Source organism: Bufo bufo, chromosome 5 (genome assembly GCF_905171765.1).
Source record: "Bufo bufo chromosome 5, aBufBuf1.1, whole genome shotgun sequence".
NCBI lineage: Eukaryota > Metazoa > Chordata > Amphibia > Anura > Bufonidae > Bufo > Bufo bufo.
In genome coordinates this window covers 260,047,198-260,191,376 of record NC_053393.1, presented here as the reverse complement: position 1 = coordinate 260,191,376, position 144,179 = coordinate 260,047,198, and the positions used below count along the sequence as shown (strand labels likewise).

At 42.6% G+C, this 144,179-nt stretch overlaps 1 protein-coding gene across 1 annotated transcript; it reads left to right on the top strand.

The window, feature by feature from the left end:
- Positions 1-80,095: 80,095 nt before the first annotated feature.
- On the top strand, positions 80,096-143,124 carry SPATA48 (spermatogenesis associated 48). Its single transcript, XM_040432530.1, has 9 exons — positions 80,096-80,682; positions 91,276-91,355; positions 98,045-98,115; positions 116,862-117,000; positions 118,425-118,492; positions 119,093-119,134; positions 124,555-124,662; positions 127,749-127,856; positions 142,630-143,124. Exons 1-9 carry the CDS (start codon positions 80,136-80,138, stop codon positions 142,748-142,750), a joined length of 1,284 nt encoding a protein of 427 aa, XP_040288464.1. The 5' UTR covers positions 80,096-80,135; the 3' UTR covers positions 142,751-143,124.
- Positions 143,125-144,179: the final 1,055 nt, after the last annotated feature.

Genomic DNA, 144,179 nt, shown 5'->3' with positions numbered 1-144,179 from the left:
TATCAAACATGTGCTAAGAGCACTAATTAGGGGGATCTGCCCAAAGAATATAGTGCGCAAATAACCTCCATGTAAACTTGTCTACTTCATTAAACCAACTTAAACAGAAACGTCAAGCCATCAAATAAATATCTTCATATTGAGTGAGACTACCCCACAAACAATGGGTAAGCCCAGGAATCTAATAGATAGTGGAAAACCCTCCGGGACCCCTAAAAGGACCCCGAGCGTCTCCAGGTCACACAAGCTCAGTCCAGACGCCACGGAATTTGTAGAAGGAAAGACAGCTAAGACTCTGGACAAATATCAAAAAGAAGCAAGATATGTTTCAGATTCAGAAGAAGAATCTCTACAAGAACAAGATGACCTTAGACAACATATCAAAAGTTTACCCACTATAGAAAATATCCAAGGTCTATTCAAGGACTGGCTCACACCAGTAAAAAGTGACCTTTCTGAGATAAAGACAGATCTCAAACATCTAAATGAAAGAATAGATTCCATTGAAGATAACAATATACAGATTGTTACACATGCCACCTATTTGGAAGAAAAAATCGCCTCACAGCAAGATGAAATACACAATCTCCAAATGCATATGGACGACCTGGAGAATCGCTCTAGGCGTAATAATTTACGCATAAAGGGACTACCAGAATCAGTGGAAGATAAAGATGTGCCAAAAGCCCTTATTTCTATTTTCCTAGAACTTTTAGGCAAAGATGATGACTTTGACATAGGCCTGGAGAGGGCACATAGAGTATATCGACCGAGATCGGTCTCTGCAGATGCTCCAAGAGACATTCTATGTTATATTTTAAGCTTTTCCATAAAAGAAGAGATCCTTAAAAAAGCAAGGTTTGCTAAAAAAAAATAGAATTTGAAGGGGGTACAATCCTGATTTTTCAAGATCTCTCTAGACTCACTCTGGAGAAACGAAGACAACTTATCCCACTGACAAGGTCCTTAAGAGAGAAAAACATCAAATACAGGTGGCTGTACCCGTTCGGTCTTTCAATTAATCACAATGGGAAACAGTTGACGGTGCGCTCACCAGAGGATCTTGCTTTTTCATTAAATAAATTGGACTTAAAACACATCTCCATTCCGGAATAGTTGCCCGAGGAATCAACTCCCCCACCACCGGGTCTCCCGAACATCTCCAAATGGGACCAGATCTCGACTCCGCAGACGAGAAGAAGAGACGAAGAAGGCTTTCACCGTCCCAGAGCCCCAAGGAAGCAGGCGAGAGATGCTACCCCATCTTCCAGGCACCACACACCCGGTTGACAATATGGGTGACATATCCTTTTTTCTAGTTTATATATATTTTTGCTATATGTATAATTAAGACTGCTGTTACATATATCTTTAGTCATACTCATATTGACACAAAACAATTATAGATATGTATCATTGTGAGAGCAAACTCAACTATTTCAGGATACAGACAACAGAAATTTAGGTCATTATTTGATGTAATATGATAGAAGATCTTACTTATAAAAGTTCATTAATATCACAAGTCTTGTCATTTGCCTTAAACAGGTTAAGATAAGACTTGCAGTTTCATTATTCAGATGTTACTTGGTTATATGATTATTATATGTTTAAGGGCATTTTTCATCCGCCTTGAGATACAGGTGTTGAGAAATTACTGATACCGCATCTGCCCCATGAAATTAATGAGGTAGAATCTGCGGTCTTTTATTTAAAATTTTAAATTGTTCTCTTTCTCCCCCCCCCCAACCCTTGACGGTACCACACTGTTAGTGTGGTAGGAACTCAGTCACTCTAGTTCTAAGGGGACTGACACTGTCAATACCTTCCGGGTACTATTCCTCTATTGTCCTGGAGGAGTACCTTCCTATATTTGCTTGATATATAGGTTACATAACCTCCCCAAAATTTATACTCCTTTTAATTTACCCCAATACTGCATAGTTTTCAAATTAGCTCGTTCATTTACAATCTATTGTAATTGTTCTCCTTTTCCCCCCATTGCCCTCTCACAAACCTTCCTCACCCCCCCCCCCCCCCCCTTGGTGGTCTAACGCTCTTTCATAACAAAGCTAGTTTTTCCAACTGACATGCCTGAGCTACATTGTGTCTCTTTCAATTCCAATGGGCTGAACATCCCATCTAAAAGAGGGCAAGTTTTGCATTCCTTTAAGAAGAAACATGTTGATGTACTGTTTCTCCAAGAAACTCACTTCCGCAAAACTTCTACACCGATAATGAAAAATAGCTACTATAAGGTTTGGTTTAATGCTTGCACACCGTTAAAGAAACATTTTTTGGCAAAAATATAGATTTAAAAAAAAAACTGATATGGTGGTAGACCCAGATGGGCATTATATATTTATAAAGGGGTATATTGACGAAACACTGTATACTTTTGCAAATATATACGCTCCAAACAAAAAGCAGGTGATCTTTCTGAGGTCTGTTTTCAAGGTACTTAGTACATTTAGTGAGGGTCACCTACTGGTTGGTGGAGATTTCAATATTGCACCAGACCCTAGCATTGACACTTCATCTGGCAAGTCCAATTATACCAAACAAAAGCTAAAAAGGTTTGGAGACATGCTGGAGGAACACCTGCTAGTTGACATCTGGAGAGTTTTACATCCAAACACGAGAGACTACTCTTTCTATTCGAACACATTTCAAACGCACTCAAGAATAGATTTTTTTCTCATTAACCAAAAAGATATTGGTCTGGTCCAAAAGTCAGATTATGACATTTGGTTGTTGTCAGATCATGCACCAATTTTTATGCTGTTCAAAGCCGAACACCCTAGTTTTAGAGTGAACAATTGGGTCTGAAATGAAAGCTTATTAAACAACAAAAAAAATACAAAATACGTTTCCTCAGAGCTAGAACACTTTTTCAAAGAAAATAAGACGGAAGATGTCAATAATTCTGTAATCTGGGAAACGCATAAGGCGGTGGTGAGAGGTCTTATGATGAAAATTGGTGCTAAGGAGAAGAAGGGTAGAGAAAAACAATTGGTTACACTGCTTGAACAAATTAGGTCCCTTGAGAAAGTCCATAAAACCTCTCCCGACAAAAAAATTGAAGTTAAATTAGCGGAACTCAGAACGAGTGTGAAAAATATCCTGGATACCTTTTCAGAGGTATGTTCACATGGCTAAATATAGACACTACTTGTACGCTAACAAGTGCGGTAAAGAGCTTGCTAGATTGGTAAAGAAAGAGAGAGCTAGGAATAATAAAAACAAGATCAAAAATAGCTTTAACCAAACTATACAAGACTCTAGTGAGATAGCTTCTGCATTTAGAGAGTACTACAAGAAACTGTACAATTTAAATTCCACAGAGACAGCAGAATACAAAGATAACAGATATAATAAGATCAAAAAATACTTAGGAAATATTTCAACCCCCACCTTGACCCTGGAACAACAAAAAGCTTTAGATGCTCCATTCACTTTAGCCGAGGTCCTTAAGGCCATAAAGAACCTTAAATTGGGAAAAAGTCCGGGCCCAGACGGACTTACAGCATGCTACTATAAAAAATTCAAAGACATACTGGCCCCCCGTCTAGTGGAATACTTTAATTTGGTAGGAAAGGAAGAGTCATGGAGGGAGGAATCTCTTCTCGCTCATATTACAATAATACATAAAGAAGGGAAAGACCCAACTGATTGCTCAAATTACAGGCCTATCTCGCTGCTAAATGTTGATCTAAAGCTGTATGCAACATTACTGGCTGGTAGGATTGGTCCTTTAGTTGGCGCCCTTGTCGGAGGTGATCAGGTAGGGTTTATACCTGGCCGTGAGGCCAAAGATAACACGACAAAAGTGTTACACTTAATGCAATTTGCTAAAGTTAAACACATCCCAACAATCCTGGTCGCCTCTGACGCCGAGAAGGCGTTTGATAGGCTAAATTGGACTTATCTTCGCAATGTACTTCTTAAATTTGGATTCCCAGAAATCTTTATAGATAAAGTTATGGCCCTTTATACGACTCCTAATGCGAGAATTAAGGTAAACGGAGTCCTGTCCAACCATTTACCTATCAGTAATGGAACGAGGCAGGGGTGCCCTCTATCACCACTTCTATTCATTCGGTCCCTAGAACCTTTTTTGACCAAAATCAGATCAAATAAGTGTATTAATGGCTTAAACACAGGCTCTGAAGAGCATAAAATAGCGGCATATGCAGACGACACTCTATTCGTAGTAACAAATCCGAGATCCTCATTACCGACCCTGTTAGATGAGTTTACACTTTTCCATGAGGTATCAGACTTCAAAATTAATCTGGCCAAATCCAAAATTTATAATATCAACGTTAAACCCAATGCCTGGGAGGAAATTATCTCACTGAGTGCCTTAAAACCTGCTGTTGGTGCTTTTAAGTACCTGGGAGTTTATCTTTGCCATAACATAAAAGAACTATACAAATTAAATTTCCCCAAAATTCTCAAACAGACTGAAGAGCAACTTAAGGAATGGGAGGATCTTTGGTTGTCATGGTTTGGCAGAATAAACATTATAAAAATGTCTATAGCCCCCAAGATTTTGTATCTAATACAAACGCTGCCCATCAATATTCCCAAAGATTTCTTTAATAAACTCAGGAGATTAATCGCAAAGTTCATTTGGAAGGGCAAAACTTGTAGGTTATCCTATGAGCTTCTCTCCAGAGCCAGAAAAGATGGAGGGGTCAATCTCCCAGATTTAGAGAAGTACTACAAAGCTGCATGGCTTTCTAGGTCCTTTGAATGGTTCGCCCATCCGATAAGAAAAAAATGGGTATCGGTAGAGCATGATCTTGCTGGAACAAACTTGTCGTCTTTGCTCTGGAAGACTTCTACCTTCCCAATAAGACGAAAAAGAATAAAAAACACAATAACCAAAGAAACAATTAGGAAGTGGCACTCCTTAAACGCTATCTTACATTTTGCTGCGGATTTATCTAGAGAATCACCAATTACCTGCATTATACCTACCTCGTGGATATTCTGGCACGATAATTTGAAAAGTAACGCCAAAGGAGAGGTGATTCCTTTAAAGGCGCTATGGTTCAAGGGTAGACCGTTAGAAAAATCACAATTGAGTTCACTTATTGCTTGCCAGAATATTCCCGAGGAACAGTATGAGAAGTTGCTACGTTTTCTTAAAACTTTTGAGGTCCCCATTCCACCCCTCAGCAAGTACTCTTGGTGGCTCAAAATTATATCTACCAAAACCCCCATCCCTCATATCTTCTCAAAATGTTATGATCTGATTAACACTTCCTCCAGTGAACCGGGTTTTCTAAATAGCTGGACCAAAGAACTCCAGCATCCACTGTCGGAAACTCAGAAATTGGCAATACTCGTCAATGCGCTCTCCAATTCTCCAGCATACAATTATCAGGAACTCCAGTATAAAATCACCACTAGATGGTATAGAACTCCATTGTTGCTAAGTAGATATAACTCAGAAGTTTCTAGTGTATGCTGGAGATGCGGACAGGGCATTGGAAACTATGAACATATATGGTTCTCCTGCCCTTCCCTAACCACCTTTTGGAAGGATATTTGTAATGTGATTAACAAGATTTTTGACACGGATATTACTCTGTCTGTTAACTTGGTTTTGTTTAACCTATACAACACGCATCAACAAGTTGTAAAATCAGACCTATGTAATTACTTCCTAAATGCTGCTAAGATACTTATTCCAAGGAGATGGCTTCAGAAGGATCCTCCGACTTTGAACGACTAGTTCACTGAATTTTTCAAAGTGTATAATTTTGAACGAAAAAGATGGCTTACGGCACACAGGTCTGATAAGTTCAAGAAGATTTGGGAAAGATGGCTTGTTGCAGAGAAATCAGATGTCTTTTCTTCATGGGTTACAACTGATGGACACTAAAATGTACTTAGATAGTTTTAGGTTCATGAGTGATTAGTCTTCCAACAGAACTTCACTTGTTTGAGTAAGATAGGTCAGGTTATTTCATGCTAATTTTAGATAGTGATTGGGCGTTAATGATTAATAATCATGCTCCCCTCCTTCCCACCCTTCCTCTCATCTCCTTTCCCCTCCGCATTAACTTGATGCTGTTTTATTTGATCTATATTGATAATTTAGTGAATATATTGGAAATAGCTCACTAGTCCCACAACCATAAGAGGTGCACAATCTGATGAATTCACCCTTCAAATTGTCTAACTGTCAATGTAGGATTGGCACACTCAAAACATGCGGAGCCCCACGGAGTTGAAACAATTTATTATAACTACGTTTGATAAAATATGATAAAATACAATAAAATGCATAAAATAAATTAAACAATGGTAGTAGTTTTGTAATATTCGAATCAACTTATTGCAGACAAAGTATCTTGGATGTTCTCAATAGTGGATGGGTCTGCAATAACACACAATAGATGCTTAACTGCAGATCCTGACAACAGGGTGTTGTCTTGCAAATAAAACGCACTCTAGGTCACTACAGTCCATATGTATACAAGTCACAAATATCCAGGAGGTTGCATCAAACTCTGGTTATATTCATATGAGAGACTCTACATGCAGAAAAGCGCATACAGTAATTTCCTATGCAGGCACTATATTCCTATCTCTGTATATCTACAGTTTCTGCAATCCATGCGTTCCAAGGTTGTTATAGGAGTTTTTCATAAGAATTTTCTGCATGCATTTATATTTGTATTTTTCTCAAGAATTCTATTCAGGAGGATCCTCAAAGAAGTTATTCCACACAAAATCCCGATTGCAATATTCACATATGAACGCTATATTGTTGTTTCGTTATAAATGTAAGTTTGTAATGATAACCCACACTTGTGGGCTTACCTGGCCTTTTTATTCAGCTGTTTTTTTCTGGGTGATTGTCGCTTCTGACTTTAGGCCGGCGTCCCGGTCTTTGCTGTGTCAGCGGCTTAGTATTCCCCAGTGATGACTTTCAGCTGGTTGCAGGCAGGTTAATATAGAGCGTCTTGTTTGAATCCTCGATATCCTCTGGTTTTTAACAGTGCACTGTTATTTCGGGGTTCAAATCCTTCAGGGGTGAAACTCTCGCCAGACGCGTTTCGGGGACACTCTCCCCTTCCTCAGTGGCATCACCCCTATGAGTGAATGGTGGGTTTTTATATCCCTCACGGTCTTGTGTGGAAAAGGATCATGGGGAAATGGTATTCTGGAAAAGAAGGAGTATGGATTCTCCCAATATAGGTCTTCCCCTACCATACTTCTTTTTCAATCTTATTCATCCATGATCATTCAAGGATTGATAAATTATATGATTTTCTTAATTTTCAAATATTTTTATGCATGCGTTTTTTTGCATGCGTTTTTTTCATGCGTTTTTTTCATTGATGCGTTTTTTTCATTGATCCGTTTTTTTGATATTTGTTTACATTCTTTACTCCTGAATCTGCTGTAAACCATATTTTCTCAGAATAACATTCATAGATAGTTCAAAGTTCATAAATCATACGATTTTGTTGGTTTTCATACATGCGGTTTTTGGTTGCAGTTATTGTGCGTTTTTTTAAGATTGCGTTTTTTGAACCATTTGTTGCGTTTTTTGAAAATATATTGATAATTTGTTTTATCTAGCGTGCAACAATGTATGTTGTTTATGCTCAGATTGTCTATGTAATCTGTTTTGTACTTATGAAAAAAAATAAGTATAAAATCCAAATAAAATAATAATTTACACAGAAATGTAAAGGGGCAAGTGTATAAATACAGTTGCTAGGGGGAAAAGTGGATAAATAGAAACATGAAAGGGGAAAATATATGACAAAAAAAGCCTTTAAATGACTAAAACAGCACAGAAGCGCTAAAAAACTACAAGGTGAAAAATAGAATATATAAAAGACAGATAAAGGCAACCAAGCTGAGGACACAGAGGCGCACTGCCAGAGAGTAAAACTAACCCTAAAATGTCCTTCAATTATATACTGTAAATGGTAAAAAAAAAAAAAATCTGACAGTGTTGGTGCTTTAAGGAGTGATGAGGGAGGAGTTGTAGAGAGTGATAAGTAAAAAGCGAATTCATTAAATACTTTTTTCTCCACTGTATTCACTGAGGAAAATGAAATGTGCGGAGTGACAAAATAAACTCCCCCATTAAATATGGCCTGTCTGACTAAAGAAGTGCAGCGGTATCTTAAAAAGATTAAAGATGGCATAAATCCTGTATCCTAAGAGAATTACCGTAAGTAATGGACACTATAATGACAGAGTCTGTTCCACAGGATTGGCGCTTATCAAATGTGGCAGTATTCAAAAAGGGGTCAAAAACAGAGCCTGGAAACTATAGGCTGGCAAATTTAACATCTGTTGTGGGTAAACTGCATGAAGGTTTTCTAAGAGATGCTATTCTGGAGTATCTCAATGAATATATTCTTGTAACACTGTTTCAGTATGGGTTTATGAGAGATTGGTCCGCTCAAACGAATCAGTTTTTATGAGGAGGTAAGCTCTACACTTTGTTTACATCCGGCTAGCTATGGGCATGATCACCTGCACCACTCCAGCCAATTACTGGCTTCAGCGGTGATGTGCTGCTTGTGGCCACATCACCACTAAAGCCAGTCATTGGCTGCGTGTATGATAAAGCAACCAGTGACTTACAGAGTTTTTCTGAATAAACTGTCATGAGTGTACATTTGGAACACTATTGAAAAGTATATGGAATTTTTCAGCACTTGTCCCTCTCTGAGCTCTCTCTCTCTCTCTCTCTCTCTCTCTCTCTCTGTCAATTTATGCTGAATTCAGCTCCACAATGGGTAGAGACTAGTAGCTATGATGTCTCCCATACACAGCAGACAAAGAGAAAAGGACATCCTGCTTCCCTATATCTATGTGGCTCAGCCTCATAAGCAGCAGCATGGAGGACATTATACAGTATTATTTGGAAGTGTAGCTTTTAAATCAAACTCTGAGGTGACATAGAAAACTCAATAGCACCTTCAGAAGTGCCTGTGTTTCTTTGCCTCACTCATTTTGTAGCTGCTTCCTCCTTTCCATAGACAAATAATGGGTAACATGTAAACTTGTTAGGAGATATGTTATGAAACTATAGTGTAGCAGAGTAGTAAAGATAAAACGGTATGGCTTTATCGAAGAAATAAAAAAAAGGGGGCAGAATATAGTCAGGTGATAAAGGTGGGAAGAGACAAGGGAGTTGCCCAAAGGTCTAGTGAAACAAGCAAAGGACAGTGACGGGTGTAGGCCATAAGAAAACTGACAATCTGAGGGAGTAAGGTACTGATTTCACAGGTCAGTGTACAGAACTATGAATAGAAAGACTGTGAGATCAGCATAGAGAAAGGGAGCCGAGTGGAGATGAGCGAAAAGATCAGAATCAATTTGTCCAATCAGCAGGACTGTTAGAATCATTTTGTACAAACAGCAAGACTTATGCAAATGAAGATGCTCTACTGATCGGACAAATTGATTCTAAGAGCTCTGCTGATCAATTCTGTAGAATCTTTTCACTCATCTCTAAAGCCGACCTGAGAGAGAAAGAAAACCACACGTGAGAGACCAAGAAACGCTAAGATAGTAAAGATCCAACCCAAGTCATTATCTTGTCTCAATATGAATTCAAGATCATCTGTATGTAAATATAGGGGTTAACCACCCTTTGAGGGGTTTTAGCAAACAGCCCCTCCTGGGCACATCTGAAAAGGGATGCATAATTACCTTTCACCACCACTTTGTACTTGCTCCTTCACTCCTTGGCCTCAGCTTGTCTCATTTGGGCACCCTTCTGTCAACATCTGATATTAATTCAAGATCATCTGTATGTACTGTAAATATAGAGGGTGGACATATTTTTATTTTTTGGGGGGGTTTTGGTAAATGCCCCCCTCTGGGCACATCTGAAAAGGGATACATAATTACCTTCCCCCCGACTTGGTCCTTGCTCCTTTACTCCTTGGCCTCAGCTTGTCTCGTTTGGGCACCCTACTGTCAACATCTTCTTTGACAGCGCTGCAGCCAATTTCTGGCTGCAGTGGTGACCTGCTCCCCTTGCATCACATTAATTAGTCAAATGGTGCAAGGGGGGCACAAGCGGATGTTGACAGTGGGGGACCCGATCGAGACAGCCCTTTGCCACTTGATGGGTGAATAAAACACATTGAAAAGTCCTTTAGGTGCAGTCCAATTTCTGTTTTATACAAGTGGGTAAGCACCTATTGCCATACTTGGGCCTTGCACCCTCCTTTCTTCCTTTTTTCTTTTTGGATGGTGCTGCCGGTGGTTTTTTCAACTATATATATATAGAGAGAGAGAGATAGATAGAAAGGAGAACAGATAATTCCAGTAAAGTCACATATGATCGATACATAATTCTTTCCCAATAAGGTACCACCTAGTGAGCTGAACTGTCTCGGTTTTCATAACGGATTTTAAACTGAGAGTGAATGATGATGTAGGAGAGAGGGACAAGGAGACAAAGTGGCTCTTCTCTCTAATAGGATGAATTACAAGTTTCTTACATTCACTTGTACTATTGATTTATGTAAAGTTTGGACACTTGTACTATTGATTTATGCAATGTTTGGAACAACAGTGCCCATTTAAGTGTAGCTCTAGTCTCTATCAAACAAGCTATCCCTGCTACATTGTAAAACTGACAGGAGATGCAACCGAGATGGCTGGTTGTAACAAGAGCCAAATACACATTTGTATGTACTACAGTGTTGCACTCCTGTATATTTTATACAGGAGTTCATTTCTTGCAACAAAATGCTAGGGATCTCTGTGGTGATAGAACACTACAAATGGGCTTTTTTTTTGCCGACTGTTGGCAGCTGGCATGTGTTAATAAATGTAATTGAGAATCACGATGACTTACAGTGCAAGATTCACTTAATTAAGGCAGTTAATGTGAAGTAAAACTAATTTAATGTCACATTAATACAAATTTAGAATTTATAGTGCTTACTAAAGTGACATTAATGCCGGTTGATATAAATGATCTAATAAACTGTTACTTACCAAGGTCAGCTAATTAGGAGCATTAAAAATAAACATGCATATATTTATTACAAATTTGTTGTGAATGTGCAGGCTTTTTCTCTTACTAAACCCCTGTGCAAGCTCAAGCCAAAAGGACTATACATATTTTCCTAAAGAAGAAATGCCCTTGTACAACTTTGCCAAGTGATAAAAAAAACTTCCACAAAACCGACCATTACACTTATTTTTTAACCCCTTAAAGGGGTTGTTTCATCTCATACAATGGGGGCATATTGCTAAGATATGCCCCCATTGTCTGTTAAGTGTGTGTCCTGCCGCTGGAAGAAAATATCGAGAACTGAGCCCTGAAAGTGGTGGAGGGCGCACTGCGCAGCCGGCCTCCATTCATTTCTATGGGCCTACCGAAAACAGCCGAGCCAGCCGTCTCTGCTATTTCTGTTGGGCCCATAGAAGTGAATGGGAGCGGTGGCCGGTCATGCGCGGTGCACTCCCGTTCACTTCAGTAGGGATAGCGCATGGTGGTGGCCGGACCAGAGTCCTCCAGGCACAACTTTGCAGGACTCCATTCTCGATATAGGTGTGGTTGGACCCGCATCTTTAAGCCAATGGGGGCATATCCTCGTGCTATGCCCCCATTATCTGAGATGAAACAACCCCTTTAAAGACTGGGCCTATATTCTTTATTGCATTTTTTTATTTTCCTCTCAACATTCCAATAGCCACAACTTTTTACGTTTTCTGTTCACATGGCCAAAAGAAGGCTTATTTTTTGCGGGACAAGATGCATTTTTAATAGCACCATTAAATTTACCATGTATAATATTGATATTCATTTGGGTACAGCTCTTATCCCCTCCCTTGGGAGTGCTGTGTATATGTTTGTGTGTGCAGATCTGTGTCTGGTCATCTAGGGCCTCTAAAGTTGTCTTATAGCTAGTCACACCTCAGCAACCTGAGGTAACACAGAGCTGGCGTCATAAAACTCAATAATCTAGCTATACTCAGATCCTTCACAGTGACATCAGAGGATGGGGGGATGGATATAGAAAAAGAAAGTTCATAAGGTATGAAAAACGAGGGGTGGGTATCATTTCTTGGGGGCTCACCAAAGTAGTGAACATTTGTCCTGGTTTTCTGCCTGCCCGGACACCGGAGACTATGCCATCTACTGTACATGAGTGTTAGGTTTCTGGTTTATTTATTTTCATTTTAAGAAACTGTTGTACATTGTATTTCTGTATGTCTTTATACCTTTTTTGTATATACAGTACAGACCAAAAGTTTGGACACACCTTCTCATTCAAAGAGTTTTCTTTATTTTCATGACTATGAAGGCATCAAAACTATGAATTAACACATGTGGAATTATATACATAACAAACAAGTGTGAAACAACTGAAAATATGTCATATTCTAGGTTCTTCAAAGTAGCCACCTTTTGCTTTGTTTACTGCTTTGTACACTCTTGGCATTCTCTTGATGAGCTTCAAGAGGTAGTCCCCTGAAATGGTCTTCCAACAGTCTTGAAGGAGTTCCCAGAGATGCTTAGCACTTGTTGGCCCTTTTGCCTTCACTCTGCGGTCCAGCTCACCCCAAACCATCTCGATTGGGTTCAGGTCCGGTGACTGTGGAGGCCAGGTCATCTGGCGCAGCACCCCATCACTCTCCTTCATGGTCAAATAGCCCTTACTTTCAAAGTTTTCCCAATTTTTCGGCTGACTGACTGACATTCATTTCTTAAAGTAATGATGACCACTCGTTTTTCTTTACTTAGCTGTTTTTTTCTTGCCATAATACAAAATCTACAGTCTATTCAGTAGGACTATCAGCTGTGTATCCACCTGACTTCTCCTCAACGCAACTAATGGTCCCAACCCCATTTATAAGGCAAGAAATCCCACTTATTAAACCTGACAGGGCACACCTGTGAAAACCATTTCAGGGGACTACCTCTTGAAGCTCATCAAGAGAATGCCAAGAGTGTGCAAAGCAGTAATCAAAGCAAAAGGTGGCTACTTTGAAGAACCTACAGTCGTGGCCAAAAGTTTTGAGAATGACACAAATATTAGTTTTCACAAAGTTTGCTGCTAAACTGCTTTTAGATCTTTGTTTCAGTTGTTTCTGTGATGTAGTGAAATATAATTACACGCACTTAATACGTTTCAAAGGCTTTTATCGACAATTACATGACATTTATGCAAAGAGTCAGTATTTGCAGTGTTGGCCCTTCTTTTTCAAGACCTCTGCAATTCGACTGGGCATGCTCTCAATCAACTTCTGGGCCAATTCCTGACTGATAGCAACCCATTCTTTCATAATCACTTCTTGGAGTTTGTCAGAATTAGTGGGTTTTTGTTTGTCCACCCGCCTCTTGAGGATTGACCACAAGTAGGGATGAGCGAACCCGAACATTTTCGTAAAAGTCCGGGTTCGGGTTCGGTGTTTAGCGCTTTCTTGGCGCTTTTTGAAAGGCTGCAAAGCAGCCAATCAACAAGCGTCATACTACTTGCCCCAAGAGGCCATCACAGCCATGCCTACTATTGGCATGGCTGTGATTGGCCAGTGCAGCATGTGACCCAGCCTCTATATAAGCTTGGGTTACGTAGCGCTGCACGTCACTCTGCTGTTACAAGTGTAGGGAGAGGTTGCAGCTGCGACGTTAGGGCGAGATTAGGCAGTGATTAACTCCTCCAGAACACTTAAGACAGTGATCGATCTACAGCTGTGGATCATTGAACTGCTGCTATTCAATTGCTCACTGTTTTTAGGCTGCCCAGAGCGTTTTTCAGTCACTTTTTTTCTGGGGTGATCGGCGGCCATTTTGTGGCTTGTGGTGCGCCAGCACAAGCTGCCACCAAGTCCATTTAACCATCAATAGTGTGGTTATTTCTTGCTATATCCTACATCAGGGGCAAGCTGTCACCAAGTCCATTTAACCATCAATAGTGTGGTTATTTTTTGGCTATATCCTACATCAAGGGCAAGCTGCCACCAAGTCCATTTAACCATCAATAGTGTGGTTATTTTTTGGCTATATCCTACATCAGGGGCAAGCTGCCACCAAGTCCATTTAACCATCAATAATGTGGTTATTTTTTGGCTATATCCTACATCAGGGGCAAGCTGCCACCAAGTCCATTTAACCATCAATAGTGTGGTTATTTAAATCTATCCCTAAAAGGTGTTTGTTCTGGGTTGAAATACAATTCCCAACCTAACAATTTTCTAAATTAGTGGTTTCTGCTGTATCAGGCCTACTTTAAATCTATCCCTAAAAGGGTATATTAGATTCAAGGTGCTGATAGGGTCATTCTCAATAACTTCACACACACGCTACTGTGCATATCCAAGTCTAATTCTGTCCGTAAACGTATACCTGTCACCCAGCTCCTGATAATAGGCCTCAAATTTATATTCAGCTAAATCTGTGGCTATTGCTGTAGCTGCTCAAGTTATTTTGTGTCCGTCAAAGCACAGTTTTTGTTCTGGGTTGAAATACAATTCCCAACCTAGCAATTTTCTAAATTAGTGGTTTCTGCTGTATCAGGCCTACTTTAAATCTATCCCTAAAAGGGTATATTAGATTCAAGGTGCTGATAGGATCATTCTCAATAACCTCACACACACGCTACTGTGCATATCCAAGTCTAATTCTGTCCGTAAACGTATACCTGTCACCCAGCGCCTAAATAATAGGCCTCAAATTTATATTCAGCTAAATCTGTGGCTATTGCTGTAGCTGCTCAAGTTATTTTGTGTCCGTCAAAGCACAGTTTTTGTTCTGGGTTGAAATACAATTCCCAACCTAGCAATTTTCTAAATTAGTGGTTTCTGCTGTATCAGGCCTACTTTAAATCTATCCCTAAAAGGGTATATTAGATTCAAGGTGCTGATGGGGTCATTCTCAATAACTTCACACACACGCTACTGTGCATATCCAAGTCTAATTCTGTCCGTAAACGTATACCTGTCACCCAGCGCCTAAATAATAGGCCTCAAATTTGTATTCAGCTAAATCTGTGACTATTGCTGTAGCTGCTCAAGTTATTTTGTGTCCGTCAAAGCACAGTTTTTGTTCTGGGTTGAAATACAATTCCCAACCTAGCAATTTTCTAAATTAGTGGTTTCTGCTGTATCAGGCCTACTTTAAATCTATCCCTAAAAGGGTATATTAGATTCAAGGTGCTGATGGAGTCATTCTCAATAACTTCACACACACGCTACTGTGCATATCCAAGTCTAATTCTGTCCGTGAACGTATACCTGTCACCCAGCGCCTAAATAATAGGCCTCAAATTTATATTCAGCTAAATCTGTGGCTATTGCTGTAGCTGCTCAAGTTATTTTGTGTCCGTCAAAGCACAGTTTTTGTTCTGGGTTGAAATACAATTCCCAACCTAGCAATTTTCTAAATTAGTGGTTTCTGCTGTATCAGGCCTACTTTAAATCTATCCCTAAAAGGGTATATTAGATTCAAGGTGCTGATAGGATCATTCTCAATAACTTCACACACACGCTACTGTGCATATCCAAGTCTAATTCTGTCCGTAAACGTATACCTGTCACCCAGCGCCTAAATAATAGGCCTCAAATTTATATTCAGCTAAATCTGTGGCTATTGCTGTAGCTGCTCAAGTTATTTTGTGTCCGTCAAAGCACAGTTTTTGTTCTGGGTTGAAATACAATTCCCAACCTAGCAATTTTCTAAATTAGTGGTTTCTGCTGTATCAGGCCTACTTTAAATCTATCCCTAAAAGGGTATATTAGATTCAAGGTGCTGATAGGGTCATTCTCAATAACTTCACACACACGCTACTGTGCATATCCAAGTCTAATTCTGTCCGTAAACGTATACCTGTCACCCAGCTCCTGAATAATAGGCCTCAAATTTATATTCAGCTAAATCTGTGGCTATTGCTGTAGCTGCTCAAGTTATTTTGTGTCCGTTAAAGCACAGTTTTTGTTCTGGGTTGAAATACAATTCCCAACCTAGCAATTTTCTAAATTAGTGGTTTCTGCTGTATCAGGCCTACTTTAAATCTATCCCTAAAAGGGTATATTAGATTCAAGGTGCTGATAGGATCATTCTCAATAACTTCACACACACGCTACTGTGCATATCCAAGTCTAATTCTGTCCGTAAACGTATACCTGTCACCCAGCGCCTAAATAATAGGCCTCAAATTTATATTCAGCTAAATCTGTGGCTATTGCTGTAGCTGCTCAAGTTATTTTGTGTCCGTCAAAGCACAGTTTTTGTTCTGGGTTGAAATACAATTCCCAACCTAGCAATTTTCTAAATTAGTGGTTTCTGCTGTATCAGGCCTACTTTAAATCTATCCCTAAAAGGGTATATTAGATTCAAGGTGCTGATGGGGTCATTCTCAATAACTTCACACACACGCTACTGTGCATATCCAAGTCTAATTCTGTCCGTAAACGTATACCTGTCACCCAGCGCCTAAGTAATAGGCCTCAAATTTATATTCAGCTAAATCTGTGACTATTGCTGTAGCTGCTCAAGTTATTTTGTGTCCGTCAAAGCACAGTTTTTGTTCTGGGTTGAAATACAATTCCCAACCTAGCAATTTTCTAAATTAGTGGTTTCTGCTGTATCAGGCCTACTTTAAATCTATCCCTAAAAGGGTATATTAGATTCAAGGTGCTGATGGAGTCATTCTCAATAACTTCACACACACGCTACTGTGCATATCCAAGTCTAATTCTGTCCGTGAACGTATACCTGTCACCCAGCGCCTAAATAATAGGCCTCAAATTTATATTCAGCTAAATCTGTGGCTATTGCTGTAGCTGCTCAAGTTATTTTGTGTCCGTCAAAGCACAGTTTTTGTTCTGGGTTGAAATACAATTCCCAACTTAGCAATTCCCTAAATTAGTGGTTTCTGCTCTATCAGGCCAAGTTTAAATCTATCCATAAAAGGGTATATTAGATTGAAGGTGCGGATAGGGTCATCCTCAATAACTTTACACGCTACCGTGCATTTCCAAGTCTAATTCTGTCCGTAAAAGGGATACCTGTCATCCAGTGCCTAAATACTAGGCCTACAATTTATATTCAGCTAAATCTGTGGTTACTGCTGTGCCTGTATTAGTGTAATACGGTACCTAAGTAGATAGCCAGATAGTGTTAGGTGCCTGTAAAAAAAGGCCTGAATTTGAATTCAATACTTTGGGCCAAATAATTTTTTTCTTATTGTGGTGAACGGTAACAATGAGGAAAACATCTAGTAAGGGACGCGGACATGGTCGTGGTGGTGTTAATGGAGCCTCTGGTGCTGGGACAGGACGTGGCCGTTCTGCCACAGCCACACGTCCTAGTGACCCAACTACCTCAGGTCCCAGTAGCCAGCAGAATTTACAGCGATATTTCGTGGGGCCCAATGCCGTTCTAAGGATGGTAAGGCCTGAGCAGGTACAGGCATTAGTCAATTGGGTGGCCGACAGTGGATCCAGCACGTTCACATTATCTCCCACCCAGTCTTCTGCAGAAAGCGCACAGATGGCGCATGAAAACCAAGCCCATCAGTCTGTCACATCACCCCCATGCATATCAGGGAAACTGTCTGAACCTCAAGTTATGCAGCAGTCTTTTATGCTGTTTGAAGACTCTGCTGGCAGCGTTTCCCAAGGGCATCCACCTAGCCCTTCCCCAGGGGTGGAAGAGATAGAATGCACTAACGCACAACCACTTATGTTTCCTAATGATGATGACATGGGAATACCACCTCAGCACGTCTCTGATGATGACGAAACACAGGTGCCAACTGCTGCGTCTTTCTGCAGTGTGCAGACTGAGCAGGAGGTCAGGGAGGAAGACTGGGTGGAAGACGATGCAGGGAACGATGAGGTCCTAGACCCCACATGGAATGAAGGTCGTGCCACTGACTTTCAGAATTCGGAGGAAGAGGCAGTGGTGAGACCGAGCCAACAGCGTAGCAAAAGATGGAGCAGTGGGCAAAAGCAGAACACCCGCCGCCAAGAGAGTCCGTCTGCTACTGGCCACCGCCATCTGGGACCGAGCACCCCAAAGGCAGCTTCAAGGAGTTCCCTGGTGTGGCAGTTCTTCAAACAATGTGCTGACGACAAGACCCGAGTGGTTTGCACGCTGTGCCATCAGAGCCTGAAGCGAGGCATTAACGTTCTTAACCTTAGCACAACCTGCATGACCAGGCACCTGCATGCAAAGCATGAACTGCAGTGGAGTAAACACCTTAAAAACAAGGAACTCACTCAGGCTCCCCCTGCTACCACCTCGGCCTCTTCCTCCGCCTCTGGAGGAACGTTGGCACCTGCCGCCCAGCAAACAGAGGATGTACCACCAACACCACCACCACCTCCGTCACCAAGCATCTCAACCATGTCACACGGCAGCGTTCAGCTCTCCATCTCACAAACATTTGAGAGAAAGCGTAAATTCCCTCCTAGCCACCCTCGATCCCTGGCCCTGAATGCCAGCATTTCTAAACTACTGGCCTATGAAATGCTGTCATTCAGGCTGGTGGACACAGACAGTTTCAAACAGCTCATGTCGCTTGCTGTCCCACAGTATGTTGTTCCCAGCCGGCACTACTTCTCTAAGAGAGCCGCGCCTTCCCTGCACAACCAAGTATCCGATAAAATCAAGTGTGCACTGCGCAACGCCATCTGTGGCAAGGTCCACCTAACCACAGATACGTGGACCAGTAAGCACGGCCAGGGACGCTATATCTCCCTAACTGCACACTGGGTAAATGTAGTGGCGGCTGGGCCCCAGGCGAAGAGCTGTTTGGCGCACGTCCTTCCGCCGCCAAGGATCGCAGGGCAACATTCTTTGCCTCCTGTCGCCTCCTCCTCCTACTCGGCTTCCTCCTCCTCTTCTTCCACCTGCTCATCCAGTCAGCCACACACCTTCACCACCAACTTCAGCACAGCCCGGGGTAAACATCAGCAGGCCATTCTGAAACTCATATGTTTGGGGGACAGGCCCCACACCGCACAGGAGTTGTGGCGGGGTATAGAACAACAGACCGATGAGTGGTTGCTGCCTGTGAGCCTCAAGCCCGGCCTGGTGGTGTGCGATAATGGGCGAAATCTCGTTGCAGCTCTGGGACTAGCCGGTTTGACGCACATCCCTTGCCTGGCGCATGTGCTGAATTTGGTGGTGCAGAAGATCATTCACAACTACCCCGACATGTCAGAGCTGCTGCATAAAGTGCGGGCCGTCTGTTCGCGCTTCCGGCGTTCACATCCTGACGCTGCTCGCCTGTCTGCGCTACAGCGTAACTTCGGCCTTCCCGCTCACCGCCTCATATGCAACGTGCCCACCAGGTGGAACTCCACCTTGCACATGCTGGACAGACTGTGCGAGCAGCAGCAGGCCATAGTGGAGTTTCAGCTGCAGCACGCACGGGTCAGTCGCACTGTGGAACAGCCCCACTTCACCACCAATGACTGGGCCTCCATGCGAGACCTGTGTGCCCTGTTGCGCTGTTTCGAGTACTCCACCAACATGGCCAGTGGCGATGACGCCGTTATCAGCGTTACAATACCACTTCTATGTCTCCTTGAGAAAACACTTAGGGCGATGATGGAAGAGGAGGTGGCCCAGGAGGAGGAGGAAGAGGGGTCATTTTTAGCACTTTCAGGCCAGTCTCTTCGAAGTGACTCAGAGGGAGGTTTTTTGCAACAGCAGAGGCCAGGTACAAATGTGGCCAGACAGGGCTCACTACTGGAGGACGAGGAGGAAGAGGAGGTGGATGAGGATGAAGCATGTTCACAGCGGGGTGGCACCCAAAGCAGCTCGGGCCCATCACTGGTGCGTGGCTGGGGGGAAACGCAGGACGATGACGATACGCCTCCCACAGAGGACAGCTTGTCCTTACCTCTGGGCAGCCTGGCACACATGAGCGACTACATGCTGCAGTGCCTGCGCAACGACAGCAGAGTTGCCCACATTTTAACATGTGCGGACTACTGGGTTGCCACCCTGCTTGATCCACGGTACAAAGACAATGTGCCCACCTTACTTCCTGCACTGGAGCGTGATAGGAAGATGCGCGAGTACAAGCGCACGTTGGTAGACGCGCTACTGAGAGCATTCCCAAATGTCACAGGGGAACAAGTGGAAGCCCAAGGCGAAGGCAGAGGAGGAGCAAGAGGTCGCCAACGCAGCTGTGTCACGGCCAGCTCCTCTGAGGGCAGGGTTAGCATGGCAGAGATGTGGAAAAACTTTGTAACCACGCCACAGCTAACTGCACCACCACCTGATACGGAACGTGTTAGCAGGAGGCAACATTTCACTAACATGGTGGAACAGTACGTGTGCACACCCTTCCACGTACTGACTGATGGTTCGGCCCCATTCAACTTCTGGGTCTCCAAATTGTCCACGTGGCCAGAGCTAGCCTTTTATGCCTTGGAGGTGCTGGCCTGCCCGGCGGCCAGCGTTTTGTCTGAACGTGTATTCAGCACGGCAGGGGGCGTCATTACAGACAAACGCAGCCGTCTGTCTACAGCCAATGTGGACAAGCTGACGTTCATAAAAATGAACCAGGCATGGATCCCACAGGACCTGTCCATCCCTTGTGCAGATTAGACATTAACTACCTCCCCTTAACCATATATTATTGTACTCCAGGGCACTTCCTCATTCAATCCTATTTTTATTTTCATTTTACCATTATATTGCGGGGCAACCCAAAGTTGAATGAACCTCTCCTCTGTCTGGGTGCCGGGGCCTAAAAATATCTGACAGTGGCCTGTTCCAGTGGTGGGTGACATGAAGCCTGATTCTCTGCTATGACATGAAGACTGATTCTCTGCTGAGTCGCTGACATGAAGCCTGAATCTCGGTTATGGGACCTCTCTCCTCTGTCTGGGTGCTGGGGTCTAAATTATATGAGAATGGACTGTTCCAATGTTGGGTGACGTGAAGCATGATTCTCTGCTATGACATGAAGACTGATTCTCTGCTGACATGAAGCCAAATTCTCTGCTATGGGACCTCTCTCCTCTGCCTGGGTGCCTGGGCCTAAATATCTGACAATGGACTGTTCCAGTAGTGGGTGACGTGAAGCCTGATTCTCTGCTATGACATGAAGCCTGATTCTCTGCTATGACATGAAGACTGATTCTCTGCTGAGTCGCTGACATGAAGCCTGAATCTCTGTTATGGGACCTCTCTCCTCTGTCTGGGTGCCGGGGCCTAAATTATATGACAATGGAATGTTCCAATGTTGGGTGACGTGAAGCATGATTCTCTGCTATGACATGAAGACTGATTCTCTGCTGACATGAGGCCAGATTCTATGTTATGGGACCTCTCTCCTCTGTCTGGGTGCCGGGGCCTAAAAATATCTGACAGTGGCCTGTTCCAGTGGTGGGTGACATGAATCCTGATTCTCTGCTATGACATGAAGACTGATTCTCTGCTGAGTCGCTGATATGAAGCCAGATTCTATGTTATGGGACCTCTCTCCTCTGTCTGGGTTCCGGGGCCTAAATTATATGACAATGGACTGTTCCAATGTTGGGTGACGTGAAGCATGATTCTCTGCTATGACATGAAGACTGATTCTCTGCTGACATGAAGCCAGATTCTCTGCTATGGGACCTCTCTCCTCTGCCTGGGCCTAAATATCTGACAATGGACTGTTCCAGTGGTGGGTGACGTGAAGCCTGATTCTCTGCTATGACATGAAGACTGATTCTCTGCTGACATGAAGCCAGATTCTCTGCTATGGGACCTCTCTCCTCTGCCTGGGTGCCTGGGCCTAAATATCTGACAATGGACTGTTCCAGTGGTGGGTGACGTGAAGCCTGATTCTCTGCTATGACATGAAGCCAGATTCTATGTTATGGGACCTCTCTTCTCTGCCTGGGTGCCGGGGCCTAAATATCTGACAATGGACTGTTCCAGTTTTGGGTGACGTGAAGCCTGATTCTCTGCTATGACATAAAGACTGATTCTCTGCTGACATGAAGCCTGATTCTCTGCTATGGGACCTCTCTCCAATTGATATTGGTTAATTTTTATTTATTTTATTTTTATTTTTATTCATTTCCCTATCCACATTTGTTTGCAGGGGATTTAACTACATTTTGCTGCCTTTTGCAGCCCTCTAGCCCTTTCCTGGGCTGTTTTACAGCCTTTTTAGTGCCGAAAAGTTCGGATCCCTATTGACTTCAATGGGGTTCGGGTTCGGGGCGAAGTTCGGATCCCGAACCCGAACATTTCCGGGAAGTTCGGCCGAACTTCTCGAACCCGAACATCCAGGTGTTCGCTCAACTCTAACCACAAGATCTGGGGAGTTTCCAGGCCATGGACCCAAAATGTCAACGTTTTGGTCCCCGAGCCACTTAGTTATCACTTTTGCCTTATGGCACGGTGCTCCATCGTGCTGGAAAATGCATTGTTCTTCACAAAACTGTTGTTGGAAGAAGTTGCTGTTGGAGGGTGTTTTGGTACCATTCTTTATTCATGGCTGTGTTTTTGGGCAACATTGTGAGTGAGCCCACTCTCTTGGATGAGCAGCAACCCCACACATGAATGGTCTCAGGATGCTTAACTGTTGGCATGACACAGGACTGATGGTAGCGCTCACCTTTTCTTCTCCGGACAAGCCTTTTTCCAGATGCCCCAAACAATCGGAAAGAGGCTTCATTGGAGAATATGACTTTGCCCCAGTCCTCAGCAGTCCATTCAAGATACTTTCTGCAGAAGATCAATCTGTCCCTGATGTTTTTTTTGGAGAGAAGTGGCTTCTTTGCTGCCCTTCTTGACACCAGGCCATCTTCCAAAAGTCTTCGCCTCACTGTGCGTGCAGATGCGCTCACACCTGCCTGCTGCCATTCTTGAGCAAGCTCTGCACTGGTGGCACTCCGATCCCGCAGCTGAATCCTCTTTAGGAGACGATCCTGGCGCTTGCTGGACTTTCTTGGACGCCCTGAAGCCTTCTTAACAAGAATTGAACCTCTTTCCTTGAAGTTCTTGATGATCCTATGAATTGTTGATTGAGGTTCAATCTTAGTAGCCACAATATCCTTGCCTGTGAAGCCATTTTTATGCAACGCAATGATGGCTGCACGCGTTTCTTTGCAGGTCACCATGGTTAACAATGGAAGAACAATGATTTCAACCATCACCCTCCTTTTAACATGTCAAGTCTGCCAGTTTAACCCAATCAGCCTGACATAATGATCTCCAGCCTTGTGCTCGTCAACATTCTCACCTGAGTTAACAAGACGATTACTGAAATGATCTCAGCAGGTCCTTTAATGACAGCAATGAAAAGCAGTGGAAAGGTTTTTTGGGGATTAAGTTAATTTTCATGGCAAAGAAGGACTATGCAATTCATCTGATCACTCTTCATAACATTCTGGAGTATATGCAAATTGCTATTATAAAAACTTAAGCAGCAACTTTTCCAATTTCCAATATTTATGTAATTCTGAAAACTTTTGGCCACAACTGTAGAATATGACATATTTTCAGTTGTTTCACACTTGTTTGTTATGTATATAATTCCACATGTGTTAATTCATAGTTTTGATGCCTTCAGTGTAAATCTACAATTTTCATAGTCATGAAAATAAAGAAAACTCTTTGAATGAGAAGGTGTGTCCAAACTTTTGGTCTGTACTGTATATATATATTGTGGGGTTTCGCTCTGGTAGATAGGGTAAGCGGATGCAGTACAGAGGCAAAATACAAGTTCTTAACTCAACCTTCAGTGTTTATTCACACTTATGGCAGTTGCATAAAACAACACGTTACTTTGTAGTCTTTGGTGTTAATTCACACACAATGGGAAGTTCATATTGCACAAGTCACCTTGTTGGCAGTTCTGCCTCCTGTAGTCCACAGCAGGCTTTAGGGGGCCTGTTACCCCTGCACATGGGTCTCAGCCCTCCAGTCCGGCACAAAACCTCAGATCCCAACACAGAGACTCAGCTGCTGAGTCCAGCCGCCTATTTAAGGACAACCAGGTGCTGCCAAAACCCGGACCGGCATTTAAACTCTGGTCCGGTATTTGACCTTACCCCTCGCTGTGTCACTATATATATATATATATATATATATATATATATATATATAATCCCAGGAAATCCACGGCACTTCCTTCATTAAAACGTAAATATTTATTCACCAGATATGCAACGTTTCAGTTCGCACACTGGAACCTTTTTCAAGCAGTGATGTGAAAAGGGAGTGCACATAGCATATATATAGCATGTTTCATATCAATCAATCAATAACATAATTAAGTACAAAAGGTAATACAATTCATAAAAATACATATCAAAATCCAAGTATACATAAATAAAAAGCAGGTGAAATCCATGATAGACATATAAGTGACTTGGATTTGTATATCCAAAAGCATGTGTTTGTCTCAATGACTATAAGTCATATTTCATATAATTAAAACAATAATCAACACCCAGGTGATCTTCATAACTAACAATTAAAAATAATAGGTGAACGTTCGTGACCTGATCAGGATCCAAGCAACACACGAGGGTCTGGCGTGGTGCAGGAGCAACTGCGCCTAGACGGCTTCTATTTCCGCACTTCTATAACCATACTTTACTGTATTGGGGGATGGGCGGGCAGGGCCAGATCCTGTACTTTGGGACAAGTGCAGTGTGGCCTGTGCTACCCACGGACACAACTGGTGGCATTTAGCGATCTCAGCAGTTGTTGATGACCCCATAGGTATATCAATTAAGTCTGCACCTTATGTTTGTCTATTAATGATAGATTGAATTGAGATTTTTTCTCTACTATCCGGAACTGCAGATGTGATATTTATTTTGGGAAGATCGAAGCCATCACAGAGGAAATAGAGAGATACAGAAACAAAAGTTCGGTCTATAGAATGCAGGACCTGAGTCACGTGATGGTTGCAGTAGCAACGTGTACTAACAGGTCGCATGTGACTTCAAGACTCCGATCACCTGACCTCTGATTCTCCTATCAGCTGACCCGCTGGTTATAGAAGACTGACGTTACTAGGAGAAGTGCGGAAATAGAAGCCGCGCAGACGCAGTTGCTCCTGCACCACGCCAGACCCTCGTGTGTCGCTTGGATCCTGATCAGGTCACGAACGTTCAGCTATTGTTTTTAATTGTTAGTTATGAAGATCACCTGGGTGTTGATTATTGTTTTAATTATATGAAATATGACTTATAGTCATTGAGACAAACATATGCTTTTGGATATACAAATCCAAGTCACTTATATGTCTATCATGGATTTCACCTGCTTTTTATTCATGTATACTTGGATTTTGATATGTATTTTTATGAATTGTATTACCTTTTGTGCTTAATTATGTTATTGATTGATTGATATGAAACATGCTATATATATGCTATGTGCACTCCCTTTTCACATCACTGCTTGAAAAAGGTTCCAGTGTGCGAACTGAAACGTTGCATATCTGGTGAATAAATATTTACGTTTTAATGAAGGAAGTGCCGTGGATTTCCTGGGATTATATATATATATATATATATATATATATATATCTCAAACGAAATGATGAGGCAGCACTTCCAGTATAGAGTGAACGGGTGAGGACCCCAAACTTTAATCAAGCGACGTTTCGGCCTGCTCAATGAGGCCTTTCTCAAGCTTGAGAAAGGCCTCATTGAGCAGGCCGAAACGTCGCTTGAATAAAGTTTGGGGTCCTCATCCATTCACTCTATACTGGAAGTGCTGCCTCATCATTTCGTTTGATATATTTCGTGGAGGAAGAGCCGACCTCTGAGGGGACTTTGCACCCAGTACACCACATCTGACTGTGCTGCTGCACTATTTGTGTTTTTATATATATATATATATATATATATATATATATATATATAGTGACACAGCGAGGGGTAAGGTCAAATACCGGACCAGAGTTTAAATGCCGGTCCGGGTTTTGGCAGCACCTGGCTGTCCTTAAATAGGCGGCTGGACTCAGCAGCTGAGTCTCTGTGTTGGGATCTGAGGTTTTGTGCCGGACTGGAGGGCTGAGACCCATGTGCAGGGGTAACAGGCCCCCTAAAGCCTGCTGTGGACTACTGGAGGCAGAACTGCCAACAAGGTGACTTGTGCAATATGAACTTCCCATTGTGTGTGAATTAACACCAAAGACTGCAAAGTGACGTGTTGTTTTATGCAACTGCCATAAGTGTGAATAAACACTGAAGGTTGAGTTAAGAACTTGTATTTTGCCTCTGTACTGCATCCGCTTACCCTATCTACCAGAGCGAAACCCCACAATATATATACAGACCAAAAGTTTGGACACACCTTCTCATTCAAAGAGTTTTCTTTATTTTCATGACTATGAAAATTGTAGATTCACACTGTAAGCATCAAAACAATGAATTAACACATGTGAAATTATATACATAACAAACAAGTGTGAAACAACTGAAAATATATCATATTCTAGGTTCTTCAAAGTAGCCACCTTTTGCTTTGATTACTGCTTTGCACACTCTTGGCATTCTCTTGATGAGCTTCAAGAGGTAGACCCCTGAAATGTTTTTCACTTCACAGGTGTGCCCTGTCAGGTTTAATAAGTGGGATTTCTAGCCTTATAAATGGAGTTGGGACCATCAGTTGCGTTGAGGAGAGGTCAGGTGGATACACAGCTGATAGTCCTACTGAATAGACTGTTAGAATTTGTATTATGGCAAGAAAAAAGCAGCTAAGTAAAGAAAAACGAGTGGCCATCATTACTTTAAGAAATGAAGGTCAGTCAGTCAGCCGAAAAATTGGGAAAACTTTGAAAGTAAGGGCTATTTGATCATGAAGGAGAGTGATGGGGTGCTGCGCCAGATGACCTGGCCTCCACAGTCACCGGACCTGAACCCAATCAAGATGGTTTGGGGTGAGCTGGACCGCAGAGTGAAGGCAAAAGGGCCAACAAGTGCTAAGCATCTCTGGGAACTCCTTCAAGACCATTTCAGGGGACTACCTCTTGAAGCTCATCAAGAGAATGCCAAGAGTGTGCAAAGCAGTAATCAAAGCAAAAGGTGGCTACTTTGAAGAACCTAGAATATGACATATTTTCAGTTGTTTCACACTTGTTTGTTATGTATATAATTCAAAATGGCGCCGCGGCAGCAGGCACACCTCGCACACAGCATACCTGTGGCCAGGCGGCGCAGCAAGCTGCTGCTGAGGAACCTGAGGCGGCTGAACTCTCTCCCCGAAAAAGGCACATGAGCAGCTGATGTCGGCGATATTAGTTTGCCAAACTTCCCTCACCACAAAGATAGAGGAGGTACGTGTGGATGTGGGCCTCCTCAGGCACGATGTCCAGCAACTCAGAGAAAGAGTGCGAGGGACAGAGGAGAGGATCTCTGAGCTGGAGGACCTCACTCGCCCCATACCTGCTAAAATACAGGCCCTGGAAGGTTCCGTCTCCTTATGGCAGCAGAAATGCGATGACTTGGAGAACAGGGCCAGGAGAAATAATGTGCGCATTCTGGGCCTACCTGAGAGAGCAGAGGGGCGCGATCCTGCAGCATTTCTTGAGGCCTGGTTTAGGTCAACTTTTCCTGAGGCTTCTTTCTCTATGGCATATGCAGTGGAGCGGGCTCACAGGGTCCCGGCTCGACCACCACCTCCAGGGGCACCACCCAGGCCGCTCCTAGCTCGCATGTTAAATTGGAAGGACCGCAACATAATCCTCACTCAAGCAAGAAAGATGCAAACCGTCATGCATGAAAACGCCAAGGTATCTTTGTTCCCTGATTTCTCCGCCGAGCTCCAGAAGAAACGGGCGACTTTTGTGGCCGTCAAAAAGAGACTCAGGGACATGAACTTACCGTATTCCATGGCCTACCCCGCCAGGTTGAGAGTGGTGGATGGCGAGAGATCACATTTTTTCACGGATCCCAAAGAAGCGGATGAATGGGCCGCAAGAAAATCGCGGAGATTACCGCCACCTCCTTGAAGTATATTAATGAGTCAGCAATCCAGCTTTATTTCTGTTCAGGCCCATATTGATCAGGCCGCATTGTTGATGATACCAACGCAGCCTTAAAATCTGCACCGGACACCGGTTTGACACTGTGCTTTCAGCGTGAGTTTTGCTGTTTATAATGCACACAGAAGGTTAGCTGCAGGCACGACTTATATCGTGCAGAGGGAGCTGGTCGGATACCGGCATATTCTTTTTACACCTAGTAATATGCTGGTCCCTGACTACTCAGCCACAGAGAAATTATTGCCTGATTTTTGGCATTATACTATGTATGTTAATGTTAATTCACAGCATAGTCGGTTCAGATTTAAATGTTTGTATTATGTTTTGGCACTGTATGGTATAACAATGTATATGGGCAGCAGCGTATGTGTATTAGGAATGATGAGGAGACGCAGACACTGGAGAATTCAAATAGAGAATGCATAGATCACTGATATTGATAAAATGGCTGCCATAGTGTTAATGTCCTGGGATGTGAGGGGATTGGGGGACCCGGGCAAAAGAATATCTGTCTTTGCACATGTCCGTAGATATAACCCACACATAATTAGCTTGCAAGAGACCCATCTCACAGCCGAAACGGCAGCTAGATTACAGAAGCCCTGGGTACAATGGTCTGGTCATTCGTTTGGTACTTCTCACTCTAAGGGAGTGTCGCTAGTAATTAACCGCTCCATTAGATGGGAACCACACGCAGTTGAGACTTACACGGACGGCAGGTATATTTTTGTGCATGCACATGTGAATAATATTCCGTTTGTGATTATGAGCATTTACTGTCCCCCTCCTGCAAATATGTCAATCCTTCAAACCGCAGCCACCTTTGCAGCTCAATACCCGCATGCTAGGCTGTTATGCGTAGGGGATCTAAACATGGTCATGAACCCGCGGATAGACCGCCCCCACGCTAATCCTGCACCCCCGACTCATAGCCCGCCCAGCTTAATGGCGGCCTGGATCGAGGAGATGGGATGGTTGGACTTATGGAGGGAAAAACACCCGGACTCCATAGAGTACTCCTGTTTTACTCCCTCTTCAGGTGCAATGTCTAGAATTGACTATATGTTTGGTACCCCTGATGTGTGTTTGGAACTGTCGGAAATCTCATATGGCCCCCAGAGTGTTTCTGATCATGCGCCACTGATAGCGAGGTTCAATGACACGCAGGACGAGAATACACCCATTCTGGCTTACCCTCCTGAAAGAACAGGATAGGATCCCTGACCAATTACAAATGTTTTTAGAAGTACAGGACGCAGATACGAACCCCCTGCTATTATGGGATACATTGAAGGCTTATCTTAGAGGCTGTCTTAAATCATCCATCTCCTTTATTAAGAGAGACACCAGGAAGAAAGAGGACTCTCTCAATACATGTGTTAGGGAGGCTGAGGCAAGGTTTGTGCTAGATCCCTCTGAAACAAATCAACAGGACTGAATGCAGAAAGGCAGGATGTATTTACTTCATCTACATGAAAAAAGCAATCGTAAATTATTATTTTACAAACAACAGGCTTTTGAGGTGGGAGATAAGGCAGGGCGAGTACTGGCGCATATTGTCCATAAGAATTCATAAGCTCCACCAGTTCTGAGAATACGGGCCCCAAACGGTGAGATCAGGGATTCTGTATCAGATATTTTATCAAACTTTGCTGACTTCTATCAGAACTTATATTATACAAAGGTAGAATACTCGGAACTAGAACTTGAACACTATCTAAATGAAATAGAACATCCAACTTTATCAATGGAGGACAGCAATAGGTTAGAGGAAGATATAACCGTAGAAGAGATACAGGAGGCTATAAGCGATCTGGCAAATGGGAAAGTCCCTGGCCCAGATGGCCTACACTTAGAGATATAGTCCAAATATGTAGATATACTAGTACCTCAACTTAAAGTGATGTTTCAGGAGGCCTGGCGGACGGGCAAACTACCAGACTCCCTTTATGAAGCAACCATAGTTGTACTTCTGAAGCCGGATAAGGACCCTTTAGACCAGGGATGCACAACCTGCGGCCCGGGGGCCACATGCGGCCCTCGATATCATTCTGTGCGGCCCCCAATCATCTGGTGACAGACATGTATGTCTATGTCTTGTGGCTGCTCACATGCATTTTTCATGTATTCTCCCATTAGATGTGAATCCTGGAGGCGTAACCAGACATTTATAGTATATACTGTATGTATAATATGCAATAAATACAGTATATCAGTTGGTAATACCCCTTTAACTTTTATTTTTCGGCCCTTGGAATTCCTTCAGTCTGACAATGTGGCCCCCAACCAGAAAAGGTTGTGTACCCCTGCTTTAGACTGTGCATCCTATCGGCCGATATCTTTGTTAAACCTAGATTACAAGATTCTGGCAAAGATCTTCGCCAATAGGTTGAACAAGATAATTACTAGCATTATACACAGTGATCAAACTGGGTTTATGCCTGGACGCTCGACCTCTAATAATATTCGTAGGACTCAAGTCATAGCCCAGATTGGAACCCACCATGACAGACATTGGGCCCTGGCCTCACTAGACACAGCTAAAGCCTGTGACTCACTGGAGTGGCCGTATTTGATGAAAGTCATGGGAAAGTTCAGCTTTGGGCCTAGATTTATGCAATGGATCCGGATACTATATAAAAGCCCTAGAGCTAACATCCTGGTAAATGGTACGACTTCAGCTTACTTTAATTTGCAGAGAGGTACGAGGCAGGGATGTCCCCTCTCCCCCCTCTTGTTTGCAATTGCCATTGAACACCTGGCCATTCGTATTCGCCAAGATCAAATATACTCAGGAGTCGAGATGGGCGGTAGGGAAGACAGAGTAGGCCTGTATGCAGATGATCTCATACTGTTCATCAATAGAATGGATATCTCCCTACCGCGGGCGATCACTGTTATAGAATTGTTTGGGAAATTTTCCGGGCTACATATCAATTGGTCCAAGTCAGCACTAATGCCACTATGGAGCTCTGACTGGCCCAATGTCTATCATAATCTTAAGATAGTAGACCATTTTAAATACTTGGGGATTTATATTACTAGAGAGCCAAGAGAGGCCTATACCAAAAATATTGCCCCATTAGAATCTATTTTTTCAGACAAATTCAAAATTTGGAGAACACTGCCTATATCTGTCATGGGAAGAATCAATTTGATAAAGATGATCCTCTTACCCAAGGGGTTATACTTATTGGAACATGCCTGTACTCCAATACCTCAGAGCTTTTTTGACCGCCTTCACTCATTAATGGTTCAGTTCATTTGGGGCAGAGCTAGACATAAACTCGCCTTAAACACTCTGCAACGCTCTAAATTACAGGGTGGTGCAGCGCTACCAGACTTCCATTTATACTTTCTTGCAGGACAGCTGAGGTTTTTGACTAATTGGGTGAATGGGAAACCCCTTTTGAATATGGAATATTATCTGCAACAATATTTGGAATTGTCCAATCTATGGCCAGTGCTGGAAGGAGCTGAGTCTATATCTGGGAAACTCCTACAGATCCATAGGTTGGCACAACAGGTATGGAGAGACACCAAATTGCGTCAATACCAGGACTGGCCAGATGATATACCCCTGTGGGATAATCCATTATTCCCGCACTTGCAGTCCATAGAGGGCACTCATATTTGGTTATCTTTAGGGATTACTGCGTTGCGAGACTTATATAAGGACGGCATTATCTGTTCCTTCTCCCAAATTCAAGAGAAATTTGGATTGGAACGTACTAAATTTTTTAGGTATCTGCAGATCAGGCACGCCTTGCAGGAACAATTTAAGGATCGGAACAAAGTCATTTCCTCCTATCCTTTAATTGGAGTCATAAAATCGCAGTGACCTAGGGGCATAATATCAGCTCTCTATACTTACCTGTTGGGTCTAAGGATGTCCTCACAGCCCATACTGGCTGAGACTAGATGGAAAGGGAACATTCCCCATCTTACTGCAGAGGAATGGACGGATGCGCTGGAGGCGGTGATTCACGTGTCCCCCTCGGTTAATAACAGACTCATTCAATTGTTTATGCTGCACCGTAGCTATTTGACTCCTACCAGACTGCATAAGATGGGGAGGATGTCCCAGCCTAATTGTCTTAGATGCACTCACAATAATGCTGATTTTATCAGATCATACTGGCGTGATGTACTTGAAATCCTATCATCTTTAGGTATGGGCCCTATACCTTTATGTCCCAAGATATGTCTGTTGGGTATTTTAGATAATGATGGATGGACTCACCATAATAAAATACTCCTGAGTGAATCCCTGTTTGTGGCCCGCAAGGTGATTGCCCTTAAGTGGATGGCAGAGGAATACCCTACAGTGGGTATCTGGAAAAAGCTAGTAAACCAGATCATACCTTTTGAAAAAGTACTATATGTGAATAGAAAATGTCCTGAGAAATTTCAGAAAGTGTGGGGTTTATGGTGTGAATCTAACCTAACTACCTCATCCAGCTCTGCGGTCCCTATAGATTCTTGAAACGTTACAGTAATAAATCTTACATGCCTATCATGATTCTAATAGCTTAAACTTATTATTACGGGTGTATGCATCTCATGTAAAGTGAATTTAAAGCAACTAAATCCGTTGTATTGTATTTTAATGTACTTATATCAGAAAAAGTCAATCTGCTTGATGCTGTATAAGAATACTTTGTGTGCATATGTTTGTACCATGAAAGTGCCTTGTTACTCTTTTTCAATAAAACAAGTTTAAAAAAAAAAAAGAACACCATGGCAGCATCATGTTTTGGGGCTGTCTTTCTTCAGCTGGAACTGGGGCCTTAGTTAAGCTAGAGGGAATTATGAACAGTTCCAAATACCAGTCAATATTGGCATAAAACCTTCAGGCTTCTGCAAGAAAGCTGAACATGAAGAGGGACTTTATCTTTCAGCATGACAACGACCCAAAGCATACATCCAAATAAACAAAGGAAGGGCTTCACCAAAAGAAGATTAATGTTTAGAATGGCCCAGCCAGAGCCCAGACCTGAATCCGTAGGGTGATCTGAAGAGGGCTGTGCACAGGAGATGCCCTCGCAATCTGACAGATTGAGTGTTTTTGCAAAGAAGAGTGGGCAAATCTTGCCAAGTAAAAATGTGCCATGCTGATAGACTCATACCCAAAAAGACTAATAAAATCAAAAGGTGCTTCAACAAAGTATTAGTTTAACCCCTTAAAGACTTAGGATGTACCGGTACGCCCTGTTTCCCGAGTCCTTAAGGACCCAGGACGTACCGGTACGTCTTGTGTAGTTTTGATCACTGCCGCACGGCCGGCAGTGATCGGAACAGGGTGCCTGTTGAAATCATTCAGCAGGCACCCTGTGACAATGCCTAGGGGGGTCCTGTGACCCCCTCGCATTACCGATCAATTGACCTGCGATTTTTAGCAGGGATCAGAAACCTCAAAGTGCCTATATTTTTGAAATTTAACCCCCCCCCCCCCCTGCAGCCCTCTGTGTTTTTGTGCCGGCGGGCGCAGCGGGGGGGAGTATTGCGGGCGGTGCGGGAGGTGGGCGGGAGGCGTGCGGCAGTGTGGGGGGCGGGAGCGCGATTCAAATGGCAGACATGTGTGCAGATGTCCGCCGTTTTAACCCCTTTCATGCCAAGGTCCGTAGGGACCGCTGTATGGAAGAGGTGAAGAGGGAGGGAGCTCCCTCCCTCTCCCATCGGGGGGCTGCTGTGCCTTTGCAGCACCCGGACAGGGTGGGGTGACAGAGGGAGGGAGCCCTCTTCCCTCCCCATCCCCGTCTGCTCAGTTGTGGCAGACGGGGAAGGTTCCCATGGCAACAGGACGCCTTCTCAGGCATCCTGCTGTCCATGGTGCTGAACAGATCTGCGCTAAAGGCAGAGATCTGTTCAGACAAAGTGTGAGTGAAATACAGTGCAGTACACTATATAGTGTACTGTACTGTATTATATAGACATCAGACCCACTGGATCTTCAAGAACCAAGTGGGTCTGGGTAAAAAATAAAAAAATTAAAAGTGAAAAAAAGTTTTAAAAAAATCATTTATACATATGGGGAATGTAAACTAATAGCTATTTTTTGAGGTATTACTATGTAATATAGAAGTAGAGAAATTGAAACTTGGAAATTTGCAAATTTCTCCCAAATTTTGGTAAATTTGGTATTTTTTTATTTTAAAAAATGAATTTTTTTGACTCCATTTTACCAGTGTTATGAAGTACAATATGTGACAAAAAAACAATCTCAGAATGGCCTGGATAAGTAAAAGCGTTTTAAAGTTATCACCACATAAAGTGACACTAGTCAGATTTGCAAAAAATTCCCTCTACCTAAAAGATTTTTCAGTTTGTTTTTCAATTGAGTTGTATAGTCACATTAAAAGGTGGAAAAAGTTCTGAAATGATTTACCTTGGTCTCATTTTTTTACATCACAGAAACCTGACATTTTAACAGGGGTGTGTAGACTTTTTATATCCACTGTGTGTATATATATATATATATATATATATATATATATATATAGAGAGAGAGAGAGAGAGAGAGAGAGAGAGAGAGAAATCAAAAAAATGGCCAGCACTCCATGAAGTAAAAAAATACAAAAAAACTTTATTTACCCAAGCAGGACATGCAACGTTTCGGCTCTATGCTGGAGCCTTTCTCAAGCAGTGTATACAAAGTGCCAAGTATATATATCAGTGTGCTGATTCATAACAATTTACATAACATGTGTGAACAATTCATAGCAATTTAACAAAAAATCATAAAATAATGCGGTGCAACCGCATAATAATAAAATGTGACTAAGACTATCAGGATCTCATAATCATATTGTATATAACAGTGATTAATGTGCAATCAAAAATACAACCCATGAATAAAAAAGGGTGGAGGGTATTGCACATGGAGGGTGAAAGAGGAGTAAAGAGGCGAATGGCTGCCATCCGTAGTATCGCATGCAGTCCGGCGTGCCTAGAACGTAACTGCGCATGTCAGAATGACGTATGTTTCTCATTTCCGAATTCAACCGCCCTCGTTACCATGTAGTTGCGCACTGTGACCCTGACGTCGAGTCAGCCATTTTGGGTGCGGGAATAACACATCAAGTATCGGGCACATGCGCGTTAATGTCGGTCCCATCTGATACACACAGGATCAAGGTAGTATTACACATATTCGTGCAATAAATTGAAACAAGTGGCTAAGTGGGGTCAGATGAAGGCTACCACAACATAATAGAGATGGAGCCTCCGTCCGTGACCACCGATCAGTTGCGAGCCCACACGTTAGCGCACGGTCACACTGTATCCATGATCGTAGCCCACTTATCACCACCATTCAGGAGGGTTCTCCTCAAAACCACCTTCCATGTGGGTAACAGAATATGACCAAGAAAAATAATAAACGTTAAAAGACAAACATCCTCTACAAATTGTAATTAATGACTGCACGCCATTCTTTGATGTAGCCTCGAACTTCCTCTCTCCATACTCTGTGGCATACCATCTGTAATAAGAATGAATATAAAGTATTAAAAAGGTGAAAATTCATAAAGAACATATACCTTGTCCAATACAAAAAAATCACAAAAATACACAGGGACAGTACAACAAATCAAGATATCAAACAAGGGCAAGCCACGGACCTATATCGCTCTAATTTTGTAGTCAACGTTTAGACCATGCGGTTTTAGAGAATTCAGTGTATAGATCCACTGTAATTCCCTTTTTTTTAAAAGACTGGTTCTATTGCCACCTCTCCTAGGCATTGGTACAAAATCAATGATACAACACTTAATATCTCTCTCTGTGTGCTTCAATCAACAAAGTGCTTTGAAACTGGTAAATCGAGTAGTTTTTTCCTTATGGTGTATCGGTGATTGTTGAGACGTAACTTAAAATCAGTAGTCGTCTCACCAACATACACCAGGTTGCACGGACATACAAGCACATAGATAACGTAGCTGGAATCGCAAGTCAGGTAATGTCGTATCTGATGTGCGATGCCAGTCTGAGGGTTTACAAAAGTTTTGCCTTTAATGATATATCTGCAATTGACACATATCAGGCAAGGGAAACATCCAACACTGATTGTGGTCAATGTTGTCTGTCTCGTTGTTTTTAGTGTCCCAACATCAGCCTTAACCAATTGGTCCTTTATACTTCTGGACCTGCAGTAGGACATCAATGGAGGAGAGTGATATTCCTCAATTGTATTATGACAACCTCCCAATATATTCCAGTGATGTCGGATGATGTTCCCTATGTCCACGCTCTGCTCAGAGTGCGTCAAGATAAAAGGAATCCTGACCGCTTTAGAATGTTGTGTTTTCCTTATGAGAGTGTCTTCCCTATTTAGTTTCATGGCCATTTCCTTTTTTTCGTGTAATAATTTGGTTGGATAATTCCCCCTATGGAATTTATTCATCAGTGTATCTAAAGTTTTATCAAACCTACCGGGATCTGAGACTATACATCTGGCCCTTAGAAACTGCAAATACGGTAGAGATCTAACCATTGGTCTGGGGTGATTACTACTGTATATCAATAACGTGTTTCTGTCAGTGGGCTTGGTAAACAGCTCTGTCTGCAACCTGCCCTCTCTCAGGATCACGTTGGTATCCAAAAATTGCATTTCAGTGTGGGAATGCACCAATGTGAATTGAAGAGCACTATCCATCCCATTGAGGAACACATGGAAGCTGCAAAGTTGTTCAACTGTGCCCGTCCAGATGAGGAAGATGTCGTCTATGTACCGCAACCATTCCCTAACATGCTGGAAATGGTGGCTTCCATAGACTACATCCTCCTCAAATCGGTGCATAAAAATATTGGCGTAGGTTGGGGCCACATTGGACCCCATGGCCACGCCCTGTTTTTGCATATAATAGGAGTCCTGAAACAGAAAGTAGTTGAACCTCAAAACAATCTCTAAAATGGATAATATGAACTGTTGAGCCTCACCGGTGAGTGATGATCTCTCTAGCATGTATGCAACAGCAAATAGCCCCTTTTGATGATCAATCAAGGTGTAAAGAGAGGTGACATCAAAAGATGCCAGTATATACAGTCGTAGCCAAAAGTTTTGAGAATGACACAAATATTAGTTTTCACAAGGTTTGCTGCTAAACTGCTTTTAGATCTTTCAGTTGTTTCTGTGATGTAGTGAAATATAATTACACGCACTTCATACGTTTCAAGGGTTTTTATCGACAATTACATGACATTTATGCAAAGAGTCAGTATTTGCAGTGTTGGCCCTTCTTTTTCAGAACCTCTGCAATTCGACTGGGCATGCTCTCAATCAACTTCTGGGCCAATTCCTGACTGATAGCAACCCATTCTTTCATAATCACTTCTTGGAGTTTGTCAGAATTAGTGGGTTTTTGTTTGTCCACCCGCCTCTTGAGGATTGACCACAAGTTCTCAATGGGATTAATATCTGGGGAGTTTCCAGGCCATGGACCCAAAATGTCAAAGTTTTGGTCCCCGAGCCACTTAGTTATCACTTTTGCCTTATGGCACGGTGCTCCATCGTGCTGGAAGATTCATTGTTCTTCACCAAACTGTTGTTGGATTGTTGGAAGAAGTTGCTGTTGGAGGGTGTTTTGGTACCATTCTTTATTCATGGCTGTGTTTTTGGGCAAAATTGTGAGTGAGCCCACTCCCTTGGATGAGAAGCAACCCCACACATGAATGGTCTCAGGATGCTTTACTGTTGGCATGACACAGGACTGATGGTAGCGTTCATCTTTTCTTCTCCGGACAAGCCTTTTTCCAGATGCCCCAAACAATCGGAAAGAGGCTTCATCGGAGAATATGACTTTGCCCCAGTCCTCAGCAGTCCATTCACCATACTTTCTGCAGAAGATCAATCTGTCCCTGATGGGTTTTTTTGGAGAGAAGTGGCTTCTTTGCTGCCCTTCTTGACACCAGGCCATCTTCCAAAAGTCTTCGCCTCACTGTGCGTGCAGATGCGCTTACACCTGCCTGCTGCCATTCCTGAGCAAGCTCTGCACTGGTGGCACTCTGATCCCGCAGCTGAATCCTCTTTAGGAGACGATCCTGGCGCTTGCTGGACTTTCTTGGACACCCTGAAGCCTTCTTAACAAGAATTGAACCTCTTTCCTTGAAGTTCTTGATGATCCTATAAATTGTTGATTGAGGTGCAATCTTAGTAGCCACAATATCCTTGCCTGTGAAGCCATTTTTATGCAACGCAATGATGGCTGCATGCGTTTCTTTGCAGGTCACCATGGTTAACAATGGAAGAACAATGATTTCAACCATCACCCTCCTTTTAACATGTCAAGTCTGCCATTTTAACCCAATCAGCCTGACATAATGATCTCCAGCCTTGTGCTCGTCAACATTCTCACCTGAGTTAACAAGACAATTAGTGAAATGATCTCAGCAGGTCCTTTAATGACAGCAATGAAATGCAGTGGAAAGGTTTTTTTGGGATTAAGTTAATTTTCATGGCAAAGAAGCACTATGCAATTCATCTGATCACTCTGCAATAACATTCTGGAGTATATGCAAATTGCTATTATAAAAACTTAAGCAGCAACTTTTCCAATTTCCAATATTTATGTAATTCTCAAAACTTTTGGCCACGACTGTATACACAGTATCTCACAAAAGTGAGTACACCCCTCACGTTTTTGTAAATATTTTATTATATCTTATCATGGGACAACACTGACGATATGACACTTTGACACAATGTAAAGTAGTCAGTGTACAGTTTGTAGAACAGTGTCCCCTTAAAATAACTCAACACACAGTGATTAATGTCTAAACTGCTGGTAAAAGTGAGTACACCCCTAAGTGTAAATGGCCAAATTGTGCCCAATTGGCCATTTTCCCTCCCTGATGTCATATGACTCATTAGTGTTACAAAGTCTCAGGTGTGAATGGGGAGCAGGTGTGTTAAATTTGGTGTTCTCGCTCTCACACTGGTCACTGGAAGTTCAACATGGCACCTCATGGCAAATAACTGAGGATCTGAAAAAAGAATTGTTGCTCTACATAAAGATGGCCTAGACTATAAGAAGATTGCCAACCCTCTGAACGGAGCTTCAGCACGGTTGCCAAGACCTTTAGCGGTTTAACAAGACAGGTTCCACTCAGAACAGGCCTCGCCATGGCCGACAAAAGAAGTTGAGTGCACATGCTCAGCGTCATATCCAGAGGTTGTATGAGTGCTGCCAGCATGGCTGCAGAGGTTAAAGGGGTGGGGGGGGGGGGGTCTGCCTGTCAGTGCTCAGACCATACATGGCACACTGCATTAAATTGGTCTGCATGGCTGTTGTCCTAGAAGGAAGCCTCTTCTAAAGATGTTGCACAAGGACATGGATTACTGGAACCATGTCCTGTGGTCTGATGAGACCAAGAGAAACTTATTTTGTTGAGATGGTGTCAACCATGTGTGGCGGCAGCCAGGTGAGGAGTACAAAGACAAGTGTGTCCTGCCTACAGTCAAGCACGGTGGTGGGAGTGTCATGGTTTGAGGCTGCATGAGTGCTGCCGGCTGTGGGAGCTACAGTTCAGTGAGGGAACCATGAATACCAACATGGTACTGTGACATACTGAAGCAGAGCATGATCCTCTCCCTTCGGAAACTGGGACGCAGGGTAGTATTCCAGCATGATAATGACCCCAAACACACCTCCAAGACGACTACTGCCTTGCTAAAGAAACTGAGGGTAAAGGTGCTGGATGGGCCAAGTATGTCTCCAGACCTAAACCCTATTGAGCATTTGTGAAGCATCCTCAAATGAAAGGTGGAGGAACGCAAGGTCTCTAACATCCACCAGCTCCGTGATGTCGTCATGGAGGAGTGGAAGAGGATTCCAGTGACAACCTGTGAAGCTCTAGTGAACTCCATGCCCAAGAGAGTTAAAGCAGTGCTGGAAAATAATGGTGGCCACACAAAATATTGACACTTTGGGTACAATTTGGACATTTTCACTTAGGGGTGTACTCACTTTTGTTGCCAGTGGTTTAGACATTAATGGCTGTGTGTTGAGTTATTTTGAGGGCACACCAAATTTACACTGTTATACAAGCTCTACACTGACTACTTTACATTGTATAAAAGTGTCATATATTCAGTGTTGTCCCATGAAAAGATATAATAAAATATTTACAAAAACGTGTGTGTGTATATATATATATATATATATATATATATATATACACTGCTCAAAAAAATAAAGGGAACACAAAAATAACACATCCTAGATCTGAATTAATTAAATATTCTTCTGAAATACTTTGTTCTTTATATAGTTGAATGTGCTGACAACAAAATCACACAAAAATTAAAAATGGAAATCAAATTTTTCAACCCATGGAGGTCTGGATTTGGAGTCACACTCAAAATTAAAGTGGAAAAAGACACTACAGGCTGATTCAACTTTGATGTAATGTCCTTAAAACAAGTCAAAATGAGGCCCAGTAGTGTGTGTGGCCTCCACGTGCCTGTATGAGCTCCCTACAACGCCTGTGCATGCTCCTGATGACGTGGAGGACGGTCTCCTGAGGGATCTCCTCCCAGACCTGGACTAAAGCATCTGCCAACTCCTGGACAGTCTGTGGTGCAACGTGACGTTGGTGGATAGAGCGAGACATGATGTCCCTGATGTGCTCAATTGGATTCAGGTCTGGGGAACGGGCGGGCCAGTCCATAGCATCAATGCCTTTGTCTTGCAGGAACTGCTGACACACTCCAGCCACATGAGGTCTAGCATTGTCTTGCATTAGGAGGAACCCAGGGTCAACCGCACCAGCATATGGTCTCACAAGGGGTCTGAGGATCTCATCTCCGTACCTAATGGCAGTCAGGCTACCTCTGGCGAGCACATGGAGGGCTGTGCGGCCCTCCAAAGAAATGCCACCCCACACCATTACTGACCCAATGCCAAACCGGTCATGCTGGAGGATGTTGCAGGCAGCAGAACATTCTCCACGGCATCTCCAGACTCTGTCACGTCTGTCACATGTGCTCAGTGTGAACCTGCTTTCATCTGTGAAGAGCACAGGGCGCCAGTGGCGAATTTGTCAATCTTGGTGTTCTCTGGCAAATGCCAAACGTCCTGCACGGTGTTGGGCTGTAAGCACAACCCCCACCTGTGGACGTCGGGCCCTCATATCACCCTCATGGAGTCTGTTTCTGACCGTTTGAGCAGACACATGCACATTTGTGGATTGCTGGAGGTCATTTTGCAGGGCTCTGGCAGTGCTCCTCCTGTTCCTCCTTGCACAAAGGTGGAGGTAGCGGTCCTGCTGCTGGGTTGTTGCCCTCCTACGGCCTCCTCCACGTCTCCTGATGTACTGGCCAGTCTCCTGGTAGCGCCTCCATGCTCTGGACACTACGCTGACAGACACAGCAAACCTTCTTGCCACAGCTCGCATTGATGTGCCATCCTGGATAAGCTGCACTACCTGAGCCACTTGTGTGGGTTGTAGACTCCGTCTCATGCTACCACTAGAGTGAAAGCACCGCCAGCATTCAAAAGTGACCAAAACATCAGCCAGGAAGCATAGGAACTGAGAAGTGGTCTGTGGTTACCACCTGCAGAACCACTCCTTTATTGGGGGTGTCTTGCTAATTGCCTATAATTTCCACCTGTTGTCTATCCCATTTGCACAACAGCATGTGAAATTGATTGTCACTCAGTGTTGCTTCCTAAGTGGATAGTTTGATTTCACAGAAGTGGGATTGACTTGGAGTTACATTGTGTTGTTTAAGTGTTCCCTTTATTTTTTTGAGCAGTGTATATATATATATATATATATATATATATACACACACACACACTCGCCTAAAGAATTATTAGGAACACCATACTAATACGGTGTTGGACCCCCTTTTGCCTTCAGAACTGCCTTAATTCTACGTGGCATTGATTCAACAAGGTGCTGATAGCATTCTTTAGAAATGTTGGCCCATATTGATAGGATAGCATCTTGCAGTTGATGGAGATTTGAGGGATGCACATCCAGGGCACGAAGCTCACGTTCCACCACATCCCAAAGATGCTCTATTGGGTTGAGATCTGGTGACTGTGGGGGCCATTTTAGTACAGTGAACTCATTGTCATGTTCAAGAAACCAATTTGAAATGATTCGAGCTTTGTGACATGGTGCATTATCCTGCTGGAAGTAGCCATCAGAGGATGGATACATGTTCTCATTCTGTTTACGCCAAATTCAGACTCTACCATTTGAATGTCTCAACAGAAATCGAGACTCATCAGACCAGGCAACATTTTTCTAGTCTTCAACAGTCCAATTTTGGTGAGCTCGTGCAAATTGTAGCCTCTTTTTCCTATTTGTAGTGGAGATGAGTGGTACCCGGTGGGGTCTTCTGCTGTTGTAACGAGTGGTTATTTCAGTCAACGTTGCTCTTCTATCAGCTTGAATCAGTCGGCCCATTCTCCTCTGACCTCTAGCATCCACAAGGAATTTTTGCCCACAGGACTGCCGCATACTGGATGTTTTTCCCTTTTCACACCATTCTTTGTAAACCCTAGAAATGGTTGTGCATGAGCAGAATGTGAAATACTCAGGCCGGCAAGTCTGGCACCAACAACCATGCCACGCTCAAAATTGCTTAAATCACCTTTCTTTCCCATTCGGACATTCAGTTTGGAGTTCAGGAGATTGTCTTGACCAGGACCACACCCCTAAATGCATTGAAGCAACTGCCATGTGATTGGTTGACTAGATAATTGCATTAATGAGAAATAGAACAGGTGTTCCTAATAATTCTTTAGGTGAGTGTATATATATATATATATATATATATATACACACACACACATACACCTTTACCTTGGAGTGCTGCCTGCTTTTTGGATTATATATATATATATTTATATGTGTATACACATTGCGGTCCGCAATGCATGGGCACTGACCGTATGTGTATATATATGTATATATGTGTGTATGTATTTATGACCAAGGGTCCATTCACACATCCGTGTATGTTTTGCGGATCCACAAAACACGGACAGCGGCAATGTGCGTTCCGCATTTTGCGGACCGCACATTGCCGGCACTAACAGAATATGCCTATTCTTGTCCGCTATTGCACGTCGTGCGGCCCCATAGAAATGTATGGGTCCGCAATTCCGTTCCGCAAAATGAGGAATGGAATTGCGGATGTGTGAATGGAGCCTAAGTATGTGTACATATAAATATATATATATATATATATATATATATATATACATACATATATGTATATATACATATTAATATACATATATTTACACACAATGCATGGGCGCCGACAGTGTGTCCACTATCTGCAGACATGAACCCATTCATTTAAATGGGGTCTGCAATCTGCATCCAACAGTACTTTTTCGCAGTGCGGAGGCATGGACAGAACTAACCCATGGATGCACTCCATAGGTTTCCGATCTGTGCTTCCATTCCAGACCACACCGTATCTTTCGGATTTCAGACCCATCACTTGATACAGTGCGCACACGGCTGGTGCCTGTATATTGCAGACCCCCTGTTCGCTGGCCACAATACAGGCACAGGAAGGCTATGGTCATGTGCATGAGGCCTAAAGCCATACCTCCTTCCAGTATCCGGCAGGACAGTCCCGGATTTCAGTGGCGGTCCTGGTACGGGGAGGTATGTCGAAAATAGATCAGTTTTGGTTATAGAAGACCTAATACAAATGGATCCGTTTATGACGGATGCAGGCGGTTAGATTATGGTAACAGAACCGTTTTTGCAGATCCATGACGGATCCGCAAAAAACACAAGTGTGAAAGTAGCCTTGGGCACGTAGTGTCCCTCTTCCTTCTATTCTAAAGTTGGGAGGTATGCTAAAGCACTGATGAAATGACACCTAAGGTGCTGTTGTCACTATGGCATCACAAGTAGGCAGAGATGTCATGTGACTGCTCCCCTGGAGATGCTTTGCTGTGATGCATGCTGGGATTTTTTCTTTCACTTTGCAGCTGCTCCACCCACACAGCCTCTCATTAATGGGAGCATGCTATGCCGAATGCAGTAGAAAAATGATATGATATATATACAGTATATCTGTCATGATACAAATTCCTCTTGGCTTTAGTTATTGTCTGGGGTACTTTATTGTTTTTTATACTTATGGTGGCCAACCCCTTTAAATATTTCCAGTGCTGCCAAACATTTTATCACTAAACATGATTGCAAAGTGAATTCTTTTCGTGATTTCGCTTTTGAGAAAGTCTCCTCTCATCCCAGGGAAGGCGATCTCAAAAAAGTGATTCTGCTAAGGGAAGCCTTTTGGATATTTAGACTGAACACCAGAATGCCTTCAGGTCTCAATTTAAAAAGAGAACTTATGTAGCTTTATCAATGATTTGTTTTCTAGACATGTTTATTATCTTCATGGAATACATTATTTCCTCGAATACATCATGCCATTGTTTGTCATCGTGGATCGCCGTTCATCTGACGTCATCGTGCCAATGCGCGTGACGTCACCGGACGTGTCGCGTCATCGCGCATGCGCAGTAGCGCAAATGGGGCGATTAAGGGCATGGCACTCAATGTGGTGACTAGAATGGGGATGTGAGCAGGAAGTTAAAGCAGGCTTGTAGTTAGAAATCATGAGCTATAAAGGGGCTAGTATATAGTGATTTGGCACCTTTGGAACAGAGTTGGCTGCAAGGCAATAAAATGTGGATATATCTATATCAGACTAATAAAAATACTATACGGTTATACAAGATTCTATACTATGTGGAAACACATACCACCTGTAGATGTGCTGTGAGGATCATTTTGTCTGAAAAAAGTGAAGGAAAAGAAAGAATATTATTAATAATATTGAATGTCACATAAGGATATTATTTATAACGTTAGCTTCAACAATAGTTCCACATCAATCAAGGTAACATTTTCAAGGTCAATACCTATAAAACATATAGAAAGTCATTTGATCAATTTTTACATGTGAGGCAGGGAGCATAATATAGGTCATACATTATGACACACAAAAGTCAAAATCCCTGTTTAGTCCATTCGGGGATAAAGTGTTCAATTCAAAAATCCAGAAGGATTCACGTTGTTTTAGGCGTGCAACCCGATTGCCTCCTCTCCTTGCCAGTGGTACATGTTCCAGTACTTGATATTGAAGTTGATTAATGTGGTGTTTCGCAGAAATGAAATGGTACGGAATAGGAAGTTCAGTTTTATGGCATCGGATGTCAGATTTATGTTTTGAGATACGGTCCCGCACATTCTGCGTGGTCTCGCCTACATAAGCTAGTCCGCATGGACACTTAATAAGATAAACTACATAGGAAGAGCTGCAGGTGAAGAAATCTCTAGAATGGTATACCTTGCCTGAATGTGGGTGTATGATTCTGTTGCCTCTTATTACATTAGTATGTACCTGTTTTTTTTAGGTGCTAGAGTAGTTTGTCTCAATCTCGGTGTGAGTGGGCCTATGTCGGCACGTACTAATTTAACTTTCAAGTTGGCCGGTCTCTTGTAGCACATGCGGACGGGTTGTTGAAATTCAGTAACAGTGGGATATGATTGATGTAGAATCGGCCAGTGTTTTTTAACTATGGACTGAATTTTAGGTGCAATCGGATGGTATGTCAATACCAAAGGTACGCGGGGTTGAGATGGCAATTTGGATGGGACGGGGGAACTGGATTGGACCAGGGAAAGTTCCTGTTGAAGAAGTGTGTTAGGGTATCCTCTCTCACGAAATTTTTGTGCCATTTCAGTCAACCGGTGGTTTTTTAGCACAGGACCCTCAACAATTCTTGCTACTCTTTTGAACTGAGAACGTGGAAGTGAATTTTTGGTATTTTTAGGGTGACAGCTGGAGTAGTGGAGTAAAGTGTTGCGATCCGTGGGTTTTCTATGTAAATCCGTTGTGAGTGTGCCCTTCTGTGTTTTAATGACTACAGTGTCCAAGAAGCTGATAGATTGTAAGTCAATGTGGGAGGTAAAGGTCAAATCCGGGTCTTGTCTATTAATGTGGTTAAAGAAATCTGAGAATGATGTAGTGTCCCCGTGCCAAATGCAGAAAATATCGTCAATATATCGATACCATGTACTGACGTGTGTTTGGAAAAGTGGATGGGAATAGACAAAATCCTCCTCAAACTTGGCCATAAAGGTATTTGCATATGGCGGCGCTACGTTTGCCCCCATAGCGGTCCCCCGTTTCTGAATGTAATAATCATCCCCAAACATAAAATAGTTATTTTGTAGTATATATTTAAGTAATGTCACAAAAAAGCATTGTGCTTCCGGGGAGTAATTTGACATGGCCAAAAGTGATGAAACAGCCTGGACTCCCCTGTCGTGAGAGATAGAGGTGTACAGGCTGTTAACATCAAGTGTAACCAGAAGGGACTCGGGGCCAACATTAGCCAGGTTAGAAATGATTGACAGAAAATGACTTCTGTCCAATAGGAAGGATCGAGTTTGTTTCACTAACGGGGTAAGTATATTTTCCAAAAAGATTGAGATTGGAGATAAAATGGAGTCAGTCGAGGCTACGATTGGTCTGCCTGGGGGATTCGTAAGGTTTTTATGAATTTTGGGCAGTATATAGAAGACAGGAGTGACTGCGTTGTCATTTGTGAGGAAAGTGTATGTCGCCTTATCAATGGTGCCTACGGATAGATGATGGTCAAGTAATGCACTAACTTCTTTCTTTATTCGGAAAATGGGGTTGCAGACCACCTTTTCGTAGGTAGATGTATCAGTTAGCTGTCGAGTGATTTCAGATATGTAGGCTGAGGTGTCCATCACGACAATTGCCCCACCTTTGTCAGCTGGTTTAATAGTAATCATGTTATCTTCTCTCAATAGATTAAGTGCTATATGTTCCTCACTCTTCAAATTGCGGGGGATATGTATGTTCTTATTCTTAAGTTGTTTAATATTTTTATTAATATCTTGCTGTACCAAGTTAATGAAAGCCTCTGCCGCATGATAGTGTTTCGGGGGCATAAAATTACTTTTGTTTGATAGGTTAAGTAAATTAATAGAGAGTTCTGTAGTATTCTTAGTAACGGGTGATGGCCCAGAGACTGGTAATTGAGAAAAATGAGTTTTAAGTCGAATGGACCTATAGAATCTTTGCAACTCTTGTTCTAAAGGAAAATAGCGTAGAGTACCGTATGGAAAAAAGGATAAACCTTTTGAGAGTACGGTAAGTTCAGCAGGTGATAGTGTTCGTGAGGAAATGTTCACAACGGTATTCATACCTGTGAGCGTGTCTGTATTCCCGTCTGGATTGGATCGGCGTTGGCCCCTTCCTCGGCGTGTGCGGCGGGTCGTCGTCTCCCCGGTCTGTATCCGCGTTTTTGAAAAAAACGTTGGTTTCGGCATCCAGCAGGTCGATCGCTTCCCGAGGAGGAGGATGCGTAGCCCGTATAGGAAGTGAAGTCGTTGCCCTTTGAGGTAGTGTGCCATTGCCAGCGGTATACTCTTTGAAGTTGGTAGTCTTCAGAGTCTCGAAAAAATTTGTTGCGTTTGCTGTTCTCCAAATATTTCCGGTGTTCATCCAGAATCTTCTCTGTTTTGGATTTAAGTTCGGTCCATTCTTCTAGCGGGACAGTGGATATCAGTTGGGTTTCAATTGCCGTCAGCTTCTCCTTGGATTCACTAATTGATTTCTGAAGGAACTCGATGCTCAGGACTATAATGTCGAGAGAACACTTGTTAATAATTGATTCGAATTTTTCGCAGTAGTCACTGTTAGAAGGAAAGGGGGTAGGGCGAAGGTGAACTCGAAGGCCTCTTGGAATCTTCTTCTGTCTGTGATACTCTGCAAGCGTCGTACAGTGTAATTCCGCCGAGATGAGTTTTTTGGATTCTCGTTCCCAATCTCGGCTTCGGAACTCACTAGGCGGTATATGTAAGAAACTGCTCGATGTATTCACTTGGGAAACAATCTCCTCTGCTACTGTATTATCATAAGAGAATGTAGTGGAAGACATCGGGAGGGTGCTCAGTCACAAAATTATATTCAATGAAAAAGTTTTTTGGACGGCACTCCTATAACGATGGTCCGCTGCTAATGACAGTCAGTATATAAAAATATAGAACCGCGGCACTCGAATTGAAGTAGTAAATTATTTATTTATATATCCATCCACAAAATTAGGACTTAAGGCCAACGTTTCGGTCTCATCCCGAGACCTTGTTCACGGCCTGAAATAAGACAATAATTATAATACATATATTGTATACTTTATATACATGGATATATATAGAAAATTGTACTAGAGTACATTGATATAGAAATCCACAATGCATATAATACTAATAATAAAGAAAACCAATGCTGTGTAGAGAAGAAGTAATTAGTAATAATGCTTGGACATCATATACCAGAGGGGACCAGTGAAGATACAGGTCAAATGCAGAGTAACACAAAGGTCAGGAGATTTCTAGATTATGGTAGGAACCTGTAAAGGAATGTATCTATATGTTAGTATGGGTTAATCTTAAGGGGGAACTCTATATCTATGTGTATGTATATAGATGTATAGGTATATCAACATTCATATGCCGGTAATAAGTCATAAGATAATTGACTGAAGCAAAGTTCAGTAATGGGTGGTTGATCCAGGGAGGTGCCAAATATGACTATATAGTAGTAAATAGATATTAGAATCGTCACGTTGTGCCCAGTGTAGAGACCAAGAGAGGGCCCAAAGTAAAGCTAAGTATAAGCACATCTATAAACACATCTGTAAGACCATACCTGGAGGGAAGAAACGTCTGGTGTGGAGGATGGCTTGTAGCTAATGGGACGCCTAACGAGGAGTCAGATTAAAACGCTCGGCGTGGATCGCCGTTCATCTGACGTCATCGTGCCGATGCGCGTGACGTCACCGGACGTGTCGCGTCATCGCGCATGTGCAGTAGCGCAAATGGGGCGATTAAGGGCATGGCACTCAATGTGGTGACTAGAATGGGGATGTGAGCAGGAAGTTAAAGCAGGCTTGTAGTTAGAAATCATGAGCTATAAAGGGGCTAGTATATAGTGATTTGGCACCTTTGGAACAGAGTTGGCTGCAAGGCAATAAAATGTGGATATATCTATATCAGACTAATAAAAATACTATACGGTTATACAAGTGTCACAACCAGACAGTTGAGAAGCTCTGACAGGAGCTTTCCAGATCCTCCTCCTTGAGTTTCTCTGTTTTGGTTAAGTTCCTCATCTCGTTAGTCTATCTCAGCTGTCATGCAGTTGGACTGATTGTTTCCCTTTAAGTTCCTCCCCATGATGCATTAGGTTGCGGCTTATACAACTTCCTGGAGTGTGTGTGCTTGCTGTTTCTATTTCCCAGTCCTCTGCAAGATAAGTGCTGTTCCTTTATTTGTGATTTTCTGTCTGCTGGATTTTCAGGTGACCCTGACTCCCTCCGTGTCTAGTGTAGGGAGCCGGTGGTCGTGTCCCCTCACTATTGTAGGGTCTTCAGGTATTAGATAGCCGAGGTACGTGGATATGCGCCCATCCACCTTTGGGGTGTTCTCATAGGCTGAGCAATTAGGGAGAGTGCCAGGTCTCATGTAGGGGTCTCCCTTTTGTTCCTTAGTTGTGGATCCAGTGAGTCATTATTGTATTGCATTGTCTTGTTTCCTGTACACCATCCGTGACATTATAAGCCGCCAAAACCGTCTCAAGCATGGATCCGGTTTCACTTTTGGCTGAGCGCTTCCAGGGTCTTTCATTGGAGGTAGCTGATCTCCGTAAGACTTTTTCTCAGTTTCAAGTGACCGGTTCAGCTTGCGTTCATGGAGTTTGTTCTGAGCCTAAGATCTCGCTCCCGGATACGTTCTCCGGGGGTAGTGAGTATTTTGTGCGTTTTAGAGAGGCTTGCAAACTCCATTTTCGCCTTCTTCCCCATTCCTCTGGTGATGAAGAACGGAGGGTGGGGATCATTATATCGCTGCTCAGGGGTAACGCTCAATCCTGGGCCTTTTCGCTGCCGGAGGGGGCACGGCCCCTCCGTTCAGTGGATGAATTCTTTTTAGCCCTGGGTCAGATATATGATGATCCGGATCGTATTGCTCTGGCTGAGTCTAGACTACGTCTGTTATGCCAGGGTAAACAATCCGCAGAGATATACTGCTCAGAATTTCGGTGATGGGCAGCTGATACTGGTTGGAATGATGCTGCACTCCGAAGTCAATTTTGCCATGGTCTTTCAGAGGGATTGAAAGATGCATTTGCCTTTCATGAGAGACCTACCTCCTTGGATTCTGCTATGTCTCAGGCCGTTCGTATTGACAGGCGTCTTAGAGAGAGAGGAGAGATCTCTCCTTCCTGTCATACTCAGTCCCGGGACAGTGCAGCGGTCTCTTTCTGTGCGCAGGGGTCTCAGTCGCTGTCAGCCCCTTCTGAGCAGGAGCCCATGCAGCTGGGGTTGATTGCCTCTGACAATAGAAGATTCAGCCCGCATGGGAGGATTTGTTTTTGTTGTGGAGGTATAAATCATTTGGCAAATGTTTGTCCCTCTAGGAGATTCAGGCAGTCTTCTGGGAGTAATAAAGAAACAAAAAGGAAAAAATCTTTTAAAAATGTTCCGTCTGTTACTATTGGCAGGGTTGAGGCGGAAATTGAAGGTTTTCCGTTTGCTTGTAGTTCCCGTTTTGTCCTGCCTGCTAGGGTGGCGCTAGAGAGCAAGAGCATTTTTTGTGAGATTTTTGTGGATAGTGGAGCAGCTGTCAATCTCATTGATAATCAATTTGCAATAACTCATGGTTTCCAGGTATGCACTTTGGGAAAGGATATTCCTGTTTTTGCTATTGATTCCGCTCCACTTTCTCAGAAATCATTAACCACCTCAGCCCCCAGTGCTTAAACACCCTGAAAGACCAGGCCACTTTTTACACTTCTGACCTACACTACTTTCACCGTTTATTGCTCGGTCATGCAACTTACCACCCAAATGAATTTTACCTCCTTTTCTTCTCACTAATAGAGCTTTCATTTGGTGGTATTTCATTGCTGCTGACATTTTTACTTTTTTTGTTATTAATCGAAATTTAATGATTTTTTTGCAAAAAAATGACATTTTTCACTTTCAGTTGTAAAATTTTGCAAAAAAAAACGACATCCATATATAAATTTTGCTCTAAATTTATTGTTCTACATGTCTTTGATTAAAAAAAAATGTTTGGGTAAAAAAAAAAATGGTTTGGGTAAAAGTTATAGCGTTTACAAACTATGGTACAAAAATGTGAATTTCCGCTTTTTGAAGCAGCTCTGACTTTCTGAGCACCTGTCATGTTTCCTGAGGTTCTACAATGGCCAGACAGTACAAACACCCCACAAATGACCCCATTTCGGAAAATACACACCCTAAGGTATTCGCTGATGGGCATAGTGAGTTCATAGAACTTTTTATTTTTTGTCACAAGTTAGCGGAAAATGATGATTTTTTTCTTTTTTTTTTTTTTTCTTACAAAGTCTCATATTCCACTAACTTGTGACAAAAAATAAAAACTTCCATGAACTCACTATGCCCATCAGCGAATACCCTGGGGTCTCTTCTTTCCAAAATGGGGTCACTTGTGGGGTAGTTATACTGCCCTGGCATTCTAGGGGCCCAAATGTGTGGTAAGGAGTTTGAAATCAAATTCTGTAAAAAATGACGAGTGAAATCCGAAAGGTGCTCTTTGGAATGTGGGCCCCTTTGCCCACCTAGGCTGCAAAAAAGTGTCACACATCTGGTATCTCCGTATTCAGTAGAAGTTGGGGAATGTGTTTTGGGGTGTCTTTTTACATATACCCATGCTGGGTGAGATAAATATCTTGGTCAAATGCCAACTTTGTATAAAAAAATGGGAAAAGTTGTCTTTTGCCAAGATATTTCTCTCACCCAGCATGGGTATATGTAAAATGACACCCCAAAACACATTCCCCACCTTCTCCTGAGTACGGAGATACCAGATGTGTGACACTTTTTTGCAGCCTAGGTGGGCAAAGGGGCCCATATTCCAAAGAGCACCTTTCGGATTTCACTCGTCATTTTTTACAGAATTTGATTTCAAACTCCTTACCACACATTTGGGCCCCTAGAATGCCAGGGCAGTATAACTACCCCACAAGTGACCCCATTTTGGAAAGAAGAGACCCCAGGGTATTCGCTGATGGGCATAGTGAGTTCATGGAAGTTTTTATTTTTTGTCACAAGTTAGTGGAATATGAGACTTTGTATGGAAAAAAAAAAAAATCATCATTTTCCACTAACTTGTGACAAAAAATAAAAAATTCTAGGAACTCGCCATGCCCCTCACGGAATACCTTGGGGTGTCTTCTTTCCAAAATGGGGTCACTTGTGGGGTAGTTATACTGCCCTGGCATTTTCCAGGGGCCCTAATGTGTGGTAAGTAGGTAAATGACCAGTGAAATCCGAAAGGTGCTCTTTGGAATGTGGGCCCCTTTGCCCACCTAGGCTGCAAAAAAGTGTCACACATCTGGTATCGCCGTATTCAGGAGACGTTGGGGAATGTGTTTTGGGGTGTCTTTTTACATATACCCATGCTGGGTGAGAGAAATATCTTGGCAAAAGACAACTTTTTCCATTTTTTTATACAAAGTTGGCATTTGACCAAGATATTTATCTCACCCAGCATGGGTATATGTAAAATGACACCCCAAAACACATTGCCCAACTTCTCCTGAGTACGGCGATACCAGATGTGTGACACTTTTTTGCAGCCTAGATGCGCAAAGGGGCCCAAATTCCTTTTAGGAGGGCATTTTTAGACATTTGGATACCAGACTTCTTCTCACGCTTTGGGGCCCCTAGAATGCCAGGGCAGTATAAATACCCCACATGTGACCCCATTTTGGAAAGAAGACACCCCAAGGTATTCAATGAGGGGCATGGCGAGTTCATAGAAATTTTTTTTTTTTGGCACAAGTTAGCGGAAATTGATATTTTTTATTTTTTTCTCACAAAGTCTCCCGTTCCGCTAACTTGGGACAAAAATTTCAATCTTTCATGGACTCAATATGCCCCTCACGGAATACCTGGGGGTGTCTTCTTTCCGAAATGGGGTCACATGTGGGGTATTTATACTGCCCTGGCATTCTAGGGGCCCTAAAGCGTGAGAAGAAGTCTGGAATATAAATGTCTAAAAAATTTTACGCATTTGGATTCCGTGAGGGGTATGGTGAGTTCATGTGAGATTTTATTTTTTGTCACAAGTTAGTGGAATATGTGACTTTGTAAGAAAAAAAAAAAAATTCCGCTAACTTGGGCCAAAAAAAAGACTGAATGCAGCCTTACAGAGGGGGGGGGGATCAATGACAGGGGGGTGATCAATGACAGGGGGGTGATCAGGGAGTCTATATGGGGTGATCACCCAACTGTCATTGATCACCCCCCTGTAAGGCTGCATTCAGACGTCCGTATGATTTTTACGGATCCGATCAGTCTATCAGTGGATCCGTAAAAATCATGCGGACATCTGAATGGAGCTTTACAGGGGGGTGATCAATGACAGAGGGGTAATCAATGACAGGGGGGTGATCAGGGAGTCTATATGGGGTGATCACCACAGTCATTGATCACTCCCCTGTAAGGCTGCATTCAGACGTCCGTATGATTTTTACGGATCCGATCAGTCTATCAGTGGATCCGTAAAAATCATGCGGACATCTGAATGGAGCTTTACAGGGGGGTGATCAATGACAGAGGGGTAATCAATGACAGGGGGGTGATCAGGGAGTCTATATGGGGTGATCACCTCCGTCATTGATCACTCCCCTGTAAGGCTGCATTCAGACGTCCGTATGATTTTTACGGATCCGATCAGTCTATCAGTGGATCCGTAAAAATCATGCGGACATCTGAATGGAGCTTTACAGGGGGGTGATCAATGACAGAGGGGTAATCAATGACAGGGGGGTGATCAGGGAGTCTATATGGGGTGATCACCACAGTCATTGATCACTCCCCTGTAAGGCTGCATTCAGACGTCCGTATGATTTTTACGGATCCGATCAGTCTATCAGTGGATCCGTAAAAATCATGCGGACATCTGAATGGAGCTTTACAGAGGGGTGATCAATGACAGGGGGGTAATCAATGACAGGGGGGTGATCAGGGAGTCTATATGGGGTGATCACCACAGTCATTGATCACTCCCCTGTAAGGCTCCATTCAGACGTCCGTATGATTTTTACGGATCCGATCAGTCTATCAGTGGATCCGTAAAAATCATGCGGACATCTGAATGGAGCTTTACAGGGGGGTGATCAATGACAGGGGGGTAATCAATGACAGGGGGGTGATCAGGGAGTCTATATGGGGTGATCAGGGGTGATCAAGGGCTAATAAGGGGTTAATAAGTGACGGGGGGGGGGTGTAGTGTAGTGGTGCTTGGTGCAACATATTACTGAGCTGCCTGTGTCCTCTGGTGGTCGATCCAAACAAAGGGGACCACCAGAGGACCAGGTAGCAGGTATATTAGACGCTGTTATCAAAACAGCGTCTAATATACCTGTTAGGGGTTAAAAAAATCACATCTCCAGCCTGCCAGCGAACGATCGCCGCTGGCAGGCTGGAGATCCACTCGCTTACCTTCCGATCCTGTGAACGCGCGCGCCTGTGTGCGCGCGTTCACAGGAAATCTCGCGTCTCGCGAGAGGACGCACCGGCGCGTCCACCCAGAACAACAGGACCGCCGCAAAGACGCAATCCTGCGTACGGCGGTCCTGAGGAGGTTAAAGGGCATAGTTCACAATATCCGTTTAATTGTGAGTGATGCTCATGTTGAGGATGTGTCATGTTTCGTCCTTAGCGGTTTGCCTACTCCTCTAGTGTTGGGGCTACCCTGGCTCACTAAACATAACCCCACCATTGATTGGCAAGCGAGGCAAATAAATGGTTGGAGTGACTTTTGCCTCATGACATCTGTTTCTGAGGTTTCTACTAAGATTGTACCACCTTTCCTCTCTGAATTTTCGGATGTCTTCTCTGAGAGTGGAGTTCAGGATTTGCCCCCGCACAGGGAGTACGATTGCCCTATTAATCTCATCCCAGGCGCCAAGCTGCCTAAATCTCGTTTATACAATCTTTCCCAACCTGAGAGGGTCGCTATGCGTGCTTATATCTCTGAGAGTCTGAGAAAAGGACACATACGACCCTCGAAGTCACCTGTTGCCGCTGGTTTTTTCTTTGTTAAGAAAAAAGATGGTTCTTTAAGACCTTGTCTGGATTTCAGGGAGCTGAACAGTATCACTATTCGTGACCCTTATCCGCTTCCTCTGATCCCGGACCTGTTTAACCAGGTTGTTGGGGCCAAAGTCTTTTCCAAATTAGACCTAAGAGGGGCATACAACCTGGTCAGGGTCAGAGAAGGAGACGAATGGAAGACGGCTTTCAATACCCCTGAGGGCCATTTTGAGAATTTGGTTATGCCTTTTGGTTTGATGAATGCCCCAGCCGTTTTTCAGCATTTCGTGAACAGCATTTTTTATCATTTAATGGGAAAATTTGTATTAGTGTATTTGGATGACATTTTGATTTTTTCTCCTGATTTCAAGACTCATAAGGAACACTTACGTCAGGTCTTGCTCATCCTGCGGGAGAATAAATTATACGCGAAACTGGAGAAATGTGTGTTTGCGGTTCCAGAAATTCAATTTCTGGGGTTTCTTCTCTCCGCTTCTGGTTTTCGCATGGACCCCGAGAAGGTCCGCGCTGTGCTTGAGTGGGAGCTTCCTGAGAATCAGAAGGCGCTGATGCGTTTTTTGGGCTTTGCCAATTATTACAGGAAATTTATTTTGAATTATTCCTCTGTTGTTAAACCACTCACTGATATGACCAGAAAGGGGGTAGATTTTTCTTCCTGGTCGGTAGAGGCGCGTAAGGCCTTTTCTAATATCAAGGAGAGTTTTGCTTCCGCTCCCATCCTGGTACAACCTGATATTTCGTTACCCTTCATAGTTGAGGTTGATGCTTCTGAGGTAGGGGTGGGTGCGGTCTTGTCTCAGGGTTCCTCTCCTGCCAAATGGCAACCATGTGCCTTTTTCCTCGAAGAAACTCTCCTCCGCAGAGAGAAATTATGATGTGGGAGATAGGGAATTGTTGGCCATCAAGTTGGCTTTTGAGGAATGGCGCCATTGGCTAGAGGGAGCCAGACACCCTATTACCGTGTTTACTGACCATAAAAATCTGGCCTACTTGGAGTCAGCCAAGCGTCTAAACCCGAGACAGGCCAGATGGTCTTTCTTCTTTTCAAGATTTAATTTTGTTGTCACGTTCCGGTTAAGAATGTGAAGGCAGATGCCCTGTCACGTTGTTTTCCGGGAGGTGGGAATTTTGAAGACCCGGGTCCCATTTTGGCTGAAGGTGTGGTGGTCTCTGCTCTGTTTCCTGAATTGGAGGCAGAGGTGCAGGCAGTCCAGTCAGAGGCTCCTGATCTTTGTCCTCCTGGGAGGTTGTTTGTGCCTCTCGCTTTGAGACACAAGATTTTTAAGGAACACCACGATACGGTCCTTGCTGGGCACCCGGGGGCAAGAGCCACACTGGATCTCATCGCTCGGAGATTCTGGTGGCCTGCGCTTCGTAAGTCAGTTGAGGGTTTTGTGGCAGCTTGCGAGACTTGCGCTCGTGCCAAAGTCCCTCATTCACGGCCATCAGGTCCTCTCCTTCCCTTACCCATTCCTTCCCGTCCTTGGACACATCTGTCCATGGACTTCATAACGGACTTGCCTCGTTCCTCGGGGAAGACTGTGATTCTGGTGGTGGTGGACCGTTTTAGCAAAATGGTGCATTTCATCCCTTTTCCTGGTTTGCCCAATGCTAAGACGCTGGCGCAGGAATTTATTGACCACATTGTCAAATTGCATGGTATTCCTTCAGACATAGTCTCTGATAGGGGCACGCAGTTTGTTTCCAGATTCTGGAAGGCTTTCTGTTCTCGCTTGGGGGTTCGGTTGTCATTCTCTTCTGCTTTCCACCCGCAGTCGAATGGCCAGACAGAGCGCGTCAATCAGAATCTGGAGACATATCTGCGCTGTTTTGTGGCGGAGAATCAGGAGGATTGGTGTTCTTTTTTGTCCCTTGCTGAGTTTGCTTTAAATAACCGTCGTCAGGAGTCCTCTGATAATTTACCATTTTTTGGTGCATATGGGTTCCATCCGCAGTTTGGGACTTTCTCGGGAGAGGGGTCTTCTGGTTTACCTGATGAGGACAGATTCTCCTCGTCTTTGTCATCTATTTGGCAAAAGATTCAGGATAATCTAAAGAGCATGAGTGAGAGATATAAGCGTGTGGCAGATAAGAGACGTGTGCCTGGTCCGGACCTGAATGTTGGTGATCTGGTGTGGTTGTCTACCAAGAATATCAAATTGAAGGTTCCCTCCTGGAAGTTGGGTCCTAGGTTTATTGGGCCTTACAAGATCCTGTCTGTCATCAATCCTGTTGCCTACCGTCTTGATCTTCCTCAGACTTGGAAGATCCATAATGTTTTTCATAAGTCCTTATTGAAACCTTATGTTCAACCTATTGTACCCTCGCCTTTGCCTCCTCCTCCGATTATGGTTGATGGAAATCTTGAATTTCAGGTCTCTAGGATTGTGGATTCTCGTCTTGTCCGCGGTTCCCTCCAGTACCTCGTTCATTGGGAGGGTTATGGTCCTGAGGAGATGATGTGGGTCCCAGTGACGGACATTAAGGACACTCGTCTCATCAGGGCTTTCCATAGGTCCCATCCTGAGAAGGTGGGCCCGGAGTGTCCGGAGTCCACTCTTAGAGGGAGGGGTACTGTCACAACCAGACAGTTGAGAAGCTCTGACAGGAGCTTTCCAGATCCTCCTCCTTGAGTTTCTCTGTTTTGGTTAAGTTCCTCATCTCGTTAGTCTATCTCAGCTGTCATGCAGTTGGACTGATTGTTTCCCTTTAAGTTCCTCCCCATGATGCATTAGGTTGTGGCTTATACAACTTCCTGGAGTGTGTGTGCTTGCTGTTTCTATTTCCCAGTCCTCTGCAAGATAAGTGCTGTTCCTTTATTTGTGATTTTCTGTCTGCTGGATTTTCAGGTGACCCTGACTCCCTCCGTGTCTAGTGTAGGGAGCCGGTGGTCGTGTCCCCTCACTATTGTAGGGTCTTCAGGTATTAGATAGCCGAGGTACGTGGATATGCGCCCATCCACCTTTGGGGTGTTCGCATAGGCTGAGCAATTAGGGAGAGTGCCAGGTCTCATGTAGGGGTCTCCCTTTTGTTCCTTAGTTGTGGATCCAGAGAGTCATTATTGTATTGCATTGTCTTGTTTCCTGTACACCATCCGTGACAACAAGATTCTATACTATGTGGAAACACGTACCGACTGAAAATTAGCCCGGTCCTTAAGGGGTTATAATTTTAAAGTGAGTCTATTGACAAACAATATAAAAAAATATAGAACCGCGGCACTCGAATTGAAGTAGTAAATTTATTTATATATCCATCCACAAAATTAGGACTTAAGGCCAACGTTTCGGTCTCATCCCGAGACCTTGTTCACTCCTGAAATAAGACAATAATTATAATACATATATTGTATACTTTATATACATGGATATATATAGAAAATTGTACTAGAGTACAAGGGTACATTGATATAGAAATCCACAATGCATATAATACTAATAATAAAGCAAACCAATGCTGTGTAGAGAAGAAGTAATTAGTAATAATGCTTGGACATCATATACCAGAGGGGACCAGTGAAGATACAGGTCAAATGCAGAGTAACACAAAGGTCAGGAGATTTCTAGATTATGGTAGGAACCTGTAAAGGAATGTATCTATATGTTAGTATGGGTTAATCTTAAGGGGGAACTCTATATCTATGTGTATGTATATAGATGTATAGGTATATCAACATTCATATGCCGGTAATAAGTCATAAGATAATTGACTGAAGCAAAGTTCAGTAATGGGTGGTTGATCCAGGGAGGTGCCAAATATGACTATATAGTAGTAAATAGATATTAGAATCGTCACGTTGTGCCCAGTGTAGAGACCAAGAGAGGGCCCAAAGTAAAGCTAAGTATAAGCACATCTATAAACACATCTGTAAGACCATACCTGGAGGGAAGAAACGTCTGGTGTGGAGGATGGCTTGTAGCTAATGGGACGCCTAACGAGGAGTCAGATTAAAACGCTCAGCGTGGATCGCCGTTCATCTGACGTCATCGTGCCGATGCGCGTGACGTCACCGGACGTGTCGCGTCATCGCGCATGCTCAGTAGCACAAATGGGGCGATTAAGGGCATGGGCACTCAATGTGGTGACTAGAATGGGGATGTGAGAAGGAAGTTAAAGCAGGCTTGTAGTTAGAAATCATGAGCTATAAAGGGGCTAGTATATAGTGATTTGGCACCTTTGGAACAGAGTTGGCTGCAAGGCAATAAAATGTGGATATATCTATATCAGACTAATAAAAATACTATACGGTTATACAAGATTCTATACTATGTGGAAACACATACCACCTGTAGATGTGCTGTGAGGATCATTTTGTCTGAAAAAAGTGAAGGAAAAGAAAGAATATTATTAATAATATTGAATGTCACATAAGGATATTATTTATAACGTTAGCTTCAACAATAGTTCCACATCAATCAAGGTAACATTTTCAAGGTCAATACCTATAAAACATATAGAAAGTCATTTGATCAATTTTTACATGTGAGGCAGGGAGCATAATATAGGTCATACATTATGACACACAAAAGTCTAAATCCCTGTTTAGTCCAGGGCACGATGACGTCAGATGAACGGCGATCCACGCCGAGCGTTTTAATCTGACTCCTCGTTAGGCGTCCCATTAGCTACAAGCCATCCTCCACACCAGACGTTTCTTCCCTCCAGGTATGGTCTTACAGATGTGTTTATAGATGTGCTTATACTTAGCTTTACTTTGGGCCCTCTCTTGGTCTCTACACTGGGCACAACGTGACGATTCTAATATCTATTTACTACTATATAGTCATATTTGGCACCTCCCTGGATCAACCACCCATTACTGAACTTTGCTTCAGTCAATTATCTTATGACTTATTACCGGCATATGAATGTTGATATACCTATACATCTATATACATACACATAGATATAGAGTTCCCCCTTAAGATTAACCCATACTAACATATAGATACATTCCTTTACAGGTTCCTACCATAATCTAGAAATCTCCTGACCTTTGTGTTACTCTGCATTTGACCTGTATCTTCACTGGTCCCCTCTGGTATATGATGTCCAAGCATTATTACTAATTACTTCTTCTCTACACAGCATTGGTTTGCTTTATTATTAGTATTATATGCATTGTGGATTTCTATATCAATGTACCCTTGTACTCTAGTACAATTTTCTATATATATCCATGTATATAAAGTATACAATATATGTATTATAATTATTGTCTTATTTCAGGAGTGAACAAGGTCTCGGGATGAGACCGAAACGTTGGCCTTAAGTCCTAATTTTGTGGATGGATATATAAATAAATTTACTACTTCAATTCGAGTGCCGCGGTTCTATATTTTTATATATTGTTTGTCAATAGACTCACTTTAAAATTATAACCCCTTAAGGACCGGGCTAATTTTCACCTTCAGGACGAGGCCATTTTTTGCAAATCTCACTTTAGTGTCACTTTACGTGGTGATAACTTTAAAACACTTTGACTTATCCAGGCCATTCTGAGATTGTTTTTTCGTCACATATTGGTACTTCATGACACTGGTAAAATGGAAAAAAAAAAAATTCATTTTTATTTATAAAAAAATACCAAATTTGCCCAAAATTTTGAAAAATTAGGAAATTTCCAAGTTTCAATTTCTCTACTTCTATAATACATATTAATACCTACAAAAATAGTTATTACTTTACATTTCCCATATGTCTACTTCATGTAAGGATCATTTTGGGAATGACATTTAATTTTGGGGGGACATTACAAAGCTTAGAAGTTTAGAAGTAAATCTTTAAATTTCTCAGAAATTTTCAAAAACCAACTTTTTAAGGACCAGTTGTCTGAAGTCACTTTGTGAAGCTTACATAATAGAAACCACCCAAAAATGACCCCATTCTAGAAACTACACCACTCAAGGTATTCAAAACTGATTTTACAAATGTCGCTAACCCTTTAGGTGTTCCACAAGAATTAATGGAATATAGAGATACAATTTCAAAATGTCACTTTTTTGGCAGATTTTCCATTTTAATATTTTTTTTCCAGTTACAAAGCAAGGGTTATGTCACGAGGGTGTCAAGAGCCACGTCTGACTCCGTTATACCCGAGGTCAGGAAGTCGCAGTGGGCGGCTGCGCGCTCTATGTCTAAAGATAGTGCTGTTTCTTAATGGTAGCTTTCTGGGTTTGCCTTGCAATCCTTTTTGGCTCACTCAGGGATCCGTAGCTTCTCCTCCTCAGCTGTTTCTTGTCCAGCAATCCCAACCTCCTTATATTCCCATCTCCCACTTCTCTGGTTGCCAGATATAGAGCTTCCTGCCTGGACTTCTATACTGACCCACTGGAGCTGTGTAGCTGTGATTCCTGGTTGTTGTTCCAGAGCGTTACCCTCCGGATCCCTGTTGGGCTTTTGTTGTCCGCTGTTGTCGCCCACCTGGGATTATATGTTTGTCTGTCCTCTCCTTGGTGTTTCCCTTTAGTGTTAGTGGTGCGGACTAGTGTTCCCACCGCTCTATTCACTACGTAGGGCTCATCTCAGGGAAAGCCAGGGTTTAGGCACGTGATCGGCGTACGGGTGAGAAACCCGTCTAGGGACGTCAGGGCAGTCAGGTGCCAGCCTCAAGGTGAGTTAGGGGTCACCACCTTTCCCTCTCCCTTGGACAGGGCCTTCCCATTTCCCTCCCTTTGCATCACGTATGTGATCGGCATGCCGGTCATGACAGGTTAACAGCCAAACAAATTTTAATCCATTTTTTTCAGTAACAAAGCAAGGGTTAACAGCCAAACAAAACTCATTATTTATGGCCCTGATTCTGTAGTTTACAGAAACACCCCATATGTTGTTGTAAACTGCTGTACGGGCACACGGCAGGGCGCAGAAGGAAAGGAATGCCATGCGGTTTTTGCAAGGCAGATTTTGCTGGACTGTTTTTTTTGACACCATGTCCCATTTGAAGCCCCCCTGATGCACCACTAGAGTAGAAACTCCAAAAAAGTGACCCCATTTTAGAAACTACGGGATAGGGTGGAAGTTTTGTTGGTACTAGTTTAGGGTACATATGATTTTTGGTTGCTCTATATTACACTATTTGTGAGGCAAGGTAACAAGAAATAGAAGTTTTGGCATTTTTTTTTTGTTATTTACAACAATCTGACAGGCTAGATCATGTGACATTTTTATAGAGCCAGTTGTCACGGACGCGGCGATACCTAATATGTATACTTTTTTTTATTTATGTAAGTTTTACACAATAAATTCATTTTTAAATAAAAAAAATCATGTTTTAGTGTCTCCATAGTCTGAGAGCCATAGTTTTTTCAGTTTTTGGGCGATTGTCTTAGTTAGGGTCAAATTTTTTGCGGGATGAGATGACGATTTGACTGGCACTATTTTGGGGTGCATATGACTTTTTGATCACTTGCTATTACACTTTTTGTGATATAAGGGGACAAAAAATGGTTTATTTAGCACAGTTTTTATTTTTTTACGGTGTTCACCTAAGGGGTTAGGTCATGTGATATTTTTATAGAGCCGGTCGATACGGACACGGCGATACCTAATATGTATACTTTTTTTTATTTATCTAAGTTTTACACAATAACAGCTTTTTTAAAACAAAAACAATTATGTTTCAGTGTCTCCATATTCTGAGCCATAGTTTTTTTTATTTTTTGGGCGATTGTCTCAGGTAGGGGCTCATTTTTTGCGGGATGAGGTGACAGTTAGATTGGTACTATTTTGGTGGGCGTACGCCTTTTTGATCACTTGCTGTTGTACTTTTTGTGATGTAAGGTGACCAAGAAATTGTTTATTTAGCACAGTTTTTATTTTTTATGGTGTTCATCTGAGGGGTTAGGTCATGTGATATGTTTATAGAGCTGGTTGATACGGACGCGACGATACCTAATATGTCTATATGTCTTTTGCCTATTTTTTACAATTCTTTTTTACTTTATTTTTGGAAAAGGACACTTTTTTTTTACTTGAAACTTTTGAAATCTTTTTGTAAACTTTAATTTTATTAACTTCTTTTCTTTCACTTTATTATTTGTCCCACTCTGGGACTTCAACATTACAGGTTCTGATCCCTGTTTCAATGCAGCACGATACATCTGTATTGTGCTGTATTGAACTGTTAGTGTCTTACACTGTAAGACGCTAACAGTTGCCTAGGAGACCCAGCCTGGGGGCTGGGCCTCTTAAGCCTCCGTACATGCCAGGCCCCAAGCCTTGGAATGGCTTGGGGCTGCCATGGCAACCATCGAGTCCCCTCCACAGCAGCGCGGGGACCCGATGTATGAGGTGAGGGAGCACAAACCTCCCATATGCCGCGGTCAGCGCTGACCGCGGCATATGAGGGCTTAATCCACAGGCATCGGCGTTATCGCTGATGCTGGTGGATGCAGCAGGGATCCGGCTGTCAGTAACAGCCGGATCTCTGCTGCTGATTGGGGGACCGCACGCGGGGGGGGGGGGAGAACGACTGCAGGACGAGAATGCTCGTCCTCTAGCGCTAAGTGCCGGAGATTTAGGATGAGCATTCTCTTCCTGGGTCGTTAAGGGGTTAATATGTAATTTATACATTGTCTAATGTGTCTGACCTAGCCATTTACCATTGCAGATTCTGTTCTTTGGTATGCTAGTCAGTGCCACACCCGCATGGAATTGCCTCCAGGCGTCTGATGCTGACTGAGTCAATTTCTCTTCCACCCCCACTACAAGGGGGCGGAGCTTCTATAAGAAGCATATACACTCACCTAAAGAATTATTAGGAACACCTGTTCTATTTCTCATTAATGCAATTATCTAGTCAACCAATCACATGGCAGTTGCTTCAATGCATTTAGGGGTGTGGTCCTGGTCAAGACAATCTCCTGAACTCCATACTGAATGTCAGAATGGGAAAGAAAGGTGATTTAAGCAATTTTGAGCGTGGCATGGTTGTTGGTGCCAGACGGGTCGGTCTGAGTATTTCACAATCTGCAAAAAACTTGGAAAAAGGAAAGGTTCCGGATTCAAATAGAGATCCTTTTAAAACTTCTTCTTTATTGAAAATTCATTTGTAGCAGACACAACCACTTGGCACACAAGACAAGTTGACGCGTTTCGGGTACTAGACCCTTAGTCGTAACAATATAACATAGTGAAACACAAAAATTTAAATGTATTCTAAGCCCACCCCTCCATTTCACAATCTGCTCAGTTACTGGGATTTTCATGCACAACCATTTCTAGGGTTTACAAAGAATGGTGTGAAAAGGGAAAAACATCCAGTATGCGGCAGTCCTGTGGGCAAAAATGCCTTGTGGATTGCTAGAGGTCAGAGGAGAATGGGCCGACTGATTCAAGCTGATAGAAGAGCAACGTTGACTGAAATAACCACTCGTTACAACCGAGGTATGCAGCAAAGCATTTGTGAAGCCACAACACGCACAACCTTGAGGCGGATGGGCTACAACAGCAGAAGACCCCACCGGGTACCACTCATCTCCACTACAAATAGGAAAAAGAGGCTACAATTTGCACGAGCTCACCAAAATTGGACTGTTGAAGACTGGAAAAATGTTGCCTGGTCTGATGAGTCTCGATTTCTGTTGAGACATTCAAATGGTAGAGTCCGAATTTGGCGTAAACAGAATGAGAACATGTATCCATCCTCTGATGGCTACTTCCAGCAGGATAATGCACCATGTCACAAAGCTCGAATCATTTCAAATTGGTTTCTTGAGCATGACAATGAGTTCACTGTACTAAAATGGCCCCCACAATCACCAGATCTCAACCCAATAGAGCATCTTTGGGATGTGGTGGAACGGGAGCTTCGTGCCCTGGATGTGCATCCCTCAAATCTCCATCAACTGCAAGATGCTATCCTATCAATATGGGTCAATATTTCTAAAGAATGCTATCAGCACCTTGTTGAATCAATGCCACGTAGAATTAAGACAGTTCTGAAGGCAAAAGGGGGTCCAACACCGTATTAGTATGGTGTTCCTAATAATTCTTTAGGTGAGTGTATATTGTCTCAGTTCAGCATCCACCTGTGTTACGACTAAGGACTCTGTCTGAAACGCATCAACTGGCATACCGCTTGTGTCTGCACTGTCTGTACGTGGAGTTATGTTGCTGAAATAAATGGAAGATTTTACTGCAAAGCATCCATTGTGCCGGATTTGTTTTTCATCTTTACGTCTTGGATTCCCTGGTCCTTTCGTGCACGCGAAGTATTCATGCATAAGGTGAGCTGGAACCGCAACTTACTTTCAGGTGCGGATCCCACCTCTGGGACCCACACCTACAATTAGGAAATGAACGGAGGGCGCACTGCGCATTTCTATGGGGCCATTCTCATTACAAAAAACTATTTTAATAAATCACACTGTCCTCTAGATTTTCAAATAATTGTAAAAAAAAAAGCTATTATTGTAATATTAATTTTCCCCTATGAATATAATAGCGGATAACATAGATCATTGGGAGTCCAACTGTTGGAACCCCCCCCAATAACGAGAAAGGCGTCACCCTAACCCCAGTAGCCCCTTGAAATATAGCAACAGGTTGATTAAGCACCTGGTCGCTCTAATAATTTCTATGGAGGTTCGGAAGAGTACAGCACTCGGCTATCTCCAGAATTAGTAACATAGTTTATAAGGCTGAAAAAAGACATCTATCCATCCAGTTCAGCCTGTTATCCTGCAAGTTGATCCAGAGGAAGGCAAAAAAAAAAAAAAAAAACTGTGAGGTAGAAGCCAATTTTAAGGGGGAAAAAATTCCTTCCCGACTCCAATCAGGCAGTCAGAATAACTCCCTGAATCAACAACCCAGCTACAGTGAGGAACAGAAGTATTTGAACACCCTGTGATTTTGCAAGTTCTCCCACTTAGAAATCATGGAGAGGTCTGAAATTCACACTGTAGGTGCATTCCCACTCTGAGAGACAGAATAAAAAAATAAATACAGGAAATCACAATTTATGATTTTTCAAGAATTAATTTGTCTTGCACTGCTGAACATAAGTATTTGAACACCTGAGAAACAGCAAGAATTATGGCTCTCAAAGACTGGTTACTGTGCCTCTACTCTACTCCACTCATTAATCTAACTTAGCGCCTGTCTAAGCTCTTTAAAAACACCTGTCCACCCCACAGTCAGTCAGACGCCAACTACTATCATGGGTAAGACCAAAGAGCTGTCAAAAGACACCAGAGACAAAATTGTGGACCTCCACAAGGCTGGAAAGGGCTACGGGGCAATTGCCAAGCAGCTTGCTGAAAATAGATCAACTGTTGGAGCAATTGTTAGAAAATGGAAGAGGCTAAAGACGACTGTCAGTCTCCCTCGGACTGGGGCTCCATGCAAGATCTAACCTCGTGGGGTATCACTGATGATAAGAAAGGTGAGGAATCAGCCCATAACTACAAGGGAGGAGCTGGTCAATGACATGAAGAGAGCTGGGACCACAGTTTCAAAGGTCACTGTCGGTAGAACACTACGTCGTCATGGTTTCAAATCATGCATTGCACGGAAGGTTCCCCTGCTCAAGTCATCACATGTCCAGGCCCATCTAAAGTTGGCCAATGACCATCTGGATGGAGGAGGCATGGAAGAAAGCCACGTGGTCAGATCAGACCAAAGTAGAACTTTTTGGTCTAAACTTCACTCCTCGTGTTTGGAGGAAAAAGAAGGATGAGTTGCATCCCAAGAACACCATCCCTACTGTGAAGCATAGGGGTGGTAACAGCATGCTTTGGAGGTGCTTTTCTGCGAAGGGGACAGGACGACTGCACTGTATTAAGGAGAGGATGAATGGGGCCATTTAGGGTCCATTCACACATCCGTAACGTGTTTTGCGGATCCAGCACTAATAGAATACGCCTATTCTTGTCCGCAATTGCGGACAAGAATAGGACATGTTCAATTTTTTTCGGGAACAGAATTGCGGGTCTGCAATTCCGTATCGGGGCAGCATATCGTGCTGCCCCATAGAAATGAATGGGTCCGCAATTCCTTGCGGAACGAAATTGCGGAAGTGTGAATGGACCCTTATTGTGAGATTTTGAGCAACAACTTTCTTCCCTCAGTCAGAGCATTGAAGATGGGTCGTGGCTGGGTCTTCCAACATGACAACAACACGAAGCACACAGCCAGGATAACCAAGGAGTGGGTCTGTAAGAAGCATATCAAGGTTCTGGAGTGGCCTGGCCAGTCTCCAGACCAAAATCCAATAGAAAATCTTTGGAGGGAGCTGAAACTCTGTGTTGCTCAGCGACAGCCCAGAAACCTGACAGATCTAGATGAGATCTGTGTGGAGGAGTGGACCAAAATCCCTGTTGCACTGTGTGCAAACCTGGTCAAGAACTACAGGAAATGTTTGATCTCTGTAATTGCACACAAAGGCTTCTGTACCAAATATTAACACAGATTTTCTCGGGTGTTCAAATACTTATGTTCAGCAGTGCAAGACAAATAAATTCTTTAAAAAATCATACAATGTGATTTCCTGATTTAATTATTTTTTTAAGTTCTGTCTCTCAGTGTGGGAATGTACCTACAATGTGAATTTCAGACCCCTCCATGATTTCTAAGTGGGAGAACTTGCAAAATCGCAGGGTGCTCAAATACTTCTGTTCCTCACTGTATAACCTGCAATATTATTACACTCCAGAAATACATCCAGGCCCCTCTTGAACTATTTTAGTGAACTCACCATCACCACCTCCTCAGGCAGAGAATTCCATAGTCTCACTGCTCTTACCGTAAAAAATCCTCTTCTATGTTTGTGTACAAACCTTCTTTCCTCCAGACGCAGAGGATGTCCCCTCGTCACGGTAACAGTCCTGGGGTTAAATAGATGATGGGAGAGATCTCTGTACTGACCCCTGATATATTTATACATAGTTATTAGATCTCCCCTCAGTCGTCTTTTTTCTAAAGTGAATAACCCCAATTTTTATAATCTTTCAGGGTACTGTACTCCATCCATTCCAGTTATTACTTTAGTTGCCCTCCTCTGAACCCTCTCCAGCTCTGCTATGTCTGCCTTGTTCACAGGAGCCCAGAACTGTACACAGTACTCCATGTGTGGTCTGACTAATGATTTGTAGAGTGATAGCACTATGTTCTCATCACGGGCATCTACCCCCTTTTGATGCAACCCATCATCTTATTGGCCTTGGCAGCAGCTGCCTGGCACTGGTTTCTTATAGAAAAGAATAGAACATCTGTATGCATGCCTGACCAGCCACTCAATTCTCTTCAGTGGGCTGCAGGTGGTGCAGGGAGAACATTCTCATGATTGGTTTGGGTCAAACCAGTACAAACCCCAACTATACAGTATATAGTTATTCCATATCCTATGGATTGAGGATAACTTAAAGTACCCTGAATATCCCTTTATAATAAAAATTCAAGTAGTTTCTTGTAATCAGGAATTAGAAGGTATTTAAGGCCATTAAAAAAATAAAAAATATTATATTTATTTAAAAATTTTAAATAAATAAAGTAAAAAATTTAATTTAAACAAAATACCTCAGCCCGCAAGCCCACGTCATGGGACCTCATTCTCTTGTGGGTCCCTACGCTAACATTAAAATAACAAGGGAACCAACTAACTAAATAATTATTGTGAGGTAAATTTAGAGACCAAAGCCAAGATAAAATCAATGATTGTCCCATATCCTGTCCATCGACAACGGTAATGCCCTCTCAGGACTGCTGAAGTAATCTGCATCGAGCTCCCGAACAACAAGTCCAGCCATTGCAGGTCTTCCATGCAGAGTCTGGTCCAATACGATAGATGATGATGTCAGATCTTGGGCCACGTCAGGATCTGAGGAGGCATTGTGAATCCTGTCTAAGTTGTGTAAGGTTATGATGCCTGCATCACCAGGGTGGCATTTTTCAGATTTATCTGCAAGGACGACAAGAACATCCTCCACTTATTAAAAAATATTCCGAAAGCACATTCCACATAGCAATGTGCATGAGACAGATAATTAAATATGTGCTTCTGGTCATCCAAATCGCATTGTGGAAAGGCACGCATTACATCTGGAGATAATGCAAAGCCCTTGTTTGACACAATTGCAAATGAAGCCAATAGAGCAGTAGATACTGGCAGTCGTCTGGGCTCGGTAAAGGCAAGCTAGTTAGCGCAAAGCCGTTTACCCATTCTAGAAGCACAGAAGATGTGGGTGTCTGATGTGCTTCCATAGGCACATCTGTAATTACTGTCAACCAAAGCTAACAGCACCGCAGAAAGATATTGTTAAAAATTAAAGTATCGGGACCCTGAGTGAGGCAGCTTCTTAACACGGATGTTTGCCATCCAGTGCCCCTATGCAATTTGGAAACTGTGTAGACTGAATCCCTCGGTGATACAAAGCCAATCTTTCCCTTTGGATTAGGACATCACTGCTGCCAGGTGACTTGAAAGGTTTAACAAACGATCCCAGAAATTGTTGAGATCCCCAACATGAACTCAAAATGCAGTGAAGAAAATTAGCTTCTGGACGCAAGAATTCTGTGGACAAATTTAACAAGATTACATTTACCAAAAAATAATTATCAAATAGATTCTTATCTCAACGTGAAAAGGAGACTTTGCTCCACATAAATACTACTTCTCATGTTTGTGTCCTGGAATATAAGGTCAGGACGTAGAGACGCAAGCAGACACTCTCAAGGGTAGCTACTGACATAGGACAGTAACCCTGAAATTTTTCAGGTTGCTGTCGTAAATCGGTGTATAAGGTGTGAAAGTGGCCCTTCCTAAGCCACTCGGAGACAATGGGATGAACTCATTGCCTCCCCCTGCCAAGGTCATCGTACAGCATAGGCAACTGTCATCCATTGCGAGAAACAAGACAGCTAAGGACTCGGCTTCACACGGGTATATTTCATCTATTTCCTTTAATGTTTGTGTGTGTCAAGCCATTTTTCACCTTTCTGCCCAGGCCATTTTTAGCAAATCTGACATGTGTCGCTTTTATGTGGTAATAACTTTAAAATGCTTTTACTTATCCAGGCCATTCTAAGAATGCTTTCTCATCACATATTGTACTTCATGGTAAAATTGAGTCAAAAAATTTCATTTTTATTTATTAAAAAAATGCCAAATTTACCAGAAATTTTAAAAAATTTGCAGATTTCCAAATTTCTATTTCTCTACTTTTATAATAGATAGTAATACCTCCAAAAATATTTACTACTTTACATTCCCCATATGTCTACTTCATGTTTGGATAATTTTGTGGATGCCATTTTATATTTTGGGGACGTTAGAAGGCTTAGAATTTAGAAGCCTATATTAATTTTTTTCGGAAAATTTCCAAAACCCACTTTTTAAGGACTAGCTCAGGTCTGAAGTCACTTTGTGGGGCTTACATAATAGAAACCACCAAAAAATTACCCCATATTAGAAACTACACGCTTCAAGGTATTCAAAACAGATTTTACAAACTTTGTTAACCATTTAGGTGTTCCACAAGAATTAATGGTAAATGGAGAAGAAATTTCCGAATTTCACTTTTTTGGCAGATTTTCCAATGTAATCAATTTTTTCCACTAAAAAAGCAAGGGTTAACAGCCAAACTAAACTCAATATTTATTGCCCTGATTCTGTAGTTTACAGAAACACCCCATATGTAGTCGTAAACTGCTGTACGGGCACACGGCAGGGCGCAGAAGGAAAGGAACGCCATATGGTTTTTGGAAGGCAGATTTCAATTTTAAGCTGCCATGTCACATTTGAAGACCCCCTGATGCACCCCTAGAGTAGAAACTCCAAAAAAAAAAAAACATTTTGGAAACTACGGGATAAGGTGGCAGTTTTGTTGGTACTATTTTAGGGTACATATGATTTTTGGTTGCTCTATATTACACTTTTTGTGAGGCAAGGTAACAAAAAATTGCTGTTTTGGCACCATTTTTAATTTTTGTTATTTACAATGTTTATCTGACAAGTTAGATCACGTGGTATTTTTATAGAGCAGGTTGTTCTGGTCGCGATAATACCAAATATCACTACTTTTTGGGCTGTTTGTTTCAGTTTTACATAATAAAGCATTTTTGAAAAAAATTATTTTTATTGTCTCCATATTCTGAAAGCTATAGTGTTTTTGTTTTTTGGGCGACTGTCTTATGTAGGGGGTCATTTTTTTCAATATGAGATGACGGTTTGATTGGTACTATTTTAGGGTGCGTATGATTTTTTGATCGCTTGCTATTACACTTTTTGTGATGTAAGGTGACAAAAATTGCTTTTTTTACACTGTTTTATTTATTTTTATTTTTTACGGTGTTCACCTGAGGGGTTAGTTCATGTGATATTTTATACAGCAGGATGCGGTAATACCTAATGTGTATACTTTTTTTATTTATTTATGTTTTACAAAATAACAGCATTTTTGAATTTAAAAAAAATCATGTTTCAGTGTCTCCATATCCTGAGAGCCCTAGTTTTTTTATTTTTTGGGCAATTGTCTTAGGTAGGGTATAATTTTTTGTGGGATGAGATGACGGTTTGATTGGTACTATTTTGGGGTACATATGACTTTTTGATCACTTGCTATTACACTTTTTGTAATGTAAGGTGAAAAAAAAATTCTTTTTTGACACCGTTTTTTATTTTATTTTTTTACGGTGTTCACCTGAGGGGTTAGGTCATGTAGTATTTTTATAGAGCAGGTTGTTATGGGCGCAGCCATACCTAATATGTTTACTTTTTTTATTTTTTTACATTTAACACAATAAAAGCATTTTTGAAACAAAAAAAATCATGTTTTAGTGTCTCCATAGTCTGAGAGCCATAATTTTTTTTTATATTTTGGGCGATTGTCTTAGGTAGGGGCTAATTTTTTGTGGGAGGAGGTGACGGTTAGATTGGTACTATTCTGGGGGGCATACGCTTGGTGTTGCACTTTTAGTGATGTAAGGTGACAAAAAAAATTTTTTAGCACTTTTTTTACGGTGTTCATCTGAGGGGTTAGGTCATGTGATATTTTTATAGAGCCGGTCGATACAGACGCGGCGATACCTAATATGTCTACTTTTCTTATTTTCCCTATTTAAAAAAAATACATTTTACTTTATTTTGGGAAAAGGTTACTTTTTTTTTACTTAAAACTTAATTTTTTTATTATAAAAAAAAACACTAAGACGCTGACAGTTTCCTAGGAGGCTGGATCTCCTGGGCTTCCGTAGCTGGCAAGCTCCGATACCTGTGGAAGGCATCGGGGCTGCCATAGCAACCATTGGCCCCCTGTCAGTGCAGCGCGGGGGGGCGATGGAATCGAAGGGAGCCCCCTCCCTCTGCAAACCCTGCAGGTGCCCGCATGTGAAAGGGTTAATCCGCCGGCATCACCGCATACAGCGATGCCGGCGGATGCAGCAGGGGCCCGGCTATCAGTAACAGGAGCTGCACCCGCCCGATCACATCACGTACATGCAAGTGGGAATGCGGTAAGGCACCACATTCCACCACGTACATGTACGTGATAATGTGGGAAGGGGTTAAAAAAAAAAAATTAAAAAAATTAACAAAAAGAGAAAGAAAATATAAAAATTAAAGTTATAGCAATAGTAGTAGAGATGAGCAAATTTCATTTTTGAAATTCGTTCACACTTCGGTGGTAAAAGCAGAATTGCGTTATGGATTCCGTTACCACGGACCATAACGTAATTCTATGACGGAATGCTTAACGGAATGCCTTTAGAGGCATTCTGTTATTCGTTCCGTCATAATAGAAGCCTATAGAGTCCTCTCCTGCATAATGGAAACAGGACCGATCAATTATGCAGCCCATAGACTCCTATTATGACGGAATGAATAACGGAATGCCTCTAAAGGCATTCCGTCATAGAATTGTGTTATGGTCCGTGGTAACGGAATCCATAACACAATTCACCTTTTACCAACAAACGAAGCGTGAACGAATTTCATAACATGAAATTCGCTCATCTCTAGTTACTAGTATTAGCAATAGTATAGCACACCAGGTACACATTCATACAAACTCCCCCCTTTTTCATTCATAAAAAAATAAAAAATATATTTATATTTATTTGTTTTAGCAATAGTATGTTGGAATTTGTGTGTAAAATATGCACATACACACATTTTTTTATTTTAAAAATCTACGTATTCGTTTGAGCAAATTTTGTATAGCAGATTTTTTTTTCTGCTTAAAGGGGTTGTCCGGGTTCAGAGCTGAACCCGGACATATCCCCATTTTCACCCAGGCAGCCCCCCTGACTTGAGCAGTTCGCGCAGGGCAAAGGCATTTTCTGGAGTTCCGATGATGTACCGAGCTCTCCATGGGGCTGCCAGTCGGAGGCTTCTGCCCAGCAGTGAGTCCGGTGATGTCACCGGCACTGATGGGTTAGCTTTAGAGCTGCCCTAGCCTGATGCTATCATCAGGGGGGCTGCCTGGGTGAAATTATGGGTATGTCCGGGTTCAGCTCTCTACCCAGACAGCGCGTGCATATTTTTTAATTTTTTTTTTTAAAAAAAACGTTAAATCTACAAATTTCCCCAAGATGAATACCTTAGGGGAACAACATAAAAAAGTCACTTTGAAGGGGCTAGTAACGTTTTGGCACTGTACATCATTTTTCTGGCAGTACGGTGCCATAGAACAAGCAATGGAAATATAGACTGCCAAACTCCAGCATACGCTCCAGTCTTTTGGAGTCTTAAAGGGTCTTTCACCTAAAATCACCATTATAGAACACTAACATCAAGATCTCCATTACATCCCCATATTAGAATGCTACCTTCCATATTGCTGTCCATCGCCGATTTTCTCAGAAAAACACTTTTATTCAATATGTTAATTAGCTTCTGAAGGTGCCCAAGGGGCGGCGTTCATGCGGCCGATGCTTTTCAAATTAAACCCCTCCCCTTTCACCCCTCTGGCTTGCACTAGGTTCTTCTGATTTACTTCCTCCTCATAGTGAGAAATCCAGCGCCATTAAACAAGGCCTGCTAGATCGGGATGTACGGGCCAACACAATATTATTTTCCCTTATAACATGATGATGGACCATGTGATGAGCGTAGTGACGTCATCAAAGGTCCTTTTCCTCACAGATGAAGACAGAAGAGATGCCTGCTGCGTGAACAAGTGGATTAAGGAGAGTTAAAAAAAAAAAATTTAACCCCTCCAGCCCTATTGTACTATGCATTCTGTATTCAAAATGCTATTATTTTCCCTTATAACCATGTTATAAGGGAAAATAGTAATAATCGGGTCCCCATCCCGATCGTCTCCTAGCAACCGTGAGTGAAAATCGCACCGCATACACACTTGCTTGCAGATGCTTGCGATTTTCACGCAGCCCCATTCACTTCTATAGGGCCTGCGTTGCGTGAAAAACACACAGAATAAAGCTTGCTGCGATTTTCACGCAACGCACAAGTGATGCGTGAAAATCACCGCTCATGTGCACAGCCCCACAGAAATGAATGGGTCCGGATTCAGTGCAGGTGCAATGCGTTCACCTCAAGCATTGCACCCGCGTGGAAAACTCGCCCATGTGAAAGGGGCCTGATGGAGATCCTGATGTTAGTGTTCTATAATCGTGATTTTAGGTGAAAGACTCCCTTTAAGGCAGGAGCAGCCAGTAGATAAATTACATAAATAGCATCCATTTTCAGGGTACAAGGGTACGATGATGGTTTTAAAAATGTTTGGTCTTGAAAAATTTTGTAACAAAAAAAATAAATTGATAACAAATTTTTTTTTTTTCATAAATTTCAGTTTTTCCTTAAATTGTTTTTTAAATGTTATACCCATCATCTAATGGCACAAAAGAAACGTCTACATCTGAAAAATTGGCCATGTAAGGAAGGGGGGAAATCACTCTGGTAATGAAGCGGTTAATGGAGGAAGCTTGAAGACTTTCTGTGATGTTTTCTGCTACCACATTATCCAACCCTGTACATTTAAATCACAGAAAAAATGCACCAAACGGATATGCCACTGACTATACTGGCTAGTCATAAATGCAGATATTAAAAGCTGAGACTTTTGCCAATATATTCCTGTCAGGAAAATATCGGAGCCCATCATGCACCACGTCACGGTCACTCAGCATGGCAAGGGGTCCTACCACTACGCTAACTATGGTGTGAACAAGGTCTGAAGGTGATGAAATCCGGCTCACAGCCAAGCTTCCACACAACCGCCTAGCAGGACAACTAGTGCAATGTGAACAAAGCAAGACTGTAAGCCACACCCATATCAGACCATGTGATGGAGGTTAATAATAGTAAAAGTCCAGCTCACCTGCATCAGCAGTTTCAAGAGTGCACGGACGGGAAGAGACCCAAGCATATGAACTTTAAAAGGAAAAAAAATCCAGCACCTCGTTGTTCTTGCTTGACGGTGTTTTATTCCACAAACCAAATATACAGCGGTAAAAGAATCCTCAAAATACAAGCCCCAATACGGTCTATGCGTTTCGAACCAGATGGTTCTTAATCATGACCTCCACAATAAATTTCCAACACAGTATATATATATAGAGGTGAACACAGAAATCCCTCCCCCATTGAACTAGCAGGGCTGTGCTAATCATCCCAGGTGTTGTAATCAGAAGTGCTGACAGAAATTTAAGTGCACAGAAACACATTTAAATTAAAATCAAAATTAAGCCATTATGAATGGACATCCCATAACATTTGATCCAGCAAGCAAGGAGGAGAGAAGAGACAGTCGCGCGATGTGAATTAATAAATAACTACAAATATAAAAGAAAAAACATCCAAAAAACCGCTCCATCTGAACACTCCTCTATACCCGCTGGCTGCAATCCGATCCAATTCATTTAGGCTCTGTAATTTTCTTCAAAGTTGCAACAAGGTGTAGATGTTAATGCTATTAGTAAATATACATAAGTTCTTTTCTCAGATTTAATCCTGCAGGGCTTCTGGAATTAAGTTCCCACAGTGATTTTCAATATTTAAATGTGCAATGTCCGATCACTCCTATTATACATGCCTTACCTAAGGTTCACAAAGGTCTCTGCCCACCACCGCTCCGCCCTATAGTCTCGGGAATCGGTTCTCTGACAGAGAAATTAGGGCAATGGCTGGATACAGCTTTACAGCCTCTAGTCAAGAGAACACCGGGATACATTAAGGATACAGGAGATATACTGAGAAGCTTTTATGACAAAAAATGGTCCCAAAACTATACATGGCTAACTGCAGATGTAGTCAGCGCTAATCCGTCTATTCCCCATCAGGTAGCACTCATGGCGTTAGAATACAATTTACACCGCTACAGTGTACATGGTGGCGTTTTCATTGACTATGTTCTAAAGATAACCGATTTTTTGCTCACACATAATTATTTTAGTTTTGATAACAAATTTTATTTACAAATACAGGGTGTGAGCATGGGAGCGAAATTTTCCCCGTCACTTGCAAACGTCACCATGGCATACTGGGAGGAGCGCTATATGTATGACACTGACAATCCCTTTGGTGACTGCATAGAGTGGTATGGCAGGTACATCGACGACCTGTTATTTATTTGGTCTGCCGATGTATCTGCCATACCCTCTTTCATGGATTATCTGAATGGTAACCCCTATGGCTTGCGATTTGTTGGGAGTGCATGATGGCTGCAGGATTAATTTCCTGGATGTAACCTTGATGGGTATTCCGGGTCAGACAATATGTACCCGGACTTACCGTAAACCCACAGCGGGAAACACAGTATTGCGAGCTGACAGCCATCATCCTCTCCATACTATAAAAACTATTCCAGTAGGGGAGATGATTAGAGCCAGGCGCAACTGCAGCAGGGACCCTGATTTTTTTGAGGAGATACAAATAATTGCTAATAGATTACACGACAGAGGATATCCACTGTGGATGACAGAAAGGGCGATTGATATAGCTAAAAGAAAGGAACGGCACGATTTATTGTTTGGAACTTCCTTGAACCACAAAAAATTTAATAAAAAAGAAAGTAATTAAGAAAAAACTACTGAAAATAGACAGGTGAGGGAAAACAGGATTAAATTAGGTTATGAGGATAAATCCTCTAATATCCAAACACTTGCACTGACTTACAGTAATAATAGAGAAAGCGGTCTCCAAGTGTATCCCCATCCTGTATGAGGATCCACAGCTATACAAAATACTGAGGGGAGGACACAGGGTGGTATCCAAGAGACCTGCGTCTTTGGCCGCTTCTCTGTCTCCTTCATTTTTCAGTCAGAAACCAGTGGGTCAATTGCGGACATGCTGGTTGCGATATACAGGCTTCACGCAATGTGGTGGCTCTCCATGTAGAGCCTGCAATTACGTAACCCCAAAAAAACAATTCCAAGATTCCGAGGGTAATAATAAATATCAGATTAAAACTTACATTAATTGTAATACATCGGGAATTGTATACATCATTGAATGTGAGGAATGCCAGTTAATATATGTGGGGTGTTCAACCAGAAAATTTAAAGTGAGGTTGTTGGAGCATATTAACTATATATTAAATCCTGCATATGTAAATATCTCAAGTGCGGCAAAACATTTTATTATAGCTCATAACAGAAGCTTTTCTTCATTTACAGCTTATGCCATAGAACGAGTGTTTTTGCCCGCTAGAGGTGGAGATTTCAAAAAACTTGTATATCAAAGAGAAGCTTTTTGGATTCTAAAACTTCATTCCAGAAGCCCTGCAGGATTAAATCTGAGAAAAGAACTTATGTATATCTACTAATAGCATTAACATCTACACCTTGTTGCAACTTTGAAGAAAATTACAGAGCCTGAATGAATTGGATCGGATTGCAGCCAGCGGGTATAGAGGAGTGTTCAGACGGAGCGGTTTTTTGGATGCTTTTATATTTGTAGTTATTTATTAATTCACATCGCGCGACTGTCTCTTCTCTCCTCCTTGCTTGCTGGATCAAATGTTATGGGATGTCCATTCATAATGGCTTAATTTTGATTTAATTTAAATGTGTTTCTGTGCACTTAAATTTCTGTCAGCACTTCTGATTACAACACCTGGGATGATTAGCACAGCCCTGCTAGTTCAATGGGGGAGGGATTTCTGTGTTCACCTCTATATATATATACTGTGTTGGAAATTTATTGTGGAGGTCATGATTAAGAACCATCTGGTTCGAAACGCATAGACCGTATTGGGGCTTGTATTGTGAGGATTCTTTTACCGCTGTATATTTGGTTTGTGGAATAAAACACCGTCAAGCAAGAACAACGAGGTGCTGGATTTCTTTTCCTTTTAAAGTTCATGTGATGGAGGTTACCAGGTGCAAAAGAGTGTTTGAATGCCAGGTAAAGGCACATACACTACAGGGGTAGGCAACCTCCGGCACTCCAGCTGTTGCGAAACTACAACTCCCAGCATCCATACTTGCTCTGCTCTTCTAAGAACTCTCATAAAAATGAATGGAGCATGCTGGGAACTGTAGTTTCACAACAGCTGCAGTGCCAAAGGTTGCTGATCCCTGCACTACATATACAAGACACAAACAGAAATATAGTGGCAAATCTGGGGGAGCTGCTCAACCCCTAACACTGTAGCGTGTTTTTCATTGGGGGAGCAGCCCCACCGCATGTGGACCGCAGCAAACGACTATCCCCAGCAAAGTGAGTGACGTGGTGCATGATGAGCTCCGATATTTTCCTGACAGGAATATATTGGCAAAAGTCTCAGCTTTTAATATCTGCATTTATGACTAGCCAGTATAGTCAGTGGCATATCCGTTTGGTGCATTTTTTCTGTGATTTATATGATTATATTTTCATCCGCACAATGCTCCGTTTTGTGTAGGATGCCTTTGTGGTGCATGTGGACCGCGCCGACATCCTCCATTGTATGCATTTTTTTGCTGGGGATAGTCGTTTGCTGCGGTCCACATGCGGTGGGACTGCTCCCCCAATGAAAAACACGCTACAGTGTTAGGCTACAGACGGATCCGCTCCTATAATGCAGACGTTTTGTATCCGTTCAGAACGGATCCGTCTGCATTATATTGTAGAAAAAATTCTAAGTGTAAAGTAGCTTCAGACGGACCCGTCCAGACTTTACATTGAAAGTCAATGGGGAACGGATCAGTTTGAAAATTGAGCCATATAGTGTCAAATTCAAACGGATCCATCCCCATTGACTTACATTGTAAGTCTGGACGGATCCGTTTGCCTCCGCACGGCTAGGCGGACACCCGAACGCTGCAAGCAGCGAGCAGAGGCTGAACGCTGCCAGACTGATGCATTCTGAGCGGATCCGCGTCCACTCAGAATGGATTGGGGCAGTACGGATGCGTTCGGGGCCGCTTGTGAGCCCCTTCAAACGGAGCTCACAAGCGGAGCCCCGAACGCTAGTGTGAAAGTAGCCTTAGGGGTTGAGCAGTTCCCCCAGAATTGCCACTATATTTCTGTGTTTGTGTCAACCCTGTACATTGCTCCACTGGCCGGTACCCTCTGTGCGGTCACTTCTACACTCCCTACTGGGGTCTGCACCTGGACCCCTAGGTTTAGGATACCTTTGGGGAACAACTATTTACAAAATATTCTACGGTGGAGGGCCATATCTGCGCAGCGTCATACTGCTGGCGTAAACCTGTGAAACCTAATGACCGAATACCAGTTATTCTGTGACTACAGCCCTGGCTTCTAATCTAGAGCACAACGCACCAAACCCACGTGTGTGTGAACGAGCGTTTGGTGCGCACTGAACCAGCCACATCATCCGCTCTTTCCAAAGCGTGCTACGAAAATAAGCTCTAGAGCAGCGTCGCATGACGCGATCTCATTTCCGGGATTTTCCCGCCAGAATCTATCTGCTCACTCCTCCCCTCGTAACTATAGAGGTAAGGGGCGTGGTTAGCTACTTCACCGTCTCCTAGCAACCAAGGACGCTTTATCCACTTGTGACTATGGAGCGCAATGTCAGATGTTTTCTTTAGCGTTCGGCGGAGAGAAGAATCGATGGGTTCTGCAGGGATGGTTGTCACCACCACAGCTCACGATGTCAGCAGAGATGCAGAACACCGACGCAGATCTGACTTTCATCAACCATACGCAATGCTCAGCAAGAGCAGACCTGACAGCAGGGGCAATTTCCAGTACTACGTGGACTCCACAGCCTGTAATCCCACGTCATCTTCCCCTGAGATGCCTGGGTACTGTCTGCACCCTCTGCGGGATGACGTCCCTCTTGTGGACCCCTGCTCAGGGTTTATGAGTCCGGGGGCAGATGCCGATGTGGGCCCAGTCACAGGTAAAACCATTCCCTGTTTGGCTGATATTAGCGATGTGAAGCCTCAGGAAGCTGACCCCTGGGAGCAAAGCTGCATCTCTCACAACATGAGATGTAAGACTGCGCCACCTGCCGGAAAAGTACCTCCTGGGCCCCTCCAGAAGCCTATACCCTGGGCACAGGAAGAAAGTGACCTCCGCCATCTCATCCATAAAGCTGGCACACAGTGGAATTCTGTGTCCAGGTCAGATGCAGCACTCCGAGCAGCACTTGGAGGTAAGGTTGTCACCACTGCATAACCCCCTGTCCAAAAAAATCCTAAATACCCTTTTCTTTTTTATAAAAATGCAATAAAAAGGTTTTTTAAAGATAAAATTCTAAATTTATTAAAGAAAGTATCCAAATATTGACAGCCATTTCAGTGAATGAGATTTAGGCTTAATGCAGATTTTCTGCTCAGATTTCCGTGCGGAAATTGTATTCTATGAGAATTTGAAATTCTCATGCACACAATGCAGATTTTTTTCTGTGCAGATTTTGACCACAGCATGTCAATTTATTTTATTTTTCCTGTCTGGATTGTCTTCGTTTACATCAATGGGGACAGTAAAATCTGCACCAAATCTGCATGCAAATCAGCACCAATTGATGCGGATTGACTACACAGATTTCCCTGCGAACACCTGCGGATTGTCTGCACATAAATCCTGAATGTGTGCATTTACCCTAAGGCCCCTTTCACACGGGCGAGTTTTCCACACGGGTGCAATGCATGAGGTGAACGCATTGCACCCGCACTGAATCCGGACCCATTCACTTCTATGGGGCTGTGCACATGAGCTGTGATTTTCACACATCACTTGCGTTGCGTGAAAATTGCAGCAAGATCTATATTGTGCGTTTTTCACGCAACGCAGGCCCCATAGAAGTGAATGGGGCTGCATGAAAATCGCAAGCATCCGCAAGCAAGTGCGGATGCGGTGTGATTTTCACGCACGGTTGCTAGGTGACGATCGGGATGGGGACCCGATCTTTATTATTTTCCCTTATAACATGGTTAGAAGGGAAAATAATAGCATTCTTAATACAGAATGCATAGTAAAATAGAGATGGAGGGGGTTAAAAAAAATAAAAATAAAACTCCTCATCCACTTGTTCGCGCAGCCCTGCTTCTCTTCTTTCTTATTCTTTGACGGACCATGTGATGAGCGCAGTGACGTCACCAAAGGTCCTTTTCCTCCCAGAAGAATAAAGACAAGCTGGGCTTCGCAAACAAGTGGATGAGGTGAGTTTAATTTTTATTTTTAACCCCTCCATCCCTAATTTTTTACTTTGCATTCTGTATTAAGAATGCTATTATTTTCCCTTATAACCGTGTTATAAGGGAAAATAATAACATTTACAGAATACTGAACCCAAACCGGTTTGGGTCTGGGTACCAAACATGCCGATTTTTCCCACGCGGGTGCAAAACGCATTAAAACGCTTTGCACTTGCGGGGAAGAATCGCGCATTTTACCGCAATGCACCCGCATCTTTTCCCGCACGTCACCCGCAACGCCCGTGTGAAAGAGGCCTAAGTTTTCATGCACAGGACCAGATTTTTCTGCTTTTAAATGGATAGCGTAGGGTTGGGCGATATACCGGTTTTTCGATATACTGCGATATTAAAAAAACGGCGATATGGCGATATCGCCGTTTCCTAATACAGCTGTATATTTCGTGACGTCACAGCTTTAAAAACTGAGTCCGCGGCGCCGCTGCCCTCCCCCATCATTATCTATATCTACCAGCGGCTCCTCCTGCTTGCTCTGAATGTGCTGTGACTGTCTCCGCCCACCGACCGACGTCTAACGTCGGAATCAGGTGACGCCCCCAGGCTGACACTAGAGCAGCGCAGTACATACAGACTACAGCAGCGAGTGGTAAAAGGTTTGTAATGTCACTCCAGTCCACTCTGTCTATTACCCCAGTTATATGTCTTGGCCCACAGCCCACTCAGTCCTTCATGCCTGCCAGTGGCTGCATGCTCCGCAGTGAGCCATCATGAGTCCCTCGACTCCCTCCAGTACCTCCCGGCTCCCCCATGACATGATGAGCATGACCAACAAGAAAGAATTATGGTGGTGGCAGCCTGGCAGGCAGGTGACAAGTCACAGTCACACAAGTGGCCATAAGACATGGGGGGGCAGCTGCTGCCCCCCAGCCCCATACTCTAACTAAGTAATGTCTCCTTTTGGGGCTGCTGCAGGCGCAGCTGCCCCCATACTGTATGTAATGTCTCCTTGCGGCTGCGCTCCTTGTGGCCCCCATACAGTATAACGTCTCCTTGTGGCCCCCCATACAGTATAACGTCTCCTTGTGGCCCCCCATACAGTATAACGTCTCCTTGTGGCCCCCCATACAGTATAACGTCTCCTTGTGGCCCCCCATACAGTATAACGTCTCCTTGTGGCTGCCCCCATACAGTATAACGTCTCCTTGTGGCTGCCCCCATACAGTATAACGTCTCCTTGTGGCTGCCCCCATACAGTATAACGTCTCCTTGTGGCTGCCCCCATACAGTATAACGTCTCCTTGTGGCTGCCCCCATACAGTATAACGTCTCCTTGTGGCTGCCCCCATACAGTATAACGTCTCCTTGTGGCCCCCCATACAGTATAACGTCTGCTTGTGGCCCCCCATACAGTATAACGTCTCCTTGTGGCCCCCCATACAGTATAACGTCTCCTTGTGGCTGCCCCCATACAGTATAACGTCTCCTTGTGGCTGCCCCCATACAGTATAACGTCTCCTTGTGGCTGCCCCCATACAGTATAATGTCTCCTTGTGGCTGCCCCCATACAGTATAATGTCTCCTTGTGGCTGCCCCCATACAGTATAATGTCTCCTTGTGGCTGCCCCAATACAGTATAACGTCTCCTTGTGGCTGCCCCCATACAGTATAACGTCTCCTTGTGGCTGCCCCCATACAGTATAACGTCTCCTTGTGGCTGCCCCCATACAGTATAACGTCTCCTTGTGGCTGCCCCCATACAGTATAACGTCTCCTTGTGGCTGCCCCATACAGTATAACGTCTCCTTGTGGCTGCCCCCATACAGTATAACGTCTCCTTGTGGCTGCCCCCATACAGTATAACGTCTCCTTGTGGCTGCCCCATACAGTATAACGTCTCCTTGTGGCTGCCCCCATACAGTATAACGTCTCCTTGTGGCTACTCCCATACAGTATAATGTCTCCTTGTGGCCCCCTGTTAGCGGTTTTCTTCAGGCAGGTTTATGCTGGTATAAGATGAGGCATCAGACCTCCAACCCGTGAATATTTCCCTGTGCAACGAATATCCCTTTGCTTCTGATCAGAGAGATAAATATCAGCCCAGACCAAACTTAGGTTGTTAAATATCTGACATCTTTATTTTTCATCACATACTTATAGGGCTTTTTGGGGGTGGGCGCATATTGTTTCTCAAGGTCCAATTGGAACAATCCTGGTATTTCTAAAGAGGCTCTGGGAACATGTGTCACCAAATTACAGTTGAAACTTTGTTAAACAATGCTGGTATCTGCTGTATACAATACTTGCAAAAGAGCTATTTTATATGCTAACAAGTTGAATAGGCTATCTTAGTTTGTTTCATTGTATGTGAGGTGAGATGTTAAATAGCTCCTTTGTTCAGAGATGCTGCTATTGTGTCCAGCACTGGCAGAGGGTGTGTTACGTGCTAATTCGATGTGCTGCATGCATAAGAGATGAGGCTTGTATAATATATGTCTGATCTGTGATGTATCAAAAGATTTATGAAAAATCCCTTTCAATCCAACCATTGATCCCAACTTATATATATATATATATATATATATATATATATATATATATATAAAAACGGGATCACTGTACGTTTTCCTCCATCTAAGGCCGTGTATGTATGTATGTATATATATATATATATATATATATCGTGCGTGTGTGTGTGTGTGTGTGTGTGTGTGACACATGAAGACACTGAAGACTATGAAGGAGATAAAAAAAAACTTCTGTGTAATTTGGCGCACAGTAGGAAAAAATCTCCTGCATAGTGAAGAAAGAGAAAAAAGAAAAGTAAGAAGGCATGCAAGTTCTACACATAGATAGGCCTTGACCAATAGAAATTCTTTTTAGACCTGGAAGGCACACATTCCCCGAGAGTGGTGGTGGGTGGCGCTCAAACACTCACCATCCGCTACCACACCCAGAACATGCGCAAATGCTCCCAAATGAATCAGCCTTCTTTTAAACAAATGTGGCCCTAATCGGACAACATCTATTTAATCTGGTACAAATATGCTACTGACCCACAGTGAATCTCTGTTAGACATGGTTCCGACAGGGGGGATCAGTCCCTGAGGAAGGTCTTTTAAAACAGAGTCGACCAATAAAGGTGATATAGCATTCACATGGACACCAGTCCCACCAACCAATGTTCCAATGTTGGGGCGCCCATGGTTCAGTGAGACCGGCATCAGTGTGCCATACCCCACCGTTGCTGATGCGGATCCGCTGGTAGCTTTCACTAAGAACATTGCTCTCAGAGCCAGCAGCCATTAGATCCCTCTCAAACCAACGGTGGCGGCTTTCACATGGGGAGTAGGGACCAGAGTGCTGATTTATAGAATTTTCCTTGCAACGACCTGACCCGATCACGCTCTCATAACCGTAATCAGGTCAGACCTTACACAGGGAGGCATATAGAAAATAAACCTACATACCATTCCTAAGCCAAAAAGAAAGTCTACTATAGTCATCCTATGCTTAATAAAACTTTCCACGACAGTTCCCTCCTCTCTGTAATATGTCCCCTGTGTTCTTTGAGTCTCTTGCTGAATCTTCGGTTTCCTCAGCTTGCCCTCGTCGATTGTGGTGCTCCTTGGGTGTTATTCCCTCCATGATGATGCTCCATCCTTCGGTTCGATTCTTTGGGGAGTTGACTCTGAGGCAGGTCCTGATGTGGTAAGGTGTGGCGTGGCGATGAACGTTTAGTTGGACATCCTTTCCATCAAAGACATAGGTTGATCCGTGGTGTATCTGGGAGCTGCGATTAGGATGTGATTATCTGCACGTGACTGGGCGATCCGATCGATCAACCAGCAGGAGCATCTCACCAGGATATATATGATAAAGAGAAAAACAACAACATAAGTATATATATATTCCTATTTCCTTCAACCAGTTACCTATGGAAAACAGGAAATCTCCAAAACCACCCAAAGCTGCGAAAGGATTCTATCCCTCAGTAATAGCCCTATCTCTGTCCTGAATTACAGTGACCTTCTACATATGGGCCTGGACTTTATCCCTGGTATCTGCAGTCCTCTCCTATAAACTCACAGAAACCCCCCTAAGAAGCTAAAAGATAATCCAGCTGGTGCACCTGTTGGCAAGGGAAACAAGAGCGAAATATCATTATAGTCAATGTTTAATTTCTTAATCAGTTTTGCCACATATTCTTCTTATATCTGCTGCAAGTCTCTAGGCATCAGAATTAATGGACTCATTGTCCATGGGGTTGGGAAGGGTCTTCCCATCCAATACTACTCCTCCCTTTGACCATAGACCGCTAGAGTCTTTGGTCAGCCCTTGAATCTTTAATGCCCTTGCATATATTGTTCTACTGGGCTGTGCAGACTGCACAATAGGCTGACTAGCATGCCCAGACAAAACTTGTTCCACAGGTTCTGTAAAGCCAGGAGCTTGTGGTAGAGTCAAGTGTGCGCATATCCCATAATCCAACTGTTGTTAATTTTATTTCTACAGGGTACAATGGCAGATATGGGGGTGGACCAGGAGATGGAATCACAATGGGGGTTTTACTTTGTTGTCTTGTGTTTGAACTGCACAAGTCAGTCCAAAACTTTTGCACAGATAGCCATGCTTGGCCACAAGTTTTCATATACATTTTATTCCAGTGAGGGTCTCCTTTGTACCATGGAAAAGTGTCTATGTCATTCAGACATAGGCCCTTGATCATGGCCATATGAAAGTCTGAAAAAGACCCTTCTTTTGGGAACGGGTCAGTACATTTCATTCCTTCTGTCCATTTACACATATTATCAACCCAAGGATCAGTACAAAATGGACCTAAACACCTCTGGACAAACATTTTTGGACTTTCCCCCAATTCATTTTTAGGAGACAGTTTTACCATAGAGTGATTCGCAGCAGACTTAGGAACATGATTTTCAGTTCTAAATTAAAAATTCAGTTTATTTTTGGGATCCTCCTTACCATAAGAATTGCCCATTTTTACTTAGCTAAAATATACAGTGAGATCAGCTGAATTTGGAGGTTTATCAAAGGATGTTTGTGTTCAGTGCAAAAATACTTACTGATAAACCTTATGCTTATCAGTTTATGTGGGTTTTTTTTTTTTTTTTTTCCTATTTCTTCTAATTCAGGTTCATAACTACTCCTGAATTTATGGCAGATTTTAAACTATTCTGGATGGTATTACTTCTAATTCAGACTCATACTACTCCTGAATTTATGGCAGATTTTAAACTATTGATGGTATTACTTCTAATTCAGACTCATACTACTCCTGAATTTATGGCAGATTTTAAACTATTGATGGCCAATTTTATACCTTCAATTTCAGCATGAACTCACATACAATCTATACATAATCTATACACAGTCTATACAGTAAAATTCAACCTTATATATATATATATATATATATATATATATATATAACGACTAAAAAATGCTTAAGCAACTATACAGCAATATACAAGTTTTAGCAGAGGATATTCGTTGCACAAAATACTGTTTTTTTCAGATTAGGGGACTACAGACCCCATTTTTTCTTCAGGAATATCAGATTCCTGGGGGACATCAGATCCCTCTATTTCTTTAGGAATATCAGATTCCTGGGAGACGCTTATCAGAAGCGCTTACCGGGTTCAAATAATCCACTCTTACAGTATAGGGCAGTAATAATATATATCTTAAATATAGAATCACTTACCCGATACTGTATTTTGGTGGATCCCACTTCTGACACCAAACTGTTAGCGGTTTTCTTCAGGCAGGTTTATGCTGGTATAAGATGAGGCATCAGACCTCCAACCCGTGAATATTTCCCTGTGCAACGAATATCCCTTTGCTTCTGATCAGAGAGATAAATATCAGCCCAGACCAAACTTAGGTTGTTAAATATCTGACATCTTTATTTTTCATCACATACTTATAGGGCTTTTTGGGGGTGGGCGCATATTGTTTCTCAAGGTCCAATTGGAACAATCCTGGTATTTTTAAAGAGGCTCTGGGAACATGTGTCACCAAATTACAGTTGAAACTTTGTTAAACAATGCTGGTATCTGCTGTATACAATACTTGCAAAAGAGCTATTTTATATGCTAACAAGTTGAATAGGCTATCTTAGTTTGTTTCATTGTATGTGAGGTGAGATGTTAAATAGCTCCTTTGTTCAGAGATGCTGCTATTGTGTCCAGCACTGGCAGAGGGTGTGTTACGTGCTAATTCGATGTGCTGCATGCATAAGAGATGAGGCTTGTATAATATATGTCTGATCTGTGATGTATCAAAAGATTTATGAAAAATCCCTTTCACCCACATACAGTGTAACGTCTCCTTGAGGCTGCCCCCATACAGTGTAACGTCTCCTTGTGGCCCCCATACAGTGTAACGTCTCCTTGTGGCTGCCCCCATACAGTATAACGTCTCCTTGTGGCTGCCCCCATACAGTATAACGTCTCCTTGTGGCTGCCCCATACAGTGTAACGTCTCCTTGAGGCTGCCCCCATACAGTGTAACGTCTCCTTGTGGCCCCCATACAGTGTAACGTCTCCTTGTGGCTGCCCCCATACAGTATAACGTCTCCTTGTGGCTGCCCCCATACAGTATAACGTCTCCTTGTGGCTGCCCCATACAGTGTAACGTCTCCTTGAGGCTGCCCCCATACAGTATAACGTCTCCTTGTGGCCCCCATACAGTGTAACGTCTCCTTGTGGCTGCCCCCATACAGTATAACGTCTCCTTGTGTTTTTTTCTTTAAAACGGGTATTTATCGCGATATATATCGTTATCGCGATAAATTTTTTAATATCGTTATCGTCTGAATATTTTTGATATCGTCCAACCCTAGGATAGCGCACTAATCCCCATACAAGTCACTGAGGCCATGCAGGCATCTGTTTTTGCCAGATATCCGAGAATCTCACCGCAGATCCATTTTCTAAGCTATTCTTTTTTTTTTCAAGGGTCAACTACTTGCGGACTTAAAATCCGATATGGCCATGTAAGGCTACTTTCACACTTGCGGCAGGATGGATCCGACAGGCTGTTCACCATGTCGGATCCGTCATTTCGCTGTGCTGCCACTCCGTCCCCATTGACTATAATGGGGACGGGGGCGGAGCTCCGGCGCAGCACGGCGAAAGGCCGCCGGACTAAAAGTCCTGCATGTCCGACTTTTTAGTCCGACGGCTATCGCCGTGCTGCGCCGGAGGTCCGCCCCCGTCCCCATTATGGTCAATGGGGACGGAGCGGTGGTCCGGCGGCACGGCTAAATAGCGGAAGGACGGATCCGACATGGTGAACAGCCTGTCGGATCCGTCCTGCCGCAAGTGTGAAAGTACCCTTAAAGAGGCTTTATCAAACTGGCGCAAAGGAATAGTAAAGTTGCCATTCTACTTTGTATCAGTTTTGATAAAATTCCCCCAATTTCTCTGGAACTGTAAAAAAAAATCTAAATAATCTATGATTTAGTTTTCGAATGGGCAGAATACTCAGACATTTCTTGGTAGCTGCAGTGACGTCCCATCCATAGTGATGTCACAGCTGTGAAACAAGGGGGAGACTGTGGAACCAATGAAAAGTATAATTTTCTGCCCACAGGAAACCATGATTATTGGTAGGAAAACCCCTTTAGGGCAGAAACAGACAAGCAAGTTCAGTGCGAGAAACCCGCTGCGTGTACCAGTGTGAGCTCCCGTTTTGACCTCTGCTTCTGACAGGATTGAACAGCTTTATAATGATTTATTATGCTGCATGTCCCTCACTGACAGCATTATGTCAGTGTAATTCAATCGATTCCAGGTCTTGCAGGGACACACAGCATTATAAATCCTATGACAATCTTTGTCGCTCCCCGTCTTTTGTGCTGTGTACAGGGTTTCCACCCCAATAACTGGTAAACATAAATCACAGCAGAGTTTTTCTTGATCAATTTGGCTTCTTTTATTATTCAGAAACATAAGTCATGCGACAGTGCGTGAACGTTTTCGGCGCACAGGCCTTCATCAGACACTGTGCTGCAGTTAGGGAATTAAAGAGACGATGAAGTAGTACACCACCACTTTTCTCCAGGCACGAGAAAGTGCCGTCCACATTTGGTGTACTACTTCATCGTCCTGAGTCCAGCCACCACCAAGCAGGCTCCCCATATACAGTAAGTGAATGGGAGTGCACCGCACATGCGCAGCCCCCACTCCCATTCATTTCTATGGAGCTGACAGAAGTAGCGAGCTAGCAGCGCTCTGCTATTTTCACCGGCCCCATAGAAAATGAATGGAGGGCGGCTGGGCATGCGCAGTGCGCCCTCCTTCACTTTCTAGGCTCCGTTCTCAATTTAGGTGCAGGTCCCAGCGGACCTTCACCTATTAGACAGTGGGGGAATATCCTAGCGATATGCCCCCATTGTCCATGATGAGACAACCCCTTTAAGCCTATTTAAAAAGTGTTGATCATTCTGAGTTAAACAATCTCTCTGTATTTGAAATTGATGGCCCCGTTGTAGAGAAATATGCTTTTTATAGCATATGCTAATGAGGTGTTCAGAGCACTGAGGAACTGGCCTAGCTCTCAGAGTACCACGTCACCACTGCCTTTCCCCCTTAACCACTCCCCCTTCCCTTTGAGTGCCATGGCCAGGCATCCCTACTGTCTACCTACGTGCCCAGTAACAGTGATGGTCAGTTCGCAGTGTTCGCCAGCGAACACATGCAGGCTGCCATCTTTAGTAAGGTAAACTCCCCGTCCGGCGATGCACAGGTAAGCCCTAACCTGTGCCGGGAGCCGGTCTAAAATCAAATGCAGTCATCGGGATCAGGCAGTTTCTAGAACAGCCTGATGAAGGCCCCCGGTGGCTGTTCTCAGAACTGCCTGTTCCCGGTGACTGCATTTGATTTCAGACCGGCTCCCGGCACAGGCACAGGTAAGGGCTTACCTGTGCATCGCCGGACGGGTGAGTCTACCTTACTAAAGATGGCAGTCCGCATGTGTTCGCTGGCGAACACTACGAACTGACCATTACTGCCCAGAAATACCACATATGCGCCAGTCAATGTTTAATTGTGCAGTTGAGATCTCAGCGGCTAAGATCTGAACTGCACATCTGCAGAATCAACATTCACCATGGCATGCACAGTATTACAGAGCCAGGAAGGAGGACAGTGGTGATGCCTTGCTCTGTCATTCAAGGGGAGAGGGTAGTGGCTAAGGGCGAAAAATGGTGATGAAGCAGTGCTCCAAGGGGCAAGGTCCTCCCCTAGGTGCTCCAAACACCTCATTAGCATATGCTATAAAGTGCATATTTCTCTGCCGCAGGGCCATCAATTTCAAATACAGAGGGATTGCTTTACTCAGCATGATCAACCCTAACAGATAGTAGGCCTATTTTAATAGGCCTGGTCATGATGCAGATGCTGCCTGTATCCGTGTACATTTCATGAATATTTCATTAATTATTTTGTCTTGTATTTAGTCTCTGCTATTACTAATAAGCAATGCTGGCCATTCATGGCTACCTTCAACTACTGTACGACATCCATTAAAAAAAGTTTGGCAAATAATGTGGCTTTTCTCTTCAGGTTGGACTAGTAAAGTGAAGGCAAATCCTCAAGTGACCCGTGGACCTGGCACATCATTAACACAGACATTCCAGCTTCAGGTAGAACCATCTGTATGGTCTTATGATTAAAGAGGTTTTCTAGGATTCATGTACTGATGACCTGTCCTCAGGACGGACTCCCGACACCCCCGACGATCAGGGAGCGCAGCAGCCTCTAGCTAGGCCAGTGATGCCACATTCATCGGTCACATGGCCTAGGTGAAGCTCAGCTCTATTCTAGTGAATGGGTCTGAGCTTCAATACCAGCACAGCTGCTATACAATGTACGGTGTTGTCTTGATAAGCTGTGAGGAGGGCTTAACGCTCACTGGAGCATCACAGCCTCTTCAAACAGCTGATGTTTGTGCTGGACCCCCACCAACCAGATATTGATGACCTATCCTGAGCATAGGTCATCAATATAGGAGTTCCTCAAAACCTCTTTGAATATTATGACTGAATACTTGTAAGTAGGATGTGACAATAAATATTTAAAGGGTACCTGACAACAACCCTGATCACTGGAAAAAAAGGGGCAGAAGATTTTGGTTGAGATCTTTTTTAACTTTAACGGCTCTCTCCTGGAAGAAACAATCAGAATGCTGTCTGGGCTCATAAAAGGTCTCTACCCATACACTGCTTATCCCAACTCTCCCAAAAGAGCTAATCCGAGCCAAAGGGACACAGTGCGGAGTGCTCTGCAAAGCGTTTGTTTCTTTGTTCCAGCGTTTGGTGGAAGTTGCAGCACCTATTGTTACTTTGGTAAAGTAACTTTGGTTATTTTTAAAGGTGTATTCCGTTACAACAAGCTATCCTCTATCCACTGGATAAGGGATAACTGTTAAATTGGTGAGGGTCTGTCTGCTGGGCCCCCCACCAAACAGAAGAACGCAGGACCCATTAAGCCTCTGCACCACCGCTCAATTGAAAGTCTATGGGAGTGCCGGAGATAGTCAAATACTGTACTCAGCTATCTCCATCTGTCACATAGAGATGAATGGAGCAGTGGTGTGCATGTCTGACAAGCATTTCTTTCAAGCAGGGGACATGGGTCCCATGTTCTAGTGATCGTTGGATTCCCAGTGGTCAGAGCCCCACCGATCTAACAGTTTTTTCCTACCCAGTAAGTAGGGGACTTGTAACCAGAATGACATGGTCTCTTTAAAGGGTTTCTCAGGCCAATATTATTTTTTAAACAGGCACAGTAACCGCCCCAATCCCCTGCCACTCCCATTCATACAATTCCTGGGTCCCCGTTGCTTTGCTTTCTGGTCCCTTTCAACACACATGAAATAGGAAATAACCTCCAATCACTGGCCGCAGCTGTAACTCGCCTCAATCAGTAATTGGCTGAGCCCTTATTTCATGTGTATTATGAGAGACCCTGGAGTAGAGATCGCCGTAGACCCGGGAATCATGGAGTGGGAACACCGGGGGGATCAGAAAGATTTTATTTATTTTTTAACAGCATTCTAAGGACTGCTTAAAAAATGGCCAGAATACTCAGTTAAAGAGTAACTAAACTTTTGAATAAAATTTTAATAAGATGCCCCTAATGCCATAGTAACACTTTCTAATATACTTTATTAATGCTTTTTGTATTTTTATTAAACTTTTACCCCCCTAAAGCGCACCATTCCCTGTGCGCTTAAAATTCACTTCTCTGTACACCGCTGACTTCTCAGCGGTGTACGGAGTACGAACATGAGTAGGGGCAGGAGTGCATATTGCTGCTCCTGCCCGTGCCCCCCAGAGGTTTACTACTTCCTGCCGTAGCACATCAGTACCCTGTACCTATGTACTATGCCAGGATTAGCTGATTGGAGTAGGCTCCTGCTTCACTAAGCTAAGAGCTGACATGCAGGATCTTAGCTTAGAGAAGCAGCCAGAAGCAGGAGCCCACTCTGCTCAGCTAATCCTGGCATAGCATATGGTTACAGGGTACCCATATGCTATGGTAGGAGTTAGTAAATCTCTGGGGGGCACGGACAGCAGCAGGCGAGCAGCAATCTGCGCTTCTGCCCGTACTAGCTTCCCTGCGGCCCCATTTATAAAATGTCATGTACACCGCCTAGAAGTCAGCATTGAGGTTTGCTATATCACATTGTGTGAGTTTTTTTTCTATCTCTACTATACATAACTTTTATGTTTGACTGCTTTACAGCAGATTTCCATTGTTCCTTTATTCTTCAGCAAAAATTAGTTGTCTAATGTTTTTATAGGAACTGTTGGCAGTTTTGACCATGCTAAACTGCTGACAGCACTAGGTAGAGGGTGGGGAGACCAGCACAAACGTACCTTTTGTGGAGTTTCTATTATCAGGATTAGTGTGAATATGAAGTGTTATTCTGCTCCTTACAGGGGTTGTCAGAGATAATTAAAAATCTTGGACAAGCCCTCCAAAACCTCAAAATAAAAAATCATCTAACTACTTTCACACTTGCGTTCGGAGCGGATCCGTCTGGTGTCTGCACAGACGGATCCGCTCCTATAATGCAAACAATGGTATCCGTTCAGAACGGATTATATTTCACACAAAAAACTAAGTGTGAAAGTTAGTCAGACAGATCCGTCCAGACTTTACATTGAAATTCAATGGGGGACGGATCCGTTTGAAATTGCACCATATTGTGTCATCTTCAAACGGATCCGTCCCCATTGACTTACATTGTACGTCTGGACGGATCCGTTTGGCTCCGCACGGCCAGGCGGACACCTGAACGCTGCAAGCTGCGTTCGGGTGTCCGCCTGCTGAGCGGAACGGAGGCCAAGCAGAGCCAGACTGAGGCATTCTGAGCGGATCCGCATCCACTCAGAATGCATTGGGGCTGGACGGATCGGGGCCGCTTGTGAGAGCCTTCAAACGGAGCTCACAAGCGGAACCCCGAACGCTAGTATGAAAGTAGCCTTAATACTCACCCCTTTCTGCATTTACATCCACTGCTTCACTGACCAGGTCTTCCTGCTGCTTGTTTACAAACTGCAGCGGGGACATGCCAGTATCCAGCACATGACCACTGCAGCCAATCACTGTTGTCAGAGGTTCACCACTGAGGGCAGTGATTGGCTTCGGCAGTTACATGTTATACATCACCTCGTCACTGAAGCTGTGATGTGCACAGTGACAATTATGTTTTCAGAATGTCACCGATGCAGCTTATCACTGTCCTAAGCTTCACACTGTTGAGGATAGTGATTGGCTGCAGCGGTCACATGCAATATACCTGCGCATCCCCACTGCAGTTTGTAAATGAGCAACAACAGTAGGACTGGACCAGTGTTGCAGTATAAGATGATATTTTTATTTTAGGCTGGTAAACAGATTGTCAGAGATTTTTTATTATCTCAGACAATCCCTTTAAGTGCACCAGAGGGAGCGCTTCACTGTGAAGTGCTTTCTGTATTGAGGTGCTTCTGCTCTGAGTGACAGCTGCATTGTCTCCTGGTTGGATGCTATAGCTGTGACTGAAGTTCAATTAAGGGATGGGAGGAGATGTGAACTAAGGGAAGAAGAGTGGGAAACCAGAATTCTGTACATCTACATAATCATTAAAGGGTAACTAACATTTTACACAAGTTTATTTTAAAATATTGTGCCTCAAAGGGCATGTGTCAGTAGATTTGTACCTATGAAACTGGCTGACTTGTTGCATGTGCGCTTGGTAGCTGAAGGCATCTGTATTGGTTCCATGTTCATAATTAGAGATGAGCGAATCGAATCCCATGAAGTGGAATTCAATCCGAATTTCAGGATGAATTCTATTCGCCTAGAAGCCGAATTTCCTCGTGCTTCGTGTCAGCGAATCGATTTAACCTGAAAATGTAAAAAAAAAAAATTCTAACTTGCCGCCTCCATTTGCTCACGACGGGCCGCCAGTCTCCATCTTGCTTGAAGATCTCTGTCGAAATCCCGTGCAGCGCGAGATTACATCATCACACGTCATCATGCCAGCCGCTGTGATGACGGAATTGCGCGCCGCACGGGATTTCGGCGGAGATCGTCAAGCAAGATGGCGGCGGTCGGCCCATCGCGAGCAAATGGAGGTGGTAAGTTTGATGTAATTGTACACTGCTCAAAAAAATAAAGGGAACACTTAAACAACACAATGTAACTCCAAGTCAATCCCACTTCTGTGAAATCAAACTGTCCACTTAGGAAGCAACACTGAGTGACAATCAATGCAAATGGGATAGACAACAGGTGGAAATTATAGGCAATTAGCAAGACACGCCCAATAAAGGAGTGGTTCTGCAGGTGGTGACCACAGACCACTTCTCAGTTCCTATGCTTCCTGGCTGATGTTTTGGTCACTTTTGAATGCTGGCGGTGCTTTCACTCTAGTGGTAGCATGAGACTGAGTCTACAACCCACACAAGTGGCTCAGGTAGTGCAGCTTATCCAGGATGGCACATCAATGCGAGCTGTGGCAAGAAGGTTTGCTGTGTCTGTCAGCGTAGTGTCCAGAGCATGGAGGCGCTACCCAGGGCAACAACCCAGCAGCAGGACCGCTACCTCCGCCTTTGTGCAAGGAGGAACTGGAGTAGCACTGCCAGAGCCCTGCAAAATGACCTCCAGCAGGCCACAAATGTGCATGTGTCTGCTCAAACGGTCAGAAACAGACTCCATGAGGGTTATATGAGGGCCCGACGTCCACAGGTGGGGGTTGTGCTTACAGCCCAACACCGTGCAGGACGTTTGTCATTTGCCAGAGAACACCAAGATTGGCAAATTCGCCACTGGCGCCCTGTGCTCTTCACAGATGAAAGCAGGTTCACACTGAGCACATGTGACAGACGTGACAGAGTCTGGAGACGCCGTGGAGAACGTTCTGCTGCCTGCAACATCCTCCAGCATGACCGGTTTGGCATTGGGTCAGTAATGGTGTGGGGTGGCATTTCTTTGGAGGGCCGCACAGCCCTCCATGTGCTCGCCAAAGGTAGCCTGACTGCCATTAGGTACCGAGATGAGATCCTCAGACCCCTTGTGAGACCATATGCTGGTGCGGTTGGCCCTGGGTTCCTCCTAATGCAAGATAATGCTAGACCTCATGTGACTGGAGTGTGTCAGCAGTTCCTGCAAGACGAAGGCATTGATGCTATGGACTGGCCCGCCCGTTCCCCAGACCTGAATCCAATTGAGCACATCTGGGACATCATGTCTCGCTCTATCCACCAACGTCACGTTGCACCACAGACTGTCCAGGAGTTGGCAGATGCTTTAGTCCAGGTCTGGGAGGAGATCCCTCAGGAGACCGTCCGCCACCTAATCAGGAGCATGCACAGGCGTTGTAGGGAGGTCATACAGGCACGTGGAGGCCACACACACTACTGAGCCTCATTTTGACTTGTTTTAAGGACATTACATCAAAGTTGGATCAGCCTGTAGTGTGTTTTTCCACTTTAATTTTGAGTGTGACTCCAAATCCAGACCTCCATGGGTTGAAAAATTTGATTTCCATTTTTTTATTTTTGTGTGATTTTGTTGTCAGCACATTCAACTATGTAAAGAACAAAGTATTTCAGAAGAATATTTAATTAACTCAGATCTAGGATGTGTTATTTTTGTGTTCCCTTTATTTTTTTGAGCAGTGTATTTATTGTTAAAAACGGATGCTGCGATCATGTATGAACGCGGTATCTGAGGGGTACAATGATGGGGGTGGCGCTATCGCAGTCATTGCACCCACTACTTACAAAAAAATGCGCTTCATTAAGAAGTAATTCGTCACTAAGCGGTTTTTTTTGGGGGGGGGGGGGAATTCAGCGAATCAGCCAAATAATATTTCTAAAAAATTCGCTCATCTCTATTCATAATGTTTTAATGTATGCAAATGAGCCTCTAGGAGCAACGGGGGAGCTATCGTTACTCCTAGAGGCTCAGCAATGTCTGCAACTGCTGCACTTTGATCAGGCAATGAAATGTGATCATGCATGGTGCTGACTACTCCTAAAGTCAATCCTAGTGCAGAGGACGCAGCAGTCACAGTGAGAGCTGAGCTTCTAGGTGTAATGGCTATGCCCCCTTTGCTCCTAGAGGCTCATTTGCATATGTTAAAACTTTATTTTTCTCAGCAATGCAGGCACATATGAACATGGGACCAACACAGATGCCTTCAGCTGCCAAGAGCACATGTAACAGGTCAGCCAGTTTCATAGGTACAAACATGTTGACAGATGCCCTTTAATACTAATGTGTGGTGTAATTATTTATTGATTTTACTGAGAAAACAGGCCCCCAAAGTTCAGGGTGTCTATAGTGTTTTGGTATCTGTACACTCTTGCACCGCTTAGGCCTCATGCACACGACCGTTATTTTGGTCTGCATACGAGCCGCAGTATTTGCGACACGGATGCGGACCCATTCACTTCAGTGGGGCCGAAAAAGATTCGGACAGCACTCCGTGTGCTTTCCGCATCTGTTGCTCCGTTCCGTGGTCCGCCCCAAAAATTTAACCTGTCCTATTCTTGTCCGTTTTGCGGACAAGAATAGGCAGTTATATTAATGGCTGTCCACGCCGTTCCGCAAATTGCAGAACGCACACGGACGCCATCCGTGTTTTGCGGACCGCAAAACACACAACGGTCGTGTGAATGAGGCCTTACATGTATGCAGTGTGCTTACTGCTAAATTCTCATCTTCTCATTGAGCAAAGAGAAGAAAATGATTATTAGTAGTATGGGGTGATGAGCTGTTTTGCAACTGTCTTTACCTTGATTTTTTTTTGTTTCTGCCTGGTTGTTTTGAGCAGCAGAAAAGTGCTGTTTCGTGCTCAAGAGATGACATGGTGAAAAAATATATGTACACCTCGTCAACACAAAGGTAACCTAATATTTTTTGACACATTTTCTTTTTTTTTTTTTTGCATATTATGTTGTAAAATTGTATATTAGGAACTCGTATAGCATAGCATGTAGACAACCCATTTCTAAGTGCCCTATGCTGTTCTTACCTGGGACTCCCTTGTATTATAAAGAGTGCTGGAAAGGGGCAACCCTTATGAATAACTATGCACAGCCATGCATTTTATGGCACTCATTCATTTGATAATACTTCCTGCAACTTTAGCCATCAGGCGGCATACTATTAAAGTGATTTTCTGAGTGTTTTTTATTAATGACCTATCCTCATGATAGGTCATCAGTATGTGATCAGTGGCACCCCCGCTGATCAGCTGTTTAAAGAGCCCTCAGGAATCCAGTGAGCACCCCACCCTCCTCACAGCTTACAAAGCACAGTGCCGTCCATTAGGTAGCCATTCACCAAATTTGATAAGTACATTTTTAATTTAAAATTTATTATTATTTTAAGCCCGTCTACCCCGGGTCAGTTTGCTCCCTCCTGCCCAGGCCATTTTTTGCAAATCTGACGTGTCACTTTATGTGGTAATAACTTTGGAACACTTTTACTTATCCAAGCCATTCTGACATTGTTTTCTCGTGACACATTGTACTTCATAAATTTGAGTCAAAATTTTTTACCTTTTATTTATGAAAAAAACAAAAACATTAGAAAAATTCACAATTTTCAAAATTTCTATTTCTCTGCTTTTAAAACAGAAAGTGATACCTCATAAAATACTTATTTACTTAACATTCCCCATATGTCTACTTTATGTTGGCATAATTTTGTAAATGTCATTTTATTTTTTAGGATGTTAGAAGGCTTAGAAGTTTAGAAGCAATTCTTAAAATGTTTAAAGGGTTTCTGTCACCAGAATTAACCCTATTAAACTAGCTGACATTAGCGATGTGCTAATGTCAGCTGAACCTAACTAGTTTATTCCTACTTTTATCTATGCCCCCGTTACTCCAGAAATATAACTTTTATAATATGCTAATTTGCCTCTAGGAGCAGGGGGGGGCATTACCCCTGCTCCCGACCTAGAGGCTCCGTTCTCGCACCTCTGGCCACACCCTGCTACACTAGATTGACAGGGCCAGGCAGTGTTGGTCTCCTCCTGACAGCCCTGTCTGCTGTGAAAATCTTACGCCTGCTCTGTCCCATTCAGTGTTCGGCGCATTGAGTGAAGGGCACTCCTCCGGCTGCCGGCTTCCTCACTGCGCAAGCACCGAATACTGAACGGCACGAGATTTCCCGCACAGGGCCGGCAGGAGGAGGTGAATGCTGCCTGGCCCTGTCAATCTAGTGTAGCAGGGTGTGGCCAGAGGTGGGAGAACGGAGCCTCTAGGAGCAGGGGCAACGCCCCCCCTGGACCTAGAGGCTAATTAGCATATTATTAAAGTTATATTTCTGGAGTAACGGGGGCATAGATAAAAGTAGGAATAGACTAGTTAGGTTCAGCTGACATTAGCACATCGCTAATGTCAGATAGTTTAATAGGGCTAATTCTGGTGGTCTGAAGTCACTTTGTGGGGCCTACATAGTAGAAACCACCCATAAATGACCCAATTTTAGAAACCACACCCCTTAAGTTACTCAAAACTGATTTTACTAACTTTGTTAACCCTTTAGGTGTTCCACAAAAATTAAAGGAAAATGGAGATGATCTTTCTAAATTTCACTTTTTTGGCAGATTTTCCATTTTAATAATTTTTTTTCTTTAACACATCGAGGGTTAACAGCCAAAGAAAACTCAATATTTATTACCCTGATTCTGCGGTTTACAGAAACACCCCATATGTGGTTGTAAACTGACGTAAGGGCACACGGCAGGGTGCAGAAGAAAAGGAGCGCCGTATGGTTTTTGGAAGGCAGATTTTGCTGGACTGGTTTTTAGACACCATGTCCCATTTGAAGCACCCCTGATGCACCCCTACAGTAGAAACTCCCAAAAAGTTACCCCATTTTAGAAACTACGGGATAAGGTGACAGTTTCATTGGTACTATTTTGGGGTACATATGTTTTTTTAATTACTCTATATTACATTTTTAGTGAGGCAAGGTAACCAAAAAATGGCTGTTTTGGTACCATTTTTGTTTTTTACAACGTTCATCTGGCAGGTTAGATAATGTCCTATATTTATACAGCCGGTTGTTACGGACGTGATGATATCAAATATGTCTACTTTCTTTGTTTGTTTCAGTTTTACATAAAGCATTTTTGAAAGAAAATTATGTTTTGTGTCTCCATTTTCTGAACGCCATATTTTTTTACATTTTTCTGCAAGGGTTCATGTTTTGCAGGAAGAGTTTACGTTTTTATTGGTACCATTTTTGGGTACATATGAGTTTTTGATCATTCATTATTACACTTTATGGGACAAGGTGACCAAAAAATTGATTGTTTTGGCACAGTTAGGTCATGAGGGGTTAGGTCATGTGATATTTTTATAGAGCAGGTTGTTACAGATGTGGCAATACCTAATATGTATACTTTTTCCTATTTATTTCACTTTAACACAATAATAGCATTTTTAAAACAAAAAAATGATGTTTTAGTGTCTCCATATTCTGAGAGCTATATTTGTCTTTATTTTTTGGGCGATTGTCTTATGTAGGAGCTCATTTTTTGGGGAAGATGAGCTGATGACTTTATTGGTTCCATTTTGGGGGAATACACATTTTTGATCACTTTCTGTTGCAATTTTTGTTATGTAAGGTAACAAAAATAGCTTATTTGACAGTTTTTATTTTATGGTGGGGGGGTCTGATCCCCTCTGCAGTGCATTACAATAAATCTGTATTGTAATGCATTGCCTGTCAGTGTATTACATTGGGGCTGGAACTCCTTGGCTTCTGTAGAAGGCAGGTCCTGATGCCTTGCAAGGCATTGGACAGCCTCTGCAAGGCATCGGGCTGTCTTCTCACCCATTGGGTCCCTGTCACCACAGAGTGGGCACCCGATGGGATCCCTCACTGACCACAAACCCCTTCTATGCCTCGGTGAGCGCTGAACGCAGCATAGAAGGGGTTAATTCACCGTTATCTGCTTTTACAGTGATGCCGGCGGATACAGCAGGGGCCCAGCTATCAGTGACTGCCAGGTCCCTGCAGTGATACCAAGTGATCAAAAAGTCATATGTACCCAAAAATAATACCAATAAAACCGTTATCTCATCCTGCAAAAAATAAGACCCTAACTAAGACAATCACCTAAAAAATAATAAAGATATGGCTCTCAGAAAATGGAGACACTAAAACACAATTTTTTTGTTTCAAAAATGCTTTTATTGTTTAAAACCAAAATATATTTTTAAAAACGGACATATTAGGTATCGCTACGTCCGTAACAACCTACTCTATAAAAATATCACATGAGCTAAATCTATTTTTTGTCACCTTGCATCACAAAAAGTTTAATATCAAATGATCAAAAAGTAGTATGTATCCCAAAATATTACCAATCAAACTGCCTTCTCATCCCGCAAAAAATAAGACTACCTAAGACTATCACCCAAAAAATAAATAAGATATGGCTTTCAGAAAATGGAGACATAAAAAACATGATTGTTTTTCTTTCAAAAATGCTTTTATTGTGTAAAACCAAAATAAATATAAAAAATAGACAAATTGGGTATCGCCACGTCCGTAACAACCTGCTCTATAAAAATATTGCATGATTTACCCTGTCAGGTGAAAACCGTAAATAAAATAAAAACCATGCCAAAAAATAAAAAATTTTTGTCACAATACGTCACAAAAAGTGTAATACCAAACGATCAAACAGTAGGATGTACTCCAAAATAGTACCAATAAAACTGTCACCTCATGCCGCAAAAACTGAGACCATACATAAGATAATCGCCCTGAAAAATAATATGGCTTTCAGAAAAAAAACGACACAAAAACATTTATTTCAAAAATACTTTATTATGTAAAACTGCAACAAAAAATAAATAAAAGTAGACATATTTGGTATTGTTGTGTCCATAACATCCTGCTCTATAAAAATAGCACATGATCTAACCTGTCAGTTGAACACTGTAAAAAAATAAAAAAATAAAACTGTGCCAGAACAGCCATTTTTTTTGTTACCTTGCCTCCCAAAAAGTGTAATACAGAGCAATCAAAAGTTATATATATCACAAAATAGTACCAATAAAAGTGTCACCTTATCCTATAATTTCCAAAATGGGTTCACTTTTTTGTAGTCTCTACTCTAGGGGTGCATCAGGGGGTCTTTAAACGTCATATGGCAACTTAAAATTATCCCAGTAAAATCTGCCGTCTAAAAACCATACAGCGCTCCTTTTCTTCTGCACCCTGCCATGTGCCCGTACAGCAGTTTACGACCACATGTGGGGTGTTTCTCTAAACTGCAGAATCAGGGTAATAAATATTGAGATTTATTTGGCTGTTAACCCTTGATGTGTTACAGGAAAAAAATTTATTAAAATGGAAAATCTGCCAAAAAAGTGAAATGTAAAAATGTAATCTTTTTTTCCTTTAATTCTTGTGGAACACTTAAAGGGTTAACAAAGTTTGTAAAATCACTTTTGAATAACTTGAGGGGTGTGGTTTCTACAATTGGGTCATTTATGGGTGTTTTTCACTATGTAAACCCCACAAAGTGACTTTAGAATGGAAGTGGTCCTTAAAAAAGTGGGTTTCGGAAATATTCTTAAAAATTAAAAAATTTGCTTCTAAAAGTCTTATAAGATCCTGAAAAATAAAATTACATTTACAAAATGATGCATATACATATGGGAAGTAATAACTCTTATGATATATCATTATCTGCCTAAAAAGCAGATAAATTCAAATTTAGAAAATTGCTAATTTTTCTAAATTTTCTGTAAATTTTGGATTTTTTAATAAATAAAGATTAATTTTATAGCGACAGAAATTTTTCACTATCATGAAGTACAATGTATTGCAAAAAAAATATTTCAGAATCGCTTGGATAAGTAAAAGCATTCTGAAGTGTTTACCACATAAAGTGACACATGTCAAGTTTTAAAAAAATGGCCTGGTCCTTAAGGTGAAAAATGGTGGTCCTTAAGGTGTTAAACCTTTCAAGACACAGCCAGTTTTCACCTTCCTGATAAAGCCTAATTTCGCAAATATGATGTGTCACATTGTATTTTTGTTCCCCTGATGAATTACCAAATGAAACATGCCTCGTCGGGAACTATCTCATAGGGTGCATTAGGGATTCCGCCCGGACTAGGAACAGGTATCCAGATGGGTTCGCCCCTTTCGGGGCGAGTTGCTCTGTATAGATAGGTAGGGCTGCCCTAGTTCCCCTTCCTACATCTAGGGACTACTAGGGACAGTCGTTCCTGCTGATAATTCTATACATGAGAACTCCGAAGTCATCGGAACATATACAAGACAGCTCAAGAAAGAATGGTTGTCTGATTGGTTCCATCTGAAGTACTACTGAATTGGTAAGAACGTTCCAATTCTCATATGACATCATATATACATTTATCGATGGACCCTAGGATTCAATACAAAACCATTCCGGGATCCATCTAGTGAGTGTGTGTGCTATGCAGTATTATTAAAAGTTACGTTTTACCTCCCTTTTTCCCCAGCTGTTTTTTTTTTTTTTTATATATATACATGGTAATTTGTTTTGGGAGTTCTAATAGGAGTTCTAATTTAGTTATTAGTGGTTGTTTATTGTTTTTAGGGCATACACCATGCAGGAAAGATTCAATGTTAATTTTATTCTGCTGGTTAATATGATTACAGATATTACAACTTTATATAGTTTGATAGTGTTTTACTACTTTTATACAATAAAATCATTTTTGAAAAAATGTGTTGCCATTTTCTGAGAGACATTTTTTTCTGGCATTGGTCTCATTTTTTTAAGGGTTGACATTTACATTGGTACAATTTTGGAGTACATACAACATTTTGATCGCTTGATATGTTTTTGGGAGGCAAGGTGATCTGAAAATGGCTATTCTGGCATCGTTTTTATATATTCTTTTTATGGCATTCACTTGATGAGGTAGATCATGTGATATTTTTATAGAGCAGGTCATTATGGATGTGGCAATGCTTAATATGTCTAAATAGCTTGAAGGGGAAAGGGCTTTTTTACTAGAAACCTTTATTTTTTTTATTATAGTATAAAAGTTTTTTTCCCCCCATTTTATTTTTTGTCCCACTAGGGGACTTCAACTTTTGAGGGTCATATCGCTTCTACAATGCATTACAATATATACTGGATTGTAATGCATTGTAACTGTCAGTTTCATGTTGAAAGTTTGCCTATGAGGCAAATTTTGCTTTATAGATGTCTTCAAGGTCACCTCAGATATCGGTTTGGGAAACCGTGCATCAATTGTATAAATACATTTTATGTGATATTAGCCCAGTAAAACTCAGTGATGAAGAACTTTCAAAAACCAATTTCACAGGTGATTAACAAAATAGTTATCCTGATAATGTAATTCTGTGAAAAAATTGCTATTTCATCAGCAACCAATACAAAAACAAATTTGGCTAAATAGTGTCCCTTTGAATTATGAGATAATTGATTTGCAAATGTTAAAATATTTTACATTTCCTTATTTATACACAGTTACATAGTAAGGCCTATTGCACACGACCGTATGGCTTTTTCAGTGTTTTGCGGTCCGTTTTTCACGGATCCGTTGTTCCGTTTTTTTGTTTCAGTTGTGTTTCCGTTTCTGTTCCGTTTTTCCGTTCCGTTTTTCCGTATGGCATATACAGTATACAGTAATTACATAGATAAAATTGGGCTGGGCATAACATTTTCAATAGATGGTTCAGCAAAAAACGGAACGGAAACGGAAGACATACGGATGCATTTCCGTATGTGTTCCGTTTTTTTTGCGGACCCATTGACTTGAATGGAGCCACGGAACGTGATTTGCGGGCAATAATAGGACATGTTCTATGTTAAAACGGAACGGAAAAACTGAAATACGGAAACGGAATGCATACGGAGTACATTCCGGTTTTTTTGCGGAACCATTGAAATGAATGGTTCCGTATACGGACCGTATACGGAACGCAAAAAACGGCCAGTAAACGGGAAAAAAAAAACGGCCGTGTGCAGGAGGCCTTAGTGAGATCAAACAAAAATGTGTGTCCATGAAGTTCAACCAAAGGATAGGAGGGGATGTGAATTAAGGAACTGGGTGTGGGAAGCACGAATTCTACCAATTTACATAACCATTAATGTTACTTTTTCCATTTCATCCTCTACGACAGCATTACCATGAGAGATGACTCTCCTCCTTGATGTCTTCCTGTCCCTTTCAGATGGGGATAGGTCATTCTCACAGCAGTGCTTTGGGGCTGTTTCTGTGGAGACAGGCAGTACAGGGTCAGTAGTTTTGCCTTGAATGCTTAAATTCACATGGAGGACATAGACAGGAGCCCAGCCCCTAGTTGGGCACCTGTGGTTAGCTGGTATCGGACCATTGCTTCATGCATCATGCAACTGCCTCTTTTCCCCTGCCTTGTACGTGCCAGGTGGGAGAATCCGTGTGAAGACTGGATACTCAAGGAGTCCCTCCAATCATTTGTGCGCCCTCCACTATCCAATAGGTTTGGCGCTGGCAGATAATGTTGGTAGGGGCCTCAGGTAGCTGAATGTGAATTGCCGGTAGGGCCTTTTCTGGTATGGCACTACGCAAGTGATGTGGACGGAGCTTATGGGTCACGCTTGGCTACACAAGGGGCTGTCAGGATGTCTGAACTGGGGACTGATTCCATGCAGACCTCTCTGGGCCTGACACTTTAAGTGCCTGCGCTTTCTGTGGGAATGTTAGCCCTTTGGTGTTTTGTTTGGCTAACTCCTGTGTTATGTCTCTCTCCATGTGTGTATGCAAGAGTAGCAAGGACAGACATAGGAGGACATTTATTATGACACTTACACCACTTTTTGGCGTATTAATGTTGCAGATTTTGTTGCAATGTTTTCTTGCGGCAAAATCTGAGACTTTTTGCCGCTCACACCACTTTTCCCGAGTAACAAGAAAAAGGGACGTGGCATGGGCAGAGACGAGGGCAAGCCGGCAGGCCTGTCTCATTTATCATATCCAACGCCAGTTTCTGGCGTGAAAATGGCAAAGGAGCTGATGTAGATTTTAGTATGTTGCATGGCCTGCTGGAGGTAGCACCAAAGTTATGTAGAGTCTGGCACCGCCAAATAACTTTGGCGTATCCTTCGGCAGTGCATAAGGACTAAGACCAGGGTCTAAATCACCAGTCTTAATAAATGTCCCCAATAGTTCCCACTTTAAAAGAGGAACTGAAAATGTTTATTAAACAAGAGATAGAAGCTGTACTGTTGCATCTTAAAAGAACAGAAACCAAAATCGTCAGCTCAGATATCTAATCTTCTGACTTGGACTCAGACTCTGATGTAGAATTAATAGATTCTGATGATTCCTCTGGGTCAGAGTTTAAAAGATATTTGTTGTTGTCAGATGACACCAAGGAGTCAATACAAGCAGGTCTACTATGAATTTATCTGATGAAATGTAGTTCCTTCCTTCTGTGAAAAGCCAAATTCTGAAGGCAAAAGAAAATTCCACAAGCCACTAGCTCCATTAGAAAATCAGACTATTAGTTAATACAGTTTCAAGGAGCAAATAAGGGTTTAAAGGCAACCAAAAATTCAAGACTCTCTAGGCTGTCATTCCAGAAAGACACTGAGGAAGAGCCGAAGGGGGGGATCCAATTTATTCTACCTGTCCCTATATGGTTGGAGGAGGTCATCTCTCATAGTAATGCCATCGTGGAGGATTCATGAAAAGGAAATTACCGGTAAGTATAATTTTTTCCTTAGAAATCATCTAAACCTTTTTTGACACCATCAACTATTTTTGCTGTGACCATGTCCTGTGGTAGATTATTCCACAAATTCACAGCTCTTATGGTGAAGAAGCCTTTTCGTCTGTGGAGACTGAGCCCTGTTTTCTGTAGACGACACTAATTCTCCCTTGTCTTTTGAGGGGATTTTATGTGAAACCACTTTGACCATAATTTTTCTATAAACCATTTAAATATTTATGTAAGAAAATTGTGTGCCCCCCTCCTTAGACATCTCTTCTCATAACTAAATAAATTACATTTTTAAAAATCTTTCCTTATAACTAAATGCCCATTTACAAGCATTGGCCAACTCAGGGCAGTTATCGGAGAGAAGCTTTCCTGATAATTGCCCTGTACAAAGATACTGCTGATGGAACAAGCTAATGCTCATTAATTATGTGAAAGCATTGTTGATGCAGACACTAAAGTCACCGTGTATGGTCAGCAGATCGGTCTGTGTAAACAGCAATCTGCTGCCAGAGATTGCCCTATACAGTGGAGGTGATTGTTGCATGTAAATGCAGCTTTCAACTCCTTTAAAGGGGTTATCCCCTTTCTAACAAAGCTAGAATTAGCCCTGTACCTCGCAGGGATCCAGAAATCTCCCCATTTATTGCTCCAATTGTTCTGCTAGATTTGTGTCAAGCTGGCAGCTCAGAGGGTGTGCCTTTTTCAGAGGGTATGTCCTGTATGCTTAAGCTAGTGGCAGTTGAAGAATAGAACTAAGCATGTGCAGAGTGAGTATGACAAAGAAATTAGAAAAAGAGCAAACAGGTGGCGCTATACAGATAGATTTCCTTTAATAACTTAGTAGTAGAGTTGAGCGGACACCTGGATGTTCGGGTTCGACGGGTTCGGCCAAACTTCAGAAAAAAGTTCGAGTTCGGGACCCGAACTTGACCCAGACTTGACCCCGGACCCCATTGAAGTCAATAGGGGCCCGAACTTTTGAGCACTAAAATGGCTGTAAAAATGTAATGGAAAGGGCTAGAGGGCTGCAAATGTCGTCAAAATGTGGTTAAGAGCATGGCAAGTGCTCTGCAAACAAATGTGGATAGGGAAATGACTTAAAATAACATAAAATACGCATAAAAAATAATAATCTTGATCTAGGAGGACCAGGTCCATATGGAGTAGGAGGTTGAGGAGTCGGTGGATGTGGCGGTGTAGGTGGAAGTGCCCAATTTGGAGACCCAGAAGTTGCAGGGGCTGACCCCTGTCAGTTAGTTCGTGTAGGCGTGTGCATACTTACTGCCCCACCATGTCGCACGTCCCCGTGATGTTCACGATCCAATTTGATATCTGCTCTATCAACTTTCGATGTTCTTTTATGCGCCTACCATGATCACGGGTGGCGGGGAATCAGGGTTCCAGGCCAGAGAGGGAGTGTGAGAAAAAGAGACCAAATTTAAGGGAGATTAATTTATAAAAACATTTTGGGATCGAGCAGAAATGTGGGAAAAGCTATTGAGGCGCAAATGTGGGACAAATTACAGAAGCCCAAATGTGGGCCAAAAGAGTCAAGCGGAAATGTGGGAAAAGCTATTGAGGCGCAAATGTTGGCCAAAAGAGTATAGCAGAAATGTGGGACAAATTATTAAAGTGCAAATGTGGTACAACTTGTTTAAGTTTAAGCATTGAATCAAAGGAGGTGGCGCGCATCAATTAAAGAAGCATTTCAGAAATTTTATTCCCTGTTACCTATGCAGAGCAGGGGTTTATTCACGTCTAAAATTGTATAATGTGAACTCAAGAATGTAACAGAAAAATTACAGAAATTTATAGACCTGGTAGAGCAGGGGTCTATGACAGAAAACAATTGTTTATTGTCACCCAAAAATGTAAAATAAAAATTATTGAAATTTATTAAGCTGTCAACTAGGTAGAGGAGGGGTATATTACACCCAAAAATTTGCGAATTTGACCCTAAAATGTAACTGACAAATGTTTTTTTTTTTTGTTTTTTTTAACCGGTCTACTAGGTATAGCAGTGGTACTTCAGACCCAAAAATTTTTGAATTTCAACTGAAAATGTAACGGACGATTTATTTTTATTTTTTAACCGGCCTACTAGGTATAGCAGTGGTACATCACACCCAAAAATTGGTGAATTTCACCATAAAATGTAACAGACAATTTTTTTTTATTGTTTAACCTGTCTACTAGGTACCGTATAGCAGTGGTACTTCAGACCCAAAAATTTTTGAATTTCAACTGAAAATGTAACGGACGATTTATTTTTATTTTTTAACCGGCCTACTAGGTATAGCAGTGGTACATCACACCCAAAAATTGGTGAATTTCACCATAAAATGTAACAGACAATTTTTTTTTATTGTTTAACCTGTCTACTAGGTACCGTATAGCAGTGGTACTTCACACCCAAAAATTGTTGAATTTTAACTGAAAATGTAACTGACAAATTGATTTTTTTTGTTAACCGGCCTACTAGGTATAGCAGTGGTACTATACACCCAAAAATTGGTGAATTTCACCCGAAAATGTAAATGACAAAGTAGTGAAATGATATAACATAAAATACGTACAAATAAAAAAAAAATAGATTTATGAGGTGGAGTTCCATATGGAGTAGGAGTTTGAGGAGGCGATGGACGTAACGGTGTAGGTGGAAGCGGCGGTGGAGGAGGATGAGGTAGCAAACATTAGGTTTTTGGTTTTAATTTTATTTTTTAAAATTAGGGTACACTCTAAAAGAGTGTGAAATATCCAAAATACAAGAATTAGCAATTGCGCTGCAGTATAACAATGGCTGGTTAGTGCCGGTATACATGTCTATTCTGCACAAGGTACGGCAAGTCCTGAGGGATCCATGCCTGGTTCATTTTAATGAACGTGAGCTTATCCACATTGGCTGTGGACAGGCGGCTGCGCTTGTCTGTGATGATGCCCCCTGCCGTGCTAAACACACGTTCAGATAATACACTGGCTGCAGGGCAGGCCAGCACATCCAAGGCGTAAAGGGCAAGCTCAGGCCATGTGCCCAATTTGAAGACCCAGAAGTTGAAGGGGGCAGACCCGTCATTCAGTACGTGTAGGCGTGTGCACACATACTGTTCCACCATGTTGGTGAAATGCTGCCTCCTGCTAAGACGTTCCATATCAGCTGGTGGTGCTGGTTGTTGTGGCGTGCTGACAAAGCTTTTCCACATTTCGGCCATGCTAACCCTGCCTTCTGAGGTGCTGACGGTGCCCCAGCTGCGTTGGCGACCTGTTCCTCGTCCTCTGCCTTCGCCTTGTGCTTCCACTGTGCCCCCGCTGTCAGATGGCTGGACAATTGTGTACCTTGGGTTTGTGGGTGCAGGAACCCACTTTCGGAGCCACTTGGGAATGACTGGCCGGAAACCCTACGAAATTATCCCTCTTCCTCCTGCTCCTCCTGTGCCACATTCTCTTCCATCATCGCCAGGAGCGTTTTTTCAAGGAGGCATAGAAGTGGGATAGTAACGCTGAGAATGGCGTTATCTGCACTGGCCATGTTGACATCGGTAGCCGGAACCCACATTCTTTCCTCAGGACCGTATCCCCTCCAAAGCACCAGGTACTGAAGGGAACCCCGAAGAACATGCGAGTTGAGTATTCTGGAGATCTGAAACGCCCTGAACCAGACTAGGCCTCAATTAAATTTGTTTGCCCAAAATGGCTGTATTTCAAATACCTGAATCAAACCCCTGTATTTAAAGGGTGTATCTCACACGGCCTGAACCAGACTAGGCCTCAATTAAAGATTTGTGAACTAAATGGCGGTATTTCAAATCTCTGAATCTAACCCAAATGTATTAAGGGTGTATCTCACAATGACATATGCAGCAAAGGCTGCCAATTTTTTTTTTTGCCCAAACGGATGTTTGTTTAATAACTCAATATGACAGCAGTATATAAGCCTGCAAGGCCTGAAAATAGTGGTTTTTGGCAAAAAAGTGTGTTTTTAAAACCCCAGAAAATGATGGCTGTACTTCTAGCTTAAATTGCACACTGACTAATCCAGATGTTGTATATTGCCCAAAAAATTGGGATTTTCAATGTCCCAAAAGCTCAGATGCAGTGCTGGTGCACTGAGCTTGCATAAAATGGCTGCCGCCGCCCACCTAACTGACTTATTAAAGTTATTTTTTTTCGGTCAATGGGCTCAGGGCAGAAAAAAACAATTGTGCCCTGCACCCACAAAACACAATGTATGTAGATCGCTGAGTTAGATTAAGATTTTGAGCAAAGACTCTCTCCTATTCTCTCCCTGAAATCACCAGCAGCATCCTCTCCCTACACTAAGCACAGCAGAGTGACGTGCAGCGCTACGTGACTCCAGCTTATATAGAGGCTGGGTCACATGCTACACTGGCCAATCACAGCCATGCCATTAGTAAGCATGGCTGTGATGGCTTCTAAGGTCAGACAGTTAACCGCTTGTTGATTGGCTGCTCTGCAGCCTTTCAAAAAGCGCCAAGAAAGCGCCAAACCCGAACTTTTACTGAAATGTTCGGGTCCGGGGTCCAAAAATCCTAAAGTTAATAAATGTTTAATTACATGCAGTTACAAAAGTATTCCAATCCAAGTGCTGGTTTGAAAACTGTAGAATATTATTTGTGGGACAACCCCTTTAACAATCAGGCAACTATTGGGCTGATTTGCCATCTTCATTGGCTCTTGTAAATGGACCCCAGGACCATTCATACCCTTTATCAGTTGTTTTGCTCTGTAGCTTTTTTAACTCTAGGGCATACTTTGTATGAACTAGTGCCCAGAACTGAACAGATTCTTCCAGAAAGCCACACCAATGATTTGTAATATTATGTCCCTGTCCCTCAAGTCTTTTCCCCCTATCAACCCTTTCCTGAGACAGCCATTTCCATTTGTTTGTTTCTTATTCCCTGCCTTCCAGGGGGCTATAACTTTTTGACCTTTTTGTTTACATAGTCATATGAGGGCTTGTTATTTGTGGGACAAGTTGTACTTGCTAATGGTACCAATTAATATTCCATACGATATAGTGGGAAGCTAGAAAAAATGTTTATAAATGGGTTAGAACTGAAAAAAAAAAGCAATTCCGCCATTGTTTAATGGGTTTCGTTTTTACATCATTCGGAAAAAGTTTGGAAATAAAATTACATTCACTTTATTCTGTAGCTTATTACGATTACAGTAATCTGAAATGTATAAAGTTTTTCTTATGCTTATATATTTATAAGCAACATTTTATAGAGCAGGAGGAGCTGAGCAGATTGATTTGTGTCCCACACAAAGGGTTGAAACATTGGATTTTTCTTGTGGTACATAAATAAAGAAATAAAGCAGAATTTTGGATATTTATGGATGCTGTGACAAGCTCTTTCTATTTGGCTTATACATCAATAGCTTAGTTTCTCTAGATAAATGGAATTTGCATTCCATAGTGATCGGACCACTGTTTGAAGAGTGCTGCTCCAGCTTTCCAATACATCAACAACTAGAACATTTTTCGATGAAAGTTTTTGGCTTTTGCTTTTGAATGGCAGGGGGTAAAAACTAAATGGCAAACAATGAAAAATTGTTGCTTCTGAAAGAGGGTAAATGAAATATTTTGAATTTAATATATGCATTTAACCCATTTGAAAGATAGTCCTGCGATTAGAAGAAATGGAGGGCTTGGGACCTTGATGGGCACCCCCCAGCAGTGGCTCCAACAGCAATCAGACATTTATCATCTATCCCATGTGTATGAAACAATGGTGCCCCAGGTTTGACTATAAAGCTGCATATAAGGGTCAGGGAGGGGCCCCACCAACCCCCAATGTGGGAATAACTGCTGCTTTGCTGACCCTGCCTACTTGTGTTGGCGTCTTTGCTTGGAAGGTGATGCAACCAACAAATATAGATTCAGCCATTTAGATTTTTTTTTCCAGCACACCATTCACCATACCGTTCAATCCTCATGCAGAAGGGTACTTTTATACTTCTATAAGAATACTATTTATACTTTTAGAATATTTTAACAATACTTTCATACTTTATTAAAGGGAACTTGGATTTTGTGCATAGAGCTGAGAACATGGGTTGCTAGAGGGCCACTAGCACATCCGCAATATCCAGTCCCCATAGCTCTGTGTGCTTTTATTGTGTAAAAAAACTGATTTGATACATATGCAAATTAACCTGAGATGAGTCGGGGACAGGACTCATCTCAGGTTAATTTGCATATGTATCAAATCAGTTTTTTTTACACAATAAAAGCACAGAGAGCTATGGGGACTGGGTATTGCGGATGTGCTAGTGGCCATCTAGCAACCCATGTCCTCAGCTCTATACACAAAATCCCGGGGACAGGTTCCCTTTAAGTCAAGCATTTTTGGAAACAGCTATACCAATAATGTTTATTTTTTTATTGTTTATTTGTAAAATGAGAAAAGGAGTGGTTTAAATTTTATTTATTTTTGTTTTAATATTTCTAAACACTTTTTTTAACCTTTATTTTTAGTTCCCCTAGGGACTTCCAACATGCAATTATTATATTGCTTATATCACAGACTGCAAAGGCAACTGAGGCCACTTCTGGATTTTTTTTCCAGGGCCACTTTAAGTTACCAATCTGCCCCCTCCCAACTTGTGTGTAAAACTCCTCTTTTTCTTAATGCCATAGGACAGGGATGGCCAACCTGCGGCTCTCCAGCTGTTGCAAAACTACAACTCCAAGCATGCAAAGACTGCCTACAGCTATCAGCCTACAGCAGGGCATGGTGGGAATTGTAGTTTTACAACAGCTGGAGAGCCTCAGGTTGGCCAGCCCTGCCATAGGATGTAGGTCAGATGTCCTAGAGAGCCTGCAGATCTTGTACTTATGCTATATGTATTTGCAAAGGGGGTGATTTGATTTTTTTATTTTTTGGTTTTGTTTTAATATTTTAAAAAAAATGTAAACTTTTTTTTTTACCTTTTTATTTGTAGTTTCCTTAGGTGACTTCTCACATTATACCAAACACTACAATGGCCACTAAGGCTACTTCTAGATTTTTTTCTAGGGCCACTTTTACACGTTAAGGACCACCAATAAGCTTTTTTACAGTGGTCACTAATGTGCCTTAGGCTAGGCCTCCTCCTTTTTACAGTAGCCTAGTCTAAGGCACATGAGAGTCTGGCTCCTGCTCTAACAGCCAGAACCATCAGAAGCGATGATCCGTGATGTTTAACCCTTTAGATGACCAATAGTGACCACAGCATCTAAGTGGTTTAGAGTGAGGAAGCTCCCTCTGTCAGGCATCAGCACCCTGTGAATGAGATTGCAGGGTACTGATATCACAGCATGGACGTCGGGGGGTCTAGTGAAGGCCCACCAAGTCTGCCTACAATGTTTATCCATCAGGCTGCACCTCTTTGGCACAGCCTGTCTGTATAGCTTTGAAAGTATTATACACTGTACTGCATAAATGATTAAAAAAGTTAAATATAGTTTTATTAAATGAAAAAATTTCCAGGTTCGGGTGCGTTCACACGACCGCATGTATTTTGCAGTCCGCAAAACGCAATACCACAAAAGATATGTATGGTGTCCGTGTGACGTCCATGTTTTGCCCATTTCTTTTTTTTTGCAGATCCATTGTAACCATGCCTATTCTGGACCGCAAAACGGACGAAAATAAGACATGTTCTATCTTTTTTGCCAGACTATGGAACGGAGATACGAATGCGAACAGCACTAAGTTTTTTTCGCGGACCCATAGAATGGATACGTGTGCGATCTGCAAATAATGTGGATCGGGCACAGACCAAAAATACAATCATGTGAATGGGGCCTTTAAAAAATTCACCTTTTTCTCCTAAAAAAAAATATTTTCAATGGAAATAAGTTGCAAAAATAAAATCCTCTCAACATATTTGCTATCTCTGCATCTTTAATGACCCACACCATACAATTATGAAATTTATCCCGCACACTGAGCTACGCAAAAAAAAGCCTGAATTTATGTTTTTTGCTTTTTTATCACAAAAAAAACGGAATTAAAAGTGATCAAAAAGTGTGTGTGTGTGTAACCCAAAATGGTATCTCAAAATTCAAGCCCTCATATATAGCTTTGTAGAAAGGAAAAAAAAAAGTTATGGATCTTGGGATGCAGCAATGCAAAAATATATTTTTTTATAAAAAAAAGGGTTTTATTGTGCAAAATTAGTAAAACCTAAAATAATGAACGCAGCAAGATTTATATAGTAAAAACCCAGTGGTAGTATTGCTATTTTTTTCACATCCACCCTCCAGAAAGAGTTAAAGGGGCCGTCTCTCTTCAGCAAATGGCATTTATCATGTAGACAAAATTAATACAAGGCACTTACTAATGTATTGTCATTGTCCATATTGCCTCATTTATTGGCTTAAATAACGTTTCCATCTGATTATACACTGCTCGTATCCAGGGGTTACTACCACCCTGCAACCAGTCGTGCTTGCACACTATAGGAAAAAACACCAGCCCATGCGCACTTTTGCGCTTCTGGCCACTAGAGAGGCCTGTGCCTTTTCCTATATTGTGCGAGCACAGCCACCGCTGCTGGATTTCAGGGTGGTCGTAACCCCTGAATATAAGCAGTGTATAATGTGATGGAAAGATGAATCAAGCCGGCAGAGGAAGCAATATGGACAATCACAATATATTAGTAAGTGCCTTGTATTAACTTTGTCTACAGGATAAATGCCATTGGCTAAAGTGAGACATCCCCTTTAATAAAAATTAATTAGTAAGTTATGTCTACCCTAAAGTAGTGCCATTAAAACTACAACTTGTGCCACAAAAAAAAAAAAAGACACACCCTAATACAGCTACATCGATGGAAAACTGAAAAAGATACAGCTCTTGGAAAGCTCTTGGAAATGAAAATTGCTTGGTCACTAAGGCCTAAAACAGGCTGGTCACTAGGGAGCTAAGTTCCCAATCCAGTCCCCTGTGTATTTCCTCCATAGAGTGTATAAAAACCCTCTTTTTCTTAAACTCATAGGATATAATTCAGATGCCAAATGATGTCATAGGATGCATGTCAGATGTCCTAGAGAGCCTGCAGATCTCGTATTATATGTCATAGAGTTTATTAACAAAACGTGTTCTTCAAACCTGCTAACAGGTTCTAAGATATGTCTATTGGGCTATGTAGATGAGCTGACATTAGACACACATCATAAAGTTGCCGTGAGATGTTTATTTTATATTGCATATAAATGAATAGCTTATCGGTGGAGTCAGCTTTCTTCAAGCATTTATAGACAAATCTTATGCAATGCTGTTAATACGAAAGAGCAATTTTTCAGAAGAGGTGATCGCATTCTAAATTTAAAAAAATTGTGTTCATCTTGGCTTGATATTCCAGGACTGGATAGCTATTGATATGCTACTTCCAGATATTCATGTTTCAAATATGAATATCTTCTCTGTCTTTGCCCATATGTTTGGTTCATCCATATACATCACATGTGAATATTTGATTGTATAATATATGTACCTTTTAATGTTATATTGATATATTTCACTTATGTCTGTGCTTGTAAACTCGAGTATGTGGGGGCAGACGGGCATCTTCTAATTTGTTCTAATTTTGTGTTATACCTGAAAAACTTAATAAAACAAAAAAGACCAGCATTGGGTACAGAATTATTACAGTTTAGCACAATTTCAGAACCTCTAAATCATGAAAATCCATGTTATTTTAAATGCGGCTATCATACGATGGTGGCACTTAAAATACGGGTATCTTTAAGATAGTTAGAATTGTCAGAGTAGACACTGTTTGGCTTCCACAATTAGAGCCGTCAGCTCAACTGCACCCCTTTTACGGTAGGTGGTTTAATATGTTTTGACTTTTTCAGTTTACATTTTTTTCCACAGAGCTTATGAAGATGTTTCATGGGACACTAAGCTACCAGCAAAAATAAAACCACCTGAGACAACAATAGAGAAAATGCCTGACCCCATCTCACACCACTTTACCTTGAAAAGATATGCATCTCAGCCTGAAGTTTGGCAAGTATGTATATCATTTACAAGCTGTATTTGCAGTTATTCAATCAGTAGCTTCCATATGTTGATACCACCATGATATCTGATTGTCCCCACAAAGTAATGTGTGTAGAATGCTGCTTTTCCTGTCCTATCTTGATTTTTTTTCTTCTGCATAAGGAGTTTGGCACAAGAAAATATCTGACGTTTTACTCAAACAGTATGGCCTCATGCAGACGACCGTTTTTCGGGTCCGCATCCGAACCGGAGTTTTTGCGGCTCGGGTGCGGACCCATTCACTTCAATGGGGTCGCAAAAGATGCAGACAGCACTCTGTGTGCTGTCCGCATCCTTTGCTCCGTTCCGAGGACCCGCAAAAAAAATATAGCATGTCCTATTCTTGTCCGTTTTGCAGACAAGATTAGGCATGTTTACAATGGGCCGCCCGTTCCGTTCCACAAATTGCGTAAGGCACATGGGCGGCTGCTGTTTTTTGCGGATCCGGGGTTTGCGGACCGCAAAAAACAGCACGGTCATGTGCGTGTAGCCTATATTTGTAATATGCGGCTCCAGGGGTTAGTTTGAGATAATAAAAAATGTAGGACAAGCTCCTGATTTTTGTAAATAATATCACTGGTCCCATCCTCTTGCCACTACTTTTTTACATACTGCACCGGTGTCGTGCAGGTATATACCGCAAGTGACCACTGCAGCAAATTACTGTCCTCAGCGGTATACCTTTGGAGTACAGTGATTGGCTGCATTGGTCAGGTGCTGTACACCTACACGTCACCTCTTTAATCTGTAACAAGCAGTGGCAGAAGCACCAGACCTGTGGTGCAGAGAACAAGCCAGAAGAAGAAGCATAGCAGAATTTTTTTTATTTTACAACAATTGGGCTTGATTCAGACCCTTAATTATCTTGGACAACCCCTTTAAAGGGGTTGTCCTGTTTATTTTGATGACCTGTCCTCAGGACAGATGATCAATATCAGATCAGCGAGGGTCTGATACAGGGCATCCTGACAATCAGCTGTTTGAAGAGAAGGCCGTGCTTGTACGAGTGCTGCCTTCTCTTCATTGTTTACCAGTTCGCCATTGTAACCACAGCGGTGAGCAGGTATAATTACACCTAAGCCGTCCCATTCACTTCAAAGAGACGGCTCCTTCCTATTCAATTGAATACTACAGAGTCGTCCCATAGAAGTGAATGGATGGCTGAGATGTAATTACACCTGCTCACAGCTGTGGTTGCGATGGCAAACAATGAAGAAAAGGCAAAGCTCGTATGAGCACTGCCTTCTCTTCAAACAGCTGGTTGGCAGGGGTGCCGTGTGTGATATTGATGACCTATTCTGAGTTATTTGTTAGAATGCTGAATGTAGGTGGTCATTTTAATTCAGTTTTACATTTCATTTACACAGTCCTTCCTGTTTTTAACAACCTTTTCAGGTAGCTGGTGGAATGTGGGACCGATTTCAAACAAGAATGTTCCATGGGGATAAAAAACCTCTTGCCTTGTAAGTATTAAAGGGGCTTTCTGGGTCTGTACCTAAAATGGCTCTTTCAGCTAACCTGTGGAGAGGAATCAATTTTAGCAGTACTTACCCTTCCATCACTGCGCCGATTCCGCATTCGTGGCTGGGATCATGTGATTGCCTCACTGCCCGCTTTCTTCCTGTTCAGTTGCATCTGCATTATGGGGACATATGAGGGAGAGCCTGCAGCCATTTCATCAGTCACATGATCCCAGCCCGGATCAAGAAAAGTAAGTGCTGCTTAGGTTAGCTGAAAGACCTAATTTAGGTACAGGCCAGAAGAATACCTTTAAATGTGCTTGTTATTGGACAAACATTAAAATTTAATTACTGCTTTTTCAGAATACATCAATACATGTGTATTTGGTGGTGGTTTTATTATCTGTTGGTGCAGTGAATTATTTTATTCTTCATACTGTGTGAACCCTAGTCTACTACATAACCTTATAACTTTATACAGAAACCAGTCCCTTGTAAATACTAAATTCTCTGTTGTGTGTACTTATTAATCAATATATTTTCAAGGTTTAATTTACTGCCCCATTGTTTTACTAATTTCATCTCTAATGTTCTCTCATCCAGTATATCTCCCTATCCTCGTATGGACCACATCCCAGGCTATTGGTAAGCATGATCTTTCTTCATATAAACCAACAAGACCAAAAGCAATCAAGAGGATGGGTTCCCATGAGCATTTTTATTTCTTTTGTTTTGCAATATTATAGGAGCAGAATAACAAAAATAATGGTAGCAGCTATTCCATCAAGTGACTGAAATGAACAGCGCCCCATGATAATGAGATCCATCTCATTTCTGTTAGAAAACCTAGCATGTTACTGGACAAAAAATGCGGCATCCTGTACTACTTTGTCTGGTCTGGCATTTAGAATGGAATTTGCAAAGGCCTCCAATGCAGATGTGAATATACCCTTATCAAAACAAGTGCAAACGAACAGTCGATCAGTTTACCTTAGCAACCAATCAGGGTTTGCTTTTCATTTTCAAAGGGCATCTGAAAAATAAGAGCTATTATCTCACTGGTTATTATTTCGCATTGTATCTAGCGGAATATTGGAGGACACAATTGAAATTAAAAGTGTTTTCCAGGAGTACAGACACAGGTACTCCTTCAGCACTCATTAAAATCAATCCCTTATTGAGTGCCGATAAAAAAAAAACAATACAGTGTAACAGTCCAAAAAACACACTTTTCGGACAAAGTGAATCATAGCATAAAGTTAATGTCTGAAATGTGTAAGCAGCTTTTTGGACTGTTACACTATGCTTTTTTTCAATTGGCAATCAATAAGGGATTGATTTTAACATGAGTGTCGGAGGAATATCTGTCTGCAGTGCTACTTTGGCTATGGTCAATACGGTGGATTTCTTTGCTCCAGAGCATGATTTACATTGGGACAAGTGCAGTGTGTTGAGCAACACACATACACTATGCTACTTTATTTGTTTTGGACATTCTCCAGGAGTAAAGTATTAGTGGCCTTTCCTAATGATCAGGTAGCCATCAATATCAGATCAATAGGGTCGCACACCATTCAGCCAACTTAAAGGTCCCCTTCACTGTTTACTAGCTCTGGACATTTTGTGGTGGCCAGGCTTGGTGCTTGATAATGCAGCTCAGTCCAATATAAAGGGAATCTGTCAGCTCTGAAACACCCCCAAACTAGAGTAAGCAGTGTACAGTTGTGGCCAAAAGTTTTGAGAATGACACAAATATTTGTTTTCACAAAGTTTGCTGCTAAACTGCTTTTAGATCTTTGTTTCAGTTGTTTCTGTGATGTAGTGAAATATAATTACACGCACTTCATACGTTTCAAAGGCTTTTATCGACAATTACATGACATTTATGCAAAGAGTCAGTATTTGCAGTGTTGGCCCATCTTTTTCAGGACCTCTGCAATTCGACTGGGCATGCTCTCAATCAACTTCTGGGCCAATTCCTGACTGATAGCAACCCATTCTTTCATAATCAAATCTTGTAGTTTGTCAGAATTAGGCTCCATTCACACGTCCGCAATGTGTTTTGCGGATACACGGAGTCACGGATCCGCAAAACACGGAAAGCGGCAATGTGCGTTCCGCATTTTGCGGAGTCGCACATTGCCGACATAATAGAATATGCCTGTTCTTGTCCGCAATTGCGGACAAGAATACGACATGTTCTATTTTTTTGCGGAAACGGAAGCACGGATGCGGAAGTGCGGATCTGCAAATGTGGATGCGGACAGCACATTCCGTCCCCATAGAGAATGAATGGGTCCGCACCCTTTCCGCAAAATTGCGGAAAGGATGCGGACACATTTTGCGGACGTGTGAATGGAGCCTTAGTGGGTTTTTGTTTGTCCACCCGCCTCTTGAGGATTGACCACAAGTTCTCAATGGGATTAAGATCTGGGGAGTTTCCAGGCCATGGACCCAAAATGTCAGCGTTTTGGTCCCCGAGCCACTTAGTTTTCACTTTTGCCTTATGGCACGGTGCTCCATCGTGCTGGAAAATGCATTGTTCTTCACCAAACTGTTGTTGGGTTGTTGGAAGAAGTTGCTGTTGGAGGGTGTTTTGGTACCATTCTTTATTCATGGCTGTGTTTTTGGGCAAAATTTTGAGTGAGCCCACTCCCTTGGATGAGAAGCAACCCCACACATGAATGGTCTCAGGATGCTTTACTGTTGGCATGACACAGGACTGATGGTAGCGCTCACCTTTTCTTCTCCAGACAAGCCTTTTTCCAGATGCTCCAAACAATCGGAAAGATGCTTCATCGGAGAATATGACTTTGCCCCAGTCCTCAGCAGTCCATTCACCATACTTTCTGCAGAAGATCAATCTGTCCCTGATGGGTTTTTTTGGAGAGAAGTGGCTTCTTTGCTGCCCTTCTTGACACCAGGCCATCTTCCAAAAGTCTTCGCCTCACTGTGCGTGCAGATGCGCTCACACCTGCCTGCTGCCATTCCTGAGCAAGCTCTGCACTGGTGGCACTCCGATCCCGCAGCTGAATCCACTTTAGGAGACGATCCTGGCGCTTGCTGGACTTTCTTGGACGCACTGAAGCTTTCTTACAAGAATTGAACCTCTTTCCTTGATGATCCTATAAATTGTTGATTGAGGTGCAATCTTAGTAGCCACAATATCCTTGCCTGTGAAGCCATTTTTATGCAACGCAATGATGGCTGCACGCGTTTCTTTGCAGGTCACCATGGTTAACAATGGAAGAACAATGATTTCAAGCATCACCCTCCTTTTAACATGTCAAGTCTGCCATTTTAACCCAATCAGCCTGACATAATGATCTCCAGCCTTGTGCTCGTCAACATTCTCACCTGAGTTAACAAGACGATCACTGAAATGATCTCAGCAGGTCCTTTAATGACAGCAATGAAATGCAGTGGAAAGTTTTTTTTGGGATTAAGTTAATTTTCATGGCAAAGAAGGACTATGCAATTCATCTGATCACTCTTCATAACATTATGGAGTATATGCAAATTGCTATTATAAAAACTTAAGCAGCAACTTTTCCAATTTCCAATATTTATGTAATTCTCTAAACTTTTGGCCACGACTGTATAGTATGAGATGCTGAGTCGGTTGTGTAATTTTTATCTTCATACTTGCATTCCGATGCTGTGTTTGGACAAACCAGCAGCAAAATGCACTGGAGAGGACTCCTGAGCTCACGCACACTGCTTACTCTTGTTTGGAGGGTGTTTTGGAGCTGCCAGATTCCCTTTATGTTAAAGGATAACTGTCACATTTAGACCCTAATTTCAATTTTCATATATGTAGTTAGTAATAACATGATATTCCAGAATCAGTTACTATTAGACTGACTTACCCCATATTTAATAAGATTCAGCCCTTAGCAAACAGTCTGTATAAAACTGCAATTTCACTATTCAGTTAAGATGGCCGCCACTGCCCTCACCCTGAGGCTAATCCCGCCTGCCCTCACTAGCCAGTAACAATAGCCCCCCAAAAGTGTCAGTAACCAGAGCTCTCCCCCCTAAAGGGTTAATCTCCTGCAGCACAAAGGGGTCCTCTTACCACATGTTGCTTTCATTTATACACTGAGCAGATGGCATCTCCCTTCCCTGTTGTGCGCTGGTTCAAGTCTGCAGAGAGAAGGAGCGTCTGCCAAGCGCAGGGACAGGGAGAGGTGCACACAGCCCAGGCACTGTTATCAGCTGCTGGGGAGGACCTGGCTTTAATCATTTACTTACAGCCCCTGGCTGTCAGTTATGTGAGCCTACACGCTGTGTGCTCCGTCTATCTGTTTAGACGACCATGCCTAGCAACCCTATTTTAAGCACAGGTAAAAGTAGGCAGTACAGGGGACAAAAATGTGGAATTAAGGGGTAATTGAATACACAGTGAAAAGTTGAAATAGGGCCACCAAGGAGATATTAATCACCACAATCCAATACTCCAAAAAAATAAAAAATATGACAGTTATCCTTTAATCATATTGAGTTGCAATACCAGGCAAAGCCACTACACAGTGTACAGAACTGTACCAGGTAAACAATGAAGGGAGTGCAGCTCTTGCTGACAAATGCATTTTCCATGATGAAGTCTGATCAGCTTTGTTCTATGAATAAGTAATTAATTCTGTTTATATTAGACATATTTTACTAAATGAGGTGGCCTACATAATTTGTAGAGACTTTGAGATTCACCCTAGAATTAATAGGTATTTGCTTCCTATAACTCCAAAACTTTAGTTTATTTCACTCTTTCCTTCGTTCATTAATGTTTTATCTAATGCTTATAAAATGTTCTATGATACAAGCTTAAAGTACTGGATTTGGCAGTAAGAATCATTTTTTTTGTGATGTTAACCAAGCTGCATAAGTAATGTGTCTGCTTTAGGCCTCATGCAAACGACCGCTGTTTTGGTCCGCATCCGAGCCGCAGTATTTGCGGCTTGGATACGGACGCATTCAATTCAATGGGGCCGCAAAAGATGCGGACTGCACTCCATGTGCTGTCCGCATCTATTGCTCCGTTCCGTGGTCCGCAAAAAAAATATAACCTGTCCCATTCTTTTCTGTATTGCGGACAAGAATAGGCAGTTATATTAATGGCTGTCCGCGCCATTACGCAAATTACCGAACGCACGCGGACGCCATCCATGTTTTGCGGATCCGCAATTTACGGACAGCAAAACACACACCGGTCGTGTGCATGTAGCCTTATTCTGTGGATCGTTACGATCACAATACCAAATATGAACATTTTAACATTTTTTATGTTTTACTACTATCATTCAGTGAGATATATATATATATATATATATATATATATATATATATGACACAGCGAGGGGTTGTGTCTGGCAAGGCAGGTATTTTCCTCCCAGCATGTGCAGCTGGGGTGGTTTCCAGCCAGGTGAGGTCAAATACCGGACTGGCATTTAAGTGCCGGTCCGGGTTTTGGCAGCACCTGGCTGTCCTTAAATAGGCAGCTGGGCTCAGCAGAGATGTCTCTGTTTTTGGGATCTGAGGCTTTGTGCCGTGCTAGAGGGCTGAGAGCCGCATGCTGGGGAAACAGGCCTCCTAAAGCCTGCTGTGGACTACTGGAGGCAGAACTGCCAGCAAGGTGACTTGTGTTATATGAACTTTCCATTGTGTGTGAAGTAACACCAAGACTGCAAAGTTGCGTGCTGTTTTGTGAAATTGCCTCAAGTGTGAATAAACAGTGACGTTTTGAGTTAAAAACTTGAATTTTGCCTCTGCACTCCGGCCGCTTACCCTATCTACCAGAGCGAAACCCCACTATATATATATATATATATATATATATATATATATATATATATATATATATATAAAATCCCCCTTTATTATCTTTGGGGTGGAGTGATGGGAAAAAAATGCTGTCATTTTTTGCATCCTTTTACATCATTCACCAATAATCACACAACTTTTTTTAAACAATCTTTTATACCAAATTAATATCAATGTATCACAATGATGCAAGGTTTAAATTTAAGAATGGATGCATTCAATACTCTTTGCTTTTATCCACACAGTGGCTTTACTGGTTCTACAAACTCAGAAGATATAGATAATCCAAATTCAAGCTTCATACCGTTCACGAAAATGCGAACTGTACAACCACAGTACACAAACACGGCACAGTATGTAATATCTTAAGTTTTCTGTCTGATATTGAATTTACAATTTTGGAATATGACTGTCTACAAAAATATGTCAGTAATTCACAATGCACATTAGAGGTATATGCTGGGAGGATTTTTCATCATATATCTCTGATGGATGCCACTGTAGACTCCAGTGTTGCAGGATGCCTCTGTATGGAATAGAGCAGTCTACTGAATTATTCCATACAGCTGGGGGAGGGGGGGGGGATAAACCGATGCATACCGGCCCATCTGAGGCTAAAAGGACACACTTTTGGCCTCTGTTGGGTAAATGGGGCCAATGGATACTATATAATTGATATTCGAGCTGGGAGTTTTCTCAACGCTTATGGCAAGACGACACTGCAAATGAAGTGTTACTGTAGCCTTAAACACCAACAAATTCAGTTGAAAGAAATGTAAGTAACTGTAAATATGGTAATTGTACAGGGAATATATGGAATACCGAATTACATGGGACAATTTAGCAGGTGATTGTTGGGAAGGAAGCGTTCCTTCCTGGGAAGCACCTGTTCGTCACTGGAGGACACCACTGCATTTACATGCAGCAATCTCCTCCACAGTACATTATTTATGGTGCATGCGCCATGCATACTGAATCTAAGTCACAAACAGGATTTTTTTTATGGTGTAGGCTACAGACCGAAGAAAAAAATTGTTTTTGCGGAATGTCTGTAAATCTACGGACGTTGGCAAACCTGGTATGGGGTGCAGCGACCACTAATGCCATCACTTGTCCCCATACATAATCATTGTTTGCCTGCAGTAGAGGATGTTTAGACTGCATAATCTGCTTCTGGCAAACAAGGATATAGGTGAGTACATGAAAGATGCTCGTTCATCGTGTAATCGGCGGCACCTTACACCACCAGATAATTGCCAACGATTGTTCCTATGAATGCTTGTTAGCGATTATCTGGCTGATTCTCGGCCTGTGTAAAGGGCCCTTTAGACAGAATCTGATTCTACTATCAATATTATAATAAATAATTAAAGGGGTTGTCTCATGAGGACTCTTTATATTAAATTATATATACAGTCTTGATCAAAAGTTTAAGACCACTTGAAAAATGGCAAATCATATTTAGCATGGCTGGATCTTAACAAGGTTCCAAGTAGAGCTTCAACATGCAACAAGAAATGGGAGTGAGACAAAACATTTTTTGAGCATTCAATTTAATGAAAACAACGAATAAACTGAAACAGGCTGTTTTTCAGCTCATCAAAAGTTTAGAACCACATGCCTTTAAAAGGCCAAATCTGTGCAAAGATGTGGATTCATTGTCATTTTCTGTCAGGTAGTCACACGTTGTGATGGCAAAGGCAAAAAAACTCTCCCTTTTTAAACGTGGTCAGGTTGTTGAACTGCATAAGCAGGGTCTCTCACAGCGCGCCATCGCTGCTGAGGTGGGACGCAGTAAGACTCATTTCTTAAATGATCCTGAGGGTTATGGAACAAAAAAGTCAAGTGGAAGACCCAAAAAAATTTCATCAGCACTGAGCCGGAGGATCCAATTGGCTGTCCGTCAAGACACTGGACGATTCTCGACCGAAATTAAGGCCCTTACTGGTGCTGACTGCAGCCCCATAACCTTCAAACGGCATCTGAGACTGAAGGGCTTCAAAAACAAAAAACGTCTTCAAAGACCTCGTCTCCTTGAACGCCACAGAACTGCTTGTTTGGACTTTGCAAGAGAGCACCAAACATGGGACATTCAAAGGTGGAAGAAAGTTTTATTCTCTGATGAGAAAAAATGTAACCTTGATGGTTTCCAACGTTACTGGCATGACAAGCAGATCCCACCTGAGATGTTTTCTACGCGCCACAGTGGAGGGGGCGCCATAATGGTCTGGGGTGCTTTTTCCTTCAGTGGAACAATGGAGCTTCAGGAAGTGCAGGGGCGTCAAACGGCCGCTGGCTATGTCCAGATGTTGCAGAGATCATTCCTCATGACTGAGGGCCCTCGTCTGTGTGGTAACGACTGGGTTTTTCAACAGGACAATGCTAAAGTACACAATGCCCGCAGGACAAGGGACTTCTTCCAGGAGAATAACATCACTCTTTTGGCCCATCCTGCGTGTTCCCCTGATCTAAATCCAATTGAGAACCTTTGGGGATGGATGGCAAAGGAAGTTTACAAAAATGGACAACAGTTCCAGACAGTAGATGGCCTTCGTGCTTCGTCTTCACCACTTGGAGAAATGCTCCCACTCACCTCATGGAAACACTTGCATCAAGCATGCCGAAACGAATTTTTGAAGTGATAAACAATAACGGCGGAGCTACTCATTACTGAGTTCATGTTTGGAAGTTGGATTTCTGTTTTGGGGGGGTTTCGTTTTTTTTTGGAGGTGTGGTCCTGAACTTTTGATCAGCTGAAAAACAGCCTGTTTCAGTTTATTTGTTGTTTTCATTAAATTAAATGCTCAAAAAATGTTTTGCCTCACTCCCATTTCTTCTTGTTGCATGTTGAAGCTCTACTTGGAACCTTGTTAAGATCCAGCGATGCTAAATATGATTTTTTGCCATTTTTCAAGTGGTCTTAAACTTTTGATCAGGAATGTGTGTGTGTGTGTGTGTGTGTGTGTGTGTATATATGTGTATATATATATATATATATATATATATATACATATTACAGTAATGCAGGGATGCTTCAAGGATAAAATAAAAAAGCCAGTTGATGAGAATTCAGCTAGAATAGAAAAGTATGTTCTAAAGCTCGACAGGTATGTGTGTCTCATATATATATATATATATATATATATATATATATATATATGAGACACACATACCTGTCGAGCTTTAGAACATACTTTTCTATTCTAGCTGAATTCTCATCAACTGGCTTTTTTATTTTATCCTTGATGCATCCCTGCATTACTGTAATTGTGCACACCCAGTTTATTGCTGCTAATATTTCTTGTTTAATGAACATTATGGATGCATATGAAGCAAAATAATCTTTAGATTAATGTATTTACTTCTTTTTTTCTACTACTTTGAGATTAATGATATCTCATTGTCCTTGGCAATCTAATTGTCATTTGCTTTTTTTTAGTACTCCAAACATCCCTGGATACACTGGCAGGGTTCATTGGATAGCTATCCACCCAGCACATTCTAATGTTCCATCATACTTGTCATCTCCAGACACAAGAGTCAATAGGTAGGTGTGGGCTGAATTTCTGAATTCCTATTCTATTATATAAGCTGTTAATAAATAAATGTTGCTTAGGCTACTTTCACACCAGTGTTTTTCTGGATCCGTCATGGATCAGCAAAAACGCTTCTGTTCTGATAATACAACCGCCTGCATTCGTTATGAACGATCCAGTTGTATTATCTTTAACATAGCTAAGACAGATCTGTCATGAAATCCACTGAAAGTCAATGGGGAATGGATACGTTTTCTATTTTGTCAGAGAAAATGGATCCGTCCCCATTGACTTACATTGTGAGTCAGGACGGATCCGTCTTTCTCCGCACCACATCGCGGACAGAAAAACACTGCTTGCAGCGTTATTCTGTCCGCGATGGGGACCCAACCAAATGGAACGGAACCAAATGGAACAGCTCTACAGACAGAATAAGGGCATCCAGAGCACTACAATCATAGCATTACATACAGAGGATCAACATTACGACATTAACATTGTCCTTGTGCCCTACAAATATATAGTAGGACTGTCTATACATTGGGCTTGATTTATCACAGATCAGCATTTTACACCGGTCTGTGGTAACCCTGTGCTCTGCCAGAGGTTGCGCCTAATTTATGATGAGACATACGCCTTAGGCTTTGAAAGTCCGTGCACCTGAACTGAAATCAGTTTTTCTACACCAGAAGACTAGCATAAAAGAAGACTCCATCCTCTCCTCACCCATGCTACTCCACTTTTCGAGAAAAATGCAAATGCGGCAGAGAAATGCCACTTGCGCAGGTGGTATTTAAAAAGTCACAATAAGTGTGTGCGTTTTTTGGTTTCTTAACGCCAGAAAAATAATGATAAATTATTTGTAAGTTTGAAGCATATCCTGTAAAATTCAAAACTAAAACAATAACCTAAACTGAAACCACTGCCTGATATATTTGTATATGAGGAAGATGAGGGGATGCAACAGCTAACGGGTGGTGCTTCGGGGAGAGTCGTAGAAGGCATCCCATTTAGCCCAACAGAAAAACAGACTTTAAAAACAGATGAACTTCATTGTTGTTGTTTTTTTAAACCCCAACCCGTGCAGTGCCCTTATCATATATTATGCCCTCACAATGCCCTCAGTACAAATAATGCCCCCCTTTGTGCCCCAATATCTATAATAGACCCCCCCCTTAATGCCCCACACATATGGCCCTCTTAGTATCCCCAGTATCTTTAATGGCCCCATACTGCTCCCAATATAGATAACGCTGCACATTAGTGTCCCCATAATAAATAAATGATGCCTCTCACCAGTACACTCAGCATAGATTATAAAAAAAACAGCACCACAAGAACACTGTTGGAGTCCTGATGCTCATTACCAGAGGTCGCAAAAATGCATGTACAAGAGTCATAGACGCCTGTTCAGGATGTTTAACTCTCTGAAAAAAGTCTAAGGCATACCAATACGCTTTAGACTTTTTCCCCTTCATTCAGCAGCACAGGGCGCACTGTGAACGGCACAGGTAGCAAAGTGATGCTGCCTGTGCCTGAAATAACCAAAAGCAAAGCTCCATACAGTAAGGAGCTTTGCTATTGGTTAGTTTGAGCGGGCGCCGGAGCTATACAGCGCCCTGCAGCAGGGAAGGCCGATGGAAGCTGAAAGGAGGAGGGGCCAGCTCCTGAGTCCCGATGTATGAGGAGAGCAGGGTGTCACGATCAGTGTGGGGGGAAAACTTCACACTGAACACAGGAGGGAAGGGGAACAGTAACTGGGCCTGGAAACTAGGAAAGAAACGGGTCACCTCCTAGATAACCCTAATCCGTGCCCTGACTACCTATCAATATGAATAGACCCTGAAGGTAGGAATATTCATATGCAGGATACCAAAGCCCTGATTTCCCTATAAGGCCCTGGAATAAGTATAGGACCAGAGACAACCCATTCCTCCCCAGATGGACGAATGGAAGTCTCGGTCTCAGGCCCAGATAGAACAACAGGGAAAATGACAAATACAAACAAACGCGACACTTAACTTCTGTAGAGATGGAAGAATAGGAACACCAGAGACGACATCACACCAGCTCAGCCAAACCCAAATGAAGCTATCTACCGCATAGTCAGGTGGGGTCAGACTATAAAGGGCAACCTCCTGGACAACCCTAATCCGGGTAGTCAACCTCTACAATGAATGGCTGAGACACGTCCAGTTGCACCAGAATAGGGGCTGAAGCAAAACATTCCTTCACAGCAGAAAAGGCTTGTAATGCCAGCTCAGACCAAACAGAGAAATCGAACCCCTTCCTAGTCATTCTGTTAAAGGTTTAACCACAGTAGAATAGTTCAAGATGAATTTACGGTAGTAGTTGGTGAATCCCAAAAAACGCATAAGTGCTTTCAATTTTCGGGTCGATCCCAGTCCAACACCTCATGGACTTTCTCGGGATCCATACGAAAACCTGAGGATGAGAGCAGGTAACTCAGGAATTGCACTTCCTGAACAGCAAAAACACATTTTTCCATCTTCGCATACAATTTATTCTCTCTTAGGAGCTGTAACACCTGTCTCACATGATCCTTATGAGTCTCTATGTCTGAAGAATAAATTAGTATGTCACCCAGATATACAACAACAAATCTTCCCACCAGATGATGAAAGATGTCATTGATAAAGTGTTGAAAAACCGCTGGAGAATTGGTTAACCCAAAAGGCATGACCAGATTCTCAAAATGACCATTCGCCAAGCTCTCGGTGATATACTCTCGCATAGCCTTTCTTTCGGGCTCCGAAAGACTATACAACCGAGATTTTGGAAGTTTAGCTCCAGAAATAAGATTGACAGGACAATCATACTCCAGATGCAGGGGTAACTCCTGGTTACCACTCTCAGAAAACACATCAGAAAATTCGGAAATGAACGAGGATACAGTTTTAGTGGTGACCACAGAGAAAGATACATTGAGACAGTTGTCCATGCAAAAATCACTCCAATTGAGAATCTGTCTTGCTTGCCAGTCGATGGTAGGGTTATGTTTGCTTAACCATGGCAAACCCAAAACCATCGGAGCAGGCAGACCCTCCAACACATAAAATGAAACAGATTCCGGATGGAAATCACCCACTCTTAAATGGATGTCATTTACCACCTGCGACAGGCATTTTTGGGTAAGAGGTGCAGAATCAATTGCAAACACAGAAATGCTTTTCTCTAGTGCACTAGTAGTCAACCCATGAATACAAACAAACTGTCCATCAATCAGTTTAACCCCAGCCCCACTGCCAATAAATACCTCCATTTCCACAGTTTTAGACTCTAGCGCCACCTCAGCAGACAGGAGAAATCGGGTACTACCAGTAAATGACAAAAGTAAGTTTTCTTGCTCCCCACCCACACCACCAATAGTAATTTGGGGATTAAGCATTTTTCTTTTGTTTACACCTTGACGCCAAATGTACGGACAAATATTTATGAAATGTCCCTTTTTTCCCACAACAAAAACAGACTCCCTTCATATGACCAGAGCTCTTACCAGCAGTCCCAGGAGTAGCTCCCCCCAACTGCATAGGCTCCTCATAAGGTGTAACCACAAGTGTCTCTTTACCATAAGTGTCAAAGAAAGCCGCCACCTTATATGACAGTGCGTCCTGATGGTGAGGACCCTTAGATCTCCCCCTCAGGCGTCTATCCAGACGTACAACAAGGGATGTAGCAGCTTCCAGTGACTCAGGTTTTTCATGAAAGGCCAACACGTCCTGCAGCCTCTCAGATAGACCCTGACAGAACTGGCTTCGGAGAGCAGGATCATTCCACTCCGTATCTGTAGCCCATCTCCTAAATTCAGAGCAATAGATTTCCGTGGAACACTCTCCCTGCCGTAAACCACGTAACTTGGTCTCAGCCTGAGAGATCCGATCCGGGTCATCATAAATAAGACCCAAGGCTCTAAAAAATTAATCTACCGACTGGAGAGGCGGTCATCCGGTCAGCAGAGAAAAAGCCCAAGACTGTGCATCATCCTTAAAGGGAACCTGTCACCTGAATTTTGTGTATCGAGCTGAGGACATGGGTTGCTAGATGGCCGCTAGCACATCCGCAATACCCAGTCCCCATAGCTCTGTGTGCTTTTATTGTGTAAAAAAAATGATTTGATACATATGCAAATTACCCTGAGATGAGTCAGAGCTTGAAAATATGACTCTTCTCTGGTCACACAAGTAAGATATGACTCTTATGTTAATTTGCATATGTATCAAATCATTTTTTTACACAATAAAAGCACACAGAGCTATGGGGACTGGGTATTGCAGATGTGCTAGCGGCCATCTAGCAGCCCATGTCCTCAGCTCTATACCCAAAATCCCGGTGACAGCTTCCCTTTAAGTAAGGAAATGATCATACCCACACGTTGACACTCATTCCCTGTGGACGCAGCTTAAAGTACAACTTACACGATTCCCTGAACCAAATGAAATTGTCACTACCCCCAGAAAATCCGGGAGGGCGACCTTATGTTCAGGGCAGGCCTGGTACCCACCATCGGAATCAGCCGCCTGTGGTCTCCGAATCCGTTAGACTGTCGCACGGAGGTCAGCTACCTCCAATGACCGTCTCTGCAGATGTTCGACCACTGCAGACATAGGATCCATAGCTGCACTGACCTGAACGAAATGGTGGTTTTTAAGGCGGTAGATAATGTCACGATCAGAGTGGGGGGGAAACTTCACACTGAACACAGGAGGGAAGGGGAACAGTAACTGGGCCTGGAAACTAGGAAAGAAACAGGTCACCTCCTAGATGACCCTAATCCGGGCCCTGACTACCTATCAATATGAATAGACCCTGAAGGTAGGAATATTCATATGCAGGATACCTAAGCCCTGATTTCCCTATAAGGCACTGGAATAAGTTAAGGACCAGAGACAACCCATTCCTCCCCAGATGGACGAATGGAAGTCTCTGTCTCAGGCCCAGATACAACAACAGGGAAAATGACAAATACAAACAAACGCGACACTTAACTTCTGGATGGAAGAATAGGAACACCAGAGACGACCTCACACCAGCTCAGCCAAACCCAAATGAAGCCATCTACCGCATAGTCAGGTGGGGTCAGACTAGAAAGGGTAGAAGTGATGACCACTGAGCAACAGCTGAGAAAAGGGAAGTGGTCATTAACCCTATCAACACTGAATCAAGAGAAATCAAGGAGGCTGTTAGATTCCTCCACGCTCATACCAGTCACCTGAGAGACCGTGACACAGGGGCAGCGCTGCGTCGGCAAACATGGCATGGAAATTAAGAATAATGGAGTGCTGGACAACTGCAGGGGAGCCCGGACATACAATATCTCACAAAAGGGAGTACACCCCTCACATTTTTGTAGATATTTTGTCCTCATGCACACGGCCGTTGTTTTGGTCCGCATCGGCGGCTCGGATGCGGACCCATTCACTTCAATGGGGCAGCAAAGATGCGGACAGCACTCCGTTTGCTGTCCGCATCCGGTGCTCTGTTCCGTGCCCCCCCCCCCCCAAAAAAAATATAACATGTCCTATTCTTGTCCGCGCTTTGCGGACAAGAATAGACATTTATATTAAAGGCTGCCCGTGCCGTTCCGCCATTAATGTCTAAACCGCTGGCAGCAAAAGTGATTACACTCCTAAGTGAAAATAGCCAAATTGTTTCCAATTAGCCATTTTCCGACCCTGGTGTCACGTGGCTCATTAGTGTTACAAGGTCTAAGGTGTGAATGGGGAGCAGGTGTGTTAAATTTGCCAACACTCTGAAACTGAGCTTCATACAGCGGTTTAACAAAACAGTTTCACTCAGAACAGGCCTCGCCACGGTCGACCAAAGAAGTTTTGTGCACGTGCTCAGCGTCATATCCAGAGGTTGTCTATTCAAAATAGAAATATGAGTGCATTGCTGCAGAGGTTAAAGGGGTGGAGGAGTCAGCCTGACAGTGCTCAGACCATACGCCCACACTGCATCAAATTGTTCTGCATGGCTGTTGTCCCAGAAGGAAGCCTCTTCTAAAGATGATGCACAAGAAATCCCGCAAACAGTTTGCTGAAAACAAGCAGACTAAGAACATGGATTAATGGAACCAGGTCCTGTGGTCTGATGAGACCAAGATAAACTTATTTGGTTCAGATGGTGTCAAGCGTGTGTGGCAGCAACCAGGTGAGGAGTTCAAAGACAAGTATGTTTGAATGCCAACATGTACTGTGAAATACTGAAGCAGAGCATGACCCCTCCCTTTGGAAACTGAGCTGCAAGGCAGTATTCCAACATGATAACGACCCCAAACACGCCTCCAAAACGACCACTGCCTTGCTAAAGAAACTGTGGGTAAAGGTACCGGAGTGGCCAAGCATGTCTCCAAACCTAAACGCTATTGAGCATCTTTGGGGAATCCTCAAATGGAAGGTAGAGGAGCGCAAGGTCTCTTACATCCACCAGCTCTGTGATGTCGTCATGGAGGATTGAAAGATGATTCCAGTGGCAACCTATAAAGCTCTAGTGAAATCCATGCCCAAGAGACACTTTGGGCACAATTTGGCCATTTTCACTTAGGGGTGTACTCAATTTTGTTGCCAGCGGTTTAGACATTAATGGCTGTGTTGAGTTATTTTGAGGGCACACCAAATTTACACTGTTATACAAGCTGTACACTGACTATTTTCCATTATATCAAAGTGTCATATCATCAGTGTTGTCCCATAAAACAAAGTAACATAGTTTATAATGCCGAAAAAAAAGACATCTGTCCATATAGTTCAGCCTGTTATCCTGCAAGTTGATCCAGAGGAAGGCAAAAAAAAAAAACAAGGTAGAAGCCAATTTCCCCTACTTTAGGGGAAAAAATCCTTCTCGACTCGAATCAGGCAATCCAAATAACTCCCTGGATCAACGACCCCTCTCTAGTAACTATAACATGTAATATTATTACACTCAAGAAATAATTCTAGGCCCCTCTTGAACCCTTTTAGTGAATTCACCATCACCACCTCCTCAGGCAGAGAGTTCCATAGTCTCACTGCTCTTACTGTAATTTAGGATGCTATTAAAAATATCCCATTTTGTGGCTGTATTTTTTATTTTTGGGGACTTTGTCCCAGTTAGTTAGGCCTATGGCCTCTCTTAGTTGGCCAAAATTTGCTTTTTTTAAGTTTGGTATTTAAGTCCTTCCTTAAGAAACACTTGAATGACAATTGGAAGGTTATTACTTTATAGTCACTATTTCCCAGGTGTCCCCCAACCTGCACATCTGTTGTTTTGTCAGGTCTATTGGTTAATTCTAAGTCCAGTATGGCTGTCCCTCTAGTCTGGTCTTGAACCAGTTGGGAAAGGTAATTGTCTTTGGTTATTGCCAAGAACCTGTTTTCTTTTTGAGATGTACAGGTTTCACTTTCCCAGTCTATATCTGGGTAGTTGACGACCTCATTATCATTTTCCGCCTCGTCTATTTCGTTTAGAAGTATATTTTCTATGGACTCTAGTATTGTCACGAATACAGGGGAGGGGAGGGACACAGAACTAGCTCTCAAGGCTAGGGAGAGGGAAAAGGTCACCTCCTAGGAAACGCCTAAACCTGGCCCTGACTCCTGTCAGTATATATAGACCCTGAAGGTGGGAAAATACATACGCCGGAACCTAGACCTTAGGAGCCCTGAAATGCCCTATGTAGTGGCAGGGAATGAGACAACTGGTTCCTTCCCAGGTGAACAAACCAGCGTCTCCCTGAGACTTGGTAACAACAAGCAAAGGGGAACAACCAAATACAAAAAGCAGTACAACTTATCTTATAGAAAATGGATGAGCAGGAACACAGGTAAGGTCCATACACCAACTCTTTCAAATCCAAGCAGAGAATATCAACCGCATGGTATGCAGTGTGAGACCAAACTAAATAGGGAATGCAGTAATGACCACGGGCTGCACCTGACCAGAAGTGTGGTCATTACCAAATCACAACACTGAGAATCAAGAGACTGTCAGTTAACCTCACGTGCAGTCAGTATCTCCGATCTTCTAACCTCTGTCACAGAAGGTCCCGTGACAGGTATATAACTTTAACTTTAAATCAGCGCTCATCTCTTTATTGGGGTATCTTACTCTCAGCTCCGGTAATAGCAGGCGTCACGCACCTGCGCCGCCTAGTGGGAGGAGCATGCGCGTGACGTCAGTGAGAGAGCGCCTCCCGCACTGCTTGTTACTGGAGCTGAGAGTAAGGTACCCTAGTAAAGAGATGAGCGCTGATTTAAAGTTACGGATTACAATTCATAAATGTATACTCCTCTGAGCGGCGGGGCCCTGTATATTCTAACTGAGACCGTGAAAACTCAGATCCGATGGTATATTCTAACCCCCAGGCAAGAATATACCATCGGATCTGAGTATACCCGGCGTATAAGACGACCCCTCCGACTTTTGAAAATAATTTCTAGTGTTAGAAAGTCGTCTTATACGCTGGAAAATACGGTAAGTTTATCAAGTTCAACCAAAGTCGATCAAGTTCAACCAATCTGTCAACCCGATCCGTGATGTGTCGAACTCGAGCGCCAGGAAGACAACAAACCGTTCGACGATCCCAGTCTTTGTGACAGATCGCCCTATCTGTACCCCTAATAATTAAGTCTCCCACTACCAGCACCTGTCTGGCCTGCCCTGCTCTCCTGGTCCCCTGCTTACTGGAGCTGACATTTCCCTGACTGGCAGCGGAAGTGTCCGGCTGCAGCAGTGCTCTCCCTGAACTGACATCCCCCTCATCTGCCATCCTTGCAAACTTGTTGGTGTATGTCAGATCAGGGCTAGCCTCCCTGGCACTCTTTCCTCTACCCCGCTTTCTAACTGTTATCCAGCTATCTACCTCACTATCCTGAGCCTCCATGCTACCACCCTCCTCCGCATCTACCCCATAGGGTGCTTGCTCAGTGAGCAGCAGACTCTTTTCCAAATTGTCAACATTTCTCAATGTTGAAACTCGCCCGGTTAGATTTATGATGTGCGATTCCAAACGGGCAATTTGCTCACATTTTGAACAAAGATATACCGGTACACCCTCAAACGGCTGTTCCAGGACTGCATACTTTAGACAAGATGTGCACTGGACTGCGCTGTCAATAATGGAACACATACTAAATGGGGATTACACAAGAAAAGAGACAGAAAAAATACAATACTGTGCAGTGATAAGCAACTGACTTACTGTAGCCCCCTCCTAAAGTCCCTAAATCTCAAGTCACTTAATGTAAAGTCACACACTTAATACAAACACACACTTGAAATCAAACATGCGAACGCTCAAACTCGCGTTGTTTGTCTGCTTGTATAGTACAGCTCCTAAACAGCTTCAAACCAGACAGCTTTTTTTTCCTCTAGATTCAAAGATATATTGAAATATTTACTAAAATGTGAGGGGTGTACTCACTTTTGCGAGATACTGTACAGTCTGACCTGCACCACAAGGTGAAAGTGCAGCAATGTATCCATATGTGTAATGTATGTAGTACAGTGTGTAATCTACACACTGCACTACATACATCTCAGACTGCACCACATACATCACACACTGATGTATGTAGTGCAGGGTGTAGTAAATGCACAGCAGGCTAATATAGCCTAGTAAGTACATGGAAGATCCACCATATTGCACTGGACTTTATCACTTCGCCATAATTGCTTGATGTTATTGATGCCATACTGTGGCATTCATCACCATAGAGTTCCATTGTAAAAATAAAAAAATACGCATCGCATCCGCGCGGAATACTCTCCTGTGTGAAAGTAGGCCCCGTTCACACCACCACTATTTATTTCTGTTGTTCCGCTCCGTTAGATGAGCAGAACAATGAAAGTAATGGATGTGTTGGATTTTTGTCATATGTTTAACGTATAAAAAAAAGCCTGTATGTTAACAGACACCTCAGACAGATGCCATACTGTGGCATCCATCACCATGGAGTTCCATTATAGAAAAAAAAACATATCCTAATGTATACTTTTTCTTTGCAGAATGGGAAATTGTAGTGTACCACATCTTTCCATCTTGCAGAGTCCAGAAAAAAAAAATATTTGTACAATGGAACTCTATGGTGACGGATGCCACAGTATGGCATCAGTTTGAGACGTCCATTATACTATAAGTTTTTTCATGTACACTAAACGTGTGACTGAAACATGATGTGAACCCAGCCTAACTGACAAGAACAGAGCTGAACAGACTCCACTGACTATGATGGGATCTGTTCTGTTTGGGATCCTGTCTTTTTACCAGACAAAAAAGTCCTGCATGCAAAGATTTTTTATCCAGTCTTTTTGACAAAATCTGTGATGGAGGCTCCAAATGCAGCCTCCAACACAAATGAGAACAAGTGCAGGCTTTGTATTATGTATTTAAAATGACTTCAACTTTCGTACTCCTCTTTGGCTAAAAATACTCCTCACAAATGGTAAGAGGAGTATTTTTACTCTTCCGGAAAAAATATAGCATGACATCACTTAATCATGCTGGGAGTGTCAGGTCCCTCTGCGGAGCAAATGTTCCAGCGAGTATCTGTGCTGAGGTGAGTATCTGGCCATTAAAACAGCCACATATAAAACATGTCCTGTTTTATGACAGCCGCTATTCACAGGCCATTAAAAAAAATGGCCAAGTGAATAGCCCCATAGTGAATAATAGTTCTAAAAAAGGTCATTTTCAACTGTCATGTAAATGTACCCTTACATCAAAAAACTAGTGTTAATACACTGATGAATCAGTAGTTTTGTCTGCTGACAGCACACATATCTACGCACGTATGTATTTGGACATATGCACATAAACTGAACATACACTGCCCCTATTTATTCACACACATACTCACAAGTTTTACTACAGTCCCACCTCTTTGGGTCATCATCATCAGCGGGGCAAAACGCTGTGCGCTTATGAACTGCATGATGAGTGTAAGCACTATATGTACTAGCCATGTGAATGGGCAGTGTTATACAGTACTGTAAAAGTCAGAAAATATGCTTTGTTGATAGCTGTATCAACAATTAAAGGGAACCTGTCAGCAACAGCATGGCGCCCAAACCGACCCCATCATAACTTATTGACAGAGTCCATGATTCTAATTAACTAGGTCTAACTAAAGGGCTACCACATTTTAGAGAAAACATAGGTTTAACATTATATCAAGTCCAGTGCTGCGCTCAGGAAGAAGTATTCACTCGCTCAGCACATTATAATTGACAGATCTCCCCAAATTTGTGTTTACAGACATGCTTGTCAATTATAGTGGATGCTTGTCACCAAACCTGGCACATAACACTGGACACAAACCAGTGTTTAACACTTTCTGGACCTCCGCCGTCTTTGTAATAGTCCAGATAGCATCCACTCGTGGGCGCCATAAGAGCTGGGTTTCTGCTGTTTTACACAGAGGTCCGGGCCTAATGTTTGCAATCGTCAGTAATGATGATCGAGGACATTTAACACCTCAGAAGCCGTGGTCAAATGTGACCACAGCAACTCCATCCTACAGGAGTTTAGTCGTCTCTCGGGGTATAAGGTCAACACCCATAAAACTGAGGCCCTCCCTCTTAATCTTTCTCAGACGGCCCTGAGCTCTCTCAAGGTTAACTTTCCTTTCCATTGGAAGACGGATTCACTGCGATATTTGGGGGTTGACCTCACTCCCTGATATCAAGAGCTTTACAAAGCTAATTTCCCACGTATATATGCCGAGATTAGGGGTCTTCTAGATAGGTGGCACCCTTTCTCACTCTCTCTCATGGGGCGTATTGCTGCGACTAAAATGACGATCTTGCCCAAGCTTCTGTACCTTTTTGAGACCTTACCGATTAAAGTCCCCCTTAAAGACCTGAGATCCACTCAATCCCACCTCCTTAGATTCATATGGGCGGGAAGGTGGCACAGAATCCCAAGGTTGGTTCTCCTATCTAGTAGACACCCGGGCGGTCTAGGGGTTCCGGATCTGTCTAAATATTACTGGGCGGCCCAGCTACGCTCTGTCACAGCCTGGGCTTCCTTGCACCCTTATTCTGTCTGGATGCAGGTAGAAAGACTCTGGCTGGCTCCTGTACATCTTAACTCCATGCTATGGTCCAGACCTGACAGGACTCAGCCAGCCAAGGATCTCCTAGGGCCCATGGCTTGTACCAGACGCATCTGGCAGCAGTGCAGTAGCAAATTCCCTCTGGAGTCCATTCACTCCGCTATGACCTCCTTCTTATATCACCCCATGCTCCCTGCTAGTCTTATCACGTCCACAACGAGACCATGGTTTCAGCGGGGGGGTGTTTCGGTTCGCCGATATTGTGGACCCTTCACTAGGGTCCTTATGCCGTTTACTACCCTGCAGGCCAAATATGATCTTCCCCCCTCCTCCAACTTCTTTTATATCCAGATTAGGTACTTTGCCCACTCCATCTTTTCAGGGGTCACAGTTTCCCTCCCGACTCCCTTTGAACGCCTTTGCAGGGAAGGGGTACATGCGAAAGGTCTAATTTCTGAGATTTACTCCATATTGCTGACTCCTTTCCCTGATCGGGTTCAAAAGCATTCCTTCATGGTGCGGTGGGAGGAATATCTGGGGAGGGCCTTGCTGGACTCACTTTGGCACCTTATATGGAGGAGGGCAGCGAAATCATCTATGTCGGTACTTCATCAGGAGAACCAATATAAAATCTTAATGTACTGGTACCACACTCCTGACCTCCTCCATAGAATGAATCCAGTAGTCCCGGGTGATTGTTGGAGATGTGGCTTACATAGGGGTACATTGCCTCACATTTTTTGGGACTGTCCCAAGATATGCCCCTACTGGACTGAAGTAGGCACCCTCCTGAGTGATGTCTTTGGAATTGAAATCCGACCGGAACCTGTGTCCTTCCCCCTCAATGTGGTCCCCATACAAGTTAAAAAACATGCACTCAAGCTGCTGCTACTGATACTAACAGCAGCTCGTTGTCTAGTCTCCCGAGCCTGGAAAAGCCCCGAACCACCACGGGTCTCTGATTTGTATGCCAGGGTGATGGAGGTCCGAACAATGGAGTACTCCACTGCTATGTTTCAGGACAAAATGGCACTCTTCAATGCCATATGGGATAATTACTGGGCCACTAGGCAACCTTGGCGATCTAGTGTGAAAGGAATGTTCCCTTCCCCTTCCCCCTCCCCCTCCCCCTCCCCTTTTTTATGTCTTTGTCTATGTCATTTGTCTTGTCTGTTGGGTTGGGTATTATTGGCTGAGAAGCTCTGGGCCTTCGGGTCTTTAAGGCTTTCCCGCTTCTACCTGATGTCTCTTTGTTTAGGATACATTGCACAGTAGTCCTTCTTCGGACTGGTTACAGATAGACACAGTCTCAGTTAGTTCATGTTAATGCTTTATTTTTATTCGGTCTTCCATTCTTCATCACTGACTATTAGCAAGTGTTACATATGCCCATCCAATATGTATGTGATGTATTTTGTGTATTATCCTTACTTTGTACTTCTGTGCATTATTCTACTGTAAAAGTGTATTTACGTTTCTGTTTTACACCATAATAAATATACAATTATAAAAGAAAATGTGACCACAGCAGCTGGGAGTGTTAAAACCAGGAGCCGCGCATTCCATGTCCCAGGCCACCTTCCCCTGGTTCAGATCGTTGAAGGTGGCCAACATTAGTAATAGACCTAAGTCTGTACAAGGCTTCCAGGCTTACGAGTATATTCCAATGCAGGCCTGCAGGTGGCAGCACTGTATTGGAATATACTGAATTCAGTATTCTGTAATAGATGGATACAGAATACAAGATGCAATCTAATTATGGCATGTTATAGTCACCTAGGGTGACTTAAAAAAAAGATCAAAAGTTTTATAAAATATAAAAATTCTAATCACGCCTTTCCTTAGAATTAAAATAAATTTAAAAAATATCACATACGCCGATTGGGCTAACAGAAAAAAAAATGTTAATGACTGATCGCCATTTTTTCATCACTTCACCACCCCAAAAAAATTGAACAAGTGATTAAAAAGTCATACACACTCCAAAATAGTATCAATAAAAACTACAGATCATTCCGCAAAAAAATTAGCCCTTACACAGCTCCATAAACATAACTATTACTGATGAAAAGAAAAAAATTTTTTCCCAAAGTTAAAATTTTTTCATCATTTAAACACAAGAAAAACAATATAAATGTGGTATTGCCGTAATCGTACACACCTGCAGAATAATGGTAACTGTTCAGTTTTATTATAAGGAACATCGTAAAAACAAAACGAACAAAACTGTTTTGGAATTGCATTTTTTTCCAATTCTACCCCATTTGGATTTTATTTCCAGCTCCCCACTACATTGTATGCAATAGTACCTAAATGGTGCCATTAAAAAATACAACTTGTCCTGCAAATACCAAGCACTCATATGGCTCTGTGTACAGAAAAGTAAAAAAGTTATGGCTCCAGGAATGCAGGGAGTGAAAAACAAAAATGGAATATCGCAGGGCCCTGAAAGTTTTTTTTTTCTAAAAAGAACAAACACTGTACAACATAATTCATTAGGATTATGAGACTGGTCATACTGTTATGCTGTTAATGGCTAGAGCTGAATGATATTGATCACAGGTTCCTTTTAGGTACAAATTATTAGTTCTGCAGCAAGAAAATTACTCAGAACAACCATATATCATACCATTTTGTAGTATTTTTTTGTGTTCACCCTTAATTGCTGTAGCCTGGAAAATGAAAAGAAGTTGATATAAGAGTTTAAAATCTTCTTTGTTTCTGTCTCCAGATCTTTTCCAGGAAGTAGAATTGGGACTGCTTTTAAACACCAAGGACCTCTTTCCAGAATGGTTACCACTGTGTCACCGTGTAATCCTTTCAACCAGGTGGAGAAAGAAAATGTTCAGTAAAATACTGGATTAACTGAACAATGGCCACATACCTAATATCTGGTGGGGAGCTGGTGAAATTTGTGAAAAATAAAGATAAAAAAAAATTGTAACCAGCCATACACCAGCTAAACAAGGATGGAAAATGAGAAAAACACTACCTACTTGTCTATTCTAAAGACTAGTGGGGTAATTTATCAAACTGATGTAAAGTAGAACTGGCTTAGTTGCCCATAACAACAAATCAGATCCCACCTTTCATTTTCTAAAGGAGCAGTCAAAAATTAAAGGTTGAATCAGATTCATTGCTATGGGTACTTTACACCAGTTTAATAAATAAATATATTTTCCTTATCATAACCAATCATAAGGTTATATGGACACCCTTGGGGGCATTTCTTTTTTATCATTACATTCTACTCATTTTGGGCTGTCTTTATTAAACATTTTTAATAGTTTTTCCTCAACAGCTTTCACTTTCATTGTATCCTGCAGACTGTTGCTTTCTGCTTCACAAAGAATCTATCATAGATGCTATGACAACTCTATTTGTAGCCCTTATCTGTACAAAGCGTATGTACAATGATCAGTGAACAATGGTACATGCAGTGCACTAAGTACAACGCTTAAGTGTAAATTAAGCCACTGAAGGAAGGGATCGTGCCTCTGTGAATCTCATATAGTTAGTCCGCCAATGTCCACACTCATGTTTCAGTGGGACCTTAATAATATACTACTGCCTGGGGATCACATCCTCATGAGTTGCAGACCTGTGGTAGCTATATGCTGACAAGACCAACAGACCTTAATCCCTGCCTGACACACTGGTAGCACTAAGGATGCCTAATGTGCTGACCAGTAGTAAAGAAATTGCCTACTCGACGCGTTTCCACGTGGCTGAGACCCCACGCTTCATGAGGAGCAGAACTACAGTAGGTGGCTAAAAATGTCGATTTGTCCGCCACTGATAATGTGTAGGACGCCCCAGCCCCGGCACTGTGATGGCCGTGTATTGACGGCTGAATGCCGGGTAATTATAGTTTTAGCCCCACCCCCGAGGAAGCGCGCCGCAACTCACAGTGACTGAGGAGTAAGGGAGTGTGATGAACACGCCCCCCCAGATGTCAGAGTGACAGGTACTGCATAGAATCTTGGGGAGAGGCAGCGCTGCGAGTTAAAGGGGGAACCTATCGGCGACCAGGTAAATATAAAATATGAGATTGCCTCATTTAACCCATTAGGACTTCCTGTTTGCAATGTAAAAATCCAAAAGGCTTCCTTGGGGAGTAGAATCATATCAATGTCACCTCCCCAAGTGGGTTTCTTAATCTGCTCAATGCCTTGGAACTTAATAACTGCAGTATTGGCCTCGTGGTGATCGCATACGTGGAGCGCCACCATTGTCTCTCTATTATTCCTGATATCAGAGAGATGTTCCCCAATTCTTCTA

Coding starts and splice junctions, on each gene's coding strand:
- SPATA48 (XM_040432530.1), top strand. CDS start 80,136: ATGGGTTCTGCAGGGATGGTTGTCACCACCACAGCTCACGATGTCAGC. Junction 98,116..116,861: donor TACACCTCGTCAACACAAAG/GTAACCTAATAT, acceptor TTTTTTCCACAG/AGCTTATGAAGATGTTTCAT. Junction 127,857..142,629: donor CCAGACACAAGAGTCAATAG/GTAGGTGTGGGC, acceptor TTCTGTCTCCAG/ATCTTTTCCAGGAAGTAGAA.